The sequence below is a fragment of the Phocoena phocoena genome, chromosome 1 (assembly GCF_963924675.1).
Source record: "Phocoena phocoena chromosome 1, mPhoPho1.1, whole genome shotgun sequence".
Classification (NCBI taxonomy): domain Eukaryota; kingdom Metazoa; phylum Chordata; class Mammalia; order Artiodactyla; family Phocoenidae; genus Phocoena; species Phocoena phocoena.
In genome coordinates, this window is record NC_089219.1 from 58302164 (window position 1) to 58446342 (window position 144179).

Consider the following 144179-nt stretch of genomic DNA (forward strand, 5'->3'; position numbering starts at 1 on the left):
TTGTCAGTACACTCTGAGCTCTAAGAGGGCAGGGACTGGGCCTGCCTTGCTCACCCCTGCATCTCCAGCATCTAGCACAGTATCTGGCACATACAATGTGCTCAGGACATTTGTGGAAATAATTTAGTTAATTTTATAAGGTCACCCTGGTTACTCCAGACTTGCCAATCCCTCATAGCAGCAGGGTCTCTAGTCATATCCATTTCTGAGTTCCTTCTTACAAATATTTGAGAATGTGGTAAGTGACCACTTTTAACCATCCTGAAATAAATTGGATTTCCTCAAATGAAAAATTCCCCACAGCTGAGGCCTGAGACATATCTGAGGAGAGGCAAAGAAAGGGTTTCATGATTTCAATTTGCCTGGGTCATAGAACTATAGCCAGAAGACATGGGCAGCTTCCCCTGTTTGCACCAACTCCACCTCACCCCATACAGGGAATCAGGCCAGGAACTACTTGTGATCGTTTCCAAGGATTGCCTCTCCAGATGCCTGAGACCTTGAACAAGAAAGGCTAAAAAACTGAAGGGGTTGTAATAAACCCTGAGTTGATAACCCCAAAGGGTAGAAGCTGGCTTCTTAAGCATCTAATAAGTGAAAACATGGGTGAACATCCCTCCAACATACCCTGCTCAGAGGGCCTCTGCTCCCCACTTCCGACAGCTTTAGAAGCCCCACCCATGGACACCAGACAGCCAGAGCCTGAAGCCCAAAGGCTGGTGTACAAGGTTCCTAGGGAGTCTGGAAAGCTCTTAGCTCTTCTCCAACCTGCACCGAGCTGGTTCTATCCAGTCAGAACTATGTACTACCACCAAGAAGAGCTGGCTGGGTCCCAACTTCAACTCATAAATGAACCAAACAGAGTAAAACTAACCAAGTGTGAGTAGGGGTGGGGGGAGAAGAAACAGTAGGAGGCAGAGGCAAAGGAGAAACTTTAATTATGGTACTGGTAGTAACAAGACCGGCTAATGTTGATTGAACACTTAGGATGTGCCAGGCATTGTGCTTGGCTCATTTAATCCTCATAACAAACCTCAAACCCCAGTCACCGGTGTGGCCGCCACCCTGTGTTTTTAGCCATGATGCCAAAAGTCTGTGCAGGGAGTCAAGTTGAAAGGAAGCTGATGGGCTTGGGGATTTGGGAAGGGTTGAACAGCTGGAATTCCTGCTTTAGTGGAGGTGGGGTAAAGGACACTTGGAAGATGTAGAATTTTAAAGAGATCAGAAGGGTTCCAAGCTGGTGATGGTTGAGCAGGAGCCCCAGAGTATGAGGATGAAGGCCAAAATAAGGCTCTGGTACCTGGGTGGTGTAGGTGGGAGATGAGAAGGAATCAGGTTGTTGTCATCAAAGATGGCAATGGGGGAAGTGTAGGGAGGTATGAGCTTTTTTCTTCTGGTTTATAATTAGGTATTGAGCTCGGCTGTGCGTCAGGCAAGACTCTAGACTCTGTGGATAGTGATGAATAGGAAAGCTAAAGCCTGTGATCATGGGGTTTATGTCCCTGTAGGAGTGACAACAACAATCAAGGAGCAAGTACACAAGAAAGAGGCCAGAAAGTGATTAAGTGCTGGCAAGTGATGGAGTGTGTACGGATTCAGATTTGGACTGTGTGGTTCAGGAAGTTCTTTTCGAGAAGGTGACATTTGAGTGGGATGTGAAAGGCAAGAAGGAGTCAGCCATGACAAAATCAGGGGGAAGAGCATTTCAGATACAGAGACCAGCTGGTGCAAGGGCCCTAAGTGGGAATAAGCCTGGAAGAAGACCAAGACCAGGGTAACTGGAAATAATGAACACCCAGAGAGTGGTGAGGATGAGGTCTGAGAGGTGGGCAAGGGCTAGATCATGGGAGACATTATTGTCCACAGTTTGCCATTTGGATTTTAATCTAGGATAGTAGGAAGCTGTGAAGTGCTTTAATTAGAAGAGGAATGGCCTGGTGTGTGTGTGTGTGTGTGCGTGTGTGTGTGTGTTTATTAAAGTGATCTTAACTGTGGAGCGGCAGTGAATTAGAGAAGGGAAATAGGGCCCCAACAGAAATAAACCATTTTCCACAAGAGGTTTTTGGGTTTTGTTTTGTTTAGTTTTTTTCAGATCTTGAAGTAGAATGCATTTCTAAGGGTCAATTCCCAAGGTCAAGAGTAATCTGAGGAGTCTGTCTGCTCCCTGTGGTTGTTTGTGAGGAAGTCAGAGAGAAGCACAGACCAAACCTCTTATTATGGAGGAGAGGGTGTGTGTGTTTTTCCTTTCCCCTGAAAAACAGACAACAGAAGAAGTATATTTATCTGAATCTCTCCCTGCAGAGGATGTGCCACCCACCGTCCCCTCTCCCAAGGTACCTGGAAGCCCTTTCCCAGTATCTCTATCCTTCCAATGGTTTAACAAATTAAGCCCTGTCTAATTTCCTAAGTTGATTTCCCCAGTCCTCTTACTTGGGGAGTTCCTTTTCCTGTCATAGGAACTAGCTAACTGACTTCGTTTTCCTTTCCTGCCCCCATCACCAGGGCAATGGATCCGGGAGTCACTTCCCTGACTCCACACGATCCCCTTCTCAGGCTTCAGATTGCTCCTCTGGGCGTCCATTCCTCCTGCTCCTTTGGTGGTCCAGACTCCTCATTTTCACCAGATTTCATGCTGGACAACATGCTGGAGTGAAGGAGGGAGTGACTCTGGCAACCTGAAGAGATACTTTGCATCCCTGGCAGCTGCTGCCCTGGCTCCCCAGGCCCGGAGCAATGGGCAGGTTGTGCCTGGTCCTAGCCAGAGTTCTATGAACCACCTACCACGAGGTTGCGGGCAGAGCCCCTGTGACAATGTGGATGATTCGGAGCACGGAGCCAACTTCTTCTGACTCTTCCTTTAGTTCTGGTTGCCATGGCACTGCACTGAAGGCCAACATACAAGAGCGGCTCATGCTGAGTGAGGACATACCATGGGCTTGACTCTGCGCTAAGGTCTCTATAGGCCCGTCTCATGAGGCCCTCACAATTTCCCTTCAGAGAAGGGATCTTGATCTCCACTTTTTTTTTTTTTTTTTCCGGTACGCGGGCCTCTCACTGTTGTGGCCTCTCCCGTTGCGGAGCACAGGCTCTGGACGTACAGGCTCAGAGGCCATGGCTCACGGGCCTAGCCGCTCCGCGGCATGTGGGATCTTCCTGGACCGGCGAACAAACCCATGTCCCCTGCATCGGCAGGCGGACTCTCAGCCACTGCGCCACCAGGGAAGCCCCTTGATCTCCATTTTTATAGAGGAGACTCTGAGGGGTTGAGTAACCTGCTCGCCTAAAGTAATAGAGATAGGATTCTAACTCAGGAGTCAAGCTCCAAAATCTCAAGGGGCTTAATCATGATGCGCCTACCATAGCCTTAACCTTCACTTCTCATTCACCAGCATTGCAATCTCAAGGTAACCTTCTGATGCAGTTTACTTTCAGGATCTCAGTTACAAAAAATTTCCCATCATGAGCTCAACTACCCACACCAAGATTCTTTCTCAGTATGGGCCCTGGGGAGGTGTGGAGGAGGTTCTGATTGATGATGTCAAATCTGAGGTTCCATATTTCTCACAAACAGCCTTGTTTTCTCAATTAATGGACTTCTAAGTGCCACACATGAAAGTGTTTCCAGTGTTTGGAATTATAAATGTAATATCAATACTTAATTGTTCTTTCCATATTTTTTTTGCATCAAACATGCTTTTAAAAAATTTTTTTTTTGGATGTGTTAGGTCTTTGTTGCTGTGCACGGACTTTCTCTAGTTGTGGCGAGTGGGGGCTACTCTTCATTGCAGTGTGCAGGCTTCTCATTGCGGTGGCTCCTCCTGTTGCAGAGCACAGGCTCTAGGCGTGCAGGCTTCACAGTAGTTGCAGCACGCAGGCTCCGTAGTTGTGGCTCCCGGGCTCTAGAGCACAGGCTCAGTAGTTGTGGCACATGGGCTTAGTTGCTCCACAGCACGTGGAATCATCCCAGACCAGGGATTGAACCTGTGTCCCCTGCATTGGCAGGCGGATTCTTAACCACTGTGCCACCAGGGAAGTCCCCAAACATGCATTTATTTTACTATCAGGAAGGAAGAAAAGGAGCAGTAGGAAATAAAACAATAATAAAATAGGGGAAAAAAAGAAGAAAAGAAAATAAATTGTTCAGACTTGTCTCTGGCCATCGAAGCTAACAAGTTCCCTGTGCAGAGGATCTTACTGCAGTCACGTAGACCCCATCCTTAGACTTTAATTCTGGCCTGGCTGAAGACCAAGCCTTCATATCTGTAGTACATGGTCAGCACTCTTGAACAGAGATGGAGCTCAATGAGGATTGGTGGGTTAAATCAGATGTGGTCCAGGATACACGAAGAGTGCCAATATTTGGCCAATTTGAGATTAACAGTCCCACAGATTTATTCCCTTTTGAGGTGTGAGATCATTTTTAGTGAGACTCAGATTTTAGAGACTTGAGAAGAAAACTGATGTCATGATTCAATGAGTTCCTGAAGAAACACACGGACTTTTCTGGCCATATATTCTCAGCTTTTGGGTTCATTTGGCATAATGCCATGCTAACTTTGAAAGCAAATGTCAAACATAATTATTATATATGTAGAAATTCACCTCCAAGGGACTTATGTTCCTCATCTGGAGAATGAGAGGGTAGACCAGATGCTCCCTAAAGGGGTTTCTAGCACTTGTGCGCTCTGGTTTATGTATTTCGGACATAGTATTTCACTTTTTTGTTTACTAAAAACTGAAAAGAGTGAAGAAGGATAATACCCAGCCTCCAACTTGCCACCCCCATTACAGCTGACCTACAAATTGGATGTCTAAAGGATTATGTTACCTTGGCTAAATAAAAGGAATAGGTCAGCACTCTGAGAAGATGCCTGGACTGTGGCCTTCTAGATAAGCCCAATGCCCAGGCATTTGCAGCGACTGCCCTATGTCACAGACAGAATTATTCCATGCCTTTTGAGTGTACATGTGAGAAGGCGTTAAAATAAAGTACTAAGCCATAGCCAACTAAAATATTCAAGCACTTCTAATTTTGTGTTTTCACCCAGAATGTGTATGTTGCTTTTTGATTCTCTCTGTGTTTTCTTTTTCCTTTTTTTTTTTTTAAAGCAAGTAATCTATAAATAACATTTACTTAGGCCTCTTTTAAAAAAAAATCACCCAATATTGCATATAAACTCTCCAATACTCCTGTATGTGTGAGGTGATAATTAGTGACAGAACCATGTAGTGGTTAAGAGTTGAAGTCTTAGATCTCTGTCTTGCCACTTAATTAGGTGTGTGATCTTGAGCAAGTTACTTAACCTGAGTCCTCGTCTATGAAATGGGTATATTAACAGTTCTTTCCTTCCTGCCTGCCTCCCTCCCTCCCTCCCTCCCTCCCTTCCTTCCTTCCTTCCTTCCACAAATACTTTTTGGAGCACCTGCAATGTGTGACTCAAGGCTCTGGGGAATAAGTACAGGCGTGAACAAAGACAGAGTTCCTTTTCTCATGTACCTAGAATCTAGTTGAGTGAAGCAGATAATAGATAAATATGGATGCCAGGTGGCAAGTGCAATGAACAAAGCAGAGTAAGGGGTATGAGGGGTGGAAAGAAGCTATTTAGAAGGGGTGGTCAAAGAAAGCCCCTCTGAGAAGGTGACGTTTGAGCTGAAACATGAACTAAGTGTAGAGAAGAAGATTCCAGGTGGGAGCAACAGCAGATGCAATGACCCTAATGTGGAAGGTATGCTTTGAATGAATGTTTGAGGAAAAGTAAGAAGGAACATTACTCCATGTAAAGCCTTTAAGTTTTACTCTAAATGAGTTGAGAAGCCACTGGGGGTTTGAGCGGAAGAGTAGTAACATGACCTGATATATATGGAAAAGGATCATCTTTCCAGATGTTTTAATATGTCATTTGACTTCGTGTTTAAGGAGTGACTTCTCAGGCGTGTGGTGAGATTGACATGAGTTTATGAGGTGGTGTGTATGTGAGTTGCTTAGGCCAGTGCCTGGCAATAGACTGCATTAAGAGGGCAGCTTTTATTATTACTCTGAGAGTGAAGTTGAAAGTCTGTCACCAAAGTTCTTCACTGATGATGATAGGGCATCTCTTGGGGGCCAAGGAAGCAGGGAGAGAAAACCAATGTTTCTTGAGCACTTACTCTGTGCCGGGACTATACATATTTAGCTCAGATACAATATAGAACAAAGCAGTGTGCTTTGAGAAAGGGAAACAATGGCATCTGACCCTAAAATAGCTCCCCTACCTTGTACCTGTCTTGTCATGGTGCCCAAAACTAGTCATAACTTTGGGTTGAGGTCATTATGAAAGTGTACATTTTGACCTGGGATGGTAACACCAGGCCCTATTCATCCACTTTCCCTTGATGTAATTTCATGGATCAGATAAACTAGCTGACTTCCCCAGTGGCTCTGGAGTCTGAGGGCTTGGGGTCAAAATCCAGCTCAACCACTTACTAGTTATGTGGCTTTGAAAAAGGTACTAAATCTCTCTGTGCTTCAGGTTTCCAGTCTCAGGAATGATAGTGATAACTATCTCTTAGTGTTTATGTGAGCCAATGTGAAGTAATGCATGCAGAATGCTTTATCCTACATAACTATATTATTTGCACAGTTAAATTAATTAATGAGCCAACCAGAAGAACTTTGAGGGGGTGGAACACAGGACTGGTAAGTTTTCAGGAGAAAGCAAAGGACCATTTTCAAGAGAAAGCAAAGAAACAAAAATGTTACGGTGCAACTATAAGAAGTTTTGCAGGATGAGCACTGCCAGGAGTGGAAACAGCTGGTAAAAGATGCTAAAACATTAAAAAAGACTAACTTACGTCTCTGCAAGTTCTCACTATGGAGGCAGAAGATTCAAGTGATCCAGCAAGAATTTTTGATCAGTATGCTACAGGGTAATGAATGATAGGGAGCCAAACAATTAGATGGGCTATAAAAGGAGTTCAAACAAGGAAGCAAGAAAAGCACTTAAATGTGGGAAAGGACAGAATCAGAAAATTCAGAGTAAGAAATGCAACTAGAAAACAAATCAGTGAAAAAAGTGTGTACCAATCAAGTTAGCAAAAATTATTAAAAAATACAAATTCCCTTGCAATTATGACAAAATGAGGGCTTTCTTATACAGTCCTTATATAGTCCTTCCTCAGTACCCGTTGGGGGATTTGCTCCAGGAGCCCCGCAGATATGAAAATCTCAAGTCCCTTATATAGAGTGGAATAGTATTTGCACATAACCCATGCACATCCTCCCCTATACTTTAAATCATTTCTAGATTACTTATAATACCTAATACAATGTAAATGCTTTGTAAATAGTTATAAATACAATGTACAGACATACCCCTAATTTTACTGAGGTTTGTTTTATCCTGCTCCACAGATACTGTGTTTTTTACAAATTGAAGGTTTGTAGCAACCCTGTGTCGAGCAACCTGTCGGTGCAATTTTTCCAAAAACATTTGCTCACTTCCTGTCTCTGCATCACATTTTGGTAATTCTTGCAAGCTTTCATATATTTTCATTATTATTATATTTGTTATGGTGATCTGTGATCAGTGATCTTTGATGTTACTATTGCAAAAAGATTACAACTTGCTGAAGGCTCAGATGATAGCATTTTTTTTAACAATAAAGTCCTTTTTAATTAAGGTATGTACTTTTTTAGATATACTGCTATTGCACACTTAATAGACTACAGGACAGTGTAAACATCACTTTTATATGTACCGGGAAACCAAAAAAATTCATGTGACTTGCTTTATTACGATATTTGCTTTATTGCCATGGTCTGGAACCAAACTCAAAATATCTTGGAAGTATGCCTGTAAACGCTATGTAAATAGTTGCCAGTGTGCAGCAAATCAAGTTTTGCATTTTGGAACCTTCTGGAATTTTTTTTTTCCCGAATATTTTTGATCCAAGGTTGGTTGAATCTGTGGATGCAGACTATATACTGCTGAAAGGAGTGTAAACCAATAAAAACTTTTGAGAAAACAATGTAGTCAAACATCTTTATTTTGTTTTATTTTTTAAAATTTAGTTTATTGAAGTATAGTTGATTTACAATGTTATGTTAATTTCTTCTGTACAGGAAAGTGATTCAGTTATACATATATATATTCTTTATCATATTCCTTTCAATTATGGTTTATTATAGGATATTGAATATAGTTCCCTGTGCTATACAGTAGGACCTTTTTGTTTATCCATTCTATATATAATAGTTTGCATCTGCTTATCCCAAACTCCCAGTTCTTCCCTCTCCCACCCCTCTCCCCCTTGTCAACCACAAGTCTGTTCTCTATGTCTGTGAGTCTGTTTCTGTTTCACAGATAAGATCTTTTGTGTCATATTTTAGAGTCCACATATAAGTGATATCATATGATATTTGTCTTTTTCTTTCTGACTTACTTCACTTAGTATGATAATCTCTAGGTCTATTCATGTTGCTGCAAATGGCATTATTTCATTCTTTTTTATGGGTGAGTGGTATTCCATTGTATAGATAGATGTACCACATCTTCTTTATCCATTCATCTGTTGATGGACATTTAGGTTGTTTCCATGTCTTGGCTATTGTAAAGAGTGCTGCTATGAACATAGAGGTGCATGTATCTTTTCGAATTATAGTTTTGTCCAGATATATGCCCAGGAGTGGGATTGCTGGATCATATAGCAACTCTATTTTTAGTTTTTTGAGGAAGTTCCATACTGTTTTCCATAGTGGCTGCACCAATTTACATTCCCTCCGACAGTATAGGAGGGTTCCCTTTTCCTCACATCCTCTCCAGCATTTGTTATTTGTAGTCTTTTTAAAGATGGCTGTTCTGACCGGTGTGAGGTGGTACCTCATTGTAGCTTTGATTTGCATTTCTCTTTTTTTTTAATTGAAACATAGTTAATTTACAGTGCTATGCCAATCTCTGCTGTAAAGTGACTCAGTTATACACATAGAGACATGATTTTTTTATATTCTTTTCCATTATGGTTTATCACAGGATATTGAATATAGTTCCCTGTGCTATACAGTAGGACCTTGTTGTTTATCCATCCTATATATAGTAGTTTACATCTGCTTATCCCAAATTCCCAGTTCTTCCCTCTCCCACCCGCCTCCCCCTTGGCAACCACCAATCTTTCTCTACATCTGTGAGTCTGTTTCTGTTTTGTAGATAGGTTCATTTGTGCCATATTTTAGATTCCACATTTAAGTGATATCATATGGTATTTGTCTTTCTCTCTCTGACTTACTTCACTTAGTATGATAATCTCTAGTTGCATCCGTGTTGCTGCAAATGGTATTATTTTGGGTTTTTTTTACGGTTGAGTAGTATTCCATTGTAACATCATTCGCCATTGGGGAAATGCAAATCAAAACCATAATGAGATACCATTTTATACCCACTAGATGGTTACACTAAGAAAGACAGATAGTATCAAGTGCTGGCAAGGATGTGGAGAAATTAGAACCCTCATACACTGCTGCTGGGAATGTAAAATGATGCAGCCAATTTGGCAAACACTATGTCAGTTCCACAAAAGGTTAAACATAGAGTTACCATATGACCCAGCAATTCCACTCTTAGGTATATACCCAAGAGGAATAAAAACATATACTTGTACACAAATGTTCACAGCAGCATTATTCATAATAGTTAAAAAGTGGAGACAACACAAATGTCCATCAAGTGACAAATTGATAAAATGTAGCATATCCATATAATAGAATATTATTTGGCAATAAAAAGGAATGAAGTATTGATACATGCTATAACATGGATGAGCCTTTAAAAAATTATGCTAAGTGAGAGAAGACAGTCACAACAGACCATATATTGTATAATTCCACTTACATGAAACATCTAGAATTGGCAAATCTATAGAGACAGAAAGAGTGGATGCCTAAGGCTGGGGTTGGGGTAGGGCTGGGGATGGGGGTAATAAAAATTTGGGGGTAATAAAAATGTTCTCAAATTGATTATGGTGATGGTTGCACAATTCTGTGTATGCTAAATACCACTGAACTATATACTTTAAATGGGCAAATTTAAATTCATATGGTATGTGAATTACATCTTAATAAAACTGTTAAAAAACACATTTGTGTAAAGTATATAATAATAGACGAAATGTTCATAAAATGTGCAAATGATTTGAGATCGTGTTTTGTAAACTATGATTATAATTATTTGGAAAAGAGGTAATAAGTTCTGACAAATTCTGGCAAGAGATGCACTAAAGTGTTAATGAAGTTGGCCTTTGGATTGTTGAATTATGGTTGATAGCTTTTTTCCCCCTTTGATGAGCAGGCCTTACTTTTATAATAGGCGGAACCTTTTTAAAAAAGAAATGAGGGGCTTCCCTAGTGGCGCAGTGGTTGAGAGTCCGCCTGCCGATGCAGGGGACACGGGTTCGTGCCCCGGTCCGGGAAGATCCCACATGCCGCGGAGCGGCTGGGCCCGTGAAGCCATGGCCGCTGAGCCTGTGCGCTGCAACGGGAGAGGCCACAACAGTGAGAGGCCCGCGTACCGCAAAAAAAAAAAAAAAAAAAAAAAAAAAGAAAAAAAAAAAAAAGAAAATACCAGGTTATAAATGTCAAGAAGTCCCCTTTAAAAAAAAAAAAAAAAAAAAAAGAAATGAGGAGGCCTTATTTCCAAAACTGTCCTTGGGCATAATCCTTATGAAATATTGCCAAACACAAAGCAACTGAAGACAGTTTCAACTGTCATTCTTCAGAAAATAGTCTGATTGAGACCAAAATGACATTTTCCATGTTCCCTCCTACCTCCTGTTCTTCTACCCCTCCGGCCCATAAAAGAAAATCATTTAGAAAGTCCTGAGCCAGAGAAACCCGGAAATGTGCTGGCAGCCTCCTGCCCTGGAGTGGGGGGCAGACAACTGCTCTCCAGGGCTTCGGACAGTGAAAGTGGAGTGAGAGAGGCATATGTCTCAGCTGGGGGCAGGAGTTACGGCCCGTGCCAGGTACAAGAAGTTTTATTTATTCCTGGAGCACACACTCTGTGCTTATCTCTACTGAGGAAACCAGCTTTTCCTTCTCACCTCCTGAAAGGAGGAGCCAGCGCTGGCTCACGTCCCTGGACGGGGTTACACTTCCCAGCTGGGCTCTCTCCAGGCAGCCAGTTGTCCATCTCTATCTTAGAGGAACAGCTTTGACAAAGACCTTGGCCCTGTTTGGAAATTCCCTTTCCTTTGCTCTCCCAAACAAAATTAATTTGAAACGGTTGGGTTCATCTGACATTTTTTCCTATAAGGAACATGTGTTCATGTGAGGGGGGGGGTCTCCTAGAGACAGTCCCCAGGCTGTCTGCTTGGAGTCCACATCCCTCCCCAATGCTGGCGATCTGCAGTGCATTCAGAGGCATGCCTCTGGGATGGAGAGGGACCTGGGGGCCAGGTTTCTGGGAAATGGTTGAAAGATCTGGGGCTGCTCAGCATGTCGAAGAGACAACTCAGGGAGATCCTGAGAGGTGTCTCAGTGAGCTGTTACCATGAGACAGGTTTATTCTGGAATAGCTCAGAGAAAAATTGAAACCAATGTGGAGAAGTTGCAAGGAGGAAAGTTGCCTTAACAGAAAGAATTTTAATAACTAGAATTTTCCAACAAGCAACAGTCTTTATAGTGGAGGAGATAAGTTTCATCCCAGGAAGTCTATATAACAAGTTTGTTCCTGGCATCACCAACTTGTGAGAACAAAAAAATTTTTTCAACCATTATGTGGTGGTTATTATGGTGGCACTGTTCTAAGTACTTTACATATGTAATTCCTGGAATAGTCACAACAACCTTCTGAAGTAGTATATTATTATCTCCAATTTACAGATGAGGAAAAATAGGCTCAGAGAGGTTCAGTAACTTGCCCAGGGCCACACTGTGACTCAAACTCAGCTAGTCTGGTGCCAAAATCCATGCTCTTTACTACTATAGTGAGGGCACATTTATATGGATACCCCAAGATATAGCCCCTACATGTCAAATTATAGGAGTTTCTCCCCCTCACCCAGAGGTGCCTGGGTCATTTCCAGGAGACCCCATGGAGTACCTACCTCCGCCTACAACCTAGTGCATGTGGTATGAGCACCTGTCATACACTGTGGCTTCCCTCTTGGTGACATCTTAGCTCTTGGCACTATTTAGGCTGACTTGCTCCTACCTCTGCCAACTATACTAATTGTTAGAACACCAATGTCTGTGCCAGTGTCTGCTTTCTCACAAAGCACTCTGGTCCTCGGGCTCAGCATCCCTGTGGGTACCAATGTATGTGCCAAGGGGGCTTCCTCACAATGCACCCTGGTCCCTCTGGCTCAGCATCCCCGTGTGTCACTGGGTCCTGAGAGCTGTGGAGAATGGTCCCACTTCTGTGCCACAGTTTGTCATATGAGTCCCCAAGAAACACTACTTTTGGCCAGAGACTTCTATCTCTCAACAACAAGATGTCTCTCTCAGCTTCTGGCCCTCATATTCTTGGTTATAGGGTTTCAGAGAAGTCCAACAGTTAGATTTGGGTCAAATTAATACAATATCCTGTCCCTCCCTGTCACCTTTACTTCTCTCTCAATGGTCTCTGTCACCTGGACAAGCAAAATAAATAAAACTCTCTTTTCCCCCAGTCACAAAGCACAGAGCCTCCGTGCACCACTTGAAGAGATACTCTGCAGAGATGCCACTTAGCTTCTCCCCAGGCCCTGCCTAGCCACAAAGGACCTGTGATACCTGTGAGCAGAAGCAGAAAGGCTGTTGGTCAGGAGTGCAGGGGAAAGGGGTGCTGGACCAAGTTGGAGGCTGGAAAAAAATGGTAAGGTCTCGTCAATTCTATAGTGTTAGAACCCTAAGTCCCAAATAGTTTGATAGAAATGGAGTTGTTCAGCCTGTTTCCTCAAGTAGCCCCACTGGGTTTGTTTGGGGAACAGTAAGCTGTGTTTCTAGGTAAAATTTTTAGCAGTTTCTGGATTCTACTTCAATTATGGAAGGTGAAGAGTAAAGTATCTGGCTATCTGATACAGCTCACCTTTAGGCAAGTGAGGAAACTGGCATGGAGATTTATTGATGAGGAACAACTAATGGTTTATCCAATAAGCCATTTCCTTCAGGGAGAATTACAGAGATGAGCTTCCTGTGTTTGTACCCTAGTCTCTCTCATGCTCTAGGTAAAGATAGCAAGGATTTATTTATTTATTTATATTTTTTTGCTGCGTTAGGTCTTTGTTGCTGCATGTGGGCTTTCTCTAGTTGTGGTGAGCTGGGGCTACTCTTCGTTCCGGTGCATGGGCTTCTCATTGTGGTGGCTTCTCTTGTTGCAGAGCATGGGCTCTAGGCATGCAGGCTTCAGTAGCTGCAGCACGCGGACTCAGTAGTTGTGGCTCGCGGGCTCTAGAGCGCAGGCTCAGTAGTTGCGGCACATTCACGGGCTTAGTTGCTCCGCGGCATGTGGGATCTTCCCGGACCAGGGATCAAACCCGTCTCTCCTGCATTGGCGGCAGATCCTTAACCACTGCTCCACCAGAGAAGTCCAGGATTTGTTTAATTTTTTAACATCTCCACATTTTCCAAGTGGCCTTCTTATTGTCTTTTATGGATAATATGAAGGGTTTAGGACATTCAAATTCTCTGACATTTCTGTTATAACATTTGACTGAAAGAGGGGAGAGAAGAGTGAAACATATGTCACTGTGGGTTATGGAGAAAGGGTGTGGTAGCCAGCCTCAACATTACCTTCAGTATTCCTTGCCCCCTAGTGTTCGTGTCTTGCATAGTGTATGTTCCCATATTGAATCCATGTTTGTCTTTATGACAAATAACATATGGCAAAAGTGACAGTGTGTGACTTCCTAGGCTAGGTCATGACTTCCACCTTGGTCCCTTGGACTGTGTGCTCTGGGGGAAGTCAGCCACCATGTTGTGGAGGATACTCAAGCAGCCATGTGGAAGGGCCCATGTGGGGAAGAACTGAGGCCACCTGCCAAAGCTAGCACACACTTGTCAGCTACTTTTATTGAAAGTAGATTCTCCAGCCCCAGTAGAGCTCTCAGATAACTGCAGTCCTGGTTGATATCTTGACTGCAACCTCAGAAGAGATTCTGAGCCAGAACTACCCAAATTTCTTCCTGACCTACAGAAACTGTCATAGATATTGATAATTTCAGCCACTAAGTTTTGAGATAATTTGTAGCACAGCACTTGATAACCCATGCAAAGAGCAAGTCTGATCATGTGAACGGCTCCCTAGCATAAGCCCTGTGGGTTGGGCACCTTCATGCACTGTATCCTTGGGAAGCCAGAGGGCAGTTTCCTTGTTCTGTAGTCGGAGTTGGCAAACTAGGACCCATGGGCCAAATCCAGCCCTCCTTGGGCTGAATCTGCCCACATCATTTGTTTACATATTATCTACGGCTGATTTCTTGCTACAGTGACAGAGCTGAGTAGTTGCAACAGACTGGATGGTTCACAAAGCTGAAAACAGTTTCTATTTAACCCTTTATAAAGAAAGCTTGCTGACCCCTGTTCTACAGGAATTTACAGTCGATAGCGAAATGTCTCTCTCACACATATACAGATCCATACGCTTTCCCCACACAAGGGCCTGAAGCGCATGCATGCTACTTCATCTGCCCACAGAGTCCTCTTTTCCTTCTTCGTCTGGCCAACTCCTACTCATCCTTCAAACTCAGTTGAGATGTCACCTCCTTCACTCAACCTTTACTTGGCAAAAGTCCTCCCCTCCTTTGAGGTTGGTTTATACATCACCTTCTTCCCTCATTACCCCAACCCAAGCAAATTCTAACAGCAGTGTTTTCTTTAAGAATTCTAATTTCTTTAAGAGATTAGAATTCTATTCTCTTTAAGAATTCTAATCAATCACATGATGGAGTTTTGTTCAGTGTCTTTCTCCCCCAGTGGATATGAGCTCTTCAAGGGCAAGGACTGTGTGATATTCATTTTATAACCTCAGAGTAGTATGCCTTTATTTATTCATCAGAAATACTTACTGAATGCTTATTTGCCAGATCATTGATGGCACCAGGATACATGGAGAAAGAGACTGAGTCCTTGCCCTCAGGTTGCTCTAGGAAGGAAGTGGAAGAACAAACTGGTAGTAGGATTCAATGTGATGGAGATGTGTGAAGCTTCACTGTGAGCATATTTGCAATAACCATATAAACATATGCAAAAATTAATCGGTTTTCAACACTTTCATAGCATTTACTATGTGTCAGACATTGTATTAAGCACTTAGGTATATTATAATTTATTTAGTCTTTATACTACATGAGGCAAATATGTACTACAATTCTTTCCATTTTATAGGATATAGAGACCCAGAGAAGTCAAGTAACACACCCAGGGTCACCGAGCTAAAAATGTCAAATGAACTTCAGAGCAATTATTTAGTTGAATAGTTAAATTCCAAGTCTCAGTAACAATGCAAGTGTAAGGAATTGGGATAATGTTATTCTTTTGTCTCAGTACACTCTGTGGATGGTTTCTGTCAAGCTGGAAATTCCTGCTCCAAAGGCTTTCTGACAATTTGTAATGTGGTTGGCATTTTATTTCTAGGAATTGCTTCTGGGAGATTCTGCTATTTTAATGGTTGTGCAACCCTGGTTTTCTCAGTGAATTGTGCCATTTGCCACTTTGAAGTCATTCGAGTTATCAGTTTTACTTTCTTAGGGCTCTGCAGGGAAAGAACACATTCAACAGAAAAGTTACTGCCCTGCCCCAAATGTATTTCAATGTTTTTTCTTGCCAAAGTCAATAGGACTATCCGTTGTCTACAGCTGGGGTGTGAGATGGGGCCTCGTTGCCTTCTCTCTGCCATCATTTGTCTCCAGCCATGATCTGAAGCTGTGGCTTAATTGGTTCAAACCTTGGATATCACTCAGTGGACTGTATACAATGGCTAATGATGCTGGTTGTAGCTTAAAGAAAACCCTTGCCCCCAGTAGTATAAATCACTGAATCCATTCTATTTTTCTTTCTAAGACTGAAGACTTTGGAGCTCCAAAGCTGGTTACTTTCAAAAATATTTAAGTAGGTTTTTTGAACCACTCTGTTCAGGTCACACTTCCGTGCTTGGTTCAGCCTTCCTCCCAGAAGATGTGGGTGCTTTGTGATAAAGACTGGGGCTGGAGAGTGGGAGAAATCCTCTGCTGAGAACAGTGACAGGTGCAGAAAGCGGGTCTGTCCCCTATCCAAGCTCAGCGATTCCCTTCAAAGGGAAAGATGTAGGGTGAAGTGATGAGGAATGGGTGTCAATGTGGGCAGGAGAGGGAAAGGCCAGTATATCCACTCATGTTTTTCATCATATTCACCAGCATTTGACAAGTCCTGATGGAATCAATTATGTGCCACACCTTGTTTACACTCAGGTCCCGAAGTTTACAGTGGTGAATGAGACAGACATGGTTCCTGCTCTCCTGAAGCCGTGAGGAAGATCAGAAAACAGATGAAAGATTTCTAAAAATCATTAGAATTTATGGTAAGTGCTGGTAGGAACTAAAGAGTGGGCTATTACAGAGAATAATCGAGAATGGGGGATGGGACGGGACATCTATTTCAAATGGAATATCAGATAAAGGCCTCTCGGAGTATGTAAAGGATAGGACTTGAAGGATAAAGAAGCCCAGGGAGAATTCTGGGCAGAGGAAATGGATTGTGTGACGGCTCTAAAGCTGAAATTGGCTCAGGCTAAAAGAAGCTAAGCTACTCTTGGGGGCCCTCCAGGCTTCCTGCCTGGACTGCTTTCTCCAGAAAGTGTCCGTCTGCCCTAGGCCCAGTGCTTCCCTTTGTCTCATCCAAACATGCTCCTGGTAAGAGCATGAGAGCCAGCTTTGCCAGGATCCACAATTCACTTGGGATCTCAGGTTCAGCTATAGCTCTGAGGCAGAGTAGCAGACATTCATCAAGAAAGGAATACGCTTTGGGACTTGGGGTCCCTTCTCTTTTATTTTAAGGAGAGCAAACCTGGGTGAATCTTACTCTTACAACCTATTTAGGTTCAAATCCTGGCTCTGCCACCTGGAAGCTATAACTTTAGCCTGTTACTTAACTGCTTTGTGTCTCAGTTTCCTCATCTGTAAAATGGGTCAAAAGGCAGCATCTGCCTCACAGGATTGTTATGAGAATTTAATAAGTTAATGTTAGCTAAGTGTTTAGATCTGTACCTGGCACTTAAACATTCAACAATAGTGTTGCTGTTATTAATACTATTATCATACTTAAGCTCTTACACCCCACTGACACCTTGTACGGCAGAGGAGGTGGTATTATGCATTCCCCTGGTCCTGAGCTTCCTGGAATCAAGGTATAGACTTAATTATATAACTCAATTCAGAAATCATTTTTATACCAGGCACTGTGTTGGACACTTTACTATACCATTTCCTTTGATCCTGCTAGTAATCTTAAGAAGCATGTATTATTATCCCCGTTTTATAGATGCAGAAACTCAGCTTTAAAGAGGTTAGCTAATTTACCCAACATCGTGAAGCTAATATGATTCCTAGGTCTGAGATTCTGACTCAGCAGGCCTGGCTAAGGCCTCAGAGTCTGCATTACAAGTACCTCTCCCAACCTTCCCAGTTCTTTTTTTTTTTTTTTAATAAATTTATTTATTTTATTTATTTATTTTTGGCTGCATTGGGTCTTCGTTGCTGCGCGCGGTCTTTCTCTAGTTGCGGGGAGCAGGGGCTACTCTTCGTTGCGGTGCGCGGGCTTTTGACTGCGGTGACTTCTCTTGTTGCTGAGCACGGGCTCTAGGTGCACAGGCCCAGTCGTTGTAGCTCACGGGCTCTAGAGCACAGGCTCGGTAGTTGTGGCGCACGGGCTTAGTTGCTCCGCGGCATGTGGGATCTTCCCGGACCAGGGTTTGAAACCGTGTCCCCTGCATTGGCAGGCGGATTCTTAACCACTGCGCCACCAGGGAAGCCCCCAACCTTCCCAGTTCTGATGAGGGTGACCTCTTTATCGTACTTTGGAAAACTATGGCCTAGATGATCTCTAAAAATCCCTGAGGCTGCAAAGTCTGTGAAGATGAGAAAGTCCATACATTCGAGTACACAGTTTAGTGGGGAAGGCAGTTTGTGGCTGATAATGTTTGTTTATAAGAGAATTAACTCAGGACATTTTTCTGACACGGTCATTGTCTAACAGGCACACTGAGACTGAAAAATTTGTCCCCACCCCCCATCCCCCCACCACCACCCCCACCCCCCACCCCCCACCCCCCATCCTCCCCACCCCCCACCCCCACCCCCCCACCGCCCCCCCCCACCTTAAGTGTTTTACATTATGTAATCCCTGTTTACAATTTCTCATCTACCTTTACAAAATAAAATAAAATAAAATAAAAATGCGCTGAAAACCAGAAGTCAAGTTTGGGGCAACTCACTTTGCAGTCAAACTTGACTGAATTGAAGGAAGTTTATTTGCAAATGTTATTTAAACCACTTACTATGAATATTTATACGTCGCCTTGCAAAATTATCAATGTGCTTGATTATGGGGTTGTATTAGTTATTAGCAGTTATGTAACAAATTACCCCCAAACTTAATGGCTTAAAGCAACAAATATTTATTATCCCACAGTTTCTGTGGGTCAGGAATTCCAAAGCGACTCACCTGGGTGGCCGCGCTCAAGGTGTTGCTGGGGCCGCAGTCACCTGCAGACTTGACTGGACTGAAGGGCTCTCCTGCAAGGCAGCTCATTCATACGGCTCTTGGCGGGAGGAAGCACAATGCGTTTTATGAGCTGGGCTTCAGAGTGTCACACTGTCCCTTCTGTTTGGTCTGTTTCTTAGAAGAGAATCACCAAGTTCAGCCCCCGACACACAAGAAGAGATTTAGTCTTCACCTCTTGAAGAAGAGAATATCACAGAACTTGTGGACGTATTTCAAAACCACCATAGGAGCACTACCCATACCTCCCTGGGTGTTTTCTGTTATATACAAGCTTTGGAGCAGTGTAATGTCTGCTTTAGTCTTTTATGTACTGAGGAATTCAATAAAGAATCCTAAATAATTATGAATTGCTTTTGACACCAAGAGTTTTGCATGAAGGGTTATGTTTCTATAGTATCATGATAAGCTTGCAGTATGTTTTTTTTTCAGTTTAAATAAGCTAAAGAAATCCAGAGTGTTTTGAAATATTTTCAAGCTAGAAGGAACCTCATGGATTATCCAGTAACCAGAGTTTAGTCTCATTGCCCTTACTCTACAGATGAGTAACTTGAGACTCAGAGAGGAAAAAAAAAGTGTTTGCTAAGAACATACATACTATGTTTCAGACACTGCTAAGTGCTATAGATATATCATTTTATTAAATTCTCCCATCTTTCTTGATGAGGAAAATAAGGATCAGAGAGGCAAGTAGCATGTCCCTAGATTAGACATCTAGTGTGTTTTGGAGACAGGACTAAAACCCGTATCTCCCAAATGCCAGAGCCCTGCACATGTAACACCCTCTCTCATGACCCCATGGGATGTGACAACAGGCTGGTAAGGCCTAGGTACCATATCCCTGGAGGATCAAGATGAAGGGTTTTCTCTCCAAACATCCAGGGTTCTCTTTAGTCTCTACATCTCACCTGACTTCTGCTTCCCGAGCTAATGTCCAACCTGAGAGTCTCCTCTGGAAACCAGACAAGAACCACAGAAGTTACAGAAGTGACTCCATACCTGTTGCCTCACCCTCAGACTGGGTTTCTGAACTTCAAGCTCGGTAGGTGCTGCTGAGCTGTAAGGGGGTAAGTTCCCACCTTGGGATAGATTCTAAGGGTACCTCAGATACATGTCATGTTCTCGCTCTCATCTAAGAACAGGGCCTCATCCCCAGGGGACCATGGCTGGAGATGGCTTACCCAACTGCTGTCAGCTTTAAATTCTATGAAGGATATGCCAATCATTAGGAATCTAAGTTAAAAAGTCATAATAACAGTAGTTGTAGTGATAAATCAGGATTCTTTTAGTGATACATGTTAGAAAATCCAATCCAAATGACATAATCTAAAGGAATATTAATTGAAAAGTCCAGACATAGAGTTGATTTCAGATGTGGCATGATGAAGACAACCAAATGTTCCAGAAGCACTCGGTTTCTCTTTCATCCCTTAACTCTGCTTACTACGTTGATTCCATTCTCAGACTATCTGATGTGGTCCCTGAACTAATCACTATCACCAGAAGAATGTAATGTTCTCATTGGCCAGGCCTGGGTCACATGATACTCCTGGATCAGGGGATGGGGAAGAGTACAAACTACCAAGAAAAAAAGCAAAAAACAAAAAAACACCAACACTTCATTTTACTGGACGTAGAATGAAGAGATGTTGCTAATAAATTTGACAAACATTTAAGCTCTTATTATGTGCCGGGTTCTATGCTAAGCAATCTACATGCACAATCTTATTTAATCTTTATTAACAACCCTGTGATATATATTTCAACATTACCCTGTATAGTTTTACAATTTTTATTTAGTTTTATTGAAATACAGTAGATTTACAATGTTGTGTTAATTTCTGCCGTACAGCAAAGTGATTCAGTTATATATATATTTTTCCATTATGGTTTATTATAGAATATTGAATATAGTTCCCTGTGCTGTATAGTAGGACCTAGTGGTTTATTGCATCTGCTAATCCCAAACTCCCACTCCATCCCTCTCCCACCCTCTCCCACTTGGCAGCCGCAAGTCTGTTCTCTATGTCTATATGTTTCTCTTTCAATAAAAGTTCATTTGTGTCATATTTTAGATTGCACATATAAGTGATATCATATGGTTTTGTCTTTCTGTGTCTGACTTACTTCACTTAGTATGATAATCTCCAGTTCTATCCACATGGCTGCAAATGGCATTTTGTTCTTTTTTTATGGCTGAGTAGTATTCCATTGTACATATGTACCATATCTTCTTTATCCATTCATCTGTCGATGGACATTTAGGTTGTTTCCATGTCTTGGTTATTGTGAATAGTGCTGCTATGAACACTGGAGTGTATGTATCTTTCTGAATTATATTTTTGTCCAGATGTATGCCCAGGAGTGGGATTGCTGGATCATATGGCAGCTCTAGTTTTAGTTTTCTGAAGAACCTCCATACTGTTTTCCATAGTGGCTGTACCAACTTACATTCCCACCAGTAGTGTAGGAGGGTTCCCTTTTCTCCACCCCTCCCCAGCATTTGTTAGTTGTAGACTTCTTTTTTTTTGAAGATTCTTTTTTGATGTGGACCATTTTTTTTAAGTCTTTATTGAATTTTTTACAATATTGCTTCTGTTTTTTTTTTTTTATGTTTTGTTTTTTTTGGCCAAGAGGCATGTGGGATCCTAGCTCCCCAACCAGGGATTAAACCCACACTCCCTGCATTGGATGCACTGGACCACCAGGGAAGTCCCTGTATACTTCTTAATGATGACCATTCTGACTGGTGTGAGATGATACTTCATTTTAGTTTTGATTTGCATTTCTCTAATAATTAGCAACATTGAGCATCTTTTCATATGCCTGTTGGCTGTTTGTCTTCTTTGGAGAAATGTCTAGTTCTTCTGCCCATTTTTCAATTGGGTTGTTTTCTGTTGTTGTTGTTGAGTTGTGTAAGCTGTTTGTATATTTTGGAAATTAAGCCCTAGTCGGTTGCATCGTTTGCAGATATTTTTTCCCATTCCACAGGTCGTCTTTCGTTTTATTTATGGTTTCCTTTGCTTACAAGCAAAAGCTTGTAAGTTTGATTAGGTCCCATTTGTTTATTTTGTTTTTGTTTCTAAAATAAAAATAATTTTTGCTTTTATTTCTAAAATAATTATATGGGAGACAGCCCCATATAATAGATGAAGAAACTGAAGCTCAGAGAGGTTAAGCTGCATGCTCAAGGTCATACAGTTAGTGATGAAGCTGAGTTTGAACCGGTTCTGTCTGGTTCAAGATCCATTCTTGTGCCATTTCGTGAAGCTGCCTGTGGCACTGGCTTCCTCTAAGTCATTTAGGCTGGACACATCAGAGTCTTTTACAACATCTTTCATCATCTACATCCAATTAGTCATTAAATCTAGTTATCCTACCTCCGCCACGTCTATCTGTCCCCATTGCCACTGCCTTAGGTAAGCACCTGATCACTTCTTCCTGGATAACTGTAAAAGCTTATACTTTCCTCAGAGAACATGTGAGGCCTGAGGACCATCTTAACTTACAAATTTACATTAAAAGTTAGACCCATAAAAATCGATATCATCTGGCGTTCTTTGAAAAACAGAAGAACCTGGTTAACACTGGGTCCACAGCCTACATGGCAACAATGGCTGAGATTAAGCAGCAGCTGTCGCTGATAAGATGTTCGTGGTCCCCATTGCTTCTTTTCTTCAGTGAACTCCTCACTCATTTAAGTTCCTTGCCTGCCCTCTGTAGGCATCTGAGTTTGCAAGCCTAGCACCTAGTCTGGCAACTGATCTAGAAGAAGCCCTTTAGGAAATGTTCATTTCTGAGAACAGCAGGGCTGCCTCAGCATTGTGGAAGGTGCTGCCTCCCCGTTATCCCAACCCCAACTGAACTTCTGCCAGGCATGTAGGAAACAGCCCCGGTTTTTGGTATCTCCCTATAGTTCATCCTCTAGGAGAATAACATTCCCTGGCATATTATGAAATACCCTTTTTTGACCTTTAAAGGCCAATGAGCCCATACTCCTTGAAACACCTATGGAATCTACACCCCAAGGATTTTCTCTTATGAGGTTTAGGACTATCATAAACTCCCCTACACATTAATATCTTCATCCAACAGTCATGGATTGAATGCCTACATGTACCAGTCACTGTGCGAGGTGTTGAAGAGTATAGAAAAGAATAAGACCCACCCCCTGCCTCAAAGGTATCCTAATCTCATGGGGAGTTAGAGAGAGAAACAGATCAGGTCCACCTGTGTTTAAGGGGCTAGAATCTAAGTGGCACAGGTCATAGGGTGGGCCCACAGAGGGAAACTGAGTCATCTTGCCTGGCGGTGCATTCCAGACTGTGTCAGACAATGGACAGGCCTTGCTGTCCTTCACTTGACCTAGTGGTTGGTGATAAGAACTGTCACTTACTGAGCAGCACTATGTCCCTGGTATAAAATGCCAGATACCTGTGTTGCGTAACTTAATCTTTATGACCATCCATGAGGACTGTATTAAATGAATTAGTACATTACAACATTTAGAAGAGTGTCTGACTCATGACAAATGCTCCATGGAAGTTACCTATTGTCATTCTATATTCTACATATACATACATATATACATACATACTTATATAGTTATATGTTCTATTATTCTATAGTGGATGAAAATGAAATCAGGCGGTATAAGCTCAAAAGCCCATCAGGGCCAAGCATATGTCTTATGTAATTTCCCAAGGAGGCCCAAAAGCCAGCTTGGGTTTCCATCACTGGCAGACTGGATAGGTAAGAAGTGGTGGATTCACACAGTGGGATCTATGTAGCAGATAGAAACAATAGACACACAGCATACATAGTGCTTGTAAGTAGGAGGACTTGATCCTTAGCTTCTTCGGAAGGGGGCTTCTCAGCAGTAGCCGTTGGGGGCCCGTGGGAATGCAGACCATGACAGATACAGTAGAATGACTCGCTCAGCATCTATCCCTCCTTCCTCTGCGTGCCTTCCTGAACTGCAGAGGCTGCAAAGGTAAACTCCACCTTATCAGCCTCCTGTACAGGTTCTGGGTATGATTAGAGTGTCATTCAGATGTGCTTGCTTGCGGCTCAAATTGGAATCAAGTTAAATGGGGATGAAGGTGGGGCCGCCTTGTTGCTACGCTATGTTGCTGGTGTAGGCCTGGCTGATGCAGTGCCAACGCTGATAATGGCAGCTTCTCCATCCTGGGTTGTGGCTAAGCCGGTCGGGGCCTCAACAGCAGTTGAGATACCATTTGGATGTTGTTCTGGGTGCCATTCCTGGGGGCCCAGCCTAGATCCCGCTCTTCCTTCAGTTTTGTAAGCACCCAATTCCCTGTAATCCTTTCCTGCTTAATATAGCTGGAGCTATTCTTTTCTCTCGTGTGTGTGTCTGTGTGTGTGTGTGTGTGTGTGTGTGTGTGTGTGTGTGGCGGGGTGGTGGGGGAGTGGTAACGGGTGTTTTTAAGATTTCAATGTGAAAGCTCCTTGTAAATATGGACTTGGACAAGGTACCTAACCTTTCTGAGCCTGGTTTCCTTGCTTATAAAGTGACCGCATGAAACCACTTCCCATAGTGTCGTGGGGAAGATGCATGGAATATCATTGGCCATGTGACTGCCATATAGCAGCTGCTCCATAACAGAAAACTTCGTGTAGTGTAAAAAGCACGTGTTTTGTGGATATTGTCTTCAAATCATGATAACACTGCTTATCAGCTTTGTGAATACTTAAAACTTTCTGAGGCCCTGGGAGATGCAGATGATAAGTATCTAGCACTACATTGTCTTTTTCTTGGTATGCTGGTTTTGGTGAGGATTAAAGAGCTAGCACATATAAAGATGCCCAGCACAGTCCTTGCCTGGCACACAGGAGCCTCTTCTCAAATGTTAGTTCCCTTCCTTATCTCCTATTCCCTCCAATTCACAGTAATTTAAAATATATCTGCTGATAAATAGGCTGGTTGGAAAGAAACTAATTAGGTAAGCGGTTGTAAAGGATGCAGTTACACAACCAGCCATGTGCTCCTTAATAGGAGACTGATAATTTTTTTTTCTCCATAATACAGGAAATAAAGCTGTATCTGCCGCTTCAGTGTGTGTGTCTGGGTGCTCTGGAGACTGTTCTGTGAACACCTCTTTCCTGCCCCCAACTGTCCTTTCTTCTGCTACCAGAGTTCTGCTTCAGAAGATAGGGCTGGTGCTCTGGGCATCTGGGGACTGCCAAGTGAGATAAGAGTGGATTGGGGAAGGGAAGTCCTCTGGCCTCCTTGGGAAAGTGTCAGTAAGGTCAAAAGAGAGGAGGAAGGGATGATGCTAGACACACAGTGGGTCTGTTGGTTTGTCAGAGGAGTTGTCGGAGCCCCGGTGTTATCCATAGAAGGGTGTGGGCAGGTGCAGAGCAGGCATACGGAGAGTAGGAACTAGAGCATCACTGATAGAATGAGAGAAATAGTGGCTATTTTAGGATTATTCATTAGCCTTTCTTGTTGTGAGATATACTTCTTGGTGAGAAGTATAACTAGTAGAATCCATTGAAAAGCATTTGTAGAGGCCATCAATAGATAATTATGTTGGGTCTTGCCCACTGTATTTTCCTGTGAGCTCTGGAGGGAAGAATAGTGTTTTGTTTTTATTTTAAAATTTATTTATTTTTTTGCTATATGCGGGCCTCTCACTGTTGGGACCTCTCCCGTTGCCGAGCACAGGCTCCAGACGCGCAGGCTCAGTGGCCATGGCTCACGGACCCAGCCGCTCCGCGGCATGTGGGATCTTCCCGGACTGGGGCACGAACCCGTGTCCCCTGCATCAGCAGGCGGACTCTCAACCACTGCGCCACCAGGGAAGCCCTTGTTTTTATTTTTAATCCTTGCAAAGCCAAGCAGTGGTGATTAGCACACAGTAATTGACACACAAGCCTGTAACTTAGTGTGGGCAAGGCATCTTGTGGAGAGACTTGGCCACTCAGCAAACATTGGTAGAGTGCCCGCGATGTTCCTACCAGGGGCAGAAGACATAAAGATAAATAAAATCGTCCCTGTACCCAAGGAGCTGACATTCTAGAGACAGAGGCAGGGGTTCAGCTAACATTAATTGAGTACCTATTATGTACTTCCTACCAGTCTCTGGGGATGTAACAGTGAGTAAGATCTGGTCCCTGCTTTTAAAGATCTTACAGGCTGTTGGGGTGAGGGTGGGAAGAAGCTGTCAGATGGACAGGCAGTTGCAATCCAGTGCCCTTCAAGCCAGGGTGGGTAGAAGCTCAAGGGGCTAAGGAGGATCTGGTAGGCCCCCTTGTCCAGAATGTGGGGGGCCGTGAGGGAGCTGTCCAGAGTGGAGCATTGGGCTAAGCAGGGGTGAGCGGGACTTATCCAGGTGACAAGGAGGGGGTGATGTATGGGTGTGTTCACATCGCTGAGGGTGGGGAGAGGCCATTCCAGACAAAGAAAGCTGCTGCACTGGTCCAGGAAAGGGCCTGGAGGCCTGAGAGGATGGGGCAAGTTTGGTGTTGCTGGAGGGTAAGGTACACGATGGCAGGGAGTGGTGGGAAGTGAGATTTGAAGCAAGATGGGACTAGTTCTTACTGAAACTTGTTTGTCTTGCTAAGTAAAGAACCTGAATTTTATCTTGAAAGCAATGGGGAACCAGAAGAACTATTTTATAAATTAGACTGAATTCATTAATTCCATAAACATTTATAGATTGTTAAGTATGTATGTATTCACGAGTGGGCTGGAATCTGGGAATTTGATGGTGTGTAAAACAGCTCTCGCCCGTGTGGAGTTCATGATCCAACGTGAGAGAGACAGATTAAACAAATAGATTTTTTGTCTGTAGGAGAATTAAGGTCGTATTTACATAATTAAAAATCATTGTACACTGCACAGTCACCCCAAAGAAATTAATAATTATAAAATATGACAAGTGCTATGAAGGCAACTCTAAGTCAGCTGGTGGTAAAATGCCAAATAATAGCCAATAATAATAGTCACAGGCATTTGGTGAGTGATCTCAGTGTAGCTGTCATCATGCCTCATGCAGATTATCTCATTGAATCTTCAAAGCAATCAGATGAATGAGATTTATCTCACATAGGGGTGTATGTCTGATTCCAAGATTTGTACAGTTAATGCATTGAGATTGCATCTTGATTTTTTATCTTTTTTTTTGCGGTACGCGGGCCTCTCACTGTTGTGGCCTCTCCCGTTGCAGAGCACAGGCTCCGGACGCGCAGGCTCAGCGGCCATGGCTCACGGGCCCAGCCGCTTCGCGGCATGTGGGATCTTCCCGGACCGGGGCACGAACCCGGACCGGGGCACGAACCCGTATCCCCTGCATCGGCAGGCGGACGCTCAACCACTGCGCCACCAGGGAAGCCCCAGATTTTTTATCTTTTGATATTAGCAACTGTGATATTAGATTGGATAATGTCCCCCAAGATATCCATGTCCTAATCCCTGGAACCTGTGAATGTGTTACTTTACATGCCCAAAGGGACTTTACAGTTGTGATTAAATTAAGAAGCCTGCAATGGGGAGTGTCCTTGATTATCCAGGTGGGTCCAATGTAATCACAAGGGTCCTTGTAAGAGGGAGGCAGGAAAGTCAGAGAGAGGGGGAGACGTGACGTCCTTTGAACAGGAAAGAGGGGACCACTAGCTAAGTGATGCAGGAGGCCTCTAGAAACTGGAAAAGGCATGGAAATGGATCCTCCCCTTAGAGCTTCCAAAAGGAACAAAGCTCTGCCAACACCTTGGTTTTAGCTTCTGAGACTCATTTCTGTCTTCTGACCCCCACCATAATAAGGTAATAATTTGTGTTATTTTAAGCCACTAAGTTTGTAGTAATTACAGTGGCAATAGGAAACTAATAAAGCAAGTGTTTTGTTTTGAAACTTATCTCTCAACAGCTGGGTCAGAAGCCCCACATCAGAACACTCTGCTTTGCATAAAAGAAGACGAACAAGTATTTTAGAAGCTTGTAGAAGGTCTCCAGCTGGAGGAATGAGTCTGAAAGAGAAAGGAGAATGGAAGGAAATGGGAGAGAGAGGAATTTTTTTTTTTGCCTGTGCCACGAAGCATGCAGGATCTTAGTTCCCCAACTAGGGATCGAACCCGTGCCCCATGCAGTGGAAACGCCGAGTCTTAACCACTGGACCACCATGGAAGTCCTGGGAGAGAGAATATTTTAAGTGAAGGGACCCAAAGAAACAGAAACATGGAGGTGGGACACAGAAAGCACATATGAGGGAGGGTTAATAGTCTGGTTTTGCTAAAGCCACCAGGCACATCAGACAAGTGGAGTATGACATAAAGGTGGGAATTTGGACTGCAATCAGACCAGGGAGCCTGACCCTTAGGTGTACGAGCACTGAATAGGTAGTGAAGGATCATGAGAGGATTTGGGAGGGGGGGCATGTGACATGATCGTGCAGTGTTTTTTTTTTTTTTTTGGCAGTACACGGGCCTCTCACTGTTGTGGCCTCTCCCGTTGCGGAGCACAGGCTCCGGACGCGCAGGCTCAGCGGCCATGGCTCACGGGCCCAGCCGCTCCGTGGCATGTGGGATCTTCCTGGATCGGGGCACGAACCTGTGTCCCCTGCATTGGCAGGCGGACTCTCAACCACTGTGGCACCAGGGAAGCCCTTGTGCGGTGTTTTATGAAGAATTCTCTCCACGGTTGAGAGTGGAAGGAGGGTAGGGGCAAGACAACCAGTTCTGAGACTTTTGTTGTCACCTGCCCCATGTAATGCAAGTCTGAACCAGCCTGGTGGCAGTGAGAAGAGAGAGGGGAGTCGCCCTGCTATAAAGAACACTAAGAAAAATGTCTTTACACCAACAGTTCTCCAAGTGTGGCCCCTGGACCTTTGCAGTGTCCTTTTAGGGAGTCCTCAAGGACTCTGTACTCTTATTCTGTACTCTTATTCTCAAGGTGTATAGTAGAGTCTTTCAGATGTTACATGACATGTGAAGTCGCCATGTACTCAGTGCAAAAGGAGAATTCAGCTCTCTTACATTAAGCCAGATATTAAAAAGACTTGAAAAAATGTATGTTTTTGTTTTGGAAAATATTATTTCACAAAAATGCTCTTTATGCTAACATATAATGACTTATTATTTCTAAATGAGTATATATTTAGACATTTCTAAGAATTAATTTCTAATATGATAAATATTGATGGATATAAGCCATATAAGCAATAGCTTTTTGGGGTCTTCAGTAATTTTTTAGGAGTATAAAGGGGTCATGAGACAAAAACAGTGAGATTTGCTGTTGCATACCAATCTTTCTACCTGATTCTGTTTATTTATTTGGGGTAAATTCCTAGACTTTATTTAGTCAGAGGATCAGTCTTTTAAATCCTGGAATAGGCAAGGCAGATGTGACTTCCCACCAGACAGCCGAGGCTCAGTGGGGTTAAGGTGCACACACCTTGAGTGAATGGAATAAGGGCCAAAAGCCTTGTGTTCGCGCCTGTATCCTGGGCTTTTCCCAGAGCTCCGAGTGCCCGGAGAAGGGATCGGCCTGATGTTAGGAGCCCTCGGGGCGGGGCGGGGTGGGGGTGGGGGGTTGGCGCTGGTCCTCAGGCTGCAGCCCGCGCCCCGAGGGCCTGGGTGCGCGCCAGTATGGTGCGTCCCAGCCTGTGCTCAAGGCTCCCTCTAGAGGCTGCGAGTAGACCCTACATCATTCTTGCTTCACTTTTCTACTGTTCCCGCTGAACTTTTTTAGCCCAGGAAGAGTTGAAGTTCGTGGCTGCCAGATGCCTTGAAGCAGGCAACGGGCAGCAAGCACATCTCCATTTTCACAGGAGGAAACTGTGGAGTCGAGAAACAGCGTGTTGCAATGAAGCCACTGACCTGACCTGAATCTTGGGGTCACTTATCTCTCTGGGTTTCAATTACTCAGGAGAAAATGGCCTACCTGATCTAGTCACAAAGATCCTTCCAGCTCTAGCAGCCTATTATTCTAGGTGCCAGTTGTTCCCATGTCCCAGACCAGTGAGAGAAGACAACAGGGAGAGAGGGCTTAGTTCACTGGGCTACTGTCTCCCAGAGCTCTCCTTGCATTTATGGGTTTGGCTTAACCTGAATCTGGCTTCAGGATGGGTCTTGGTAATTATGGCACTCAATGATTCTGTCCTTTAGCAAGTTCACTTTTGAAAGCCTTGTCTACAATTCATTCATTTATTAAACAAACAGTAACAACCTGGCATTGGCTGAGATATGTGTCAGGCGTTGGGCTAAGGGCCATACACGTTTTTTCTAACTTGATCCTGCCCAAACTCTATAAAGTAAGTGCTAGCGTTATCCCCATTTTAAAGAGGAGAAAACTGAGGCACAGAGAGAAAACTGTGACAAGATCACAAAGCAACTGTGTGGCAGAACCAGAATTCAAAACCAAGCAGTGTGGCTCCATAGGCATGATACTATACCTAGCCTTGATGGTAAGAGTTTGCATTTTTTAGGGTTTGCTGTGTCCTTGGAGCTTTACATACACTATCTCATTTAATACTCACAATTCTATAAATCAGTTCTATAAAGTAGGTATTATCATCTCAGTTTTACAAGGAGGATACTTATTTTCTAGTCACCCGAATATTGAGCGGGAGAGCTGAGATTTCATCTCTGGGTCTTCAAAGACTGTGTTCTTCAATTCAGAGCCATCTATGTGCCAGGAAAAGATGAAGAAGACCAACTGAGTCTCAAGGAACTTGTAGCTTCCTTGTGGGATAATAATAGTTGCAGACATTTACTGAGCACTGTTCTAAGCATTTATACATATGAACTCATTTAATCCTCGCAACAATCCAGTGAGGTAGATCTGATTATTATCCCATTTTACAGATGAGGAAATCAAGGCACAGGGGCGGGAGGGGTCAAATAAATTGCCAGAAGTCCCTCCCACATTTGGTAAATGGTAGAGTTGGGATTCAAACCTAGGAAGCCTGGCTCTAGTACCCATGCTTTTAACCACTACATTATCCAAAGACCAAATAGTTCCTACAGAGATGCAGAGGCCACTGACCAGGGTTGAAGACAGCTGAGGGGAGCAAGCCCAGCCTGCAGAGAGATCCCAGGGAGGGAAGGGAGGTGTCACCCCTGGGCTCTCTTCCTCTATGGTCCTGGCCTTCCATCTGCCTATGAGTCTGCTGCACTTGAAATTATGCCTTCTCCTCAAATCTAGGGCTAAAACTAGAATTCAATACATATTCCCAAATCTTTCTAAATGTCTCTTTCTTGCCAATGTCATCATCATTCTCTCATATCATCAGCTCCGGTGGATAATTTGTTGGCACTCCAGGACTGTGTTAAGAAAGATTCTAAGGTGATGTCCTGTCCAGCACCAGCAAGAAAGAGTGATATGATTAATGAAAACATTTCTGTTGTGGGATGGGGGAACAGACAGCCTGTGCCATATATTTGCTGTATCTGAACCAGGCTCTGTCCTGAAAAGGGGTTAAGGAACCGGATCCTCAGAGCAGGTGCTGACAGCAATAGCTAAGAATATGGCTGTTCTTGGGGAGAGCAGGCAGGTGCTAAGTCATACTAGCCAGGCTTAGAGAAAAAGGAGTTCTGGACAAGGGGCATGAGCTGAAGCACTGAAGTAAAGCTGCCAAGCTGGGGACGGATGGCAGGGCCTAGAGGAAAGACAAGGAGCAGATGATTTCCTGTTTGAAAACCATGGCAGAAGAGCCTCAAGCCCAGGATGGGACGAAGCGGGAACCAACCAGGCACACCATCGAGAATTTCTCCTGAGCTATGGAGTTCTCTCCTCAAGAAATACAAAGCAATGATGCCTTTCAGCTGGGTAGGACAGGGCTCTGGGATAAATTCCAGTGGGAATAAAACCATCCAGGATAAGTGGGTAGAGGTAGAAGAGGTTGGTTGGGACTTAAGTTGTGAATACGGTGAACGTGCTAAGTAAGCCTGAACACAGTGAGGGGACTTGAAATAAGGATGAGCTGTGACTGTCTCATGGGACCTAAGGGTGAGAATGGGCCTGGAACCTGGGGACCAAAACATCATGTGAGGAATTCTCACTGTCTCTGTCTCTGCTACTCTGTGCTTGTGTGCTTTGTTCTGTCCTCTCCCTGACAGCTGTCTTCACTTCTTCGCCCACTTGTTAGAACGAGGCTGCCTCTGGCTCTGAAGTTCTCATGTCACAATTCCAGCCAGAGTTCAGGGTTGGGTCTCAGTCCCTAATTTGGGGGAGCAAGAATCTGATTGACCCATCTTTGGTCTGTTGTCCACCCTGGGCCAATCAGCTAAGGGAGGGAAGGCAATACAAACACACCTGTTAAAGGCTCATCCCTGTGAAGGTGGGATGGGGCTGGGGAATTTTCCCAGGGACTAGAGTTGGCTTGTGGGGCTAATGATATTTACTAGAGATGAGAGGTCTAAAGGCATAGCACTGGAAAACACCAACATTGATTGGATGTTAGAAAGTAGAGATGGAGGAGGAAAAAGAGAAAGAGTCTCCAGATAGGAGGAAAACCAATAGAGAGAAGGAGGGAGGCATAAAGCGTCAAATGTTAAAGAACAGCCAAGAAGGACGAGCAACGTCAGAGACCATTTGATCACAAAAAGTCCCAGAAAACCTTTTACAAATCACTTTAAGGAGCAAAGTGGTAAAGAAATCAGATTTCTGTGAGTTAAAAGGATGGAGTTAGTTGTATTTTTTTTTTTTTTTTTTTTGCGGTACGCGGGGCTCTCACTGCTGTGGCCTCTCCCGTTGCTGAACACAGGCTCCGGACGCGCAGGCTCAGCGGCCATGGCTCACGGGCCCAGCCGCTCCGCGGCATGTAGGATCTTCCCGGACCGGGGCATGAACCCGCGTCCCCTGCATCGGCAGGCGGACTCTCAACCACTGCGCCACCAGGGAAGCCCTAGTTGTATTTTTATAGGTAAACATAAAAGCGTTAGCTGTGCTGTCACTGCTGGACAAAGAATCCAACTGTACTATGTTGAGTTGGCATTATTCAGAATGTAACATATATTGGCATAGAAACAGTAAACTCGCCCCACCCCGAGTCATTACAGGGGTAACACACTGTGTCAAATATATAAGGTTTTTTTTGTTGTTGCGGAGCACAGGCTCCGGACGCGCAGGCTCAGTGGCCATGGCTCACGGGCCCAGCCACTCCGCGGCATGTGGGATCCTCCCGGACTGGAGCACGAACCCGTGTCCCCTGCATCGGCAGGCGTACTCCCAACCACTGCGCCACCAGGGAAGCCCAAATATATAAGGTTTTAACTACGTGGTTTAGATTACAGAAACAAAAGCATATTTTCAAAATAATGTTAAAAAAGGGAGGACCAGGAATCCAAAGTCCAATAAACATAAGATGTGCTCAGTCTTACTTGTAATCATGGAAACGCAATGAAACATAATTATACACTCACCAGATTCACAAAAATTTTAAAGTCTGAAAATTCTAAGAGCTGGCAAGACATGGAACAATAGGAATAATTCTCAAAAGCTTCTGGTGGGAGAACAAATTGACAGAGCCCAAAAGTCGCCAACTCATCTTACATTTAAGAGTGTCCATCCGCATAGGACACTTGGGGCGGTGACGCCCTCTCCAATTGTACAGTGAGGTGGCCTGCTTTGGAAGACACCTTGGGGAGTTTTAGTTAAGTTGAAGATTCACATATCTTATCGTATGGCAGTTTCACTTTTAGGCATGTAGCTAGAGAAATTTGTGTAAATCGGCAAGAACACAAGTCCAAGACTGTGTGCAGCATGATTATGCATCATAGACCCAAACTGTAAACAGTCCAGTGTCCGTACAAAATGAAATGCGAAAACAAAGCTACCGTGCGTTCATCATGGAATAACAGCAAAGAAAATGAATACATCAGAGCTCCATGCAACATGGATACACCTCACAAACGTAATGTTGAAGGAAAGTGGCAAGACACAGAAGAATACGATGGTACGTTTCCCATCAAAAGAAGCTCCTAAACAGGCAAAGCTAAATTATATGGTATAGAGATGGCTACTGTAGAGAAAAGTGAAAAATAAATGAAGAGCAAGTGAAGGAGTTTTTAAAAAGTCAGGATGGAGGTTGCCCCTGGTGGCGACGGGGCTGGGATCTGATGAGGCTCACCGAGGTTCCTTGGTGCTGGCAGTGTTCTGTTTTTGGCCTGCGTAGTGGTCACATGGACCTGTTTTATAATTATTCATTAAACTATACATATTTGTATGTACTTTTCTGTATTTATATTATTGTTTTTGAATTAAAGAATAAAGAAATGGGTAAAGGGTAAGTTGGTATACACATTTCATTTTTTGTTCTCTCCCAGAACCCAGCTAAAAATGTCGTGTGTGTGTGTGTGTGTGTGTGTGTGTGTGTGTGTGTGTGTGTGTGTGTGTGTATGTGTTTTCTGTAGACTCGCACGGCCAGGAGAGTAAAAGAAGAGAACACAGATGAATGAGAGGTAAATGGCTCAACAGATTCACTGACGTAGAATTCTAAACTGGCAATGGGGAAAGCTGTGATGAAATAAAATTCATCGGGCCAAAATTTTATGGCAAGACAAAAAAAAATTTAAGCCTAAAAATTTTCTCTGCCCACGTGGGCCTCCTGTCTCCCCTTCAATGTGTATTGCATATCTGCATTAACTAGACCTTATTAGGAGATAACCTTCCCTCAATCCTATAAGGGGTCACGGTGATCCACTACTGGTTCATGTAGATCTGGATTGTGTAAACTGTCAGTACATTATGTGATGTATAATCCTTTGTCTCAAAAACGTGTGTAACTGGGCTTTGATCTCTAGCAGGCAGAGCAGTCTTCAGAGCTTTCTGAAAGACTGTCTCCCAGGTTCTAATCCTCAGGTTGGCTCAAATAAATTTTCCACTTCTTTGTTAGATGGACTATTGATTAAGTTTTTGTTGACAGCTGAGAACCAACTTTATTTTCACTGCAGAATCTTGAAAAGGTTCGGGAATTTTTGGTTCCTGGAATATCAAGAAATAGTATAAAATAGGTGTTACAATAAGGAGTGTTTTTTGGCAGCTGTTTAAGAAGTAGTTAGACCTGTAGGTCCCGTCCTCTACCCAGGACTGCTGGATGACTCCTGCTTCCCTCTCCAAGCAGAAGGTTAGAGGTTTATTTTCTGGAGAAGGAAAAACATAGGGTCTCTGGATGGAGAGACCCCAGGCACAGGTGAGGATGGCGGTACCCTAACAATGAAATGCTGAGGCCCTCACCCCACAATTCCTCATGCTGCTCCCAGGAAGCTGGTCGCCAGGCCTTTACCATCTATGTCTAGTAATAGGAAGAATCTATTCTGGGGAATATAACCTGACCAACTTAAAAGACTGAAAGGTACTGATATTAGGAGTTTGCCATCAAATGGCTGAAGCAAATAACTTTATAGTGAGGCCCCAGGTCAGTAGAAACCACACCCAGAACTTCCAATTCACTTTTTAAAAATTAATTAATTAGTTAATTAATTCTTGGCTGTGTTGGGTCTTCATTGCTGCGTGCGGGCTTTCTCTAGATGCGGCGAGTAGGGACTACTCTTTGTTGCCGTGCGCGGGCTTCTCATTGCGGTGGCTTCTCTTGTTGTGGAGCACAGGCACTAGGCATGTGCGCTTCAGTAGTTGTGGCTCATGGGCTCAGTAGTTGTGGCTCGCGGGCTCTAGAGCACAGGCTCAGTAGTTGTGGTGCACGGGCTTAGTTGCTCCGCGGCATGTGGGATCTTCCCCGACCAGGGCTCGAACCCGTGTCCCCTGCATTGGAAGGTAGATTCTTAACCACTGTGCCACCAGGGAAACCCCCCAGTTCACTTTTTATTCCCATAATCTCCTAATCTCTCTCTCTCAATCATGTGTGCACTGTCTTTCTCTCTTTAAAAATATGGAAGAATCTGGAGGGAGAGGGAGGGATAAATTAGGAGTTTGGGATTAACAGATACACACTACTATATATAAAATAGATACACAACAAGGACCTACTATATAGCACAGGGAACTATATTCAATATCTCGTAATAACCTATAAAGGAAAAGAATCTGAAAAAGAATATATATATATAGGTGCTTCCCTGGTGGCTTCGCTGGTGACACATTTATCTTTGTCTCTCTTTTTGTGGTGTTAGCAGCCACTGATGATCATTGAACAAACAAATCTACTAATTCATCTGGGCTGCCAAATGATGTATTTTAATTCTATCATTAATCTTCCTTTGTTATCTGGCCTACTTGAGCAGTTCCTATGCCGTTGTCTCTTCAGCCGTTTTGGTTGCATTCTTTGATTGTTCGGAAAAGACTCCTAGAAGTACTACTGCCTCCCAGGTTCTTGTGTGTTCATAACAGGATGTTTGCTGACTTTATATTTGAAGATCAATTGGGTTGGATTTTAAATTCTTGACTCACATGTTCTTTGAATATCCTAAATAAGTTACTCCATTGATTTCTGGAATGAAGCATTGATGTTGGAAGTCTAACGACGATCTGATTTTCTTTCTCTTATAAAATACTTGTTCTGTTTGTCTGGCTGCAAAAAGGATTTTAAAGATTTTTCTCTAAAATTCAGTAGTTTCAGTGTGGAGCTATTGAGGGATGATTTTTCCAATTTATGCAACGTGTGTGTTCAATATGTGTGCTTTCTTTAATTTAAAAATTAAAAAGTCTTTTTAAATTGAAGTATAGTTGATTTACAATGTTCTGTTAGTTTCAGGTATACAGCAAAGTGATTCAGTTATCTATCTATATATTATATAATAAAAAATTTATACTGTACATTAATATATAGTATATATATTATATATATAATTTTTCAGATTCTTTTCCATTACAGGTTATTACAAGATATTAACTATAGTTCCCTGTACTATATAGTAGGTTCTTTTGGTTTTCAATATGTGGCTTAAGGTGTTTTTTTTTTAATTTCAAGTTCTTTTTGTATTTTAGTTTTTAATAATTTTTTGTCTCATTCTTTTGTTTTCTTCTCTGGGGACTCTAATAGGTACGTTGGATATTCTTTGCTTGTTTTCTCTGCTTGTTACTTTCCCTCAAGCCCTTTTTATCTCTTTTTTTTCCTTTTTGGTTTTAAAAACTTTTTCCATTTTCCATTTCTATTTCTCTCAAGGCACTTTTCATTTGGTTTGTTTATTCTTGTCCTTCTAGTTTAGTCTTTATTTCTGAAATGATTTTGCTTTTATCTCTAATTCTTTTTTGAATTCTTTCTCTTTTCAAATCTTCCTTTTCCTGAATCATCCTACTTTTTTTCTCATTCTGATTTATGTTGTCTTTCATAGTTTCTATTATTTTCTTATTTTTTAAGTTCATCTTGAAATATTAGATCACAATTTTCATCTTTTTTGTGGCATGTTTTTTGGTATTTTTTCATTCTCATGGTTGTATTATTCTGCTTCTTATTCTCTTTTTTCCTTATAATAATGTTGGTATTTGACTACAGTCCTTTCCTGTGGCTCGTTTTTTTAGGGAAAGGAGTTTCCCCTCTACTTTCAGGAGTTAAAAACAAGAGAACTTTTTCTAGTTTCACAGTCTACAGCGTCCCTTTCTGTTGATTTCATGAAGTAGCTATAAATATGACCTTGTACGTTCTGAGTTACTCTTCCCTGCTCACCTCCCCACCCTTTATTTATTTATTTTTTTTGGGGGGGTACGTGGGCCTCGCACTGTTGTGGCCTCTCCCGTTGCGGAGCACAGGCTCTGGACGCGCAGGCTCAGCGGCCATGGCTCACGGGCCCAGCCGCTCCGCGGCACGTGGGATCCTCCCGGATCGGGGCACGAACCCACGTCCCCTGCATCGACAGGCGGACTCCCAACCACTGCGCCACCAGGGAAGCCCCCACCCTTTATTTTATCATCACTTTTCTTTGCCTGTTTGCCCTGACTTATTCAGTTTGGATGACACTCTCAGCATTTTCTCCTCAGGGTGGGGCTTTGTCCTGGAAGAGTGCTTTGGCTTGTTGGCTTTAAGAGTTCATAGGGTCTGGACCTCTGGACTCTGGGACCCCTGGACCCCACCAGCATGATCAGATCTTCCCATAGTCATCCTGTACTCATGTGTGCATTAGAACCTCCCCTGAACCAGACCCCAGCTTTGCCTCCATTCTCTAAATGGCCCACTGTATGGTCAGGCCACTCCAGATGGCTGTTCTCTTGCTCTCTGTACATCCCCTGCCCGACCAGTGCCTGCTTCACCTACACCTACGCACATGACTGACCTTCCTGCATACTTACCCCAGGCCCCAGCTAGGGACTGTTCTTGTCAAAGGTGTGGTGAGGGGTGTGCCCCTCTGCTGGTTTCCCTGGTAACTAATGAGCCCACCTGACATCAATTCCCCTATAACTGGTAATCGCTCCTCCCCCCTGGGAGCAGACTGCCATCATGTCCTGCCCGCCGTGTGCCGTACAAGGTGGGGTGTCTCTCCAGGACCTTGCTACAGATGTGTAAGCTCCTCCATCCATTAAACCATCAATGTCTCTGCCCCTGACTCCGGGCTCTTTCTTTGGTCTTGAAACTGGCCAGCACAGGCCTTGTAGGCCTGCTGGGTGCAGCCCAACACCTGCGGAACTTTCCAGTGAGTTTCTTTGGTGTTTGGGGGGGGGGGTCCTCCAATTCTTAGGGGCATCAGAAGCCCCTTTACCTTTCCTCTTCTTTCTTCTGCAGTTTCTGATATCAGGTGGGTCATGCAATTATTGGCAGCTTGTTCCTACTGACTCAAATTTTGGAGTTCAAGGAAACACTGCTTGCCAGGTTTGGGTCCGTGGGTTTTTGGTTTTGCTAACCTAGTGGCTGTGAATGTTTTACTGGTGGGATTCAAGGAGATTAAAAAACTGCTATACTCGGCTTCCCTGGTGGCGCAGTGGTTGGGAGTCCGCCTGCCGATGCAGGGAACACGGGTTCGTGTCCCGGTCCGGGAGGATCCCACATGCCGCGGAGCGGCTGGACCCGTGAGCCATGGCCGCTGAGCCTGCGCGTCCAGAGCCTGTGCTCTGTAACGGGAGAGGCCACAGCAGTGAGAGGCCCTCGTACCGCAAAAAAAAAAAGCAAACAAAAAACCCTGCTATACTACCTGGTTGCACAAAGTGGTAAATTTACTAAAAATCATTGAATTGTACACTGAAAGTGGGTGAATTTTATGATATATAAATCACACCTTGACAAAATTAAAAAAAAAAAAAAACAAAAACACCTCACAAACAACCCTGCACCATTACCATGACATCTTACCAGAATTCTCCTTGTCCCTAATCATGTCAACAGCTATCAGTAGACATCAAAGGAAAGTCTCAATGATAGAGATCACCAGTGCTCCCCAGGTCCCTTTCTCCTCTCTTGCCTGGGCACAGGGAGAGATCGCTTTCCCCAGCCCTGGAACTAGCCCTCAGCAGTGAAATTTGATCAGAAGTGACATGTGCTGCTTCTGGGCTGAAGCATTTAAAGCCGGAGTGCTACCTCGACACTCGCTCTTCCTCTACCTCTGCAACCCTATAAGCACTGCCACTTAGCCTGTCCCATTCTGACAACTCAGCGCCTACCGGGAAAGATGGTGATGGAGGCAAACAAAGAGAAAGCGAGAGGGCAACTCAGAGGAAACAAACGATTCAGAGAGAAGACAGAACTATCAAAGTCTCTTCTAAACATGTCCATCCTTTCTCATTTGTTTTACCTCAGAACTCTAAACATTCATAGCCCAGATTTGCTTTATAAAAAGTATACTGATGTGGACCCAAATAGATAGCTTTTCTATCTTAAGACATTATGCCCCGAGCTAGGTATGATGGTCACCTGCACACAGAGCTCACCAAGCGGCCACTCTCACAGAGCCAGCATGACACCACTGTCTACCCCACTCATCACTTCTAGGAGAGCAAGTAGAGCCAGAGATACCTTTTCTGAGTTTCCTCATGGCCAAGACCTTTCCTTTTCTAACACTTGGTGGATGGTAGGAAGCCACACACATCCCTTTCAGTAAACCAGTCCAGATGTGAAGAACAACACATGGAAAATAGGGCAAACTGAGCTAGAGGACCTGGAAGTAAATGACAGCAATGCTAACTGTGGTCCTATCACCGGGAGAATGAAGCCCTGGACTGATGGTGGAGGGTAGTTCAGCCCAGTGGTTAGGCATTGAGAACTGGTGTGAGACAGGTTTGAGTGGAATCCCACCTCTACCATTTATTAGCTGTACAGCTTTAGGAAAGTTCCTCACCCTCTCTGAGCCTCATCTTACCTGCCTTGTTCTTTAGGTCAAAGGATTAAATAAGATAATACATACACAATATTTTATTTAGTGACAGACACTAACAAGCATTCATTAAATACTGGGCTGGGTCTTCAAGGTGGTGATTTGACCTCTTAAAACTCCCTGCTGAGAAAAAAGATCATCCATCCTTGCTGTTTGACCTCCCTGGTCTGAGGTCAGGGGATTGGGTAGCACACTTGCTTCAGGCCCTTTGTAGTTTTACAAGACTTGTAAGAGCCTGCATGGAGTTGGTGCAAAATAGAATTGCAGGGAAATGTCTGCAGGGAGCAGAACTGCAATGGAGAGAGCTCCAGGTTAGCTGTGCAATTCGACATGATCACGTTGGCTATTTTCACGGAAACGACTCTGCAGTAAAACAAAAACTTACACACTGTGACCAAACGTTCCGCAGAAACCATCGCTGACGGGGTAGATCTGGTCTTTCTGTGCTGTGGATACACATGTTTTGTATCCCACCCAGGGAGCCTGGTGTGGGGCAAGACCAGGATGAGCTGCAGGCTTGGAAAGCAGACCTGGAGGGGCAGGGGGAGCCACCTGAGGGCTGACTGTAGGCTGTGTGTGTGTGTGTGTGTGTGTGTGTGTGTGTGTGTGTGTGTGTGTGTAAGTTGCTCCCTCTGCAGGTTATTTTGATCTTCCAGGCACAGAACATTTGCGTGATCTTTGAAAAACCTTTTTTTTTTTTAACATCTTTATTGCTTTACAATGGTGTGTTAGTTTCTGCTTTATAACAAAGTGAATCAGCTATATGTATACATATATCCGCATATCCCCTCCCTCTTGTGTCTCCCTCCCACCCTCCCTATCCCACCCCTCTAGGTGGTCACAAAGCACCGAGCTGATCTCCCTGTGCTGTGTGGCTGCTTCCCACTAGCCATCTATTTTACATTTGGTAGTGTATATATGTCCATGCCACTCTCTTTTTAAGGATTCATATTGATGATGAAAGGCCGTTCCACAGAGGCGGCGAACAGAGGAACTTGGCTGGACCTCTGGATGGGACATCCCCTCTGCTCCTCTGCCCAGTGTGTCCTTAACTGCACTCATCACCTGCTTCCCAAACCTATTCCTCCGCCTCCATTCTCTAGCTCAGTGACTTATTAATTACTAAGTCCCCACACTTAGTCATCGTGCTGAGAACGCTTGTGCCCTCTGGTCTCTTCCCCTCCCTGCCACCTGCCTTCTTCTCTCCCTGTGTCATTCATAAAATCTGGCTGACTCTGCCCCAGAAACACCCTAGTGCTCACCACTCCTTTCCACCACTGACAGGGTGCTCAGTATTCCTCTCACCTTGACCTTGGCCATGGCCAAGTGGACACCTGCCCCTAGCCACACTCACCCCACCATTTCTTCACGGTTCTCCAGAGCCTTCTTTCTGAAACAAGGCACACACCCCACTAAAACTTTGGTGACACTATTACTAAAGAAAGAAGGAGGGGCTTCCCTGGTGACACAGTGATTGGGAGTCCGCCTGCAGATGCGGGGGACACGGGTTCGTGCCCCGGTCCGGGAAGATCCCACATGCCGCGGAGCGGCTGGGCCCGTGAGCCATGGCCGCTGAGCCTGCGCATCCGGAGCCTGTGCTCCGCAACGGGAGAGGCCACAACAGTGAGAGGCCTGTGTACTGCAAAAAAAAAAAAAAAAAAAAAAAAAAAGAGAGAAGGGGAGTGTAGGTACTAGGAAACAGTCTTTGTCAAACGCGGTATGAGCCAAGCGCTGTGCTAAGAAATTTACGTAAATCTCTCACTTAATCATCAAGGTTTCATGAAGTCACGCATGCAGAACCCCACTTTAATGTCATTCTTTTTCCTTTCCCCCCAGTAAGACTTTTCCCAGGCAGCCAGAGATCTTTGCTCAGAAGCTGGTGAAGTTCCCTTACGGAAAACAGTATTTCCTATTTAACAAATAAGGAAAGAGAGGCTCAGAGAGGTTAGGTAACTCGCCAAATGTCACACAGTAAATGAGGAAGCCTTAATGTTATCTCAGGTAATCTGACTCCCCAAGTCACATGTTTAACCGCTTACACCATACTAAGGATGAGTAACAAGGTCCTTGCACCTCAGGAACACTTGGGCTAGCAGGAGAGATAGATATAAACAAATAACTCCTCTAAAACATGCTACCTACATTAATAAGGTATGACTGATATTCTGGAACCCTCCTCAGGAAATAGAGGGCCAGTTCTCTGCACAGTTTGGCTTTTGCTCTGCATCAGCATGGTCTTCACAATCTTCAGATCTAAATATTTCCTTACAAATATTAGAAAATACTGTTATTTAGAGAATGGACCCAGCAGAATGATTGTTCCCTACCTAGCTATGCTTCTGGGCTCCCCCTATTGTGCCCCCGTCCGTGGAGAGCCCTTTAATCCTGCTGTTGGGATCATGAGCGTATTCTGATAGGCTCTGTCCTTTGGCCGTTGGTAAAGTTGCAAAGGGGACTCCCTTTATGGGGTTGCAGCAGACAGCTCATAAAAGCAAACCCTCGAAGATCTATCCATCAGCTCTTCTCTCTCATTGATTACTAATGGGCCCCGGACCTTCATTTCCATGGGGAGCACTGTGCAGGTATATCTCTGAAACAGGTGTCCTCCTTCCCTCCCATACCCCCATGTTTTACTTCCTCTTTGAACATGTGTTAAGCATGTATTTCTGCCAGGTACAATGCTGAGAGCTGGGATGCAGGGACAATAAGACATAGACCTCATCCCTAGAGAAACAACGTTTTCACAGTAACAGGAAAAACATGAACTTTAGGACATGAGTGTCTCAATCATAATTCCAGCTACACTACTTTTTAGTTGTGTGACCTTGACAAGTTACTTAGCCTCTCTGGGTCTTAGTTTCCCCATCTGTAAAATGGCATAACATAGGTATCTACCATATAGGGTTGTTGTATGGGTTACAGTGAGAGGATTACATATAATGCACTTAGAACAGTGCCTGGCACACGACAATGCTATGTAAGTATTTATTGGTATTTGCATACAATACAGTCCTGAAAGCTGTAATTTGATCGCTTTCATTTCTCCCAAGATAAATCACACAGCATGCTGTGTCACCTGGGTCATTGTAGCTTCTCAATAAAGTTAGGAATCATCATACTGTCACTGTTGCAACTTGAATGGAAAACTCTGGATTGTTTCAAGTAAATTGTTATTTCTTTCCTTGTTGCAGAAGCGTGAGGAACACAAAACTGACCTGTTAAGGGAATTTTCTGGGCATGTCAACTTTTGTGTCAAGAGGCAAAACAATGGTGAAAACCTAGTCGTGAGGAGAGGCCGAAAGGCTTAACTATGGAAAGAATATTACCATCTTTGTTGGCCTGGAGTGAATTCTCACCCCAGGAAGCCAAAAAGTGGTGATAAGTCATGGGGTCATGAAGCCTGACAGTACTGAATCCTTGGTCACCTGACTTTAGCTGGGGTTAGTAACATCCAGTGGAGTTTAGCACTCCACCGCCCAACAGAGGGGACGAGAAGAACACATTCAACCAAGCTTCACCGTCCATAGGATGTTTATCGTGTGTGTGTGTGTGTGTGTGTGTGTGTGTGTGTGTGTGTGTGTGTTGGGACTGCCAGGTCAGGGAATCTGATCTCGCACTATGGTTGAGGAAGCAAGCATTTTAAATTATTCATGGGTTGGGTGTTTTCTACTAATCAGACCATTTCTTTTAAAGGTACTGTTAGGAATGATTACTACTCTCCCTGGGACTTTATTTTCTTTTTATAAAGTTAAGTAATCATATGTGTTTGAAGTAGGTGAACAAAACGGAGCTGTTTGGTTTTGTTGTCTAAGCAACTCTGCCTGTATTGTCACCTGCATCACTTTTTAATTAAAGCCCCTTCCAAGTTCATGAGTAGGAACTGCACCCCCGTGCCTGAAACCACAGAATCATTCACACTACAGATGGCTCAAGAATGGCACGCTGCAAACATGGGCAGACGAAAAGATCATGCATGTTTATATGACTTAAAGCTTTGGTTCAAGTGTTTCTACAAAGACAAGCAGGACGGAGCAGCCAATATTATCTCAGAAATCATGACATTGCTCGTGATCAGGCTTCACTCCCTTACCTGAATCAAAAAAAATCAAAACAGAGTGATACGGCAGGTGAGCCAGGAGACAGATGAACGTTCGATTCCCGCTGCACCACTTACTGTGTGTCTTGGGCAAGTTTCATAACTTTTCTGAGCCTCAGTTTCTTTGTCTTCACATTGGAGCAAATACTACGGCCCTACAATCTCATATCTCCAATCCCCAAATCCCCAAACTATAAAAACGGACATTTTTTTCCTTAACTCATTTAGCAGTGAAATCTAATTGATCTGAATTAATTTGCCATAAAATCCTACCTTGAACTGACATGAAACTTTTTACAGTCTGTTTGTTTTATTTAATGTGAATATACATGTTTTGCTATATATTGTGAATATATTCACTCTGGGGGGGAGTATCGCCCCAGACCATCAGGTACAGAATAGAAAATGGTTACAACACACTTTTGCTTTGAAATCGAGAAATATCTGAATTCCAGAATACATTGGCCCCAAGGATTTTTGATAATAGACCATGGATCCATACCTTCCTCATGGGAATGTGAGGGCTGTGTGAGATGGTGGGCTAGAGCACCTGGATCAGCCCTGCCGGGGCATTTTCCTTCCCCTTTGCCCCAGTGAGCCTTTCCCACGTGCAACGTCCCCCTTAGGCGGCAGCCGGTGAAGTTAGCGCGCTTCCGCTGCCAGCCGCTCCCTTGCTAATTTATAAACTCCTTGAGGGCAGGGATTTCGTGCCAACGGTTAGCAGCACAAAGTCCATGTTCAACAAATATTTTAAAAAAGAATTCAGCACTCGTTTAGTAGGTGTCTGCTGGGCCTCAGAGTCTCCTGATCACCTGTCAGGTGGAGGTGCTTGGCAGAGGATGTTGACTTCGGGTGCAAGAGAAAAGGGGGGCACGGAGTCTTGGGAAAGCCAGCAGGAGAGGCCCACCCTGGGGAGGCCCTGGCAGGGACCCTCTGCATCTAGCTTTGCCCTCACAGTCCTGATGTGCCTGTCATCGCAGGATCATTGTTAATACTCACTTTTACTCTTTGATCCTCAAATGTGTCCTCGTTTGGATAGTAAATCATGTGGTCACCCTATGCAATGATCAAGAGCAGGGAGGCTCAGGGTGCAAGCCTTTTTTTTTTGGCCTGTCCTTTAATTGAAAAGAGAGAAGGGGTGGACCTACAATGGGAAGGATTGAGGGGTAGAGGAGACACAGAGAGGAGGGTTGCTAGCAGCTGTCTCGATCCCACATAACTGATTAAGAGCATAGACTCTGCAACATGTCAACTAAAGAACATAGGGTACTGGGTTAACTGGTTGCTCTCCCAACCCCCAAAAGATATGCTCACCTTCTTACCCTAGGAACTTGTGAGTGTGACCTTATTTGGGAAAAGGGTTTTTGTAGATGTAATTCAGTTAAGGATCTTGAGAAGAGATCACCCTGAATTATCTTGGTGGGCTCTAAATTAGATGACAGATGTCCTTGTAGGAGAAACACAGAGGAAAGACACACAGGGAGAAGGAAGAGAAGGCTGTGTGAAGATGGATGCAGGGATTGGAGCGATGCAGCCACAAGCCAAGGAACGCCTGGAGCCCCAGAAGCTGGGAGAGCCAGGAAAAATTCTTCCCTGGAGCTTTTGGAAGAAGCCCCTGTTGACACCTTGATTTCAGACTTCTGGCCTTCATAATTGAGAGAATAAATTCCTATGTCTTTTGTTTTGTTTTTTTGTTTTTTGCGGTACGCGGGCCTCTCACTGTTGTGGCCTCTCCCGTTGCGGAGCACAGGCTCCGGACACGCAGGCTCAGCAGCCACGGCTCACGGGCTCAGCCGCTCCGCGGCATGTGGGATCTTCCCGGACCGGGGCATGAACCCACGTTCCCTGCATCAGCAGGTGGACTCTCAATCACTGCGCCACCAGGGAAGCCCAATTCCTATTGTTTTAAGCCACCAGGTTTACAGTAATTTGTTACGGCAACCCTAGGAAACTAGTACACATAGGGTGGGTTACCTAACCACGTGAACCTCAGTTGCCTCATCTGAAAATGGGGATAAGATTGGACCTACCTTATAGGGTTGCTTGGAGGAGTAAAAGAAATTATACATGTTAATTGCATGGCACTAAGTAGTACCTTAACAGATGGTAACTGTTACCATGGCTGGTGAGCGGCAGTACTGAAATGCTGCTTTCATCCAGCAGATGGCGGAAGATGGATTTGCAAACCAGAGGCCTTCATAAAGTTTAGTGCACCCAACATAAATTAGCCTTCCTAGCTCACAGACTGAAGAGGATTAACCCTCACCACCTCAAAGCAAGCTTTCAGCTATGTAGACATTCAACTGATTCTGTTATCTTCTGACCATTGTACACAGTAGAGGCAGGCATTGGTGAATACAAAGAGTGGGTGCAAAAGAACACACCAGGGTTCTAGGCCCAGCTCTGTGACTTCACTGGGACTGTTTCCCCCGCTATAAAATAACCATAAAATGAAATATGAAGTGCAACACACATTAGAGGGCTGTTGTGAGGCCAAAATGACCCAAAGTGTGGAAGCGCTGGGAAAGCAAGATGCTGTGAAGCACAGAGGGGCCCAGCGGAGATTAATTCTGCGGAATCAAGGTCATTCATTTATTCACTCGGCAAACACTGATTTGTGCCGGGCCTGGTGCTGGGTTCTGGGAAGCTCACATTCTAGTTTGGGAGGACGAACACGCGACAAAGGTGTGCACAGGACATCCTTCCCCTCAGATGCGGGGGTAACGTTCCAAGTCTGGGTTTTGGCTTAAGAAACAGATTTGAATAAGCAGTCACCTTGGTAAAACGTTTATACTGCCTTCTAAATTTCTTTTAAAACTTCCATCCTTGTAAAAAAAAAAACACAACCTACTGTTTATGGTTAAGTGAAGAAAGAGAATTGCAGGACCATATGCACAGAAGGCTCTTACATCTGTCTTAACAGTGGCCAGTTCTGGGAAGGGGTGGAGGTGGTATTCAGAAGAGTTGGGCTTTTCCGCTTTACTTTCTATACTTCTATATCATTTACACTTAAAAAATAAGCACACATTGCTCTCTCCATTAAAAAATAACAATAATGATATTTTTAATAAGCCTGTCACCCCCCAAACTCTTCTGCCCTCGCTTGGCTAATTCAAACACAGTGATGTGCACTAATGATGGAGTGAGTTGTCTCCCGTTTTGAAAGAAAATGAAAAGGAAGAGAAAAGTCCACATTGGCTTTGCTTTGTACTCTTGTAAAGAGGTCATCTAGCTGGAAGTGATCCAAGGAGTTTTAAAGCCCTTCTCTTCTTTAAAGTGGTTTGCAAACATTAGCTCAGCTACCCTCAGGGCCTCCTAGTGAGAGGGGTTCATATAAGAGGCTGGTGAGTCACTTGGAAGTACCGGGCTGTGGATGCCCTGTGTCAGCCGGTCACAACGCCCCTAACGTGAGTCTGCAGCTTTACAGCATTCAAAGGGCTTTCTCCTGCATTATCTAATGTGACCCTTCTATGACCCCTCAGAGGTCTGGTTGGTACTGTTCTTCCTACATGAGAGATGGGGGAATAAAGGTTTTGGAAGGAGAAATGACAAGCCCAAATGGGGGAGCTAGACAGCATCAGGGTATAACATCACTTATATGTCAATTACTGCTCAGCACAGAAAAGATGATCTCTAATGTCAAATTTCATGATATGCCTCTTCATTGGGGGATGGAGAAGGGAGAAGAGGAAGAGAAGACCGTTTTTCTGTCTAATCTTACCCTCCCTTCCTTCTTTTCTTTTTTTTAAATAATTTTTTATAGATTTATTTATTATTTCTATTTATTTATTTTTGGCTGCATTGGGTCTTCGTTGCTGTGCGCGGGCTTTCTCTAGTTGCCGCGAGCGGGGGCTGCTCTTCGTTGCGATGTGTGGGCTTCTCATTGGCGTGGCTTCTCTTGTTGCAGAACATGGGCTGTAGGCATGGGGGCTTCAGTAGTTGTGGGTCGCGGGCTTCATTGCTCTGCGGTATGTGGGATCTTCCTGATCCAGGGATCTCCTGCACTGGCAGGTGGATTCTTAACCACTGCGCCACCAGGGAAGTCCCCCTTCCTTCTCTTGCTCCCTTCCTTCCTTCCTTCCTTCCTTCCTTCCTTCCTTCCTTCCTTCCTCTCTCCCTCCTACTCAGCTGGGAAAAAAGAGGTAAGGAAGAGAACCCTGTATTGTAGATAATTACAATTCAGGAATTAGGCAATTTTAAATTATGCCACAGATTTGAAGGAGTGTGGTAGAACTATGTTAAGTCTCATTTATGTGCAAATATTGAAGAAATGAGAAGCTTCTGAACTTGTAAATCGGTTGAGTTGCTTAAGTTGAACGCTGGTGAACCTGGTCATTTGCAGATAACGTTCACACTTTTGCCACACGGGGGCGCCACCATTGCTTTGTAGGTGGACATACGTGCCATTCTGTCAGGATTGGTCCTGAATTATGGGAGCTTAGCATTTTACAAGGTTTTCAGGGATGACTCCTCACTTCTCCACCCCACCCAAATATAATCACTCTTTTCAGCATTATAAAGGCTCAGGAAGACGTAGCTCAGAGGAAGGCACCTAACACAGCTTGGAAGAGAGAAGGATGAAGTGGCTCCCGGACGTATGAACTGGGTCATGATGGATATGATGTCCATTCAGGCATATCTTTCTCTGCACGCCTGCTGCCTCTCACATGCATTTGTGCGAGCCAGCAAGGTGGTCTAGGGGGAGAGCAGAAGCTGTGAAGCCGCCCTCCTTCTCCCCGAGGTGCCCCTCCGAGCCCCCACTTGTGCTGTTACCTCTTATTGCTCTGCTTGAAATTATCACTATCACTCCTGTCTTCGTCCACCAGTCTGTGAATTTCTCAGGGGCAGGGTCTGAATTTATTCTTCTTTCAAACCCTCTCTCCTCAACCTGTGTCTGGCAAATAGAAACTCATCAATATGACTTTTTTCTTTCAAAAATATGTTTTAATATGGAAAATTTCAAATATCAATATACACAAAAGTACAGAGAATGGTATATGAGTTCCCTTGTACACACTGCAGCTTTAACAACTATCAACTCATGGCCCATCATCTTTCCTCTATACTCTCCATTTCCCCACTTCCTCATCCTATTATTTTCAAGTAAACTTTAGAAGTAAACACATAGATGTGAATATTAGGGTGGGTATAAGACATTGTTTAAAAAAAGACAAGAGAAGAAGAAAATTTAACTTCTAGGTTTCTTTCACTGCTTTGAATTGCCCAGTGGGTGAGGTTGTGCAGGGAGGGTGAAGAGGAGATTTTTGTGGACGTCTAAGGTTTTTATGGGACACTTTCCAATAATGAGAAAAACTGAGAAAGCAAAGAGGAAGGAACAATGCTCACTGTGCCAAGCACTGTGCATTATTGTTTTACTTCATCCTTCCAGGAGATACAGGTATTATTATCCCATTTTAAAGACGAGGCTCAGAGAGGTTGAGTGCTGTCTCTAAGGTAAAGCTAGGATTGGAACCCAGCTCTGTGTGGTTTCAGGGTCTGTGCTGCTAACGCTCTGATAAGATGACCCCTGTGATGCAGGCCTAGCAAAATCCATCCCTGCCCTGAAGCTACTTATGAGACTTCCCTGGGCTACGAGCTCTTGTCTTCCTCTCAACTGTATGTGAAATCCAGCTCTGTGGGCTACTCCAACCCAGGAGGAGGGAGGGTTTCCATGCCCAGGATGAAAAAGGGAAGTTAAGTTCCTTATTAAAAAGAAGGTGACAGCCAGTAAGTGACAGCCAGGAGTCTGAAGAGCCTGCAAATACATTTTTGAAGGGTTAAATATTGAACTACACACCCGGAAGTTGAGATAAGCCATTTGTGGGAAAAATCCAAGAGATTGTGCTTAAATGTGTTCTTGGATAGATGAGGCTGGGCTTGACTGTGACCATGAGGGAGTAAACAAAGCCCCAAGTCCTCTGGGGGTGGGAGGGCCACGTTGTCAGAGGCAGGCACGGGCCAGCCTTGGAAGCTGAACATGAAAAGTCTCAGGGGCACATGCTGGCGAGGTCCGTCCATTCAGCGTCCAGGCAAGAAGCAAGCTTGGCAGGCAGACCTGAGCAGTGAGTTTCACTGGGCACAGCAACCCCTCTAGCGGAGGAGAGCAACGCAAGCAATGCAGCTGCGAGACGTGGCTAGTGCTTAACCATCACCCCTGCCCCGATTCCTTGCTCACGAAGTCTCTGCTGGATGATTTGGCTGCTTCTGGATTCATTTTTCAACAGGCGAAGAACAAGGTGCTCCAGCCAGTGTGAACTTTCAGTACTCTTGAAAGTTGATTTTCTCTTTCTGAGTGAATCAACTGGCTTTCTCGTGACAATTTGGCTTTCCCGCTAATTTGCCTTCAGGGAGGGAATGGTCTGATCTCCCTACCACAGTGTGCTGTCTGCCTGTCATCTTTATTTCCCTTTGGACCTTGACAAATGGGATCCTGTGGCTTATACCTCGGTCTCTTGTGTGTGCCTGGTGAATGCTAGGATACCTGGGGAAGAAGACCCCGGGTGGAGAGGACCAACAGAGTCAAGTCCTGGTCTGGCGAGAGAGCCAGCAGGTGGAGAATTCATCCACCAGGCAGTGAAGGCTACCACCTAGGGTCTCTTAGGAGAGAGCAGATGAGCCTTCCCTAAGGATAGCCCCTGGACCACAGTGACACGAGGGCCTTAGCACAGGGAATCAAAATCCTTCCTGCTCGCAAGGAACAAAGTTTGGATCCCTTCACCCCTAGGCAGGCCTGATTTTCCAGTTCCATTGAGGAGCCTTCCTGCCTTACTCCCACGGGCATGTGACAAAGTGGTTCTGGAAAGCCAGGCATTGCCATGTTACTCCCTCACTCAAAACCCTTTGATGGCTCCCTACTACCTATGACATAAAGTCCAAACTCCTTGGCAAAACCAGCCCTTGTGGCAAGAGGAATAAAAAGGTTCTTGCTACACTATCTCATCAAATCAAATCCCCTTACAACTGTAAGGTGTATTGTTATTTGAAACACTGAAAATAAAAATTGTCAAATAAACTATGATGCCCCATTGATGATAAGATACATATGCTTTCGGATAGGTTAAAATGTGGAAAATATTTGAGTCTTAAAATCACTGAAATATGGTATTTAATACAAAAGCTTGGAGGTATAATGGTTTTCCCTGTAAGGGGAGAGACATGATTCATTTTAGAGGAAAAGGTTGCTGTCGTGTAGGAGCACATCATGACTGACCTCATTTATTTATTATTTTGAGAAGAGCTGGCCTAATGTGCCTAGGCCTGGGTAAGTGAGAGCAAATCAGACAGACAGAGGAATTGCTCTGCATAATAAGAATAAGGTAACAGGAACCAGAGCTTTTCTTAGCTGCCAGGACAATGAAGAAGAGGAGATATGAGCCAGGTCTGTGCATAGAGTAGTCTTCCCAGTGCTGTCGTCACTCTAGAAGGACCTGGGAGCTTGGAAATATATCCCTGCCTGACTCCACTCCCATGGAGGCAGATTTAAGTGGTTTGAGATGGTCTTGGGCATTGGCCCTTTCAAAAGCTTCTGAAAGATTCTAACTGGTGAGACAGAGAAGGTGGGGTGACAGGAGCCTAAGAAGATACAGCTGGCTCGTAAGAACTTTCCTTTAGTGGAGGTGGCCAAGAAGCTGGGGCCACCATGGCCAGTGTTTCACATAAGCCGTTTCCTATTCTGTGCTGTGTCCTTTTGCTCTCCCCAGCCGGCAGCGTAAGCTTGCCATGCCCACAGTCGTGAGAGAAGAGTCTGGAAAGGACTGAGGGATGCAGAAGCAGATGGCAGCAGCAGAGGCTGAGAGCAGCGCCGAGCCCCAGTCACAGGTGAGTTTCAGTGCCACGTGGCCCAGGAGAGTCTTGCCTCCACCAGAATCACACTGAATCCTCAGCGATATCAGGCTTCCTGCTGTTCACGGCATAGCTATTACAGCTTTTTCCATTTGCATATTGAACAAAAGGATCATTCTAGAAAGCTGGAGGACTTGGGGGACATTCAGGACCAACCCTTTGGTTACACTGAGCCTTTTATTATCTGGTTCCTGCCCACCTTGTCCAACCCTCTCTGCACCCCACCTCCACCCCACATGACTTGGAAAATACTCGTTCCTTCTTCAAGATTGAGTCTGAGGTTCATGTGCTCTGAGAAGCCTTTTCTGCACCCTTTCCTCAGCCCCCATCCCCATCCCCATGGGAGTGGATTATTTCCTCCTGCTGCCACTCTGGGTCCTGTGCAGACCTCTCTCAGAGCGGCTCTGTCCTGGGCTGAATTGTGTTCCCCCAAAGTTGTGCTGGAGTTCTTAATCCTCAGTACCTCAGACTGTGACTGTATTTGGAGACAGGCTCTTTATAGAGGTAATTGAGTTAAAATGAGGTCATCAGGCTGGGCTCTCATCCAATATGACTGGTGTCCTTATAAAAAGGGAAAAATTTGGACACAGACATACACAGTAAGAACGCCATGCAAAGACTGGAGTCACGCGGCCACAAGCCAAGGAACTCCCAAAGCTAGTAGACAGGCCTGGGACAGAGCTTTCCCCAGTGCTTCTAGAAGGATCATGACCCTGCTGACACCTTGATCTTGGAGTTCTAGCCTCCAGGACTGTGAGACAAGAAATTCCTAAGCCACTCAGTTTACGGAACTTTGTTATGATAACCCTAGAAAACTAATACAGCTTCCGAAATATCAGTGCCTTTATCTTGTTAGTTCCATTACCCCCACTAAATTACAATTCCCTCAAAAGCAGAGACTGTTTCAGTCATCTTTGTACCTCATCTAATGACACCTAGATATTTGTTGAATGAATCAGCGACTGCAGTGCCTCCTCCAGTTTCCTGAATTTACTCTCAGAAACAGGACCAGGTGGCAAAAAAATGCCCTGGGGCTTAGCCTGGTTGCTGTGATCCACCCTGCCAACAGCTGTCCAGGAGCATCCTTAGTAACCACAGGAATGATGATTACTCTGTTTCCAGCTCGGATTCAGTGGTCATCAAATTGTATGCATTCTTTCAGTCAGTCAGTCACTTGATAACTTTGAATGACTCCCATGGGCCCGGTTCTGTGCTATGAACTGGGGATATAGAGGTAAATAAGAGCAGCCAGGCCCAGGATTCATGGAGTCGCTATACTCACAGGAGAGACAGATTAAGTAATCATGTAATTACAGTGATGCTAAATGCTAAGAGAAGCAGCACAGGATACCAAGAGAATCATTAACAGAAGAATCTGGTAAATTCCAGAAAGCTTCTCAGAGAGGGTGATGTTTGAGGGGTTCAGAGAAATAAGCTTGACAAAAATGGTAGTGGAAGCGTGACCTCTGTCAAAGACACAGCCCATGTGAAGGCCATTGGTTCAACAATTATTTGTGGAGCCATTACTATGGGCCAAGCAGGTGTTCTGGGTCCTGGGCCCACAGCTGAGATAACCGCCAATACAAATCCCAGCTATCGCGAAGCTTACATTCAAGAAGCCAGAAGGAAGGGAGCAGGAAGAATGGAAGAGGAAAAGACATGGCGGGGATCTTCAAGGACGTGAAATGCCACCGGTCTGACCCACAGAATCTGCTTTGATTGCCGCTGGGCTTCCCACCCGTAGAATAGTGCCTGGTACACGGTAAGAGCTTGATACGTGATTTGCTGTGGATGGATTAGATTCAGCGAGGAGGGTGGAGTTGAGGTGTGTGTGGTGACTCTGATACAGCCTGAGTTAACAAGCATGAACGCCGTCAAGCCCTTTCGCTTTCACTGTCCTGTTTTTCAGTGCTACTCAGTGGTAGGGTTGGTCTAATAATCCCCAAACCCTTCTGGCAATAAGGCTTTCTCAGCCTGTGAGTGGTATTGTGGCCTGTCCAGTTTGCAGCCCAGACTCACAGCTGTTGGCATTCTTCACCTAAACTAGGTTGTCTAGCTCTCAAGTGCCGGGATTGACTAGCCTAGGAACCTCGGAAGGAAAATACTGTGTCCTTTCCATTCCAGTGGCTTCCTCCCTGGTTTAGGTCACCATGACCTCGACTTTGGGCCATTAAGTGAGGGGAGAGGCCCAATCCAGCTCCAAGGTAGACGATTCTATTGTTTAGGAAAATACTTTGACAGACGTTCTGGTTGATAGAGGCAGATTCCATCTCCCTCCTCTCTCCTCCTGTTTCTTTTTTTAACACAAGAAAATGTTTATTGTAGGAAATAATATAAAATCAAATACAAAATAAAAGTGATCCAATATCCCACCAGCAAGAAATAACCAGTGTTTGTGTATTTGGACCTTTCCTCTGCAGTTATAGCTTGTAGGTGTATTTATATTTGCAAAAATGAGATTATGTATATAATACATATCAACTTGCAACTGACTTAACCTTAGAACTTTATTACAAGCATCTTTCCATGTTAAGAGATATTCGTAATCTCGCTATTTTAAATTCTGGCCTGGAGTGCTGTTACAACCTGCCGAATTTGTCATTTCCAATTCTCACCAACCTGTGAGCAGACTAGTCTTCCTGAAGCATAATCCTGATCATGTCACTTTCCTGTTGAAGCCCTTTGAAATGCTTCCCACGCCCCATGTCCTACAGATGAAGTCCAAATTATTTCACCCAAAATTTGAGACCCTCCAGAATAGGACCCTCGGCCCAACCTGCTTGTTCATTTTTACCTTCATTGTTTTTCCAGATGTACCCAATAATGCTCTAGTGAAAGCCTAGGGTTTCTCAAGGTCCTGACTTTCCCATGTCTGTTCAGACTGTTCCCTCGCTCCTAGAACGCCATCCCCACCAACTCTCCGGCTACTAGAACCCTTGGCCACCTTCTGGGCCTGGCTCAGATGCCACCTTCTTCAGAAAGCCTTGTTCCACTCCAATAAATATACTAGGAACGGAGCCAAGTGCTTTTTTCCTTGCGGGGGCGGGGGGCAGGGTAGGGGGATGGGAAAGATCGGTTACCACCACTTTGTCATTGCTTAAAACATACTGTGCTTCTTTGGATGTGCATGTGTGTGCACACACCAACACACACGTTATGGTAAATTGTGCAAAGGAGGGTTAGTTACCGGGCAGACTTAGGATCTAGGACTTCACTCTCACTAATGCTTTTCTCATTTCCAGAAAGTATTTGTATACATCTACACATCCACACGGGTGTATACACAGATACAGCTGTGTATGTGTCCATGTGTGCATGCATATGTATGCAGGTGTAGATATGTACATGAGTGGGTGGGTGTGTATCAAGAATCTCACAATTGATTTTCTGGAAGCCGCCGCTTCTAAGGTACAAGCTAATCCTCGTACAGCATTTCATTAGGGAGCTTCCAGGGGGGAAGCACCCGAGTCACAGTCTTCATAAATTTGTCTGCCTCAGTCGAGAATCTGGCTTCTCCTTGGTTTTGTGCCATTAAATTGACAAATAGCTCTTAGTAAACCCACCGAGCTTCCGTAATTCAGTTTGGGGACTGTGAGGCTTGACGGTGGGGTGATGTTCTGATTGTGGGAGAGTTCATGTTTAACCAACTCGATTGTGTAGGTTAGCTCCTGGGCGAGCACTGATACTTGGGAGCCAGAGTCCCTTTCATGTCTGAGAAACTGGATTTCCTCAGCTGTGGGGATCAACCCTACAGGACTCCAGCATTTCAATGCTGCAAAAATGTCAAGGAAGAGAACGGGAGGGAGGTGGACACAGAGACTTTTCCCCAAGAGACGGTTAGATTTCCAGTAGTGCCTCTGTGTGGAACTGCCTTATTTCAGGGTTATCAGTGTGTAAACATGCACTTCCCTCCCTCCCCTGAGGCTGCCTTGCCAAGGGCTTGCCTGACCTTCATCCATTGTTGATCCTGTAAGCTCCAAGACCTACATGGAAGGATCCGTGCGAGGCACATGTGAGGATCTCCTGGTCCTCCCTGAGCCTTTGTTGTTGGTGGTGAGGTGTCGTGAAGATTTTATTCTAGACTCTGGCTCCTGTCGGCTTTTTCTCTTTCCGCTCTAGTCTCTCCCTCCGTGATCTCACCCACTCCCATGGCTTTTAATGCCACCTATAAATGTGAGAGTAGTTACCATATATCTCCATTTCAGTTCTGTCTTCTGAGCTCAGACCCCTGTCTCCAACCAATGACTTGTTGGTCACCACCATCTGGATATCGGCCTGGCATCACAAACTCGACTCCTTTAAAGAGACTTTATTACCTGTCTCCTAGAGTTGCCCCTCCTCTCTGGTTTCCTATCCAGAGGATGACCAGCGCCAAACACCTAGATAATCAAGGAGGAAATCCGGGAGGTGTCACCACTGACACTGCCTCTCCCTTTCACCTCCCCTGCACCCCAATCCACTGCATGATCGGACAGTCATCAAGTCCTGCATCCCAATAACCTCCCGAAGAGTTCTCACTTCTGTCCATTGCTCTGCATTTCACTGCCAGCACCCTGTTCCCCAACACCAGACGCCAGAGCCTCTTGCCTGGACTAAGCCTCAGGTCCATTCTTGCAACCTCTAATCTATTTTCCATGTCGCAGCCAGAAAGATTTTTTTAAAAACACAAATCTAATTATGTTACTCCCCTGCTTAAACATGATCAGTGATGTCCCATTTCTTTTATTGAAAAACGCCAATCTGTTACTACGGCTCAGAGCGCCCTGCCTGACCTGGCTACGCCCTCCTCATCCATGTCCTCTGGTTTCCTTATGCCTTCCTTCTCTGACCTCTCAGGGCTCTCGCCTCACAGGCACACTCCTATCCCTTAGACCCTCCCTGCCGTCACGGCACCTCTATCCTCTTTGTCTGGCTAATGCTCATTCATCTTTTCACTTCCAGCTTGAATATTCCTTCCGTAGGAAAATCTGCAGCCCCTGGGACCAGACTAGCACCCAGTGATGCTAATTTGCCCAGCGTCATGCTACTTCTCTGTGCTGTTGATCACAATGACTGCCATTTGGTCAACCATTTGCTTTTTATATATATATAATTTTTCACTAGTCTGTAAGCTCCATGAAGTTAGGAACTGTATCTTCTTCTTCAGTGATGTCTTTCCAGCACGTAGCACAACGCCTGACATTTAGCAAGTGTTGTAGAAGTATTTGTTAAATGAACCAAAGATGTTCTGAAGCTGGATCTTTCTGATGTAGTGGAACACATTAGTAATTTCTGTTAGTGTCATTCTAGTTTTGAAGGGCTCTAGCCCTCCTCATTTTGTGTGTATACGTGTTGACTGGTTTTATATTTTTTGATGAATGCGTCACGAGCATTTGCTGTAGCTGGGTAATGCACTGGGTACCAGGAATCGAAGTTGAATTAAACTGTGATCCTGCCTTGAAGGAGTTTACCAATTAGCAGCTCAAGTTCACGTTTTCATGGAAGGACACAGACAATGGGAGTCTTGGGAATTTCCATAGAAGCAAGGTCACCTGTACCTGTTACACTCCATGAGCTCATTCACTTAAGAGTAGGCATCAGAGGAAAGGTCATGGGCCCTCGTGGCTGAGCCACTGGGGCTGTGTTCAGGTTAACTGGAGTCAGAGTACAGCCCAAGGTCAGGAGGGCTGAGCTGACTCATCCTGCAACGAGCGCAGTCAGGGGTCAGGCCAGGTAAGGTGAGCACGTTGGGGATCACCCACAGGGGAAGCGGACAGAGAGGACCACGGTGGCTCAGACTCAGTTGGTCAAATCCTTGGCTGGTGGCATCTCCCCAACAACCTCAAGGCCCACTTGCAGCTGCAGCTTCTGTGTCCATCTGTCTGATGGCTTCACAGCAAGGGCTGAGCCAAGGTCGTCGGCAAAGGTTGAGCAAAAGCCCTCCATTCGGGCAGAGCTGGGTCTGCGTCTGGCACCATTTGGGGCTACGTGATTCTAGGCAAGTTCCGTGAACTTTCTGAGACTCAGTTTTCCTTTTAATGAAACGTGACAGTACTGTCTGTCGCTCACTGGGGAGATGAAAGTATGTAGGGTGAGTGCTGCTCTGAGGTTGGTGCCTATCATTTACGTGCTCCTTTCCTCAGATTGTGCCACAGGTGTAGCTTTGGTGACCCTTCTATTGCTTTTCATTACTCTTCGGGCCCCTTATTCCCCCCACGTACTTTCTCCAGTCTTAGAGAAACCTCCACTGGAGGTGTGATGAGTAGGCTCTTTCTGTGCTATGGAGGGGCATGTGGAACCTCGTAGGTACTCAGCAAATATTTGTGAGGTCAGTGGTCGGATGGATGGAGGGGTGGATGGAGAAATGAATAAAACGTGCATTTAAAGGCTTCCACGGCCACCACAGTAACCATGAGCAACAATGAAATCGTTACGGAACGCCTTTTCATTTTTAACTCAGCGCCATCATAGACGGCAGACATCCTTTAACAGTCAGCCCCTTCAGGGATGGCTTTGCACCAAGTCACCCTGTCCCAGCACTCCCCTTCCTGAAGTGACCACACCCCCAGCCCCGTTCAGTGACTGATGATGCCTGAGTATAAGTGCCCATCATCTCTGCCCCACTCCTTAACTCTGGAGGCCATTCTAGTTCCAGGGCAACTCCTGGCTGCAGCTGAGGCTGTCCCTGGGCCTTCTTCTGCATCTTCTGCTCCCTCCCCCTCCCTTGTTCCAGGGTTCACCCCCTAGGGCACTCCCTCACAGACAGCCTGCACCCTGAACTCCGTCTCAGAGTCCACTTTGCAGGAGTGAAGCTGCAACATATGTGGAAATTCTAGGGGCGATCAGGCAGAGCTGGGCAGAAAGTCAAGCTAAACGTGATCCCTGTCCTGCAGGCCTTACAATCTCGTGGAGAAGAGAGACCTTAAATAGGGCAGATTCAATAGAGGAATCATGGTGAAATGGGAGACATTAAGGAAAAGGGTGGGATGAGGGTTTACAATAGGGACTTTGTCTCAGGGTCCAGGGGGGCCTCCCCGAACAGAGGACCTCCCCAAGCAGGGGACCTGGAAGGTGACTTTACAGAATGAATGGGGGGAGCCAGGTGGGGGACAGCCCACCCAGCAGAGGGGTCCACACGTTGTAGGAAGGAACTTGTGTTGGAGCAACTGAAAGGCCAGGGTGGCAGCAAAATTTTGATGTAAAGAAAGAGCTTTGTTTTGTGGGCTCCTTCCTTTCTTTGCCTCAACCCATCACTTCAAAGCCTCCAACTGCATGTGGACTGTTGGATGTCCGGGGCTTCTCTCTTTTTCTCTCTCTCTCCTTCTCTCTCCTCCTATCTTCTCAGACCTGCTTCTTTCCTCACATCCACCTTTTCTCCTTCAGAATTAATCTATTCTGATCCCCTTGCACTTTTCTAATGAATCCAAAAAATGAATGACAATGCGTGTTCCTTCTCAGACCATCTGGCTTCTAAGGGCCTTTCATGCAGTAACTCGCTTGCAGGTGTGTGGAAGGATTATGCAGATAGGAAACGGCAGAGGCAGAGCCTGGAGCCAAGCGGCGAAACAAAAACCTTTGCTTAAATGCCATGCCAAAAGGGGTGAAGTATGGGAGCCAGGTCCTGGCAGGAGGGAGATGGACCCAGACCAGGAAACAGGTCAATCAGAGGCCCAGTTATCGGAGCGCCCGAAAGTGGAGAGTGAGGCCGAGTCAGCTGGAAGATGGTTGATTTGCGGTTGAGGTGCTTTTTATAGTCCTGCCCTGTCTCCACTTGGGAGCTGCAGTCCCAGGCCCTGCCTGTCTGCGGGTGTGAGTAATGCTGAGTGTGGCAGGCCCCCGGGGAGGAAGGGAGCTTTCTGGAGCCAGGAACCATACCTGTCTACATTTTTCAAAGCTTTATCAACTTTGCAATTTAAGCAGTTTCATTTCCACCGAGATTAAAAGTAAGTGTGAGCAATTAGGTAAATGATGCCTGACTTACTACTCCCTAAGGAAGTGTGAGAGACTAATCTTAAACTTCATCCCACCCATCAAATATTTTGATCATAATTGACTTCTTGGGATCTTTCTTAAGAATTTTGAATTTTTGTTTATTTGGGTATACATATTTTTTTTTCTACTTAATATTTTTGCCAAGATTTTGTTTTGTTGTTATCTTGCAAACTTTCAGTTCAATGACCTGTTCTCACCATGATGTTTTAGGGAGGAAACGTCATCTTCCCTTTTCTTGTGCTATAGTGGTGAGAGGCCAGGGGTCTGTCTTCTCTCTGCAGAGCCTTCTGCCTGCAGTTCTTCATGCTCATCCAGGCTTCTCTCACCTTCCAGCCTCTGCAACTCATATTCAGCCTTCAGCTTTCAGCTTAAACGCCACTTACTCTGTTTCTTAAATGCCTCCAATGTCCTGGGTCTCTGCTGGGTGGCCCCCTTGGGGCTTCCATACCGTAAGTGGTACCCATAGGTGTAGCTTCCTCAGCCCCGCCTGTACCGCACTCTGCTGGAATCGCCATCCACTTGTCTGCGTTGTGATTATTGATGGTCTATGAAATCAACGTAGTGGGGTCGTGACCAGCATTTTTGGGTTTTGTATTATTTATTTGGGGATAATCTTTCTATGTTGTATTTGAATAGTAATACAATTATATTTGCTATTAACTTTGTTATTTGTATCTTATGCATATGGAATAAGAGGGAGTTTTTTTTTTTAATTTTTTTCTCTTTATTAATTTTATTTATTCATTTATTTTGGCTGTGTTGGGTTTTCGTTGCTGCATGAGGGCTTTCTCTAGTTGTGGCGAGCGGGGACTATCCTTCATTGCGGTGCATGGGCTTCTCATTGCGGTGGCTTCTCTTGTTGTGGAGCACGGGCTCTAGGTGCGAGGGCTTCAGTAGTTGTGGCACATGGCTCAGTAGTTGTGGCTCGTGGGCTCTAGAGCGCAGGCTCAGTAGTTGTGGTGTATGGGCTTAGTTGCTCCGAGGCATGTGGGATCTTCCTGGACCAGGGCTGGAACTCGTGTCCCCTGCATTGGCAGGCAGATTCTTAACCACTGCACTACCAGGGAAGCCCAAGAAGAGGGAGTTTTGTTTCATGAAACTTTGTTTCAGTTTGTGTGTGTGTGCGCACACGGGTATGTGCGTGTGTGTCTGTGTGTGTGTATAATGGTGAATAAGACAGGTATAGGCCTGGAACGAGTGTTTTTCTTCAAAGTTTTAAACTGTGACCTACAGTAAGAAAACATTTTATACTGTAACGTTTCTTATACAGTAAGAAAAACATTTAATAATATAAAACATTTTATACTATATACACACATACGTATAGTTTTCAAAGCATATATGATATTTGGTTTGATATGTACGACTTATATGAGGTAAATTTTTAAACTCATTTTTAACTCATATCTGTATGATGAAGTGGAGACCGGGTAATTAAGTGATCAGCAAAGGTCACACGGCTTCTAAGTGTTGGTGCTTAGAACTTGAATCCAGGATTCTGGTCCAATAATCTTTTTCACGTATATAATTTTATATGCCTACACCCAGAGAGTCAAAGTAGGATGAGCTCTGATATCCAATCAATATATATATATAGAATTGTCATTCATTATATGCAATATTGTTCAAAAACCTAACTGCACAACTGTGGAATGAGAAGGTACGTGACAGTACTGGAACTTGGGAAGGCAACTCAGGGATTTAGGCAAATAGCACCTAATTTATTGTTAGAAGTCAATTTTTATGTCCACCAAGAAAAGCTCATTCTTTTGACCCTGGACTTCATTAATAGAAGCAGAATGTCTCAAAGGAGAGAAGTGATTATCTGGTACACTTCTAAGAGCATTGTATTTCATTCTAGGCAGCATACTATGAAACTAAAGACAAAAGAGATTGTTTTTAGAAGAAAATGCTCTGAGAGGTAAGAGGGCTCAGAGCCAAGCCACGCAGGGGAAGATGGGAGATGGACACTGGAGGGACAGCCTGGAGGTGGGGGGGGAGAATGGGGCTCTTCAAATATGCGTCCCATGGAAGAGGGCTAGGACTTTCGTGCCATGTGACCCTGCGAGTGGGAACAGCAAGGAGATGGACTTCCGCACAGCAGAACTGTGATAGACTTTTTGGGTGTTTGCCTGTATGGCATCTGCCTTCCTTTCTTCTGGTCACAGAACCCACGTGTTGTTCACGGGACAGTCCCTCCCCTACTCTTGGCCCTTGTGTTTTGGCCGATGACTCCGTCCCTTCATCCAGATGATCTTATGACTCTGGCCTAAGAGAATCAGCCTATCCCATCCTCTCTGGCCACAATGATTGATCCAAGAATCGGCCTGTGACTCAACTCAGTTCAATGAGAAGTACATTTTGAACTTCTATGGAGTTGTTGGTGAAAAGCCGGCCCCCCCGTCTTGGATTTGAGGCTGCATGGATGTGAGTATCTGAAAGTGAAGTTGGCACAAAGCTGAGCACGGCCAAGAGAAGGGGTGACACTCCGCCCTACCTCATTCCTCCTGAGCCCCTAGAACCAGCTGTGCCTGATATCCCCTAGACCAGCGGTCCTCAACCATTTTGGCACTAGGGACTGGTTTCACGAAAGACAATTTTTCCACGGACAGGGGCAGAAGGGGAATGATTCTGACGGTAATGAGAGCCATGGAGAGTGGCAGATGGCCCAGGGGTTGGGGACCCCTGCCCTAGACCTTCCACTTAGGGGAGCCAGTATGCCACAGTTTTGTTTCCTGGAAAGTGGACTCTGAGGCAGAGTTTAGGGTGCAGGGTGTTTATTCAGGAGTGCCAGGAGTGCCCTAGGGATGAATGCCGGAGGAAGGGAAGGGAGCAGAAGCTGCAGAGGGAGGACTCAAGCCAAATGCAGTTCTGACGACAGCTTCAGCCAAGCCCAGGAGGAGCCCTAGGTGGAGACGATTAGTCATCAGCTGTGGGTTGCCCCAGGAAAGACGGCTGCAGGGAAGCAGCCCCTGAAGGGGTTGGCAGTTAAAGGTTGTCTGCTGGCAGCTCTCCAGCAGCTGGTGCTGAAAGTCCTTCATGGTGGGGGGGGGGATCTGGGTGGCACCTCAAGGGTCTACTGCAAAATGTATTCCTTACTTATTATTTATTTGTGAATTTATTTGTTGCTAATGGCAGTTTCAGTTAGTCTTTTCTGTCACTGGCAACTGAAGAATATAATAAGGAAGCATTGTCTAAAATTCAGAGCTGCCTTGGGGGTTAGTGAGCTCCCCATTACCAGAGGTGTTCGAGCAGAGCCTGGCAGACCACTTTGAAAGGGAAGCTTCATGCACTGGAGAAATATATGAGCTGGATGACCTTTCATTCTAATATTCCACGACTCCAGGTTCTCTGGAAAACAAGCTGAAAGAGATTCTGGTTACTTCTACCGGGCCGACACGTGGACATCACATGGACACATCACACAGATATCCAGAGCATCTGACATCAAATCATGGCAAATCAAATTTCTCCTAGCCAATTTCCCTTCACTGGAAGCTTGGAGGAACTTGGCTTATGAAAGTTTGCTTGGTTTGCTAAGGAAAGACACTTTCTTTTTTGTCATTAGAAGGAATCTTAAAGGAGTATCTTAACTGACTCCACCACAGACAGACTTTTCACCTGCCACACCCCAGAAGCCAGGTGCCATGCTCAATTAATACTATCTTGGAGCCTCTCATCAAGTTTCCCTCCCTCTATTTCTGTCCATTTCTGGGTTCTTCGTATTTGTCCTTGTCTCCAGCCTCTGGTCTCTCGAGTCCATGGCTCCCTGAGTCAGCCTTCACTGGCTGCTTGTTAGGCCGTCTGTCCTTTAATGCCAAGACCTCAGCCTCGCACACCCCTCTAGCCCTCCCTGCTGTGGACACAGGTCTGAATCTCCCCACTCCTGTGTCTGGGTCCTTAAGCCCCTGAGCTCCCGGCAGCCAGCTCACGCCTGTCTGGTGGATCCTCCATTCCTTGCTTTGGCTTCCTCTGATGTGGCTGTTTCTCCAGCCCTGTGGTCTGAGCCTCAGCTGAGTGTCTGCCAATCTGGCAGGGAGGAGAGCAGGCACCCTATATGTGGAATGAGGAAAGGGCTCTAGACTCAGTGCCTGGAGAACCAGAGTTTGAGCCCCCATGGGCTGTGCCACTCACGTGGATCAGTCACTCTGTGTCTCTGAGCTCTAATTCCTTCATCTGTAAAGTGGGCCTGTCCCACCTCATAAAGTTATGTGGGAGTAATCACAGTCCTAACCACCCATGATTGAGCTTTTACCACATGCCAGACATTCAGCTTAGCAGTTACTATGCTTCTTAATCCTCCCAAAACAACACTTTGAGGATGGCATTTGTATCTCAGTTTCACAGATGAGAAAATGGAGGCTCAGGGAGGTTAAGCAACCTACCCAAGGTCACACAGCAGGGCTAAAACTCTTGCCATTGACACACTTCACTATAAGATGAGGAACACAGAAATGCTTTATAGTAGTAAGAGGTCTTTTCTGCATATCAGCGTTTATTATATCTAAATCATCTATGAACATCTCTGGGTCTCAAAGGTACAAGGACTGTCTGTTAGAGATGGTGCTGACACATTTGTGGGCAAATTGCAGAGAGAACCATCTCATGGTAACAATCTTTCACAACTCTAATTTCTTCAGCCTCGGGAAATTCACACCTAGCAAATGAGGGGGAAAAAAAGACTTTGTTACTGAAGATGGACTGGAACATTTGAACCCAGAGCTTGATCCCAAGATCAACTCTGAGGTAACAAAGCTTGGCTGGGATCAAAATGATTAGCATCTTTGCACAAATATGCCTCCAGAGGCCACAGCCCTCATCCTACCATAGCACCTCTGAGGGCAACACGGCCTGCTGGTCCGTGTGTGGGGCTGGACCCTCCCACCACCTCCATGCTGGCTGCAGCACTTGCCCGGGAACAGAAGCAGATGCTGGGAGAACGTTTGATCCCACTCATCCAAACACTGCATTCAAAGCTGGCTGGAAAGACGAAGGGAATGTTGCTGGGAACAGGCGACTCCCAGCTGCTGTGCGTGCTATCGGCTCCCAGGCAGATGAAGCTGTGGTGGTTCTTGCACTGTCGCCGAGGCCAGAAGGTGGGTGCTGTTGCCGCTGTTACCTCTTAGACAAAGAAAAACTGATTCAAAAGCCAAATAACTCCTCTTGGGATTAATTCAGCTCAAGGTTTGAAGACTTCCCAGCTTGTCCTGTGAACCTCAAAGCCAAGAACTAAAAATTGCAAATTTAATAGGTCATTTTGTATCAAAAGGTCAATTATGAAGTGCCTAGAATTTTTCAAATACACAAATATATTCTCTGGGTTCTGCAGTGGCCCAGACAGTGTTAACGTTTTATTTCATTGGGAGTTTTTAATTATTCCCCTAGAAGTTGTTTTTATTTGATCTACCCAAGTCTTAAGTTTCTTAGTTAAAAAAAAAAAAAAAACTTGCCAGAGTTTTGGCAGGTTCGGCCGGTCGTGAACCACCCAGCCGAGACCACAGGGTGGCGCCAGAGAGGCAGTAACCAGCACGAGGGATCATCCTTGCAGGAGGCTCGGGACACGAAATCTTGAATCTTGTTTCCAAGGGCCACTACTTAATTTTCCCGGCGCACTGCATTCCGCATGTGTCAGCAGCCTGGCTGCTCTTGTTCCTCGCAGTGTAACGAGGTGCCCTGGGTTTATGTCCATAGCTGGTCACCCAGCTTCAGGAAGTGAGAGCGGTTCCTTCCTGCTCCAGAGACAATGCCCATTCCCCTTGGAAAGGCAAAAGGTCGGTACAAATGGGCCCCGGAAGTACTGCTCTTGCCTTGCCCCTATCACTTCCCCAGTCTGCACTGCCCCTTGCGCTTTACAGGTCTGCCTCTTCCACGTTTATGGAGGGCTTGCACAAGCCGAGGTAGAGCCTAAGTGTTTCTACACATGTCAACCCAGAACTTCCTAACCCGGCACGGAAGAGCTACAGGCGGCTCAAACTTTGATCCCCTCATCCCTGGCTGTGAGAAGATTCATCCATTTATGCCACTAGAACTTGGGTTGTGTGCTATGTCAATACATCATACAAATACTATGTATTTTCTCTGGCTGCTCTGACATGACAAAGTTGAGAAACACTGGCCTCGTTCGCCCTTTACAACTTACGGGGTAGCTACTGTTAACATTTCCATTTTACATGTGAGAAAATAGGGGCCCTACAGGATTGCTTACTGCCCAAGGCCTCATAACTATCAAGCAGCCCGGCCAGAATTTGCACCCAGACAGCCGCCTCTAGAAGTTCCATGCTTTTGACCCCAGACCAGAAGTTCGCAGCCCTGGCTGCGTAATATAATCTGAGGAATTAAAAAAATACCAAAGCCAAGAGACTGTCACAGAAGAAAAGCCTAAGGAAATATGATGACTAAATGTAATGAGGTGTCCCAGGTGGGATCCTGGGACAGAAAAAGGACATTAGGGAAAAGCTGAGGAAATTTAAATGAAGGATAGACTTTAGTTAATCATAATGCATTAATATTGGTCCGTTAATTGTGACAAATGTACCATATTTATGTAAGATGTTAATAATAGGGGAAACTAGGCATGGTGTTTATAGGAGTGTTCTCTGTTACCTTCATAATAATTCTGTCAATCTAAAACTGTTCTAAAATAAAAAAAGTTTACTATTAAAAAAAAAACCAAACCAACAAACAAAGCCTGGGTTCCCACCTCAGAGTAATTAAATCAGAACCACTGGAGGTGAGACCCAGGCATCCGGATAGTTTTAAAAGCTCCCCAGGAGATTAAATGTTCGTCCAGGGTTGGGAATCCCTGCACTGCCTCCCTGACATAGACATGAAGCAGCTGGAGTGCAGGGGACTTGTCTTGCTGATTTTCATTTCTCTAGCACACAGCTTAGAGTCTTGTCCTGGTTAGGCATTCAGTACATGTTTGATGAATGAATGAATAACTATTTCAGCCTTTCCTCAATTCAACCCTGAGATAATCAACTCTGAAGAGATTAAATGAAGGTCTTTAATGTTTTCAGGAAACAAGTCTATCAGTGGGTACTGATTATTTATTATAAGCAAGCTGCGGGGTACCAGCCATGGTTGGAAGTGTAATAGGTGATGCCTGTCCTCAAGTTATATTCTATAGGGAAAGGTTGGCCCTGTGGAGTAGTGGTTAAGCAGGCAGGGTCTGGAATCCGATGATCTATGTTCAAATCCCAGTTTCTCCACCTGGTAGCTGTGTGATCCTGGGCATTTTCCTATGTTGGAAATGATGGGAGATATGAAAATGAAGCAGAAACCAATGCTGGTGCTCTATGAATTGGAAACTCAAGAGAAGAAATCGGTAAAATGGAGCATATTGAAGAGTTTTGCCTTCATTGGTTTGTTCTCCACAAGACGTATTTCCTGTCGTCAAAATTCCACCTGTGCCCTAGTTGCAAATCACCTACACAAAGGATGGGAACCCATGTTGTAAATGATGTGAGCAGCAGGGTCCTGGTGGGGTCCTGACCTTGGGCAAGGAGGACAAGGGAGAAGTTGGATCTGGAGTAATGAGGAAGTGGGCTCCACCTGAGTCTGCTGGATTCTGCCGGAGCCATTGCTCCAGTCATGGGGGAGCTGGGAGAATGACCATCGCTAGTGCTGACGGAGGATGAACTCTGCACCTGGAACTTTTCTAAGTGCTTTACTTGCTAGAGATCATTAATGTCTGCAACATCCACATGAAGCGATCCTTCTCTTTTTGTCACTCCCATTTTATTGATGATGAAACTGAGGTCTAGAGTGAGGTAACTCACCCAAGCTAGTAAGCGGCAGGTCAGGATTCAACACGGGTAGTCTGGCTCACAGTGTGTGCACCTAACCACCATCCCACACCTGGCAGAGGGGACACAGCCTGGTTTTGCAACAAAAGCACCAACTTCAGAATCAGGCAGAGCGAGGATCTGATCTGGCTCTGCCACCTTGTGTGTGGCACTCATCTTTCCAGGCCTCACTTTCCTCATCTGCAAAGCGAAAGTCACACCAGGGTTGTTCTGAGGACTAAATGAGATCATACGTTTAGCCATTGTCTTCCCCTTTCTCCCTTCTCAAGCTTTCCCTTCCTCCTTTCCCCAGTTTCCTCTACCTCTGTTTAACATCCACATTTCTTTACCTTTGCTTTTCAAAACTAGTGAAGAAAAGCAAAGATCTTCCAGGTCTTGACCTACTTTTCTAATGGAACAAGAGTTAGGGATGAATTGTTAAATATATACGCATATATATTTTATATATACATGCAAATATACGTGTCTACTTATATACCTATATACACATTATATATATGTGTGTGTGTGTGTGTGTGTGTATGGATAGATAAATAGATATAGGTATAGATACATAAACTCTTTGAAAGCCAAAGTTAAAGATCCAGCTTTATCTGTTATGAAAGATCCTTGATTCTGGTATGGTACAGTGGATGCCGGAAAGAAAAGGCAGTCACTTACTTAGGGACATGAGCCTAAAATACAGGAAAGTGTGGCAGGAACCATACTTTCAATAACAATGTAAAAGTGGGAGTGCTCAGCGTGGCTGAAGGAGTCAAGGCAGGCTTCTCAGAGGAGGGGACACTGCATTGGAGGGGCAGGTTTTGGTGAGGCGGAGGACACCAGCCTGTGACATGGAGAAGCCCTCATAGAAGGGAACAGAAGGGGCATGCTGTGAAGTTGTTGGTCAAATGCCTCTGTGAGAGGGCCTGATGAGCTGCAGCCTGGAAATGAACATGGGCCGGGCACACTACCTGCATTATTTCCTTTGATCATTCGGACAGCTTACATTAATATACCCATTTTACAGAGGAGGGAAGTGAGGTTCAGGGAAGTTAAGTCACTTGTCCTAAACCACACAGTTGAGAAACAGAAGCACCAAGATATGGCTGGTGCCACACAGTTTTCCACCTGAATGTGTAAAGGTGAGGGAGAGTGCTGACATGCAAAGAGGGGCCAGGAAAACAGGGGGCTGAGTTTTAGTGCTCAACGTCTTTTGTAGCCCACAGGGTTGTTAGGGGTTCAAGTGAGATTGTGCATTTGTATATGCTTTACCTGGAAAGTGCATGGCAAATGCAGTTGGTGTCAGAACATGGGGAATGATGTTCTATCTACCTAAGTTCCAGAAGAACATCCAGTGCAGTAGTGCAAACCAGAGGCTTCCAGTCTCCTCAAAACTGGCGAGCAGTGCATGAGCTTTGTCATCAGACAGACCTGGGTTCTAGTGGTCGCTCTACTTTACCACTCACCAGCTGTGTGGCCCTGGGCACATCCCTTCTCTGGGCCTCAGTTCCCCTACCTGTGAAATGGAGAGATTGTGACCAGTGTGCTCCAAGGTCTCTTCCAGCCCCTGCATGGTGTGGTTCTGGGTCTGCCCTCACCGTTTGACACAGCTGGGCTCAGATTCACCTTCAAGTTGGCCTCCAGTGGCCCCAAAGATAGCCAGACAATCTCAGGAAAGGACACATAAGTTTACCATAACTTAAAAAAAAAAAAAAAACCCAAACCTTGATTGTTCTATTTGATTATAAGACTAGTCTAATGCAAAAATTCAGAAGATATTGAAAAACAAAGAAAAGTATAGAGCCTAGGAATGAAATTTAGAGGATGCAGAAAAATCAACTCTAAGGATGAACATAGAGTTCATCTAGTCTGAGACACCATTAACTTTTTGGTGTGTGTCACCAAATTTTTTTAATTAAGATAAATCAATATATGTCAGTCAGTATTTAAAATCCTGAAACTCTTCTTGTGTATAATTTTCTCTCATTAGTTTAATATAAGGGATACTCTCTATATATAGAAACCATTTTTTAAAAAAAATTCTAGTTGGATTCATTTAACCAATCAAAATTTTTTTTTGAAAAAGTAGTTGAACATTTTTGGTGTCAGTATCAATTGTTTCAATGTTAATGTGTTTGTCAAATAGAAAATGATAAGCCTATTAGGTTATGTAACTATTCTTTTTTTTTTAACATCTTTATTGGACTATAATTGCTTTACAATGGTGTATTAGTTTCTGCTTTATAACAAAGTGAATCAGCTATACATATACATATATCCCCACATCTCCTCCCTCTTGCGTCTCCCTCCCACCCTCCCTATCCCACCCCTCTAGATGGTCACAGAGCACCGAGCTGATCTCCCTGTGCTATGCGGCTGCTTCCCACTAGCTATTTTATATTTGGTAGTGTATATATGTCCATGCCACTCTCTTTACAACCTTTTAAAAAATCAGTCAAATACAAATTGTTCAGTTAAACTTGACTTTACATCTTCAGCTTTGGGAGATAGTGATGCTAATCTCAATACCTATGGATTGCTTTATGAAAAGCTCCCTCTCTCTACAGCATTCTATTCACTAAGAAAAATGGGCACAAGATAGCACTTTGGGGAGGGGGTTTCTGGTGCATCAAACCAGCAGAGCCAAGCTGTCAGTGTCTGTCTGGAGCCTTCTGTCAGGAGCTGGAATTCTGCAGCTGTCTTCTCTTCATGCCGTAAATCAGCGGTCCCCAACTTTTTTGGCACCAGGGACTGTTTTCATGGAATACACTTTTCCCAAGGACCAGGGGCGGGGGCGGGGGACGGTTTCGGGATGATTCAAGCGCAATTACATTTATTGTGCACTTTATTTCTATTATTACTACATCAGCTCCACCTCAGATCATCAGGCATTAGATCCCGGGGATTGGGGACCCTTGCCGTAAATGATCCAGCTCACTCGGTCTGAGCTTAGTCCCTCAGGGGAAGAAGCCACTGGTGGGTAAACCCCCAAGTGTGCCCTGGAGACTGGGGTTAGGTAATGCAACAGGAGGTGTATGAGCATTTGCTTACCCAAGCTCTCGTTCTTAGTTCTACCTGCATGAGTCAGGAGAAGCCAGGTTCTGCTGTGATAACAAGCCCCCCAAATCTCAGTGGCTTAATACAAGAACAATTTATTTCTCACTTAATGCTATCATTGATAGGCAGGTGAACTCTGCTTATTTTAGTCTCTCTGTGATGCAGGCAGACAGAGGCTTCACTTCAACACGTGCTTCTAAGACATGTGGCAAATTCTTAAAGCTTCCATCTTGGAAGTGCTGTAGGCAACTCTCACTCGCGTTTTACTGAATAAAGCAAGTCACATGGCTACACTTCAGATGGGGGCAGGGAAGTGGACTCCTGCCATCTGATGGCCATTTTAGCACTAAACCAACTGTGTAACCTTGGGCAATTCAGTTATGTTCTGGCAGCCTCAGCTTCAGTGTCTGTAAGATAGGGGATATATTCACTCATTCATCATTCATTCATAGGAACACAAACACTGGAGCCAGCTTACCTGGCTTCATTCTCAGCTAAATTATATACTACCCGTATAATCTTAGGTATTTTATTTAGTATCTCTGGACCTCAGTTTCCTTATCTGTAAAATGGGGATAATAGTACCCAGCTCATAGAGTGGTTGTATGGGTATAATGCATGTATTACATAAGTTACATAGAACAGGTTGTGCTAGGAATAGTTTCTGACATATGAGCTGTGCTTGTTAGTTTTATTATTCATGCACTGTTTATTCAATGAATGTCTATTCAGAATCTTCTCCAGTTATCTTTGAACACTCTTGTGAGGACTGAAGGAAAAAACAGATGTAAATTCACAATGCAAATGATGGCATATCCACAGGAAAGCCTAATAGGAAGAGGTGGCATTTTTGTAGGATTTTGATTTACTTTTGCTTCCATTTATTGAGCACCTAGTATGTGCTAGGCTGTACACTAAATGCTTTCATAGCAACCCTAAGAGGCAGGCTTATAGGTGAGGAAGTTGGGGCTTCCAGAGGCTAGGCAACCTGTCCCAGGTCCCACAGATGGTGAGTGGTGGGGCCTTTCCAGGAGATGGAGCCAGGGTACATCAGCCTTGTACGATATCTTTGCTCTTTCTCCTGAGCCTACTATTAAGCATCATCTGCTCATCGTTTAACCTGCTGGTTTCTCTACTAGACTGAAAGGTTCTCAAAAGCAGAGGTGTTCCCCTTAATTCTTGGTGTTCTTATGTTGCCCAGCACCATACGAACCACACCATGAGGTGGCCATAAGAAGCAGGAGGAGAAAGAGGAGAGAGAATTAAGCCAAAGATCAGGGGGTTGGATTTAAATCCCCCCAACTGGCTGATAATCTTCAGGATGTCACTTCTCTTGAGGCTCTCATTTCTTAACTGTTTACATTAGTTCCACAGGCCTTTCCATCCATAAACGCTTCATGAGCCCCAGTCTTCAAACACGTAACAACTTAATAGATACTTGTTGACTTGACAAGAAGACATGACCACACTTTAAAGGCTATTATCAATTTTAGGTCATGTGTATTTCTTTAACACACTTCAAAGTCAGAGAAGAAGAGATATTATCTAAGACATCACACATCTTTCTTCACCTGAGCACAAATTTTCCACTGGCCTCAGGTTCTGCCATAAAAGCGGGTGAGTGGTAGGGAGAGGAAAGGAACACGGCCAGGACCGTGGAGCCCATGAGCCTTCCTGCAATGTGTCCAGAAGGAATTTCTCAAAGGCAGGGCTTCGCTGAGTAAGAGTGCAGGCCCAGCCTGACCTCTGGAGGAAAGGTCCCCTTGAGACAGTGTCGCAGGGTCACGCACTCCCAGCTTGCCAGGGCTGCAAAACACATGCGCTGTGAACACGGTGGGCTGTGGCTACACCAGTCCTTCCTGCAGATACCAGCCTGCAGAAAACACACTTTGGGAGCCACTGGTCAGGGGAACGTGGTACGTGCCGCTCAGCCTGGGAGCAGTCATGGTGGCACAGCAAGCAGACTCTTTCAGAGGGGGAGCAGTGAGGAATCGGCTAGACTCACGGCCACCCCAGATGCCAGGGCCCCACTCATATTTTTGCCCTTCCTTCACTCACATATAAGAGCTACTGCTGACAAGCAGCTACTCGCTGTGGGGACTGCTCAGCACTGTGTAGACATTAATTTTTTTAATCTCACATCAGCCCTTTAAAAGTAGGTACCATTCCCCCCATTCTGCAGAGAAGACCCCAAAGCTCAGAAAGGCTGCATCATTGGCCATTGTCACACTGGAAGGACTCTAACCGGAACCCATCCTCCAAGTCCATCCCTGAGGTTTCTTTCTTTCTTTTTTTTTTTTAATTATTTTTTTTTCTTATTAGTCATCCATTTCATACACATCAGTGTATACATGTCAATCCCAATCTCCCAATTCATCCCACCATCACCGCCCTCACCACCCCCCCACCACTGTCCCCGCTTGGTGTCCATTCGTTTGTTCTCTATATCTGTGTCTCTATTTCTGCCCTGCAAACCGGTTCATGTGTGCCATTTTTCTAGGTTCCACATGTATGCGTTAACGTACAATATTTGTTTTTCTCTTTCTGACTTACTTCACTCTGTATGACAGTCTCTAAGCCCTTCCACGTCTCTACAAATGACCCAGTTTCGTTCCTTTTTATGGCTGAGTAATATTCAATTGTATATATGTACCACATCTTCTTTATCCATTCATCTGTCGATGGGCATTTAGGTTGCTTCCATGACCTGGCTATTGTAAATAGTGCTGCAATGAACATTGGGGTGCATGTGTCTTTTGGAATTATGGTTTTCTCAGGGCATATGCCCAGTAGTGGGATTGCTGGGTCATATGGTAATTCTATTTTTAGTTCTTTAAGGACCCTCCATACTGTTCTCCATAGTGGCTGTATCAATTTACATTCCCACCAACAGTGCAAGAGGGCTCCCTTTTCTCCACCCTCTCCAGCATTTGTTGTTTGTAGATTTTCTGGTGATGCCCATTCTAACTGGTGTGAGGTGATACCTCATTGTAGTTTTGATTTGCATTTCTCTAATAATTAGTGATGTTGAGCAGCTTTTCATGTGCTTCTTGGCCATCTGTATGTCTTCTTTGGAGAAATGTCTATTCAGGTCTTCTGCCCATTTTTGGATTGGGTTGTTTGACTTTTAATATTGAGCTGCATGAGCTGTTTATATATTTTGGAGATTAATCCTTTGTCCAATGATTCATTTGCAAATATTTTCTCCCATTCTGAGGGTCGTCTTTTTGTCTTGTTTATGGTTTCCTTTACTGTGCAAAAGCTTTTAAGTTTCATTAGGTCCCATTTGTTTATTTTGTTTTTATTTCCATTACTCTAGGAGGTGAATCAAAAAGTATCTCGCTGTGATTTATGTCAAAGAGTGTTCTGCCTATGTTTTCCTTGAAGAGTTTTATAGTGTCTGGTCTTACCTTTAGGTCTCTAATCAATTTTGAGCTTACTTTTGTGTATGGTGTTATGGAGTGTTCTAATTTCATTCTTTTACATGTAGCTGTCCAGTTTTCCCAGCACCACTTACTGAAGAGACTGCCTTTTCTCCATTGTATATCCTTGCCTCCTTTGTCATAGGTTACTTGACCATAGGTGCTTGGGTTTATCTCTGGGCGTTCTATCCTGTTCCATTGATCTATATTTCTGTTTTTGTGCCAGTACCATATTGTCTTGATTACTGTACCTTCGTAGTATAGTCTGAAGTCAGGGAGTCTGATTCCTCCAGCTCCATTTTTTTTCCCACAAGATTACTTTGACTATTTGGGGTCTTTTGTGTCTCCATACAAATTTTAAGGTTTTTTGTGAACTTCTGTAAAAACTGCCACTGGTAATTTGATAGGGATTGCATTGAATCTGTAGATGGCTTTGGGTAGTATAGTCACTTTCACAATATTGATTCTTCCAATCCAAGAACATGGTATATCTCTCCGTCTGTTGGTATCATCTTTAATTTCTTTCATCAGTGTCTTATAGTTTTCTACATACAGGTCTTTTGTCTCCCTAGGTAGGTTTATTCCTAGGTACTTTATTCTTTTTGTTTCAATGGTCAATGCAAGTGTTTCCTTAATTTCCCTTTCAAACTTTTCATCATTAATGTATAGGAATGCAAGAGATTTCTGTGCATTAATTTTGTATCCTTCAACTTTACCAAATTCATTGATTAGCTCTAGTAGTTTTCTGGTGACATCTTTTGGATTCTCTATGTATAGTATCATGTCATCTGCAAACAGTGACAGTTTTATTCTTCTTTTCCAATTTGTATTCCTTTTATTTCTTTTTATTCTCTGATTGCCCTGGCTAGGACTTCCAAAACTATGTTGAATAATAGTGGCGAGAGTGGACATCCTTGTCTTGTTCCTGATCTTAGAAGAAATGCTTTCAGTTTTTCACCATTGAGAATGATGTTTGCTGTTGGTTTGTCGTATATGGCCTTTATTATGTTGAAGTAGGTTCCCTCTGTGCCCACTTTCTGTAGAGTTTTTATCATAAATGGGTGTTGAATTTTGTCAAAAGCTTTTTCTGCATCTATTGAGATGATCATGTTTTTTATCCTTCAGTTTGTTAATATGGTGTATCACATTGATTGATTTGTGTATATTGAAGAATCATTGCATCTCTGGGATAAATCCCACTTGATCATGGTGTATGATCCTTTTAATGTGTTGTTGGATTCTGTTTGCTAGTGTTTTGTTGAGGATTTTTGCATCTATATTCATCAGTGATATTGGTCTGTAATTTTCTCTTTTTGTAGTATCTTTTTCTGGTTTTGGTATCAGGGTAATGGTGGCCTCATAGAATGAGTTTTGGGGTTTTCCTTCCTCTGCAATTTTTTGGAAGAATTTGAGAAGGATGGGTGTTAGCTCTTCTCTAAATGTTTGATAGAATTCACCTGTGAAGCCATCTGGTCCTGGGCTTTTGTTTGTTGGAAGATTTTTAATCACATTTTTAATTCCATTACTTGTGATTGGTCTGTTCATATTTTCTATTTCTTCCTGGTTCAGTCTGGGAAGATTATACCTTTCTAAGAATTTGTCCATTTCTTCCAGGTTGTCCATTTTATTGGCAAAGAGTTGTTTGTAGTAGTCCCTTAGGATGCTTTGTATTTCTGCCGTGTCTGTTGTAACTTCTCCTTTTTCATTTCTAATTTTATTGATTTGAGTCCTCTCCCTCCTTTTCTTGATGAGTCTGGCTAATGGTTTATCAATTTTGTTTATCTTCTCAAAGAACCAGCTTTTAGTTTTATATATATCTTTGCTATTGTTTTCTTTGTTTCTATTTCATTTATTTCTGCTCTGGTCTTTATGATTTCTTTCCTTCTTTTAACTTTGGGTTTTGTTTCTTCTTCTTTCTCTAGTTCCTTTAGGTGTAAGGTTAGATTGTTTATTTGAGATTTTTCTTGTTTCTTGAGGTAGGCTTGTATAGCTATAAACTTCCCTCTTAGAACTGTTTTTGCTGCATCCCATAGGCTTTGGATCATCGTGTTTTCATTGTCATTTGTCTCTAGGTATTTTCTGATTTCCTCTTTGATTTCTTCAGTGATCTCTTGGTTATTTAATAATGTATTGTTTAGCCTCCATGTGTTTGTGTTTTTTATATTTTTTTCCCTGTAATTGATTTCTTATCTCATAGAATTGTGGTCAGAAAACATGCTTGATATGATTTCAGTTTTCTTAAATTTACTGAGGCTTGATTTGTGACCCAAGATGTGATCTATCCTGGAGAATGTTCCATGCGCACTTGAGAAGAAAGTGTAATCTGCTGTTTTTGGATGGAATGTCGGATAATATCAATTAAATCTGTCTGGTCTATTGTGTCATTTAAAGCTTGTGTTTCCTTATTAATTTTCTGTTTAGATGATCTGTCCGTTGGTGTAAGTGAGGTGTTAAAGTCCCCCACTCTTATTATGTTACTGTCGATTTCCTCTTTTATGGCTCTTAGCATTTGCCTTATGTATTGAGGTGCTCCTATGTTGGGTGCATATATATTTATAATTGTTATATCTTCTTCTTGGATTGATCCCTTGATCATTATGTAGTGTCCTTCCTTGTCTCTTGTAACATTCTTTATCTTAAAGTCTATTTTATCTGAGTATTCCTACTCCAGCTTTCTTTGGATTTCCATTGGCATGGAATATCTTTTTCCATCCCCTCACTTTCAGTCTGTATGTGTCCCTAGGTGTGAAGTGGGTCTCTTGTAGACAGCATATATATGAGTCTTGTTTTTGTATCCATTCAGCAAGCCTGTGTGTTTTGGTTGGAGCATTTAATCCATTCACACTTAAGGTAATTATCTATATATATGTTCCTATGACCACTTTCTTAATTGTTTGGGGTTTGTTTTTGTAGGTCCTTTTCTTCTCTTGTGTTTCCCACTTAGAGAAGTTCCTTTAGCATTTGTTGTAGAGCTGGTTTGGTGGTGCTGAATTCTCTTAGCTTTTGCTTGTCTCTAAAGCTTTTGATTTCTCCATCGAATCTGAATGAGATCCTTGCCGGGTAGAGTAATCTTGGTTGTAGGTTCTTCCCTCTCATCTCTTCAAATATATCATGCCACTCCCTTCTGGGTTGTAGAGTTTCTGCTGAGAAATCAGCTGTTAACCTTATGGGAGTTCACTTGTATGTTATTTTTCCCTTGCTGCTTTCAGTAATTTTTCTTTGTCTTTAATTTTTGCCAGTTTGTTTACTATGTGTCTCAGCATGTTTCTCCCTGAGTTTATCCTGTATGGGACTCTCTGCGCTTCCTGGACTTGGGTGGCTATTTCCTTTCCCATGTTAGGGAAGTTTTTGACTATAATCTCTTCAAATATTTTCTTGGATCCTTCCTCTCTCTCTTCTCCTTCTGGGACCCCTATTATGCGAATGTTGTTGCATTTAATGTTGTCCCAGAGGTCTCTTAGGCTGTCCTCATTTCTTTTCATTCTTTTTTCTTTATTCTGTTCTGCAGCAGTGAATTACACCATTCTGTCTTCCAAGTCACTTATCGGTTCTTCTGCCTTAGTTATTCTGCTGTTAGTTCCTTCTAGTGTATTTTGCATTTCAGTTATTGTATTGTTCATCTCTGTTTGTTTGTTCTTTAATTCTTCTAGATCTTTGTTAAACATTTTTTGCATCTTCTCGATCTTTGCCTCCATTCTTTTTCTGAGGTCCTGGATCATCTTCACTATCATTATTCTGAAGTCTTTTTTCTGGAAGATTGCCTATCTTCATTTCATTTAGTTGTATTTCTGGGGTTTTATCTTGTTCCTTCATCTAGTACATAGCCCTCTGCCTTTTCATCTTGTGTATCTTTCTGTGAATGTGGGTTTTGTTCCACAGGCTGCAGAATCATAGTTCTTCTTGCTTCTCCCTGAGGCTTCTTATAGATCAGAAGTTGCCTCTAGACCTAGCCTTTCTCACCTGGGCAGCAGTGCTCCTTCTTCTGTCCTTCTGCCCATCCCCCCACAGGGACGCTGGAGGACCCTGGGCTGCCTGTGACTTCCTGCCTGGCTGGGTGAAGACACGTGTACAGCAACTTGACTTCCTGGGAAACTTTGATGGCCCTCGTTTTCCATGGGCTGATTCATTGCAGCTTATCCTGGTGTTCTTAGTTGAAACGTCAGAGGAAAGTGCCTGGAAAGTCCCCCAAGTTTTACCGGCAAAAACTTTGTTGAAGACAATTCAACTGCATTCCTTAGGTTTGTCAGACATCACCTTGCCCTGGGATGATGAGAAAGTCTGGGAAGGTATGCGGGTGAAAATGAGCCCTGGAATTAGGAAGGGCTTTCGGTGCCAGCCCAGGGAGCCGGCAGCTCCTGAAAACACACCCCAGCTGACTCTGCGGGCCCAAAGACAGTGAGCCTGGGTCCGGTACTGCCCATCCCATGGAGAGCTTGCCAGTCCCTGCACCACGCCATCCATCCACCTTGTCTGCTAGTAACCAGCGCCTCATCTATGCAAGGAACTGAGTTAGGCACCAGCGACAGTAAAGAGCGCAGAGGTTAAGAGGGTGTTAGTCAGATCTGGACTCAAAGTTTGGATATGATGCTTATTGGCTGTGTGACCTAGGGCAGGTTATTTGACCTCTCTGAGCCTTGTTTTCCTATTTGTCATTTATCAGACCTCATGAGTTTGTTGTGAGGATTAAATGAGACAATATATAGGCTCAGCATAGTGCCTGACATATCATAAGACTCAAGTAATTGTAGCTATTTTATTATTACTAAGTATAAAACAATCATGTCAGACCTTAGTGAATTCAGTTCAGTTCCACAACATTCACAGAGCACCTGGTTTGTGTCAGGAACCGTGTTTGGCTCTGGGGAGGTGGAAAGAGAGAAACTATCCCTGCATTCCAGGGGCTCACAGGAGACAGTCTATCAGTAAGTCATTGCAATACCATGAGGGAACTATCGCAGCAGAGATACACAAGGGATGTTCAGAGGGTAGAGACAGAAGAAGGGTCAGTACAGGTTTCTGGAGAAGGTGAGGCCTGAGCTGGGTGCCGAGAGTAGGAGTTTGCCAGGAGAAGAGATGGAGGGCTCACAGCCCAGGGCAGCAAGCTGGGGCGTTCCAGAAGAGGGGACAGCTTGAGCCAAGGCTTAGGCAGTACTCAAGCTGTAGTGTGAATGGCCTCAAGGGAGGTGGAATGATCTAGGGCAAAAGAACTCAGGGCTTGATGTAGAAGGTCTGGGTTCAAGATCCATGTCCTTCCTTTCCTATTAACATTTGGCAAGTCCTATCCCTCAGAGTCTTAATTTCCTCATCAGTAAAGTAAAGTAGAGGTTACACTAGCTACTTAACAGGGCTGGCTCCAGTCACAAATGCTGCCATGTTTACACAGTGACAGCTTTGTTTGCAGCTGTGTCTCTTGTACTCTAGCAGTACAAGAGACACCGTTGAGTACCCCAAGACCTTTGACCACTCAAAAGGACATCATACTAGCTTACTTAGCAGCGTGCTCGGTGTACACCAGGCACTGTGGCAAACACTGTGTGAGTCTTATTCAGTTAGACTTCACGCGGGAGAAACTAAGCACAATCATCCTATGTTAAGTGTGCCCAGGGCTGACTGAGGGGGTTCCCAGCACTTGGAAAACCCAGGGCAAACCTGGATGAGTTGGTCACTCAACAAATGGGAGCAAAGGGATTTACCCAAATATAATTCTGCGGCAGGCTCGTGGCCAAGCTGGAATTTGAATCCAGGCCTCTTTGCCCTTAGTACCCAAGTTTTGAACCACTGCATTATTACTTAAACTGATAAATGATGTCCTTTCAAAACAGAGTGATCGCCGAACTCTGACACATTCCCAAACAGACGGATTAATCTTCCCTGTCTCTAAACTTAACTAATTCTCCTTCCGCGCAATGGGCCTGGCATTCAATCTTGGGATATGACGCCCATATTTTGAATACTTCAAATATTGTCCTGCGAATAGACTGTAAACAGAGAGGCGAGTGGGGGAGGGGAAGGAGAGAAAAGGGGGGGAAGGGATGAGACTATAGCCACCAGCACCTGTCCTCCTGGGACCACAGCCGAGTGCATCTCAGGCTCTCTACCCCTGTCACCTCGTTCCTCTCCAAAGCTGGAGGCACCAGATTCAAATACTTGGCAAGGCTCGCCCTGTGAGCCCTACAGCTGGATGGCAGCTGTGAAATGAGAGTCCGGGAGGGACACCGAGCTGAGCAGGGAGCAGAAGCCATCAGGACCTTTGCTTTCTTTTCCAAAGCACATTTGAAACCAGCAGCGCACTGGTGCAAGGCTGGGGCCCAGAGTGCAGGATGAACTGGATGCCTGCTGGGTGACACGCAGGAGTTATGACACGAGGGCAAAGTATTATTTACTCCCTGGGAACAGGTGCTGCCCGGGACTCTCAGTCCTCTTTTACCTGACTTCTCTGCCCACGTGTCCCGGACCTCCTCAGAGGCAGCTCTTTCCAACGCCCCACGCAGCCGCAGCCCTCAGCGCTGCCTGGTTCTCGGGCCCTGGCAGTGTACAGCTCACAGGCGCCTGGAGGATGTTGGCTGTGGGCCGGCTCCTGCCTGGGACATGTGCTTGCTGGAACCAGCTCGTTTTACATAAGCTGTTGGTGCAGATGTCAGGGGATAACAACTTTTAGGTTCCGGGTAACCTGCAGCCGCCCTGTCTGTGCCCACACAGAAGCATCAGAAGGCAGCAAAGGGAAAGTCGTGGAAGAACAAAGGAGAAAATAATAGTTGCACCCAAGTGTCTTTGTGGACTGGCAAATTCACCTCTGGAATATGTCCTAGACTGAACCAACTTCAACTTTTTTATGAGAGGGGAAACAAATAATCATGCAGGCAAACTCCAACTACCACCAGCTGGCTTTTCCTCCCCTGATTATGTGTTATTTCCTTAAAGCTCTGGATGGTAAACATGCAAGACTCTTCTGTTGATTCACAAAACAATAGAGAAGGCGGTTAATATTTCTTTGCACAGTTTATACAGAAGGGAAGTGAGTGAACAGAAGGCCTGGAGCTCTTGTTTGGCTCATGAACTGGACCACATGCTGTGTTCACCCCATGCTCTTCTTCCCAAACCCCATGACCTTCAAAACACATCAGTGCCAACTGTGAACCAGCTCCTTGGCCCAGGGATGCAGAGAAAGAAAAGTGCTCCCAAACTGGAAGTGGAGGGAAGACAAATATACGGATAATCACAACACATGGTCCAGAGTCAGGGGGCCATGAGTGAGGGAAAACATACGCTGCGGATAGAAGAGGATAAGATTGCACGTGGTTGAGGAGCTCTAGAGAAGACGGCCACATGATGTCCTAGTTCAGACACTCATCCTCTCTCCTGGGCCACAGAAATGTGTCTTCAACAGCATTCTGCTTCCAGGCTTTCCCCCACTCCAACGCACCTTGCATTTTGCTGCCAGGGTGTCTTTCTAACTTAAAAATTGGACACAGTCCTTCTTTCATTTAAAACCCTTTATTAGCCTCCATCACTCTAGGATAAAGGCTGATTATCATCATTTAGCCTCCATCTACCTCCCCAGCCTCATCTCTCAAACTCATCTTTTCAAACCATTTTTACTCCAGCAGTACTGAACCTTATGTCATTTGCCCTTCCTTAGATTGCCGACCTGAATTGAACTCCTATTCATCCTTCAAAACCCACCTTCCATATGACCTCCTCATAGTATTAATCATGCTGTCTTCTGTGCTGTCTTGTTTTTATTATAATTATGTGACTTGTAATGCTTTATTTTCCTGCTAATATCTATCAAAAGACTGGAGCCTCTAAGGCTCAGACTCATATATAGTTCAAGGCTGTATCCCTGTCATCTAACATGATGCCTGGCTCAACACATGCTGGTACCTTTCCTTTCCACCAAAAGAAAGTTGATACCCTACTTGGAGCTGGCCATAACTAACGTCCTCAGTGCCTATGTTCTCCCTTACTGGGACTTTCCTCTGCAGTCCTCACCACTCTCTTTCCAAAGCCTTATGCTCTCTCATCCTCACCACCCTCCTTCTCCTGCCAGGTCTCAGGGGAAGATAACTAAAATTCTTCTAATGATTTAATTTGATTTGTTCTGTCTCCATCTTACATCTTGTCCCTCATTAGAGAGGTATTAAAGGACTCCTCAATCTGGTGGGCCAAAGAAGGCCAAAAAAAAAAAAAGGGGGATTAATCTTGATTGATCTTCTGTGTCTCTCAGGTACTAGCTCCTTTGGTCCCACAACAACCCAGTGGTCAGGGTACTTTTACCTCCGTTTTACAGGTTAAGGTACTAAAGCTCAGAAACAGCAAGTGACTGTCCCCAGGTCACTTACCTGATAAGTGACAGAGCCAGGATTTCAACTCAGATTGCCTGGTCCCAAAGGGCTTGCCCCTTTCAGTTTTATGTGGAGGGGGAGTTTGTGGAGCTGGGGTATCTGATGTTTCCCAGTCACTCTCAGACACAAAAATGGAAAGCCACTGTCCTGATTATTTCTCCACCCTGCAGATCCAAGAGGCCCCTGTCTGGTTCAGCCAGCCCATGTTGATCTTCTCATTTTCTGACCTCCCGTCTCTCACTGTGCTGTCCAGTTAGGAATGCATTCTGTATTGCACTGGTCTCCAGCTGTTTCTTGTGTAAACATCTTTTCATCCTATCCAAAGACTGGAAACATGGCTTATGTTCCCCAGCCAAAATCTAGGACAATGCCAGACACAGGGCAAGAAGCCAACCAGTATATGTTTCATTCCACAGATGTATTGATTGATAGATGCAGAGCCCTCAGTTCCACCTTCAACTCCTTTTGTGATCTTGGACAAGTCACTTGCCTTTCTTTGGACTTCAGTTTCCTCATTTCTAAAGCAAGGAGGTTGGACTAGAAAAATCTCTTATAATAATATCTAACACTTTATAGAGTTCGCTATGTGCCAGGCATTGTTCTAAGTGCTTTCTATCTACTAACTCATTTAATCCTCAAAACAGCCTAGGAGACAGACACTCTCATGATCTCATTTTATAGATACAGGAAACCAAAGCACAGAGAGGTTAAGCAATTTTCCCAAGGCCACACAACCAGTAAGTGGCAAAGCCTGGACTCAAAGCCAAGCAATCTGGTTCCAGAGTCCATGCTCTAACAATCACACCATACTTCCTCTCTTAGATTTCCTTTTAAAATGTAAATGTCTCTCTTATTTGTTTCACAGCCATTTACTGAGCCTCTACTCTGTAACAGTCACAGGTACACATTGTGATGGGCACCAGAATACAAAATTCAATAAGGCCTTGATACTGCCTTTCGGGTCCTCATGGTATGGTAAGGAGAGGTAGCCGAGTAACCCTGAGCCACCTAGCTGTTCTTCTGGAGATCTGAGCTGGCTATGGTACAGGCACCTGAGGCATAGTAGAAGGTACAATTAAATTGGCTGCAAAGTCCTAATTTCTAGCCTCTTCTAATACTTGTGTGACATACGGCAAGTCATTAACTTTTTTTTTCACGTTTATTTCTTCTGATCACTTAAGAATACAGAAAAGTATAAAGAAGGTCTAAATTACCCATAGTTCCCACCATCCAACGATAACCACTATTGTTATTTTGGTATATTTCTTTCTTATCTCTTCTCTATGCATGTAACACACATGGAAATAAATATATTGTAAATATCATTTTGTAACCTTTTCACTTAATATTTTAGGAACATTGTTCTTGATAAAAATCTTTTCTACAGAAGAATTTTTTAAAAATGTATTGAGGTATAATTTACATATAATAAATGCACCCATTTTAAGTGTATGATTTGATGCATTTGGGCAACTGCGTGCACTCACGTAACTATAACCACAGTCAAGATTTAGAACATCTTCATCATTCCTGAAAGTTCCGGAATACCGCCTTGTAAGTCAGTCTCCACATTCCCCCCAAGCCCAGGCAACCACTGATCTGCTTCTACAGACTAATTTTAATGACCACATAATAGTCCATCATATGGTATTCCCTAATTTGGCCATTTCCTGATTGTTGGACATAAGGATGGTGTCTAGTTTTCCTCTGCAATAGATTGCAACTCAGTGAATAATCTTTGGTCACACCTCTGATTATTTCCTTGGGATAAATGCTCAGACCTGAAATCGTTGAATCAAAGAGTATGTGCAGTTTTAAGACTTATGATAAGTATTTGATCAGGTTGCTTTTAATCTTGCTGAGGCTCAGTTTCCTCCTTTGTAAAAAAGGGATTAAAAATTCCAACCTCAAGGAGCTGTCAGCATTACATGAGGTAAGGTATAAGACACTCTGAGTAACTGGTAAACTAATCTACAAATATGTGGGGAGCTGAGTAGGAGAGAGCTAAATGGATTTCAGTCAGATGGATCTGGATTTGAATCCTGACTCTGCCTTTTTTCTAGCTGTTGACCTTGTGTTAGCTATTTAACCTCAACAACCCCCAGTGTTCTCACTTTTCAAATGGGAGTAAACGGTTACATTCTCCCAGGGTTGTTATGAAGGTTAAGTGAAGTTACTCCATGTAAGAGCTTAGAATAATTCCTCGCTTGTAGCTGCTCAATAATTTTCAGTGATTAGTTCCAGTCAGGGTTCTTTGTTACAAATAAATAGGTACCAACTCTGGTTAACTTAAAGAGAATAGGAAGCTATTGAAAGGATTTGGGGTAGTTCACAGGATCAACAGGAAGGCTGGAGAACCAGGCGTGGAAAATGGGCAGGAACTAAGGTAGATTGGGCAGCTGAGAACACAGCCCAGGCCTGGACCCAGGAACTGTCTGGTTGTGAGACTCACTGTGAGGCTGTGATCACCTCGAGACTTCCCCCTGTCTTTATATTCCTTGCTCCAGATTTAAAGTTCCAGATGGAGATATCCAAATGGCTGAGTCCAGTGTACAGGCCAGAGCTCTGGCTGCCAGGGAATGGGATGAAAAGATGCCTGTTTTCTTTCAGCTTCTGTTGAAGGAGGAAGGTCTCTGCTTCTTCCCTAAACCCACAGAGTGAGAGAATTCCCTAACATAAGAAGGAGGCTCAGGTGCTACATAGCTGAAAATGACAAGAATTCACTACACTATTATTTTATTTTACTTGTTTTTGCTTTTATTTGAGGTAGACCCTGAAGTTACAGCTTTTCATACTGTTTGAAAGACACGTGAAAGACATGTAGATGCTGAGACTGTAGTATCAGTGTCACTTTTTATAGTACAGCGATTTTGCCTTTAAATAGCACCAATTTGTGTATTATTATTTTAGGTGGGTTTACTTTCTAAAGGCATTATTTGAAATACTCTGCTAGCATTTCTAGATTGTTATTTGCACAGTTATTTATTTATTTATTCTTTAAGGATTAGATTTATTTATTTAGTTAGTTAGTTTTGGCTGCGTTGGGTCTTCGTTGCCGCGCGCAGGTTTTCTCTAGTTGCAGCGAGCGGGGAGCGCGCGGGCTTCTCATTGTGGTGGCTTCTCTTGTCGCAGAGCATGGGCTCTAGGCGAACAGGCTTCAGTAGTTGTGGCTCGTGACCTCTAGAGTGCAGGCTCAGTAGTTGTGGCCCACAGGCTTAATTTCTCCATGGCACGTGGGATCATCCTGGACCAGAGCTCGAACCCGTGTCCTCTGCATTGGCAGGCGGATTCTTAACCACTGTGCCACCAGGGAAGTCCCACTATTATTTTTAATATTATGATGACTGAATAAATATCTAGTGAATTGCATTTATTCTATAAACATATGCTAAATGCTGCAGGGCAAGCATTATTTTAAAGAAACTTCTTGATGGATACAGCAAATCTGCACATTTGGATTGTGTCATACTGGGTTTTCTTCCCATGGGAACAGTTCTGCCCAAACTTCTAGTGGTTTTGAGGTGTGCGTGGGGAGGTGTGGGTGTGTGTGTCAGAGGGAGTGGGAATAGAGAGGACAGAGGGAGAAGGTAGAATCTGTTTTTACTAAAGATGAACACTCTTGATCAAATCTTCAAATCCCATTATTTACTTCCTTTTGGTTTGATATGATACAATTTTTCACTAAAACTGGAGAAGTTCAGTCACCTAAGATGAGGTAGACAGTCCAGTTGGCCACAGGTAAATACAACCTGGGGGGGTGGTCTGAATTCAGTGGGGATCAATTGAACATTGGCTGATTCCTATTATTTATCTTTTTTTAAGTTACGATTCATTGAGCCCTCAATGGGGATTGCCTTTTAAATTCATACAATCACCCTGTGATGAGAGAACTGAGGCTCAGAGGATGAAGATAATTTTTTCAAGGTCACACAGCTAGTGAGGGAAAATTTGGGGATTTGAAGCCAGTTCTGCCTGCTGTTAAATTCACAGCTCTTAGCTATAAGTCTAGCAAAGCAAACAGTGTGCACATGACTGCGGATCTGGGGACAGGGCCACTGTGTAAACGGACATGCTGGCTGGGTGGACGCAGCATGAGGAGAGAGAGCAGAGCTGAGTTGTCTGGGAGGTGAATTCTCCAGCAGTCGGCTCAGGCATCAGGGCAAGTTCCCAGGAAATATTTTTAAATTTTGTTTTTGCCTTAAAACCTTTTTAAAAGATTAAATGAATATATACATATATATAAAATATCCCTGCCTGTCCTCTCCCATCCTTTCAGGTAACTAATATTACCAGTTTTTATGTATTCTTCCAGATTCTTTCCATGCATTCATAAATCTGAGTAACTATTCATATATCCTTTTACTTATAACATGAATGGTATCATACTAGGTACATTATTCTACCATTTAATTTGTTCACTTAATGTCTTGGAGATCTTTCCAAGTATATATAACTTGGAAAGTATATGTAAAGTATATAAAAGTATATATACTTTTCCAGTATATGTAACTTTACCTCATTTTTAACAGTTGCATAATTGCTATAGAGTGGCCATTTTATGAATATAGCATAATTTACTTAGCACTGTCTATTAATAAAGATTTGGGAGGCTTCCAGTTCTTTTGGCTATTATAAACAATGCTGCAATGATTCACAAATGGTTTTTCTGCTTTTGAAAACATATTCAGACTGGTAGCGTGTATTGGTGCAATCTGTTTCCCTGATTTGTAACCTCATAGAGAAGATGGCAAGTTTAACTCAGATCAGACCCTCCTCTGAGAAGCTTCTCTGACCAGCCCCCGTTCCTTGAGATACGCACTTCTTCCTTGTGTCATTTTATGCATTTCAATCATTGTGCTTATCATTCTGAGGTATAGTTGTTTATACACTTGCGATTTTTCTACCAGATTGTGAGTTCCTTAAAAGCAGGGACTATATTTTCTGCATCTCCAGCCCGGCACCTGGCACATGGAAGAATCAATAAATATTTGTTAAACTGAGTTGAATCTCTGTGCCTAACACTCAACTAGCCCATCCAGGAATGTAAAGGCTTGGTTACTCTCTGTCTTGTACCAAACCATAGGTATGATATACATATAACATATATACTCTCATTGAGAAACTAAACTATCCTGTGAAATACTTGAATTTACCAGTGATTAGGAAAGACATGGATGGGGTCCTTTTTTGTCTCAGTCTGAAGAAGAATTGCTATTTACTCTCTGTATTAGTTTCCTAGGGCTGCTGTAACAGAGTACCATAGCCTGGGTGGCTGAAACACCAGAAATTTATCTCACAGTTCTAGAGGCTAGAAGTTCAAAATCAAGGTATTGCAGGCTTGACTCCTTCTGAGGACAGAAGAATCTGTTCCAGGTCTCTCTCCTTGGCTTGTAGATGACTGTCTTCTATGTCTTTTCACATTTTCTTCCCTCAAGGCCTTTCTGTGTCCAAAATTTCCTTTCTTAGAAGGACACTAGACATACTGGATTAGTACCCACCTTAATGACCTCATTTTAACTTGATTACCTCTGTAAAGATCCCATCTCCAAATAAGGTCACATTCTGAGGACTAAGGGTTAGGACTTCAGCATATAAATTTGGCGGGGGGGTGGGGGGCGGAGAGATAAAATTCAACCCATAACACTCTAATTTTGAAAATTATTTAAAAAATCATATCAAGGAACTATGATCAGCAGGAATCTTCTGGGACTATAAAAATTAATTTAAAAAATACCAAAACGGTCTTTGAGTCTGTGATTTACAGATGATGGAGGCTGGCGAAATGTTCCCTTCCCAGCAGGGATTTGCGAGTCGAGTTGGGTCACTCCTCCCCCCATTCTGGGCCCACAGCATCGGGAGCCCAAGTTCTCTCCACCCTCAAAAGCGGGAAGTATTCTACTCACAGCTAATTACACTGTCTGCCCTTCCCCACGTCTTGAAAATATTTCTTTGATGATATCAAATCTGCGCTCCTGTGACTGATAAAAGCTTTCGGTTTCACTTTGGTCTCCAGGTATTTTTTCAGCTCAGGAGAAATCCAACAGACTAGCTGTGTGTCATCTATTCACGCGCTTTATTTAGGATGAGGCTCTATGGTCGAGCCTAGCTTTGGGTCTAAGGGGAACTCCTGCCTGGGTGTAGGTTGTGGGCCCCTCCTCAGTGGCCCTGTACTCCCTGGGTTTCTCTCTGACACAGCTTCAACGCAGATGTAATCACCTCTCCATTCATTTGCCTCTCCCATTGGACTGTCTTGTTCACTGTGTCCCCTTAACAGCTGACGCTGGGCAGCCGATCTCTCTGGACTAGTCAGCAAATTCCAGACTGCTTGTGTGGGAACCCCACCACCTGAGACAGTGCATGGCTTGGGCAAATGGCCATTTGAGGGGAAAGGGACCCAGAGAGCAAGTTTGGTAGAATGGGAGTCGGAGAAAGGGCTGCACATGACGGTGTGTGATTGGGAGATTGAGGAGGGGAAGGACGGGAGAAATGGTCCCAGAAGTCTCCCAAAGGAGGTCAGTGGATCCATCCATCCACCCACCCATCCATCCATCCATCCATCCATCCATCCAACAACTGTTGCTAAGCACCTCCTATGTGGCAGACAGTATACTGGGCACAAGGAATGATACAGTGAATAAAACAAAGCCCCTGCCTTCATGGAGCTTACTTTTTTATGTGGACACAAACAAAACTCAAATAAAGTAATGCCCAGATGCGGTGTCTGGCACTATACTGTAAGTGCTTCATGATGAAACCCAAAGAGGGCAAGGGGTGGGCTCTTTCAGATAGAGTCCAAAAGAAAAGCTTCTGAGGCAAGAATGGGTCAGCATGTTAAAGCAACAGGAGGAGGCCAGCGAGGTGGGAATAAAGCAAGTCAGCAACGAATGATGACAGCTTAAAGAGCTGACTCTTCTAGGGTTTTTTAAAATTTTCTTAAGCTGACATTTATTAAGAGCTTACAATGTGTTAAACTATAAGGACTTTAAATATGTTAACTCATTTATTTCTCACACAAAAAATTAGATAGGTATTATTATCATCCCTAGTTTATGAATGAAAAAGCTGAGGCAAAGAGAGATGAAACAGCTTGCCCAAGCACACAGCTAGTAAGTGATGGAGCGCATGTTCACACTCGACGCACGCCGCTTAACCACCACGTTCTTCGTGAATCACAGCCTCAACTTCGGTTAGAGCACCAATCTCCCCACTACTCCCTCAGCTGCTCCTCTCCTAGCTCTGCAAGGAGCAGCTAGTATTCCTTCATTCACTCAAAATAGTGGAGGTGTCTGCTAACCTCACTACGTAGATGCAGGGGTGCTGGGAACACGGCAGGAAACAGTGAAGAGGAATGGCAGGAAAGTGGAGAGGTGATGAATGAGTGGCTAGTGCCACAAAGGAGAGAAGCACAGGATGTTATGAGGACACAGAGGAGGACTACATATCCATGTTTGGGCGAGTCAGGAGTTGCAGAAGCCTTCCTAGAGAAAGGAGACCTGGAGCCAGGTCATGCCCAGGGGACAGGGCATGAAAAGCCTTTCTCTCACCTTCTGTCTCCTGGAGAGAACCTTATATGCAGCAAACCCCACCGTTGACATGCCCTGTCAGTACGTACCACTTGCCAAAAAATCCACCTTTAACTGTCCACTAATCACTAGTGTTCTCCTTCCCAAAACATGTCTTTTTTCCTCCTACCCCCATACCCTTCCCCACCTCCCACCTCCTGCTGGGATCTCAAGTGTTGAAGCGGCTAAAAAGTGGCCCCTCTCCCCAAAGCAGAGGAACCCTGGGGAGCTACGGAAGTTTGACGGATGCATCGTGCTTCGGTCACCCACGGAGAGAGGATTTTGGTTGTGGCAGCATCTTTTACAACCCCCAGAAGTCACAACGTGAAGGCAGCTGTGGCAGGGTGAAGAGGGAGTTGGGAAAGCCATGCCTACTCATCAGGCTGGTCCTGGACAGGAGACAAGCAGGCAGGAACCACGAGGCCTTGGAAGCACAAGAAAGGGAAAACTGACAGCAGGGTCCAGGAAAACCCCCTCAGCCTGGCCAGCCCTGAGGCTTTCTCTGCCGACCGTAAATCCTGGGGTGCTGCACCCCACAAAGCCTGGCCCTTTCTTTCTTTCTCAGAGAGGGGAAAGAAAGTAAGGAAGTGGGTAGCTCTTAGAAGACTGTTATGATTTCAAAGTAAAAAGGAGTTGTTTTTGATGTCTGCCCAGAGATAGAGCCAGGTCCCAGGGGGCTGCATTTGCGGTTCCAGTAAAATGAGCAATGTTGACACGGAATTTTTGGATTGGCTTCGTTAAAAACAAGCTGCCAGACCAAATGGGAAATGGAGTTCAGCAGAGAAGTATGTGCTGACTCCCTTCCCCCACCAAACTTGGCTTCCAGCACCAATCAGCATACAACTTAGGTCCTCTGACCAAAGTTCTAGCATCAGGGAATTTCGCTGGCCAGTCCCCGGGTTCACAGGACATGCAGTTTGCTCCTGAGGGGCTATTTTGCAGCAGGGTCAGCCTGTGCCCATGGCCTGTCACTTCTCAAACTTCCTGTTCTTTAGTGGAAGAAAAAAATGCTAGGCAGAGAGATGATTGGAACCAGACCAGCTGCCCTGAGTAGGTGTCCAGAATCCACAGATCTCTAAAGAAGCTTCAGACTTCTAGTTCCTATTTACGATGTCCCAGGATGGGGTACCTGCCACTTTTTGCATCTGCTTCCATGGTTAAAAGTCAAGCCAGGTACCTATGCATCAATCATTGAAGATGGAAGATCGATTCCATTCCTACTTTACCACCAGTTAGCTCTGTGACCTTGGATAACTTGTTTAACCTCTCTGTCCTTGGTTCCTTCAGCTGTTGAATAGAGATAAAAATCTATCTTATAAGGTTCCTGTGAAGATTAAATAAAAACATGCATGTAAAATGCTAAGGCATGGTGTTCATATATGGAAGCACTCAATAAATTGTATTGGTTGTTATTTCTATTAGTAATATCAGTCAAAAATATGTTCTTAATTAAGATTCTTTTGAATATAGTAAGAACTAAAGTCTAGCTCAAGTAAAAGGTAGTGATGGGAGAGGTAGGGTGGTAGATGCAAATTATAAGGATACAAAGGATCTCATGGAATACAGGGCAGGAGGTATATATAGTTGAGCTTCATGTCAGTTGGAATCAGGAATTGAAAACCTGGCACTAAGATCTTTTATTCTTTATCCTAGTGGATCTTACAGACCAGTGCTGTCCAATAGAGCTGTCTGCGACAATAGAAATGTTCTATATCTGTGTAATTCAACTGAGAAACTGAATCTTTAATTTCTAATGTTATTTAAAGAAATTAATTTAAATTTAAACAAATTAACTTAAATCAATTAAAATTATTATTTAACTAGAATTGAGGGACTTCCCTGGTGGCACAGTGGTTAAGAATCCACCCACCAATGCAGGGGACACGGGTTCAAGTCCTGGTCTGGGAAGATCCCACATGCCACGGAGCAACTAAGCCCGTGAGCCACAACTACTGAGCCCGCGTGCTACAACTACTGAAACCTGCACACCTAGAGCCCGTGCTTCACAACAAGAGAAGCCCCCGCAGTGAGAAGCCCGCACACTACAACGAAGAGTAGCCCCCGATCGCCGCAGCTAGAGAAAAGCCCACACGCAGCAGCGAAGACCCAACGCAGCCAAATAAATAAATAAATAAATAAACAAACAAATAAATAAAATTGAATAGCCATATGCAGCTACAGTACTGTACAGCATGGTTCTTGATTTTGCTTCCCTCCCTTTTTCTCCCTCCCTCTCTCCCTCTCTGTCTCTCTCTCTCTCAAATGTGCATGGGCACAAATACTCTACCCTGGCCTTTACACGTGGCCAACCACATCCTTTACACGTGGCCAACCACAGTTACTAGCTCTACTTTTACTGCCTCACCTCTCAGCCCAGGGCCCACTTTTGACTACCAAGCCTCTGTTTTTTGGTTTTACATCCTAGGAGAGTAATTTGATTGCCTTCATTCATCTTGTCATGCCAGGTTGCAAGATAAAGGCTACTCTATGTTGGAAATTCTTTTGGGTCAAAGGTTCACTCCTGACCATCAGGTCATGGAATCTTCTCAGCAGGGGCAGGGTGGGGCTCCCCAGAAGGGGCTGTGTCGGGTAGGTGGCTCTAGTGCCCTGCGCATTTTATGTGAGAATGGCAGTGATCCAGTTGTTGGTGTTGATGCCTTGGCCTGTCCCAGGAACTGCATAGCTAGGGCAGGAAGTATGACCATGCCTTTCCCGGGCTTCTGTGGTGATTCAGGCCCTTGTTTGCGAGGAAAGCCCAAAGATTCTGTGTTAACTAGTGAATCTGGGAGGAAGCGGATGAAGTGTGAGCCACGCTCTGCCCGGTGTGTGCTGCTTCACACCCAAACCTGGGGTGCTCCTAGGATGGCTAGAGAATGACAACCACTGAAGACTGAAAACACCAGGTTTAGAAAGAATGTTTTTGTTTTCCTGCAGATTCCTGGAGGCACAGAGACACAGCTTAACACTGGGGAGAGAGAACAATGGCAGACTTGGGAACTCTGTGTCACTGTGAACTCTTGGCTTCACCCTGTTGATTGAGCTTGACAAGGCTTCTCGGTCAAGCAACTGACCAGGGCCAGCAAACAGCTGCTATGTCTGGGCTTTGTTTTTAGGCCTTTTAATTGCTTTGTCTGATTCTTTGAATAAATGGAATCAATGGGTTGTTTAACTTATTAATCAAACATCAAATATTATTAAAGAGACAGCTACATGCCCCAAACTGAACTTGGCTTTGTGGAAGGATATAAAGCTAAAATCCTCATTGAAAACTGGGGTATAACTCCCACCTCTCCCAGTCATCGTGAGGAAATGAAGATTTTGATGACAGACAGCATAGAAGTGGAGCTAGAACAGGAGCTGGCTATGGCTTTTCATCCCTGCTTCCACTCCTGCCAAAGTCTGCCCTCCACACAGCAGCCAGGACCATTGGTCATGTAGGTTCATTGAGGTTACTCTGATGCTAAAACCCTCTGATGACTCCCCATTGTACTTAGAATAAAATCCCAACTCTAACTTGCAAGCCCCCTGCTCTGGCCCCCACCCACCTCCCTGACCCCATCTCCTGTGACTCTTCCCTGGACTCACCACACCCTGGCCACACGGGCCTCTAACTGTACCTTCACACTAAGCCCCTTCTCACCTTAGGGCCTTTGCACGGGCAGGTCCCTTTTTTCCTAGAATTTTTTTGCATGGCTGGCTCATCTTATTATTCACAACACATCCTCAGAGAGGTCTTTATGATCTCCCAGTTTAAAGTATCTCCCATCACTCTTGATCATACTTGTCTTGCTTTTTTTTTTTTTTTTTGCGGTACGCGGTCCTCTCACTGTTGTGGCCTCTCCCGTTGCGGAGCACAGGCTCCGGACATGCAGGCTCAGCGGCCATGGCTCATGCGCCCAGCCGCTCCGTGGCACGTGGGATCTTCCCAGACCGGGGCATGAACCCGTGTCCCTTGCATCAGCAGGCGGACTCTCAACCACTGCGCCACCAGGGAAGCCCGTCTTGCTTTCTTTTCATCGTAGTATTTACCATTCGCTACCTGACATTCTCCGGTTGTTGTTGGCTGAATTTCTGTCTTCCCCAGTCAGAATAGCCTCTTCAGTAAAAGAAGTCATTCAAGTGGGACTTTGTCTTGTTTGCCTTATATATTTGCAACTCCTAGTTCTGCGCAAAGCACAGCTGGGTCCTCAGTTATTGTTTGGTGAATAAATAATTGACTTAGTGAGAGAAGTGATTGGTAGTACTGAGTAGAAGTTTTGCAAAGATCCAGGGTTGTATGTTGTATTTAATTGTACGGTCTAGGTTTCTTTCCTCCCTCCCTCCCTCCCTCCCTCCCTCCCTCCCTTCCTCCCTTCCTTCTTTCCTTCCTTCCTCCCTCCCTCCCTCCCTTCCTTCCTTCCTTCCTTCTTTCCTTCCTTCCTTTCTTCCTCCCTCCCTCCCTTCCTTCCTTTCAGCAAAACTAGGGAATTAACTTTCTTGGCTGCAGGTTTTGGATGTTTCTGGGCTTCAGTTTCCTCTGCTGGTGGTGGCGATTACCCTATCACCTTCCTAATTCACTTTTGAAAAATGCTTGAAAAGACTAATTCTGGATTACGTCCAAATCCATGGGTAGCCCCAGACTCTCTCTTGAATATCTAGTAGCCCTTGGAACTTCAGCATTTGGATGTTTGCAGGTTCCTGCAACCAAGATCAGCATCTTCTGTGTTCCTCCTCAAAACCACTCCTCCTCCTTTGTTCCCTGTCTCCATGAACGGCCCAGTCATCCTTCCAGGGAAATAGCCAGAAATCTGGTCCTAATTCTCAATACCCATTTCCCCCTCTACCTTCGTGTTGAGTCAGATTCTACCTCCTGTCATTTGAATCTGTCCAAATCTGCCTTCGTGTCTCCACCCCCGGTACCCCACCACAGTTCAGGCCCCTTTTATTTCTTGCTTTAATTACTGAAACAGTCTCCTTGCCTCCATCCTGTGTGACTCCAATCCATTCTCCATACTGCAAACACATCAATTAAAATTTGAATCACAGGGACTTCTCTGGTGGTGCAGTGGTTAAGAATCTGCCTGCTAATGCAGGGGACATGAGTTTGACCCCTGGTCCGGGAAGATCCCACATGCTGCAGAGCAACTAAGCCTGTGGACCACAATTACTGAGCCTGAGCTCTAGAGCCCGTGAGCCACAACTACTGAGCCCACGAGCCGCAACTACTGAGCCCGCACACCTAGAGCCCATGCTCCGCAACAAGAGAAGCCACTGCAATGAGAAGCCCGTGCACCGCAACGAAGAGTAGCCCCCGCTCGCCGCAGCTAGAGAAAGCCCGCACGCAGCAATGAAGACCCAGCGCAACCAAAAATAAATACATAAAATAAATAAAATTTTCAAAAAAAATAATAAATAAGATCAGTGAGTGCTAGTCCACAGGGAAAAAAAAAAATCGAATCACATCAACTTTCCTTCCGTGGCTCCCTGTTGTCCCTGATTGATAACTGAAACTCCTCAGTAAGACCTATGAGGGCATAACGTTGTTACTTCATTGGCCTTGCTTCTTGCATCCTCCCTCTCCCACTCCAACCTCAACCACTTTCTGTTCCCCAAACACTATGTGTCTCTCATCTTCAGTGCTGTGTCTATGTTGTTTTTTCTGCCCAGAATATTCTTGCCTTTCTTTTTGCCTGATTGCCTAATAGTTCGTTCAGTTTTGTATACATATCAGCACTTCAGGTCTCCAGGTCTGAGCTAGGTGTCCCTCCTTAGAACACCGTAAGTAACTGTTACTACTAGAACTCCTACTGTTAATATGAATGAAATTAAGATGAGTATTAGTTAGAATATGACAGCTGCCTGGAGCTTAAACAAGATAGAAGTGTATCTCTTTCTCATTATTAGACTGGAGCTTGGGGACTGGGCAACAGGTCATGTCTCCTTCTATTTTGTTGTTTCACCATCCTCAGGGTGGTGACCCTTGTTGGCATGGTCCCAGTTGGCTCACCACCACACCTGACATTCCAGCTATCCAGCCAGTATGGTGGTTGCTATAGACTGAATCTTTGTGTCCTCCCAAATTTGTATGTTGAAACCCTAATCCACAATGTGATGGCATTTGGAGATGGGGCTTTTGGGAGGTGATTAGGTCATGAAAGTAGAGCCCTCATGATGGGATTAGTGCCTTTATAAGAATAAAAATGAGAGCGCTTTCTCTCTACCACCACCCCTCCCACTCTCTCCTATCCCCACTTACCTTGCTATGTAAGGATACAATGAGAAGATGGTTGACCACCTGTAAACCAGGAAGAGGGTCTTCACCAAGAACCTGACCATGCTGGCCTCCTGATTTCATGCTTCCAGGCTCCAGAGCTGTGAGAAATAAACACATTGTTAACCCACCCAGCCCTTGGCATTCTCTTATGGCAGTCAGAGCTGAGTACAAGGGGGAGAGAGCAAGCCCCTTCTCCCCCTGGCTCTAAGGGCATCACCTGGGGATAATTATATAATTAGAACAGAGAGGAGGAGGACAGATAGGATAACTTGCCAATATTTATAGAGTGCTGGGCTAAGTCTCTGCCTTTTCTCATTTGACCCTGTCAGCTACCTTATGAGGGTGAATAATGTTATTATCCTCCCTCCTGTTTTTAAGCAAATGATGTTTTATCAACACGCCGACTTTGCAAATCTGAGGAATAATATGAAGGCCCAGTCAGCCTGGTACACCATGTGATGACAGTTCTTTCTCAGAAAAGTTTTCATGGGATGTGCACATGACTTTTATGAGTCAACAAACACAGCAAGGAATTCCAGCACTTTCTGTTCTTGTGTAGCTATAATTTAAAATTCAGTTTATAATTTAAATTTTAGTTTTTGGATAATTTAGTTATATGTGCAGGTAGTTAATGAGTCAAAAATTTCTCCATGCTTTGATACAAGAGATGGTAATTACCTCCTGTTCCCCTCTCTTTCCCCAAACCCACACAGTGCAGTTTCCCATGGTTCAGAGGCAACCACTTTGAACACCTCAGCAGACTTTTTTGTTATTTACCTCCATATCTCTCTATAACATGCTTATGTTGCTAATTGGTGATTTCTCTGTTTTAGGCATTATTTATTGGCTTTCCACCATGGGAAGATGAGGATTTATCTGACATCAACCCACCACCCCACGTGCAACACACGTACACACACTTTTCCCCATTTTCCTATCTTCCCAGTATAGGTATAACTTAATCTGAGCCAGATCAGCATTTTCACAACTGTGTCATCTAGCACACTAGATGTTTTACTTTTCCTGCACAATTTTTAATTTCCCATGGAGTCATTTTCCTGTTTATTTAAGCTTGCTTAATTTTCTGTGTACTTAGCTCTAATTCAACCTCAAACTTGTCTGCAGTTGGATAAATCTTTTCTGAAAAATTTCAAATACATTTGGGATTCTATCAGTGTTATCTTTTTGAAGCAATCCCTCTGGGCGCCTTCTGACCAGCTCTGACCTGGACAGGTAGCCCCTGGGCCTAGTATACAGCTGTCATCCCAGGATCCTTCACTGTCATCCTGGGCCTTCCTTGTGCCTCTCTCTTAGGTTAAAACTCCTTATTTCTGTGTCCTGTGCTTACCTCTTTCTTAATGTTTCATTTTGTGGTGTGGGAAAGTGGACATGGGCGTTTTTTTGTTTGCTTTAACCACATACGCACAAACTTTCCGTCTTTCACAGGAATTCTTAGCCTCATGTCAGAGATGAAGCAATTGAAATTCAGGAATATTAAGCAACTTGGAAATGGTCCAGTCAGTCTAGGAGGGTATCTCCCCTGTGAGAGCACCTGTCACGCCGTTTTCTTATCTATAATATTTTCCCTTCTGAACTGCGGGCTCCCTTAAGGCAAGAACCAAATCTGTCTTGTTCTTTTTTTTTTTTTTTTTTGGTGGTATGCGGGCCTCTCACTGTTGTGGCCTCTCCCGTTGCGGAGCACAGGCTCCGGATGCGCAGGCTCAGCAGCCATGGCTCACGGGCCCAGCCGCTCCGCGGCATGTGGGATCTTCCCGGACCGGGGCACGAACCCGTGTCCCCTGCATTGGCAGGCGGACTCCCAACCACTGCGCCACCAGGGAAGCCCTGTCTTGTTCTTTTCTGCATTTCACGCGGCATGCGCATCCCAGGCACTCAGCTAATGTTTCTTAAGTGAATTCGTGATGTCTGATTTTGGAGGACATCATTTATTATACCCCAGCAATATGCATTTTGTTTCTAATATCTCAAACCCAAATTATCTGCACTTGATGTAATTATTTCCCACCTCCCCCACTTTGTGCTGGTTCTCATCTCAGGAGAAGGATAGATGTGTTGTCTGTACCTGAAAGAGCTCAAGAAAATTCCAAGGGAAGGTCTTGCTCGTGCTTCGTTCCTGAATCACAGAACCCTCTTCCAAAGTTTATTTGTGTGAGATATACAATAGTATAATTACAAAATATTTTTTTACTGAGAGAACAACTTACTCAAATGAAGGCAATGCTGTGTTTATGACATATTTCTTTTTCCTGTTTTTAGGATACCTCATGGAAACTTGATAGAACAAAGGATTTATTTTTGTTAGGTTAAATCTGTGTATCAGGCACTGTTTGCTTGCTGCCCATTAAGTCTGAACATCTCAACTCCGGGTGGGGGGAACCACTCTTTGATTAATAAAAACAACTCGTAACAGATCCCTTCAGCCTGGTGACTCTGTATTATGTTAAAACGTAATGTAACAAACACGGCCCCAGTGCCCTCCCCAGAACCCACACCTACCACAGCTAAAAATAGCCCTTGGTCTTTCCCTGCAGCTCAAAAACAGGAACAGCAAAACTTGTTTGCCTTATTATGTGTTCTGTACAGGGATCCAAGCCCTTTCACGTCCTGGCTTTTACACATGTGAGCAAATGCTAAATCAGCCGGTTACAAGTCGGACAGGTCCAACAATAGGAAGTGAATTTTGCAAAACATGGCTTCCCGGGTCCTTAAACAATGCCCTGCTCACCCTCGGTTCCCGGATGAGAATAATAAACAGAGCCACCAGCTAGAGGAGGCCGCTCTGAACTTTGGCCAGGTTCTGTGGGCATGGAGACAGGTGCTCTACGTGTATTAACTCTTTTAATCCTTACCATCCATGAGGCTAACTCCTATTATTATCCCCATTTTATAGATAAAAGAACCAAGGCCTTAGGTGACAAGGGAACTTGCCTGCTCACCCAATTTGATATAGGAGTGGTATCCACACCCAGCTGGGTTTGACTAATGAGATGAAGCCAAGGGACCTCACCTGTGCTCCCATAATGCCATGGCCACTTGGAAGTAGGGAAGGATGAAGGACTGTCTTTCCTACCCAGCCTAACTCTAACTGCTATTGGCCCATGAAAATAAAGGCAGAAACTATACACTCTTGGAATCAGGTGGGACTATGTAGATCATCTATCCTTGAATACCTTTCATTCTATAGCAGATCTGACTAGTTCCCACCCAACTCCATGGGAAAATCACAGGCTTTGGAATTAGCTAGGACTGGTTTCACCTCTTAGCTCTCCCATCCACTAATTCTGTAATATTAGAGAACACTGATACTGATAATAATGAATAGGTAATGAGTGTACTTCATGTGCCAGACACTGACTAAACTTTTCTCAATGCATTATCTTCTGTAATACTCATGACAACCTGTGAAGCATGTCATTGTCATCATTTTGCACTTGAGGACCCTGAGACTTGAGGAGATAAAGTAAGGGGGCCAGGTTAGTGTGGTAGTCAAAAGCATAGGCTATGGAACTAAACATCCTTGGTTCAGCTCCTGCTTCCTTCTGTGTGACTTTGGGCCAGTTACTTAACCTCTCTGAACCTGTTTTTCCATAAGTAAATGGGGTACATAATGATATGTACCTCAAGGCATTCTTGTGAGAATGAGAGAAACTTTTGTGATAGGTACTAAATAATTGTTCCTTGAAACTTTTCCACTTTCTAGAAGAGCCCAATCCTTTTAGCTCTAATTATTTGAAAAGCCTTTTTTTTAACATTCAAAAAATACCGTTTTTCCCCTATTACACTGAGAATCTAAGTTTGATGCAGGAACACAGGAAAACAATAAACTAAATTTTTTTTTTTTTCCGGAACGCGGGCCTCTCACTGTTGTGGCCTCTCCTGTTGCGGAGCACAGGCTCTGGACGCACAGGCTCAGCAGCCATGGCTCACGGGCCTAGCCGCTCCACGGCATGTGGGATCTTCCCGGACCGGGGCACGAACCCGTGTCCCCTGCATTGGCAGGCGGACTCTCAACCACTGTGCCACCAGGGAAGCCCTAAAAATATTTTAAAATCTGAAACATAGTTACAATTGACAATATTTTCTTACATATTGTTTTTCTTACAAAATGATAGTTACCATACCATTGTGCCATTATTTGCACTGCCATTATATGCACTGATTTTTAATTATATTATAAGTAGTATATTTTCTTATTGCAATATTCTTCTATGTATTTTTATTGAGGTATAATTGACATACAACATTATATTAGTTTCAGGTGTACAACATAATGATTCTATATTTGTATATATTGTGGAATGATCACCACAATAAATGTCTAGTTGACGTCTGTCACCATACATAGTTACAGAATTTTTTTTCCTTGTAGTGAGAACTTTTAGGATTTACTTTCTTAGCCACTTTCAAATATGCAATACAGTATTATTAACTGTAGTCACTGGGCTATACATTATATCCCCATGTCATTTATATCATAATTAGAAGTGGTACCATTTGACTCCCATTTTACCAACCCCTGACCTCCACCTCTGGCAACCACCAATCTGTTCTCTGTATCTATGAGCTTGCATTTTGGGCTTTTGTTCTTAGATTCCACATATAAGGAAGATAATATAATATTTGTCTTTCTGTCTGACTTATTTCACTTAACATAATGCCCTCCAAGTCCATCCATGTTGTCACAAATGGCAAGATTTTATTCTTTTTAATGGCTGAATTATATATATATATATATATATATATATATATATATATATATATATATATATACACATATGCCACATTTTCCTTATCCATGCATCCATCAATGTACACTTAGGATATCTTGACTATTGTAAATAATGCTGCAATGAACATGGGGGTGCATATATCTTTCCAAGTTACTGTTTTCATTTTCTTTAGATAAATACCCAGAAGTGGAATTACTGTATCGTATAGTAGTTCTATTTTTAATAATCTGAGGAAACTCCATACCATTTTCCATAGAGGCTGCACCAATTTACATTCCCACTAACAGTGTACAAGCCTTCTCTTTTCTCCACAACCTCATAGGCACTTGTTATTCCGTATCTTTTTGATGATAGCCATTCTAACAGGTGTGAGGTGATATATCACTGTGTTTTTTATTTGCATTTCCCTGATGATTACTAGTGTTGAACACTTTTTCCACATACCTGTTGACCATCTGTACCTCTTTGGAAAAATGTCTATTTAGATCCTCTGCCCATTTTTAATTGGACTGTTTGGTTTTCTTGCTATTGAATTGTATGAGTTCTTTATATATTTTGGATATTAACACCTTATCAGACATATGCTCTGCAATTTTTTTCTCCCATTCAGTAGGTGTACTTTTCATTTTGTTCATGGTTTCCTTTGATATGCAGAAGATTTTCAGCTTTATGTGGCCCACTTGTTTATTTTTGATTTTAATGCCTTTGCTTTGGGTGTCAAACCCCAAATATCATTGCCAAGACCAATGTCAGAGGGCTTACGTATTTTGTTTTCTTTCAGGAGTTTTATGGTTTCAGGTCTTACATTCCAGCCTTTAATCCATCTTGAGTTAATTTTTGTGTATGGTGTAAGATAGTGGTCTGGTTTCATCCATTTGCATATAGCTGCCCAGTTTTCCCAACACCATTTATTGAGGAAACTGCCCTTTCCCCATTGTATGTTCTTAGCTCCTTTGTTGTAAATTAATTGACCATATATGCATGGATTTACTTCTGGGCTTGTTTCTGTTTCATTGACCTCAATGTCTGTTTTTATGCCAACACCATTCTTTTTTGATTACTATAGCTTTGTAATATAGTTTGAAGTCAGGGCACATGATACCTCCAGCTTTGTTCTTCTTTCTCAAGATTGCTTTGGCAATTCAGGGTCTTTTGTGGTACCATGCAAATTTTAGAATTGTTTATTCTGTCTCTGGAAAATGCCATTGGAATTTTGATAGGGATTGCAATGAATTGTAGATTGCTTTGGGTAGTATGGACATTTTAACATATTAATTCTTTCAATCCATGAGCATGGAATATCTTTTCATTTATTTGTGTCTTTTTCAATTTATTTCAAAATGTCATAGTTTTTAGTGTACAGGTCTTTCACTTCCTTGTTTAAATTTATACTTAGGTGTTTTATTCTTTTTGATGCAATTGTAAATTGGATTGTTTTCTTAATTTCTCCTTCTGATAGTTCTCCTTCTGAAGTGGTGTAGAGAAACACAACAAATTTCCATATATTGATTTTATTAGTTTTAACAAGTTTTTGGTGGAGTCTTTGTGGTTTTCTACATAGTATCATGTCATCTGCAAATAGTGACAGTTTTACTTCTTCCTTTCCAATTTGAATGCCTTTTATTTCTTTTTCTTGCCAAATTGCTCTGGCTAGGACTTCCAGTACTATGTTGAATAAAAATGGCGAGAGTGAGCATCCTTGTCTTGTTCCTGATCTTAGAGGAAAAGCTTTCAGCTTTTCACTGTTGAGTATGATGTTAGCTGTGGGCTTATCATATATAGTCTTTATTATATTGAGGTACATTCCCTCAGTACCCACTTTGTTGAGAGTTTTTAATCATGAACGAATGGTGAGTTTTGTCAAATGCTTTTTTTGCATCTATTGAGATGGTCATATGATTTTTATCCTTCATTTTGTTAATGTGGTATATCAAGTTGATTAATTTATCTATTTTGAACCATATTTTCATCCCTGGAATAAATCCCACTTAGTCATGGTTATGATCTTTTTAATGTACTGTTGAATTTGTTTTGCTAATATTTTGTCGAGGATTTTTGTGCCTATGATCATCTGGAATACTGGCCCGTAATTTTCTTTTCTTATGATAAAAATGTAACAAGATAGCGTGAGAGAAATGACATGTATATGGTGGTGGGGTGATTCTTTAGGTTGGATGATGCGGAAATCCTCTCTGAGGATGCTACAGTTCAGCTGAGACTTGAGAAGGATCGGTGCATACAGAGATCCAGAGGAAGAACATTCTAGGCAGAGTAGAGCTAGAGCTAAGGTTCTAAGACTGGAACAACCTTCCAAGTCCAGAGCACAAAGGTCACCAAGTAGTGCAGAGTGAGCAAAGGAGAGAGTGGGTGGGGAACAGGTCATGGAGGACTCTGTGAGCTGGAACAGGAAGTATTGCTTTTATTCTAAGTCAGATGGGAAGACATTGGAAGATTTAAGGAGCAAAGAGACATATTATGCTTTACTTTTCAGAAAGATAATTTGGCAGAAGTGTGGAGAATAGGTTATAGGGGAGGGGCAAGAGAAGAGACAGAGAGCATAATTAGGAATGTTTTTGTTGTAGTCAAGTTCAAAGGTAACTGCAGACTTGGTTGGGGATGGTAATAGTAGAGGGAACAAGAAGTGAATGGATACTGGAAATATTTTGGAGAAGAAAGTGAAGAGCACTGGCTCATGAGAATGAAGGAGGGGGAGGAAATCAAGATAACTCCTAGGTTTCTGGTTTGAGTAACTAAGTGGGTGGTGGTGTCATTTACCATGGTTGAGAAGGCTGGTGAAGCTCAGGGTGGCAGGCGATAAAGAGTTGTGCTCTGACCACATCAAATTTGAAAGGTCTATTTGTTATCCACATGGAGGTGTCAAAAAAGCAGCTGGATATGAGTCTCAGAATCAGCTGAGAGGTTGGTTCTAGAGACAGAGATTCAGGAAACATAGTCTTAAATTGGTATTTGAACTATGGGGTTGAATTAGGTCACCAAAGGGGAGAATGAATATAGAGAAGAGCTCCAGTATTTAAAATCAAAGAGGAGAAAGTCAGCAAAGGAAATGAAGAAGGAGCTGCCAGTGAAGTGGGGGTAAAACCAGGAAAATCTGGTGTCACAGAAACCAAAAGAAAAAGCATTTCCAGGAAGGAGGGCCTGGTAAACTGTGAAATGTTGCTGCAGAGTTCTAGTAAGAATGGCAGGGACTTCCCTGGTGGTGCAGTGGATAAGACTCCACACTCCCAATGCAGGGGGCCCAGGTTCGATCCCTGTTCAGGGAACTAGTTCCCACATGCATGCCGCAACTATGGAGCCTGCCTGCCGCAACTAAGACCCGGCGCAACCAAATAAATAGTAAAAATTAAAAATATAAATAAAATTTAAAAAAAAATGGCAAAGTGACCATTGGGTTGGTCATCCAGAGGTCACCAGCCACTTTGCCAAGAGCCATCTCAACCAAGGTGGAGAGATAGAACCTCAGAAGGAATGGGTGGCGTAGAACATTTGAAGTAGGAGAGAGGAGACAGCAGCTGTAGAGAACCACGTCTAAGATGTTTTGCAGTAAAGGAGAATAGAGCTTTAGACCATAGTTGGAGGGGAACGGGGAGCTCAGAAAAGTTTGCTGTTGTTGTTGTGCTTTTCCTTTTATTTTTTGAGAACCTTGATTTTTGACCCTCTGTGGAGGGGAGGAAGGGCAGGTGGAATGAGCCAGTAGAAAGGGAGAAAGTGATGCAGGAAAGAGAGGAGATACTTACAGGAGTGCCGTCCAAGAGAAGGCGAGAGGGGATTCCACGTGGGCATGAGGGGAGGGATTGCCTGACCTGAGATGGGAGTTCCAAGTTGGAACTTGGCAGGTGAGGCTGTGGGAGGGAGTTTGCAGGGAAGTGAAAGAACCATGAATCTAAGCTGAGCGAGGTGAGAGTGAGGTGACTGATGAGAAAGTTCTGAAGTGAATAATCATTGAAGGTCTTTATGACCTTCAGGACTTACAGGACTGGAGGATCAGAGAAAGTGAGCTAGAAGCACAGAGACCAGGATATTGGAGGTTGAAATTTCAGAGGTGGTACAGTGAGTGGGGTTTGCAACATGAAAGGATAGGACCAAGGAAGAGGATAGCTAGGTAGGATGGAGGAAAGGGTCATTAGCAAGCAGCCAAGGTATTAGATGGATAAGCCATTGGAATTCTGAAGTAACCAAGGATGGCTGCAATTGAAGGAAATGAGAAGACGCTAAAAGTCATTAGTAGAAAGGGTGAAACAGGATGGACCGGAGAGGGCGGCAGTCCAGAAGAGGTGGGGCAAAGTCTAATGAAATAAGCTTCCAGGGAAGAAGGGTTGAAGGTCATTTCACTTCTCTGATTAAAACCCTTTAAGGGCTCTCATCGCCCTTAGGATCAAGTTCTGGCTCCTCCTCACTAAAAGCAAAGTCCTGCCTCCCCAGCCTTACCTCTGAGTCTGCTGCAGCGCTGGACTGAGCCTGACCGAACCCGACTGACTTGTTTTTTCTGCTCTTCTGAACTCCTAGGCAGCACAGTACTGCGGCTCTGCACAGACTCTAGTTCTAGACAATCTGGGCTCGAATCCTGGCTCCACCTCTTCCTAGCCCTGTGACCTTGGACAAGTTATTTAACTGCTCCGTGCCTTCATTTTCTCATCCGCAAGATGGAGCAAATAATAGTACCTACCTTAGTGGGTTGTATACATGCAAAGACACTTAGATCTCTGTCACATGGATTAGTTGTAATAACTATTTCCTCTGCATGTGATTCCCTTGGCCTGGAGAGCTCACACCATCCTTGCTGCCCCCATCCCCACTCTTTCCTCTCCCTTCATCCACCTTCCAGGGTCACCTAAGAAATCCTTTCTTTTCCTTGCCTCCCTTGAGGGGTCACAGGCTCTGTCGCTGTACTCCTATGGCTGCCTGTTCCACCATGACACCACCGTGCCCTTGTCTGATGAACCTAGCTGACTTGCACGCCAGTCTCTTCTTAGGGCCCACCATTCTGCCTGGCACACACAGGGTGCTCACGAATGTTGGTGGAGGGATGGAACGAACGATGGCTCCTCCAGAGCGATAGGTAGCGGGCCTCATGTTGAAGGGGTGCAGGGTTCGCAGACATTTGTGGTGCATGAGTGACAGGACATCTCAGCTCAGATCTGCAAGGGTACATCTGGGGTAAGCCCGTCCCCTATATACCTGCTTGTGTAGGGAGACTTCTGGGACTTTCATTGCTCTCTCTCTCTCTCTTTTTAAAATTGTATTTTAGTTTTTTTAAAAAAAGATGCTGCCTCCCTCCCACCCCCATGCCCTCCGCCCCCCAGTTTTGAAAATCACTGATTTTTTTGCTCTTTAAACTCTCCTCCAGCTCAAAAGTTTATCATTAGTTCAGTAGCACCCAGCCTTTGAGTACTGGGACCCCTGACGGATAGATAGCATGTGTTACTTTAGGATCTATGGATTTTGATATTGACGAGAAGTTTTTATGAAGTCAGTAACACAATCAAAAGGAAATATTTATCTATATGCATACAAAATATGGTAAATGCTTGGGAGAAACATATTGGTTTTTTTAGCCCCGGGACAATGCTGTGTGTGTGTGTGTGTGTGTGTGTGTGTGTGTGTGTGTGTGTGTGTGTATTCACAGCCCACCTGCAACACCTTGAGATGGGCTGGGAACCTGGAGCCAGGCCTACCCCGAGTTAATACAGACTGAAGCTCTGTGTTCACCAAAGGGGGAATAAAGACCCACAGCTAATTCCAGAGGTCTGGCCGTGCGAATGTCGGCTGCCTTTAAACATTTAGCTCAGATTGAGCAACTCACCCTGACCTCTGATGCTGTGGACGTGCTGCCTGCCACCCTGTCAGCAGCTTGTTGCAACAGGCATGGAAGAGACCAGAAGCACTGCAGCCAAAGTGCAGATAGGCATTGTCTGAGCTAGGGTCAGGGCTCTGTTACTCAGAGGGAGAGCTTGAAGATGAAGCATCTGGGATGAGGCCTAACAGTCTCTTACTACCAGGCCCAAGCCAGTCTGTTGGTTTAACAACCGTCAGTTTCTTTTCATAAATATCAGCTGCCCCCAGTGATCAGAGGTAGACGGGGTGGGATTGGGGGCATACACTTGATCCCCCTTACCTTGCTACCAAGGGGTATGCTATTATGAAAGCAGGTCTGAGACCGAATTCTGCCAGACTTGTATTTATTAGCAAGTTAGGCACAATCAATTCTTCTAAGAGGTAGGAGGGGTGAATCCCACAAGCACGCTGCATGGTACAATGCTGCCAAACTTGCTGATTCTTCTACTTTGTTCTGCAAGCAAGTTGGACTGTATAGTCTTTCTAGATAAGCTACTTGAAGCACTGCTCTTTCTCCAACAATGAATAATTATCTTTGACATTCTTGATGCTAATTAAGAAACCCCTGATATAGATTTCTGAATTTGAAAAGCTTAAGCAGTCTCCACTAGAGTGTGGATTTCTAAGTAGGACACTGAATATTATCTAAACACTTGGAGGGTATAGATTAAAGTTAGAATACACACATGGATTCCACTTTTTACAAGAACATATTTTTAAGCAATTGTCAGACATACAAATGATACAATCACAAAGATGAAAGGGCCCGAGAGACTCTCTAGTCTAGTTGGTTTTGTTCATTTCTCATCCATTCATATAACAGATCTGGAGTAACTGTTCTGCACCAGGCACTGTTCTGGGCACTGGGGTTAGAGTGGTGAACAGGAAATAAAGTCACTGACATCACGGAGCTTACATCCCAGTGGGAGAGACTAATAATAAACGAAGTAGAAATACGTCATCTAACGTCTGGTGGTAATAACGCCTATGAAGGGAAATAAAGCAGCATGGGGCTAGAACAGCTCCTTCCAATAGAAATATAATGAAAGTCACATGTTTACAATTTGCAATTTCAAATTTCCTAGTAGTCACATTTAAAAGAGTAAAGAGAAACAGGTGATATTCTTTTTTTTTTTTTTTTTTTTTTGCGGTACGCGGGCCTCTCACTGTTGTGGCCCCTCCCGCTGCGGAGCACAGGCTCCGGATGCGCAGGCTCAGCGGCCATGGCTCACGGGCCCAGCCGCTCCGCAGCACGCAGGATCCTCCCGGACCGGGGCACGAACCTGTGTCCCCTGCATCAGCAGGCGAACTCTCAACCACTGTGCCACCAGGGAAGCCTTGATATTCATTTTTAATGATATATTTTATTTAACCTAGTACAGTATGTTCAAAATATTATAATTTCAGCATGTAGTAAATATGAAAGTTATTAATGAGATTCTTAAATTCTATTTTTTGAACAGCCTTTGAATCCAGTGTGTATTTTACACTTCCGGCTCATCTCAGTTTGGACCAACCACATTTCAAGTGCTCACTAGGCACAGGTGGTTATGGTATTGGACAGCACAGAGCTAGGGAGTGAATGGACAGTGGCCTTATTTTAGACAGGGCGGCCAGAGACAGCCTCTTCCCTTAGGAGATGACATTCAGATGCAGATGGGAAATGAAGTGAAGGAGCAAGCCATGTGGATATCTGGAGAGGAGAAATACGAAGAACAAAGGCCATGAGTTAGGGAATAAATTTGGCCTGACAGACAAACGATAAGGAGCCATGTAACTTAGCTGGCATGTGCCTTTTCCCTTTCCCTTTCCTTTCTCCTCCTTGGAATGCAGATACAGAGCCTGGAGGCGCGGCAGCCATCTTTCAACCCTGAGGACAAGCATAGGCTCTGAAGTTAGACTGCACAAGTCAAATCCCACCTCTGCTACTGCTTACCTGTTTCATTGCTTCCCCAGCTACCTCTGGCAAAGGAGCAGTTGTTTTTCCTCAGTCCATAGTAGATCAATGCTTTTGTAAAATAGAATGAAATGAAGTACAGTTGTCCCTCTGTATTTGTGGGTTCTGCATCTGTAGATTCAACCAACTGTGAATCAAATATATTTGAAAAAAAATTCCGGAAATTTCCGAAAAGCAAAACTTGAATTTACAACATGCCAGCAAGTATTTACATAGCATTTACATTGTATTTACAACTACTTACATAGCATTTACATGTATTAGGTGTCTAGAAATGATTTATGGGAGGATGTGTGTAGTTATATGCAGATACTACACCATTTTATATAAGGCACTTGAGCAACTGTGGATTTTGGTATCTTTGGGGGTCCTAGAGGCAATTCTCCTCAAATACTGAGGGGAATTCATTACAAATGAGATGAAATAAAAAGAAATGAATATATGAAATATAAGACCAACTTTTAAAAAGTATTTTATTCAGCAGACATAAAATTGCTCTTTATAGATTGATACAATACACTAATACTCTATTTCTGTACTAATTTTGTAGCTGATCACTGATAAGCAGTTAGGGCCAAGGACAATCCTTTGAGTAGCCTTGAGTTATAGGACCAGAAATAAGTTTATTAGCCCATCAAAGCCTCTGTCTCCTCATCTGAAAAATGGAGTTATAACAGCTCCTCCTTCATAGGCTATTTTTGGTATGGATTGAATAAAATAACCCCTGTGAAAGCTAGCCCAGCAATGTCAATAAATATTAGCTATTACTAGTTATCACACGTTTGTCTCTCTAGCTGGCTGCAAGCTCCCTGAGGACAAGGACAACCATGGCCTGACTTTATAAATCCAGCGCTCTGAGGTGCCTGCGGAGTAGATATTCAACAAATCACTGTTGAATTCTTGAGAAGTGCTTTGAAATCCTCAGCTGAAAGACATGTGGAAACAACCCCTACAGTTTTCTTTCATTCACTTATTCATTCACTCATCCATCCATTCATTCACACTGTTCCAATGTAGCATAATGAAATGGATGGCAGCTTTGGACAGACCTAAGTTTATTTTTTAAAATTAATTATTTAATTTATTTATCTTTTTTGGATATATATTTTAAAAAATGAGTAATTACTAATTTATGGTAACAAAACAAGGTGAAATAAAATATTGGTAACAATATCAAGATGGAAGGGGAGTGATTAAATATAAGCATTTTAAGTTTTTTAATATTGAGAAGTTAGAAATATTAATAAACTTTAGACACTGTTAAGTAAGCATGTTAAAATTTTAAAGATAACCATTAAAACAAAAAGTGCATATTTTCCTATCTAGTAAAGAGATAAAAATAATTTTTAAAACGATTTAGTCAATCTAAAAGAATAGATTTGTAGGTGTTGATGTGGAGAGGACTTAGACTGAAAGCAGGGAAACTGGTTAGGATTCTTTTTTTTTTTGGCCATTTCTTTAGCTTTTTAAAAATTTATTTATTTATTTATTTTTGGCTGCGTTGGGTCATTATTTCTGCACGTGGGCTTCCTCTAGTTGTGGCAAGCGGGGGCTACTCTTCGTTGTGCACGGGCTTCTCATTGCAGTGGCTTCTCTTGTTGTGGAGCACGGGCTCTAGGCGCACAGGCTTTAGTAGTTGCGGCACGTGAGCTCAGTAGTGGTGCTCATGGGCTCTACAGTGCAGGCTCAGTAGTTGTGGCGCATGGGCTTAGTTGCTCCACTGCATGTGGGATCTTCCCGGACCAGGCTTCGAACCCGTGTTCCCTGCATTGGCAGGCAGATTCTTAACCACTGAGCTACCAGGGAAGTCCCCAGACCTAAGTTTAAGTCTAGTTTCTTCCACCTACTAGTTTGGGCAAGTCACTTTACCTCTCTGAACTTCAGTTTGCACACCTAAAAAGCGAATATAATAACACCCTATTGAGTTGCTGTAAAGATTAAATGAGATCATATATGCAAAACACCAGGGCTCTGTAAACAGAATCTATTGTTCCTGCTCTGCAGAGAGAGACAGTGCAGCCTCAGTACAGACGGCTGTGCTGGGTGCTGACCGGGGCACTAGGCCTGGCAGTTCTGGCTCGGTGAGTGTTGCTGAAACTTTTATTGGCAGCACTGAAAGATGCCAGCAGCTGGTAGCAACCTGGCACCAGTGTCTGGCAGAGACATAAAAATGGAACCTTACCCCGTCAGGCCCTGTTCTTGCCCTACCCTGTCTGGAGGCTAGTTCCAAACCCTCCCTAGGCCTGTGGGTTGCGGATGGTGAGAGGTGTCTGCTTTGTAATTGGCAATTGCCCCCAAAGTCCTCTCTGCTTTAAAAAAAACAACCAAACAACCACCAACAATAAACCTCTCTGTGTGGCCTGCCACACCGGATGAAAGTCTTGCAGTGCTCGTCACTTCTTTAGGGCTAAAAGTATAGAAACTCTGTCTTAAAATGCAGTCTGAGGGAGATCCTAAGGTATCTGGGCCCTTAACCTCTTCATTCCAGATAGTTGATGTGCTAGACTGTATCTCATCTACTCCTCCCAGGTAGATTCCCAGGCTTGTTTCTTTTTTCTTTCTTTCTTTTTAAAATTGTGGTAAGATACACATAAAATAAAATTTACCATCTTGATCATTTTTACGTGAACAGACCAGTAGTGTTAAGGACACTCACACTGTAGATGTCCAGGACTCTTCATCTTGCAAAACGGAACCTCTGTACCCACTAAACAATGCCCCATCCTCTGTCCCCTGCCCCTGGCAACCACTCTTCTACTTTCTGTCTCTATGAATTTGACTACTTTATGTACCTTATATAAATGGGATTATATGGTATTAGTTTTTTGTGACAGGCTTATTTCAATTAGCATAGTGTACTGAGTTTTCATCCATGTTGTAGTGTGTCTCAGAATTTCTTTCCTTTTTAAGGCTGAATACTATTCCATTGTATGTGTAGACCACATTTTGTTTATCTACTCATCTTTGATGGATGCTTGGGTTGCTTTTACCTCTTGGCTCTTGTGAATAATGCTGCTATGAACATAGGTGTACAGATATCTTTTTGAGAGCCTGCTTTCAATTCTTTTGGGTATATACTCAGAAGTGGAAATGCTGGATCATATGGTCATTCTATTTTTAATTTTTTGAGGAAACGCCAAACGGTTTTCCATAGTGGCTGCACCATTCCCACTGGCAGTGCACAAAATTTCCAAGTTCTCCACATCCTTGCCAATACTTGTTCTTTTTCTTTTTCCTTTTTTAATAGTAGCCATCCCAAAGAATGTGAGGTAGTATCTCATTTGTTTGTGATTTGCTGGGGGTTTTTTCGTTTTTTAAAAAAATTATTTATTTATTTATTTATGGCTGTGTTGGGTCTTCGGTTCTGTGCAAGGGCTTTCTCTAGTTGTGGCAAGCGGGGGCCACTCTTCATCGCGGTGCGCGGGCCTCTCACTGTCGTGGCCTCTCTTGTTGTGGAGCACAGGCTCTAGACGCGCAGGCTCAGTAATTGTGGCTCACGGGCCTAGTTGCTCCGCGGCATGTGGGATCTTCCCAGGCCAGGGCTCGAACCCGTGTCCCCTGCATTAGCAGGCAGATTCTCAACAACGGCACCACCAGGGAAGCCCCTGGTTTGTTTTTTTAAATTGCTATTATGCAAACAGGAAACTGAGGCTTCGAAATACGGGGTAACTTTCCTAAGGTTGTTCAGCTAATGGGTAGAGACTAGCCTGCACCACATAATGTTCTTGGGCCCTGATGCACCTGAGCACCCAGCTCTCCAGACAGCCCTCGCACCCCTCCCCCCATCCTACACATGTCCACCTAATATCTGTCAGCATGGTGGAGTGGGTGAGCGTGCCTGTATGCTCTGATTCGTGGCTCTGCCCCTCCCTAGCTGTAGAATTGCTAGCAAGTCAGCAATCCTTCTATGCCACATTACTCTATATGTGCAAAAAGTACCTGATAAGAGTACCAGTTCATAAGGATCCTGCAGGAGAACTTCAGGGAATACTGCCTGCCCCGAGCCCAGGTGTAGAAGGTACACCAGACCCAGGAGGTTCAACCAGGAACCCCAGTCAGGGTCACTGCCCTCCTGCAGGTCACTGGCCAGTGGGGGAGATAGCCATTAACTAAATATTTACACAGACCTGTGCTCTGCAGCAATGGTGATAAGTGAGTGCCCAGAAGGAGAGGGACCAGTGGGAACCAGTCCTTTTCACAGTCAAAGGACAAACTCTTCCCCCATTTCCAAGCCTGCCAGGCTCCCATTTACATAACAGGTGAAACTCTGGGTAACACATCATGCGGCTGAAGGGGAAAGGTTACAAGGTTTGCTCCAGCATTTACACTTAAAAATTCTTGGGTAATTTGGGGTATTCTAAAGTAATCATCCCCTTTAATTCTTAGGGTAGAATCAATTGTCTTTTTCTTTCAGGCAGATATACCTGTGAGCCGGTTTTGGGATTTTTTTTAATTTAAAAAAGTTCTCAAGTGATGCCTTTTAAGAGTAGAAGCAAGGCACTGGGGGAAGATTTGAGAGTTTATGGAGGTTATTGTCTGATACACACATCTGCTCTGTGAGGGCAGAGTCATCTCTGTGGCTCATCATTGTACACCCAGGCTATACAATGCCCATTCTCCCTGGCCCGTAATAGATAATTCAACAAGTTTTTGTTGAATGAAAGAGTTAACTCCAACCAATATTTCAAGCAGCTATTATGTTCCAGGCACCACTATTATTAACTTTAATTTTTAAAAATGCACTTATTTGGGTCCAGCATGAACAAATCTAAGCCTGGCAACTCTGGGGTAGGAAGTATTATCCTCATTTGGGCAAGGGAAGAACCAGAGCCTCGAGGGTATTGAGTGTTTTGCCAAAATGCTCGTATCTAGTAAAGGGCAATCGGGATTGAACCCACACCCCCGATGCCCCTCACAGAACTCACTTGACCTCTGTGCATCATTAACGCCTGTTCAGGCAGATCAGCCCATGTTGAGGAAAAAAAGGGATGAGAGTTGTACCTTTTCCTGGTCTCAGTCAGTTTAGAGAGGTGTACACATTTTTGCCTCTACGCATGAAGAGTCACAGAATTCTAGGGCTGAAGGAAAATGTGAATGGTACAGATGAACCGGTTTGCAAGGCAGAAATAGAGACACAGATGTAGAGGACAAACGTATGGACACCAAGGGGGGAAAGTGGTGGGGAGGTGGGGGTGGGATGATTTAGGAGATTGGGATTGACACGTATACACTAATATGTATAAAATAGGTAACTAATAAGAAACTGCTGTATAAAAAAAGTAAATAAAATTAAAAAAAAAAAAGAAAAGAAAGGAAAGTGCAGAAAGTTCTTCTCTCAGTGCTGAAGGCTTGGGTGGAATTTGCAGAAGCCCCTCCCAGGAGCTATAACCAGCTCTCTGGTGAGTACAGGGGTGGAGCCCACCCTGGCCAGCCTGCCTGCGGTCATTGCTGGCCTTGCTAATTAGATCTCCTTTCATCTACTGAGCTCCAAGAGCTTTTACCCACATTAACTTGTTAATCTTAGCCCCATCCTTCTGATGCGGATGACAAGCGTAATTAGGTCTAGTCAGGAGACAAAACAGAGCCAGGAGACAGCGGCAGAGCCAGAAGAAAAACACTGGGTCGCTTACTCCTCCCCTCTGGCTCACTGTCTCTCCTGCTGACAGAAGTGTTTTCAGTTTGCCTTGAATTGGCTTCTGCCCTGCTTTTCTGTATCCCAATTCTGAAAATAAAGCTTAGTCGGTTTGGATCTTAACGCACAAGTTTGGATGTGCAAAAATATCACATTTAAGTTCATCTCAGTCTAACTCGGGCCCTCCATCCCTCTGGGCTGATGGAAGACTCGATCTCAGCTTGTGTTGGTGCTGACTGCACCCCACATCCTTCAGAAGCAGTATAAGTTCTAGGGCTCACAACCGGAAAGAAAACTTCCTAGTGGTCCCTGTCTACAGTCTTGGATCTACCCTGGCTGCGGCTGAGACGTCCGTGATCTATGCCTTGAGGTGCCAGTGCTCTGTTGCATGAGAATTTAGGCCTGGTCTGCCATGTCAGCTGCCCAATGGCCACTCCCTGTGGTACTGCAAGGAAATGGGCTTGGGTCCCCCTTGGTGGCACCCTCAGATCTCTATCACCTCTTCACCTCAGAGAATCTGCCTCTGCCACTTAAGACCCTCCCAGCTCTCCTCCCCTGCTAGGACGCTCTGCACAATCTAACAAAAGCCAGGGAGAGAAAGTGTCTCCTAGCCGCTTTGGTTGAACAGATATCCCTGTGGCAGGGGATGCATGGGTCAGGTTGGGAAGACAAGGGGACACAGACCTAGATTTCTCATTCTCTTTTATCTTACAACAGAAAACACAAGAAGATTTAACATGCCTTAAGTTTTGCCACCCTCAAAGCAATGTCCCCAGAGAGGAAACAAGGTGTATTAGTTTGCTCGGGCTGCTGGCACAGAAGACTCGGGGGCCTAAACAAAAGAGTTCATTTTCTCACAGTTCTGGAAGTCCAAGATCAAGGTGTCAGCATGTTTGGTTTCTTCTGAGGTCTCTCTCCTTGGCTTGTGCATGACTGCCTTGCTGTGTCCTCACAGGGTCTTTCCTGTGCACGCATGTCCCTGATGTCCCTTTCTGTGTCCAGGTTTCTACTTCTTATAAGGACATCCGTCATATTGGATTAGGGCCCACCCTAATGGTCACATTTTAGCTAAATCACCTCTTTAAAGACCTTATCTCCAAATACAGTCACATTCTCTAGGTACTAGAGGTCGTTGGGACCTCAGCATATGAATTTGGGGCAGTGGGAGGGACACAGTTCATCCCTTAACACGAGAGTTAGTGGTGTTTTTAAAAAAAATTTCCAGTCTACCTTCTTTGCCCTCTGTCAGGCAATCACCTCCTATCAGGCTTTAAAATCTACAGACCTGGATTCAAATCCCTGCTTCAATGTTTCCCAGCTCTGTGGCTTTAGGCAAGTTATTTAGTGTAGCTGGACCTCAGTGTCCCCAACTATAAAATGGAGATAATAATAGTATCAACCTTGGAAAGTGTTTCAGGGATGAAATGAGATAATAAAACACACAGCATAGTGACTGAAACATAGTAAGTTCTCCGTAAGGAAAGCTATCCCCCATCCATCCCTCCCTGATGAATCCTAACTCTAAGTCTCAGCACAGAAGCCACTTTCTCCAGGAAGTCCTCCCTGATGCTCCAAGCTCGGGTTGGGAGCATCTCCTTGATAGTTCTCTGATCATAACACTTACATGCTGGGTTGTAAAGGTCAGCTGTAGTGCTTGTATTCCTCGGTGCAGGGACTCTGCATGAAGCAGGTCCCCAGTCTCAACTGTCTTCCTCACAGATGCCTGTCAGAGGCTGGCATCTTGGTTTTTATCAGCTGCTGGGTGCTAAGAACATGTGATAGGAAAGAAGCAAAGGAGGGCTGGATGGATATGGGGGAGTGAGGCTACCTTAGAGCAGTGTTCTCCACCCCCACATAATTGACCTTTTGGGCAGATAATTCTTGTTGTGGAGGACTGCCCTGTGCATTGTAGGAGGGTGGGCAGCATCCCTGGCCTCTACCCACTGGATGCCAGTAGAACCCCGACTCTCAGAGTTTGATGACCAAACATGTCTCCAGACACGCCTAATGTCCCCTCGGTGGGGAGGAGGGCAGATGAAAACATAGCTCCATTTGAAAACCACTGCTTTAGAGAACTCAGGCTTAGATCAGTGGTCCTCAAGCCACTGCATTGGAATCTTGGAAACACAAATCGCTGGGCCTCTGCTAGGGTTGGAATGTGTCTCCCCAAATTTCATATGTTGAAACCTAACCCTCTTGGTATCAGGAGGTGGGGCCTTTGGGAGGCAATTAGGTCATGAGGGCAGAGCCATCATGAATGGGATTCGTGCTTTCATAAAAGAGACCCCAGAGAGCTCCCTTGCCACTTCCATCACATGAGGATGCAGTGAAATGTCTGTGACCCTCACCCCACCACGCTGGCACCCTGATCTCAGACTTCCAGCCTCCAGAACTAAGAAATAAATTCCTGTTGTTTATAAGCCACCCAGGCCATGGTATTTTGCTCTAGCAGCCTGAACGAACTAAGACAGCCACATCCCCAGAACTTCTGACTCAAAATGTCTGGGGTGGGGCCCCAGAATTTGCATTTCCAATGAGGTGTTACTGATGCTGCTGGCCTGGGGCCACTTGGGAACCACTGCCCTAGAGATGGCAAAGCGTTGGTCTCCAGAGCACTAAGGAACGTGTGCTGAGCACCTTCTGGCCTGTGACTAGAGCTGGCGGGGGCGGGGGGGAAGAGAAATCCTCAGACTTGGGCCCTTGGGGGACACATTTACATAAGACACACCTCAGGCTGCAGGCAGCACAGGGACTGCAGGGATGGAGGGAGGGAAAGAGAGCTTCCGAAACTCAGGTCAGCCTGAGTTTCAGGAAAACAGCGGCTGTGCGCTGCTGGGCGAAGGCAGAGGGGTAGAAGGGGCTTCTGCCCCATCCACAGCCCCATGCCCACCCATCTTACCCCACGGTGAGTCCAGCATTCACCAGCATTATTTAATACAGATTTAGTGAGCACCAGCCAGGTGGCAGGCACTCTTTGGGTGTGGAAATACGTGAAGGACACGATAGAAGAAAAATCCTTGCCCTCATGGAACTTACTTCTGATGTGGTGAGATAGAAAATAATGATACCGAGCAAATTGTGCAACATGTTAAAAAGTAGTACGGTCTATGGAAACAACAAATCAGAGCAAATGCGGCTGGGAGTGGGAAGCGGGAAGGTGGCCAGCAGCGGGGTGCTGGGAAATGTCTAATACCTGGCTTTCCGGGTGGGAGAAGTCCTGATTTGTAGCGATGGCCAATTTCAATGGTGTAAATATTCTTGTCATGGCAGATTGCATGCTATGAATGTGACATCATTAAACACGAAATTGGGAAGAAGTGCACAGTAGTACAATATTATACACAATTTCTACCAAACCAATATAGTAGATATAAATAACTTTGAGTAGAGATAATAGTAAAATAGTTAATAAGTGATGACTCCTCTATACAAAATAGATGAACAACAAGGGCCTCTGTATAGCACAGGCAACTATATTCAATATAATGGAAAAGAATCTGAAAAAGAATATATATATGTATATATATGTAGAGAATACTGTTTGTTGGCATAAACGAGCCAAAAAATATTAAGAAGTGATGAGTTTGGATATTTTAAATCTTGATTTCTAATACAATTCATTTAATTATACATTTACATAATTTAATTCTCATTAATCACCGTGTATACTAACCAGCTTGCAAGTTTCCTGAACATTTAAGTCAGCTCTTCTGAGCTGGTACTTGCCGGCTCCAGCATGCCGCTGGTGATTTGGGAAGGCCTGGTAGAGAACGTGACATTTGAGCAGAAACCTGAAGGAGGTGAGGGAGAAGGTGTGTGGATATCTGAGGATGAGCACTCTGTCTCCTTCCTGGGAAAAGTAGCATCTTGGGCCTGGCGTGTCCACACAGCCACGTCCCTGCACTTGCTGCTTCCAGAGTATCTCTGTTCTCACTGCTAACCAGTGACAATCTTCCAGGCCAAGCTCACAGACGACTTCCTGGGTAAAGTTCCTTATTTCTCCCAGGCCTCCTTACATCCTTTTTGGAAACACAAGAGGCTCTGAAGGTGGTATGAATAAATCAATGACCACAAGCAAACAAATGATTTCCCTCCATTTAAACCCAGTTGTTTTAGCTCATTTCATTATTATTCTGCCCATGTGTATCTATCTCCCTGTGGAGCCCTTTTTCAGATGTATGCAAGTGCCAGGCTCAGAGTTGATGTTTCATAAGGGCTTAGCTATTGAGTGGATCAACGCTGATCTTAATCTGGGGTGGTTTAAGGCATGAGTGGGTTTTAGTGATGGCCCTTCTGTTGGGTGAAGTCCACAGGCAGGGCCCCTTGTGCTGTGGTAACACCGGTAGCCTGACCGTCCCTCGCTCTCCGCACAGGTGAGGTACAGGAGAGCCCGGTCAAGCCAGCCATAGCCACAACCACAGTGATTCGCAGCAGCAGACATCGCCTAGAGGGCCATGGGCTTGGGGCTTTATTTAGGTAACGTTACTTAATCCTCACAGCAATCCGGCAGGTGGGAGTTCTTATCCCTATTTTACCTATGAGGAAAATGAGGTTGGGAGAGGGTCACCTGGGTAGTAAGTGGCAAAACTTTCACTTTGCTGCATAGGTTGAGTAAGAACCGGTTCCAGGTAGCAAGGAGGTCAGCCATGTCAAATATTAACTGTAATAATACCAGGCAGCAGGGCTAAGTGCTCATTAGAACTGCCAGCCACACTTGGGCACAGGGGGGAAGAAACCTGTGATTCTACCTGAGGCACGTGGCCAGACAGCACCTCAGCCGTAGAAGCTTCAGCCCTGAGCTGAGACCTCTGGGTGGGAGAGTTGTGAGGGGGTTTGGGCCCTCTCGTTGGGAACAGAAGCCTCAGTGGAGCCTCAGGAGAGAGGATTTTCATGAAGCTGGCCTAGGATCTCCCCCAAGCTCTGTGGGCCCGTGCCATGTATTCATTTATTGATTCACCAAAACAAGCTTGGATAATATTTTTTCAATCTTATTTTTTTTCCCCCTTTCCTGGTATTTCCCCCTTGAGTCAATAGACTGGTCTGGGTCCATGCCTGGGAGGGTGAGTGAGGAGGAAGCCTGCAGGTCTCTTTCTGGCTTTGCTTTCCAAACCCGAGTTCTTCAGTGGATGGAGAAGATGGGGGGGATATCCCCAAAATGCCTGTGGACAATACAGTAAAGAGAGAGAAAAGATTCCTCCAGTCCAGCTGGCTTTGGGATGGTAGAGGGAGGGTTAATGAGGGCCTTGGTGGTGGTGGGGGTCCCAGGACGCAGGGTTGGGGGGCTGCGTGTCCTCAGGAAACTTTGGGGAGCCCGGGGGCAGGAGTGCTCTGCCTGGGGGAAACGGAGACCCCACGAGTGGGTGGCTGCAGAGATGAAGCCTCAGACAGACTCAGAAAGACTTCTGTGTTCTGGGCTGGTATGGAGGAAACATGGTGGCCGGGCATGGGAGAGGCCGGGGCGTTCAGATGGGACCAAGGCCTGTGCAGACTGCTGCTGTAGGACCAACCAGGACAAACTGGGCCTCTTCAGAGGCCTGGTGGACCATTGAGACAACAACGAGCTCCCACGCCTCTGTCCTGAGTCCCGGCACCACGGGATTCACTGAAATTGAGCCACAATGCCAAGAAAAAGGAGAGGGAAACCCCAGATTGATCGGTTCTGTTACTGTCACCCTGGGGGTACAGTGGCTCAAAATTTAAACTGAGTTAGAGAGTCATAAACTGCAGAAAGTATTTACTGAGCCCCTAAGATTCCAGGCACTAGGCTAGGCAGTGGAGGTGGGGGGAAAGTACTGAGTAAAATAGGGGCCTGTTTGTGGCCCCTCAGTCTCCATTCCTGAAGTAGAAGGATGCCAGGGCTTGACTTGCGTATGTGGTCCTTCAGGGCGTGCAGTAGTAACCACTGATGCTGATCAGGTGCTTACTTCGTGCTCATCCTTGCACCGAGGATGCTCTCCGTCCCATAAAATGGGGCTAATAGGAGTTTTTGTAAGACCACCCAGCTAGTGAGGTGTCAGAATTGGGATTCAAACCTAGATGGCTGTGATAGGCTAAATTGAGTGCCCCATCCCTGCAAAGATGTTGAAGTCCTAACTCCCAGTACCCGTGACTGTTACCTGATTTGGAGAGAGTGTCTCTACAGAGGTAATCAAGTTAAAATGAGGTCATTAAGGTGGGCCTGATCCAAATGCCTGTGTCCTTATAAAGGGGGAAATTTGGACACAAACACAGGCATGGACACCTGGAGAATGCTGTGTGACAGTGAAGACAGAGAACAGGGTGCTGCATCTACAAGCCAAGAGACACCAAAGATTGACAGCCAACCACCACTAGGAGAGGGACATGGAACAGATTCTCCCTCACAGGCCTGAAAAGGAACCAACCTTGCCAACACCTTGATCTTGGACTTCTAGCCTCTGGAACGGCGAGACAATAAGCTTCTGATGGTTAAGCCACCTGTCTGTGGTACGTAGTTACAGCAGCCCAAGGACACTAATGCAGTGGCTGACTCAAGAGCCTGTGACTTTTAAACCACCAAGTTTTACAACCATTTTGCTGAACCCTACTCCTGTTATAGCTGGATCCTAGGGAACGGATTCCGTCTCTCTTTTCTCTCTGCTCTATTAACCCTTCCTCATTGCCTCCCATCTCCTTTGCACTATTTTCTCCATATTTTTTAACATTAAAAAAATGGTACTGGAATATAGTTGATTTACAATGTTGTGTTAGTTTCTGCTGTACAGCAAAGTGAATCAGTTATACCTATACATATACATATATCCACTCTTTTTTAGATTCTTTTCCCACGTAGGTCATTACAGAGTACTGAGTAGAATTCCCTGTGCTATACAGTAGGTCCTTATTCATTATCTATTTTATAAATAGTCTCCATATTTTTAATTGAAGTCATCTCTATTCTTTCTTATCAAAGACTTAATTCAGGTGTCCTATGATTCTACCTTCTTAGGTTATGGGGAATTCCAGAAACACACCTTGCCCTTTGAGACCTCTGGAGTGTGGTTCAAGCCTCTCCCCGCCTGACATGCCCTCCACTGCATGCCAGTGACCACCTGGAAAACCTTAATCATCCTTCAAGGGTGAGTCCCTTCAGTCCCCTTGCATAAAACCACCCTTCGGTCAGATTGACTGTCTCCGTCCTGTGAGAACAACAGCATGAAAACATTTGCCCACTCGGAATCACCTTCGGTAATGGACCTGGTCGTCATCTTTAGCACCCTGAATGCTTCTTTAAGGCTTCCCCACGTTCCAAGACCATTGAATCTGTAGACTTCAACCTGAAGTTCCTCAGCCCTTCTTCCTCTTCTGGTTTCTCCAATTTGCCTTCCCATAAAAGAGAAATAGCTTCAAATTACTCTGCGCCTGGCACATAGCTATCTTATTAACAGATTTTCCATCCAGGCAAGTGTATCCCACTTCCTTCCTCTCCCCTTCCTGTATTTTAACAAGGGTTTGTCATCTCCCTGAGCCAGCCTCAGCAGAGATGATTTGGCTAGGTGTGCTTTTTATTTTGGCATCTGCGGGTGGTGTTGGTTGGAGCCTTCTGTCCATATACTGTAAGAGAACACAAACCGAACAAAAACATTCAGTTCGAGGCCATGGATCCTTTCCAGCTCCAGATTAAGGCAGAGGCCCTGTTCCTCCAGGATGGGAGAGCTGGCTGGCTCTCCAAGAGCAGAGGGGGGAGCAAGGCTGACAGTGCCTCTGCTGCCCAGTGGGACACCTGCCCTTGATGGCTGCGGGGTTTGGAGGAGCTGCTGGCCTGGCCCTCTGCGGGAGCTGGGCTGAGAACTCTTCTCCTTTTGGGGAAAGCAAATCAACATCCTGTGAGGAAACCTCAATCTGGACAGATTTTCCTTGAGAAGAATCCATTTTGACATAAGCCTCTCCCTGCTGGCTTTCTGCCTCCGACCCTTGAAAGTTCAGGCCACTCCATGCTGCTGTAGCCGCTTCACTGAGAAGCCTCATAGCCCTGAATTTTACAAGAGTTGACCCAAGAAGCCTGTACTCGCCCGACTATAGGGAAAGGTGGTGACCTTAATACTCCTCTCTTATTCACCAGCACAGCCCAGTGGGCCTTCAGGCACAATTTGATCTAAGAAATATTTGTGGAGTTCCTAGAGCATGCTTAAAGCATGGGGCAAGCTCTGGGGCAGGGGACGGGGTCGTGGGAGACTTCTTTTTGGATTTTTTAAAAACTCTGTACCAGACAGGTAATAACCTATACTGATATAACAGCAATACCCTAAAGCACATTGTTTTTGTTTTATTTTATTTATAATTTTTATTTTATATTGGAGTATAGTTGATTTACAATGTTGTGTTACTTTCAGGTGTACAGCAAAGTGATTTAGTTATACATATACATATATCTATTCTTTTTCAGATTCTTCTCCCATATAGGTTTTTACAGAGTATTGCATTCCTGTATTATACAGTAGGTCCTTGTTGATTATCTATTTTTTATATAGTAATGTGTGTGTGTTAATCCCAACCTCCTACTTTATCTCTCACCTGCTGCCACCTTTCCCCTTTGGTACCCATAAGTTTGTTTTCTAAGTCTGTGAGTCTGTTTCTGTTTTGTAAATAAGTTCATTTTTATCACTTTTTTTAGATTCCATGTATAAGTGATATCATACGATATTTGTCTTTGTCTGACTTACTTCGCTTAGTATGATAATCTCTAGGTCCATCCATGTTGCTGCAGATGGCATTATTTCATTCTTTTTTATGGCTGAGTAATATATATATGTATAAAGCACATAGCTTTTATAAGGTAAAAGTTTAGTTGTGCTTCAGGTATTAGTCCATAGGGAAATTGTCTGATAGGGTGGTCCTGCCACCCTCATTGTTTATCTTCTTTCTTAGGAACTCACCCAAACCTCTGTCTTCCCCAGTCAGCAGGGGAAGAAAGGAAGAAAAGTGCTCACCCAGTCTTCCACTCATATCCCACTAGCCAAAAACTGGTAACATGGCCAATCTCTAGTTGTGAGGCACACTGGGAAATATAGTGTCCGGTGGAACACCTATGTGCCCAGCTAAAAGGAAGACAATTCCTTTACTGAAGAGCAAATGTTGGTGGACACATACTAGTCTCTGTCAACCGTTCTTGCCCTTACTCAGCCGATCAGTAATTGTTTATTTCATTTCAGCCATATATTTGGCACTGTTTTTACGCAGTTGCTTATAATCCACTGGTGCATATGAGCATGGGCTCAGCTAAAAAGTCACACACACTGTGCTGTGTTCCTTAATACACGGATTAAATGCTGCACATCTCCAGGGAGGGAAAAACTCATTCCGACTAGAGAGATGCATCGGTTTGTTCAACATATTTACTAAGCACTATGGTCGGCCCTGATACCCCCTGGTATTCACGTCTTTGTTCAATCCCCTCCCCTTGAGCGTGGGCTAGACCTAGTGACTGGGCTCTAACAAATAGAACACAGCAGAAGTGATGGAATGTCTCTTCTGAGATTAGGTTACAAAGAGACAGAGACTCCCATCTTGCTCATGTGCTCTAACGCACGTGAACTCTCTGTCTCTCTGTCTTTCTGTCTGTCTCTGCCTCTCTCTGAGCCATTACTCTGGGGGCGTCCAGCTGCCATGTTTTGAGTAACTCTGCGGAGAGCCTCACGCGATAAGGAAATAATGTCTTCAGTTGACGGCCCAGAGGGACCTAAAGCCTGCAGGACAGCCATGTGATCGGCTTGGAAGTCGGTCTTCTGAGGACTGCCAACAGCCTGAGGAGCGACTTAGGCAGCAGAGCCCTCCTGCGGTAACCCCTGGGATGATGGCAGCCTGGCTGACACCTTGATCGCGGTCTCGCGAGTGACCCTGGGCCACAATCACCCAACTAAGCTGCAACTGCACCTGAATTCCTAACCCACAGGAAGCGAGATTATCAGTATTGTTGCTTTAAGCTGCTAAGTTTGGAGGCAATTTGTTAGGCAGCAATAAAGAACTGATACCAGTACCTACTATTTTCAGATAGTATGCTATAAGTGATGCATAGTCACCGTGTTTGGGGAGAGGGGTGTGTGCACAAATGTGGTCCTTACAATGCCAGGTGGTAAGTGGGATGGTGAAGATGCACTAAGCGTGAGAGAGGAGCGCAAAGGAAGGGCGAGGAGGAAGGTCATCCTGGAGAAGCCCATGCGTGCAGGGAGAACTGCGGGAGAGGCCATTCCGTGGAGAGGGGATGTGGGTAATGCCTGGAGGGAAATGGTGTGGTGTCTGCATGGGAATCGAGAGCTCTAGTTTGTGGGCACAGCAAGAAGTGGAGAAAGATGAAGCTGGAAAATTGATGAGAGACTAGTCTGGTCTTGTGCCAGCAATTTATTTTTAAATAATCCAATTATGAAATCTTGCTTTGGGTGAAAGGAGGTAAAAACAAAAGCATTAACAAAGGAACTAGCATGTTCTGCTCAACGGTCCAACACCTGAATTTTTTTTTTTTTTTTTTTTTTTTGCGGTACATGGGGCCTCTCACTGTTGTGGCCTCTCCCGTTGCGGAGCACAGGCTCCGGACGCGCAGGCTCAGCAGCCATGGCTCACGGGCCCAGCCGCTCCACGGCATGTGGGATCTTCCCGGACCGCGGCACGAACCCGTGTCCCCTGCATCGGCAGGCGGACTCTCAACCACTCCACCACCAGGGAAGCCCCCAACACCTGAATTTTAAGAAGCCAGATTCTATAGAACACAGACAAGTGTAATTTTCTTCATTGCTTTTTGCTCATAAAATTGAGCAGAGAACTGTTGACCTGTTTCTGTAGAATAATTGTGGTTCTTACTGAAAAACCGGCTCAGGTGATGTTTGATGCTTTTACAAGTGGGAAATTGGCCCTTTCAGCTTTAGGATTTTATGAATTTATATTTTGAAAATCTGAGGAGAGGTTTGGGTAGATGGTTTTCCTTCTTTTCTCTCCCTTTCTCTTTTCTTCCCTCCCTCTCCCTTTTGTTCCTTTTTTCTTTCCTTCCTTTCTCCTTCTCACTCTCTCTCCATCTCTTTTCATTTTTCAGAATGTTGAAGGTTCCACATTTCTAGGCTCTAAACATCAGCTTTGCAAGGGATGAAAAGGAAACAAAAACATTCCTTTCTCCTCTGCCTGGAGGATTAGCTCTAAAGATTCTTAAACTGGTCCTTGGAAGGTTCTCTGGATCACTATGGCTCATGAGTGAGTCTAAGGATTCAGCAGGTAACAAGATTATTTGAACCAAGATGGCTACAAAACCAGGCTTTTAAGGATGATGTTTGGTGTAGAATGGGAAGAAATGACTATTTAAATTAACTTTTTAAATTAAAATGTTTTATAATACCATTTCAAAATGATTTTCTGTATCTGGAATCCATCATTTCCAACATGAAATAATGGTCAGGTGCCCTTCTATCTGGATTGTACAACCCATGCTTGGGGGAGTAGGGGTTTTTTTGGTTTGAGTAGACTCCTTGAAACAAAACATCACCTGCTGTGTTGGGTTTTGCTGGAGGTTGCATAATCCCCTTCTAGATCTAATCAGGCTCTCCTCTCATGTCATGTCAAGTTGTTCCCTCCTCTGAGCCCCAAGTAGGAGAGGCTTGTGCCTCTATTACTGCCTGTAGGAATGATAGTAAAATACCAACTGAAAAGGCAAAAGCATCAGAATGGACACTGTGCTGGGCAGCATCCCGGCCAGCCTCTTTGTAGGGAGGCCTGGGGGTTCCAGAGGAGGGACAAGGTGGCAAAATGTTCTTTATGGGCCTTGGGGTTCCTTGGAGGCTCAGATTCAAATAGGCTGAATAATTGTTTTAATGTCTGTCTTCCCCACCAGACCGTGAGCAGTTTGGGGGTAAAGGCATCTTTGTCTCTCCACTACCTAACAGGATATTGGCCCACAGTAGGTTCTTAGTAAATATTTTTTGGGCAAAATTGAAATATACCTGTTTATTTAAGACCTTCGTTTCTACTGAGGCTCTGCCTTGAGTTAACTGCACTAGGCAGTTTGGGAGATATATGAGAAATAAGAGTTGACTTTTACCTTTGATGAGTTTTCAGTCTAGTTACTGGACTCTGGTAGAAACTGTTTCATTGTCTTGGGATCCCAGTGCTTGGCACAAAGCAGGCACTCAGTGAACATTTGTCAATTAACTGTAACTCCATGTATCTGGGCTAGCAGACTGGTCCCTCAGGGTGGGAGTCCCCCACCTCCAAATCTGCAAGGCCAGCTATTCAGTCCCGAAGAATTATTCCCAATGACCCACTGAACTATGATGGTTAGCCAGGAACAAAATCCACTAGGAAAATAAAGCATCAAGTTCCATCTGGGCATTTCAAAAGGAACTGAGGTATTAAAATAAGGTCACACTTGTCCCAATCAGATCATCTTTTCAAAGAATTGCAGGCTTGTGAGCCAACAGCGACCACATACACCTTTGTAGTCATCAGAACCAGTGTTCTCAACACTGAAAGCAAAATCAAGTAAACAAGGTTGTGTCGTGGACTTCCTTGACCCAGACTTTCAGGAAGGAGCTGACACACTGCCCAGACTCACGCTCACCCACATAGCTCTGAAGCCAAACAAACTCGAGAAGCTCGTGTTTTCCCAGCTGTATGATGCACTCACTTCACCAAGCAACTGGTCAGAAAACAAGGAAAAGAAAAAAAAGTGCCTAGTTCAGACCAGGCAAGGAATTGCTTCAGCTGGCCTTTGTTTTTTTACTTTCACGAAGTAGCAAGAAATACAAAGATGGAGGAAGGTAGATCTATGGCTTTTAGTTACCAAAAAGGAAACAAAGTATTTTTTTCTCTTTTAGAGATCTGATCATGTTATTACTCTGCCTAAAAACTTCAGTGACTTTCTACTTTATAATTTTCAATCCCCTTGATATCTCTTCCAGATCTTTTACAACTTGTTTAAAACAACTTTTCTAGCCACATCTGCCCCATTTCCTCCCACTCAAAGCTGTTCTTGAGCTTTGCCAGGCTCCCATTTTCTTAAATATTTCATGTGCTTCTTGCCCACATGCTTTTGTTCATGCTATTCTTTCTGCTTATAACACCTTTCCTTGCCTTATTCACTAGGGAAACTCCAACTCATATTTTGACTCACCCTAATAGCAGAATTAGCTGCTCTTTCATATGTCTCCCCATAGGACTGATTTGTGGCTACCTCTTATTGCACTTATTCCTTGTATCATTCATTCATTCATTCATTCATTCATTGTCTTTGTATTTTGTACCAGATACTCTTCTAGGCACTGGGGATCCAGGTATAAAAGTCCCTAACTAGTGGGGGACTCAGGCAAGTAAATTAATGGTTGCAAGACAGAATTATAAGTTCTTTGGCAAATGTAAGCACAGGGTGCTTTGGGAGATCAGAGGAGGGTCACATACCCGAGTCTGATTGGTGGAAGGGGATCTGGAAGGCTTCCTGGAGGAGGTGGCACCTGAAGAGCTAAAGGGCAAGGGGTTTTTGTATCCATCTCCTCATTTTTCACAGAGCACTCCTTGAAGAAAGAGATCAATCATAGATCATATTAAATCAGGTCATTTATTCCATACATGTTTGAGTTCTTTGCTAGGAGACAGACAGATGGAGAGAAGTGGATGAGGGAAATATTAAAGGAAACCAAGGATGATTCCCAGGTTTCTAGTGTGGGAGAACGGTAGATGGTGAATCAAGGCTGCCATGTGCAGGTGTACAGGTTGTGGACTCACAATGAGCAAGGCAATGCAGAGGAAGGAGCAAATTCACTGGGGAAAAGTCTTATTCTTCATACCAAAATAACTAACACTTGATATGTGATGTTGGAGTGGACTGGAAATGAGAGAATTGTTTTGTTGTTGTTTTGATTTCTTAAAAGCAGGTCTTCTGTTCTCTCCTGGGTGGGCTGGCGAGAACAGCCCTGTTCTCTTGGCTCCTTATTTTCAGATGTCAAGAGTCCCTACTGTGAATCAGTCAGGTCTTTTCTACATCTCTCCTGTCTTTAGATCATTTTGACACCTCTACCAGAGGAGATTTTAGGACTTTTGGCTTAAATGAATCTTGACAGTTAGTTATGAAACAATAATTTATTCAGTTATAAGTACTAGTTAATAACCAATAAATTGAGTTAATATTATTAATAGCATCTCTTATGATTATTAACCAACAGTTGGCTTTAGTTATTAGAATTGATTCAAGCTACAATTCTATCATCTTAAAATAGTTGTGATAATCTGAAGTTTTATTTTCTTCACTTTTATCCCATTTTTCCTTTTATACAGTGGAAGAAATCTAAGCAGGAATTTTGATCACCAAAGATTCTTTACCAAAACAAATGTCTCTTCAAAAAAATATTAATGTATCCTTAATACACCCTAAGTAATTCCCTTCTTCTGAGAGGTTTGACTCTAAAACATCCCCTGGGTTACCATTTGACATCCTGTTATATTTAGACAGAAACGTAAATCTTTTAATAAATTAACTACTTTAAAGTGAATCTAGGCCTTTCAATAAAATCAGATCTTCATTGTTCTTGATTGCTATTCTTTGCCTTTTCCATCTCTTTCTATATCTACTGGGTCCCAACATATGCATCCCATAAAAGTAGACAATACATTCTTCAAAAGACAGCTGGGACAGAGCAATTAACTCTCATCCCTTGGCACTGCCTATTTTTCCTACCCAGCTCTCACTGACAACATATTTAATTTGCTTTTTGTTATGAATCCTATTCTTTTTTTTTGTATTTTGTCCTCCAAATGTATTTCTCTTTTAAGCTACTTGATTGTAGACTATATTCTTGTCCTCACAATTTAGATGAAATCTTATTAGTAGATTAAAAACTTTGGATTCCAAAAAGCTGTATTTTGTGATTAAGTGGGAGAGAGAGAGAGGAGTAAAGTTTAGTTTTGCATTATCTATGTGTATAATATGCAAGGCAGTGATTATAATTAGCCTTTTTCAGAAGAATAAATGATTGTAGAAGCACTAGTTCCACAATATCATTCTTAACACTTGGCATTTTTATCTATCCATGAAAGCAGATCCTCTAAGGCAGTGATCTTCAAATTTTTGCCTGTATACTCCTCCAAAATTTTGAAAACTGTATACCCCCATCCATTTTAAAAATAAACATCTAAAAAGTTTCACAATAAGTTTAAATAGTTGCAAAGGATATGATTTCTGACATTATAAATATTGCCATTTAAAAATAAAGCTCTTAACATTGCTCTCTTAAATATTTTCCAAGGAATTCTAAATACCACAGCAATTTGACACCGGCTACGAGAATTTGATATCCACCACCATCTAGTTTAAAAGTACACGAACAAGCTTTTCTTTAATACACATGGTCACCATTTTTCTCCTTTCCACTTTTCCCACAGAATTTTTTTTAAAATTTTTATTCATTCATTTATTTATTTTTTGGCTGCATTGGGTCTTGGTTGCTGCACGTGGGCTTTCTCTAGTTGCAGCGAGCGGGGCTACTCTTCGTTGAGGTTCACGGGCTTCTCACTGCGGTGGCTTCTCTTGTAGCAGAGCATGGGCTCTAGGTGTGTGGGCTTCAGTAGTTGTGGCACGCGGGCTCAGTAGTTGTGGTGCACGGGCTTAGTTGCTCCGCAGCATGTCGGATCTTTCCGGGCCAGGGCTCAAACCCGTGTCCCCTGCATTGGCAGGCAGATTCTTAACCACTGCACCACCAGGGAAATCCCTCCCACAGAATTTTATTCTAAAATAATGTTTAAATGCTTAAAGGCCTTTACTGGTCACTCTACCATACTTCTGTACCTACACACACACACACACACACACACACAAATGTAAGTCGAGGGCTACAAAATGTTGTAAAAGTTTTTCTTCTGGACTTAGTTATCATTAGCACAGAATTAATCAAAACAACAGACAAATATTACAATTCATTATGATACAAAATTATTAAACGTAAAAATAAATTTTTATTGGAATTGCATTCATTAATAAGCTGAGTATCCCTTTTTCTCAATTGTTTTTTGTATCCATGGATGAGTTATTTATTGCTAGAATGAGACAGGGTGCAGCATCCGTTCTATTCCTATTTATTATTTTTACAGATATAGGCATTGAGAAACTGTGTTCACATAAATTAGTAGGTGAAAATAGATTTAATAGCATTGCCACTCACGTCTGCACTATTTCAAAGATATAAAATGAAGATCACATGGTGATTCATCATTAAGAAAAGATTTTAATGATTTATCAGCTGACAATTCAATTAGGGTATCCTTCAATTCTGTTGAAAGCAAAGAATTGGGAACCACAAGGCTTGCAAAAGGATGACTTGGCCATTAGAATCTAGTTAAGCAGCAATTTTCAGAATCAACTCTTTGTGGCACAGAGCTTTCTACAACTTTAATGCAATGCATCTGGGTAATTTCTGGCCGGGTGGGAGATGCACCTTTCTCTTGTAAGGTGGGAAGATGGACGTGATGAAAAGACAGGAGGGAGAGAGGAACCCTAATGAGGAGTCTTTAGACATATTAATTTTTTTTCTTTTTTTCAGTACGTGGGCCTCTCACTGCTGTGGCCTCTCCCGTTATGGAGCACAGGCTCCGGACGCGCAGGCCCAGCGGCCATGGCTCACGGGCCCAGCCGCTCCGCGGCATGTGGGATCTTCCTGGACCAGGGTACGAACCCGCGTCCCCTGCGTCGGCAGGCGGACTCTCAACCACTGCACCACCAGGGAAGCCCTAGACATATTAATTTTTGCAAAGAGTACTTATGGTAGTTGAGGATCTGAACCTGATTCTCTAAAATAATTGTTTTTTCACATATCCTTTGGAAAGCCCTCAGATAGTACACCGACTTGAAATCACTGTTAAAGTATCTCTGCCAGGTACCACCATTTGTTCACTTGACAGTAGAGAGTTTTCTTTTCTCAGAACACCTATTAATATCTGGAAGAACCAATGTTTCTTGGAATACTCCCTGGGAAATGATACCATAGAGGTTCATTTAATAAATCCTAATTGGCTCCCCAATTAGATAATAAAATCTAAATCTGTGACTGGCAGTTGTGATAGATGCAGGAGAACAGAGATGATGATGATGATAGCTATTGATATTGTGTTTGTTTCACATAGCAGAAACCCCACCAAACACTGGTGAATACCAGCGAGGAGGTATTTGTCTCGCACAACAATAAATTTCTGGGCAGGTAGCCACGGACTAAAATAGAAACTCCACGATGTCATCAAGTACCCAGTGCTTTCTGTCTTGCCACCCCATCATCCTTTGCTTATGATTCTTGTCTTGTTACCTCATGACTACAAGAAGGCTGCTGTGCCTCCACTCTCACAGTTGAGTTCCAGGCAAGAAGGTTGGGGAGGGAGGTGGAGAGAAGAATAAGGACTTGCTGCTTGGAAGCCCTGCCTTTTTATTTGGAAAAGTCAAGGACTTCTACCTACATCCCATTGGCCATAACTGGGTTTTATGGCCACCCCTAGCTACAGAAGAGCTGGGAGTTTGAGTATTGTCCCTCTTCTACCCTCTCTAGTAGAGGAAGGCAGAAGATGTTTGAGAAAAGATTTTGAGTGAACCAACGTACTGGATCTGTCATATCCTCCTATTCTGAGCCAGACACTTTACATACAATAATGTCTGTTATAACAATTCTATGACATAGCTTTTATCCCCATTTCTCAGATAGGGAAACTGAACCTTATTGAAGCTAAAGTAACTGTCCCAGGTACCATAACTAACTGGTAACAAAACTAGGACTGGAACCAGTTCTAATACCAGAGTCTTTGCTTTTCACCTCCAACCACTACATAGACTGCGGCTGTTTTGCTGTGCTTCTTGATACACTCCATCCACCTCACAGGTCTAGACTTGAACATTCTGCTGGTGCGGGGACTCCCAAAGCCTGTGCCAAGTGCAGAGGAGTGACGTGGGTTGAGAGGATAGGTCGGAAAGACTCGCTCTGATCGTCTCTCCCCGCTGCCCCAATTCTTCTGACCTTGGTAAAAATGGGTCAAAGAGAAAAGAGCAGGAGAAGGAAACAGCTGCACTAAGCCCGGAGGCAGGGCACCAGCGTTCCTTTCCTGACTCTGACCCTGGCTTTTAAGGTCATCTTGACTGTGCAGACCTCAGGCTCTTCGCCTTGCTCTTTAATGTGTATCTGTGATAACTGACAAGCGGCCAGACTGCAGGGCTGGGATCTCGTGGGAAATGGGCATGACCATCCAGTCAGCAGGTTCCGTGTGCTCGGATGGCAAATCCCTCCGGAGGCTCGCTGCGCAGGGAAGGGCGTGGCTTAGAGTCCAGTTAGTTCTCAGCCTTGTCACTGGACTCCCTACCTGACCCCTCCCTTCACCTTCACCTTCGCTCTCCCCGCCCTCCCCCCCCCCCCCCCCCCCCCCCGCCCCCAGACTCACTTTCACCTCGGGGACTCCGGACTGTTGTGAAGTACACAGTCAGAGCTGATGAAGCAGAAAAGCTCCGAAAACTCTGCCCCATGGCTCGGACTTCCAAAAATGTCCAGAATTGAACTGCTTCTCATCGGTGCTACCCTCCTGGCCCCAGCCACCATCATCTCCCGCTTGGGTGACTAGCACGGACTTCTATCTGGTTTCCCGGAAGCCTCCCTGCCCTACAGCCTATTCTCCAAAGAGCAACCGGAGGAGTCACGTTAAAGCTTCACGCTCTTTTGCTCCAATCCTGTAAGTGGCTTCCTTTCCCCTCAAAAGTTTTGACAAATGGCCTCTAAGGCCCTACCCAATCTGTACACTGTTCCTCTCCTCCGTCCGCCCCCACCCTTACCCATCTGACTTCACTTCCTACTACTGCTGTCTCCTCCCCAAGACATCTTCCCACCTTAGGGCCATTGTACAGACTGTTCCCTCTGCTGAGGCCACTCTTCTCCCAGGTATTCAAATGGCTCCCTCACCTCCTTTAAGGCTTTGCTCAAATGCCACCTTCTCAATGAAACCTATCATGAATACCCTCTTAAAAATGCTCCCCCCCAACCCAGACATTGCCCATCACCTTACCCTGCTCTCCTTCTCCCATGGTACTTAACCACCTTCTTATATAGTATATAACTTATTTATTTATTATGTCTATAGGCTGTCTCCTCGCAAGGAGCAGAAATGATAGGGCTCACCAATTATTCCATTTGCTCCTCCAGATTTCTTGCCTGTGTGTCATTAGGTGAGGCCATGTGACGAGTCCTGAAGGAAAGTGTGGTGGGTATTTCCTGCTGTACTGACCAGCCCATGGCAGGTTCCCATCTCTCCTCTGTTCCTCTGCCATAGCAACCAAGGAACCTCAGACTGATTTGGTGAAGCCTTCTGGGCCCCTGAGTCACTGCCTGAAGGACAGTTGCCCTGGAGTATCACAGTGGACTTTGTGTGAAGGAGAAATAAATGAAGCATTGCTTGGTTAAGCCACTGATGCTTTGCAGACTCTTCTAATACATCTTGTTAAGATATAAGGTCCACGAGAGCAAGATTTTGGTCTGTTTTGTTGTCTGATGTATTCTCAGCACCTGGATCAGGCCTGGCCAATCGTAGACCCTCAGCAAATTTGTTGAAAGAATGAATAGACTCCTGGACCCCAGATCAGCATCCCTGACCCAGCCCAGTTTCTAACTTCCTCTGGAGTGTAGCTAATTCCCAGGCTCTGAGCTTGAGTGCTCCTGATAAGTAGGGACGGGATCACAGTCACTCTTGTATTGTCCTCAGTTACTTGCACCAGGCTTCGTAAATACTAACTGACTAATAGCAATAACTAAGTGCTAGAGCAGACTCTTCCTGTGATCCTCAGGTGTGAAGATCACATTCGGAAAAGAAAAATGGCCAGTTCTAGCTCTGTGCTCCCCCAGTCTAAAAGTGCATCGCTTTTTTTTTTTTTTTTTGCGGTATGTGGGCCTCTCACTGCTGTGGCCTCTCTTGTTGCGGAGCACAGGCTCCGGACGCGCAGGCTCAGCGGCCATGGCTCACGGGCCCAGCCGCTCCGCAGCATGTGGGATCCTCCCAGACCAGGGCTTGAACCTGTGTCCCCTGCATTGGCAGGCGGACTCTCAACCACTGCGCCACCAGGGAAGTGGTTAGATGATTTATGCATCTGCCCACTGGACAGTCCCACCTAGATGTCTCATGAATTGGATGCCTCTTGTGCACCATCTCACAGACCCTTGGTCTCACCTCCAAGTCTAGAAGCAGCTCTGGCACGCAGTCTGCCCTGGCTTTGATTTAGTTCACATAGTGACTTACCTCAGCAAGTAGCTTACACCTTGCTTCCTGCCTTGGAGCCTCTCTGGTGCCCCTGGACACCTATTCATTCATCCCGGCCACCTGTGGAAGTGCTTGACCTTTACACATGTGCAACTCAGATATGGGGGCAGAGGGCGGGCATAACATTCCATGGAGAAGCCCTGGACCAATGAGGTACAAGAACCAGTGGATAATGCTTCTCCCTTTTGTCTCTTTGGTGGCCAATCCTGAGATGTAGTGTAAGTTCCCCCAGGAGGCCCTGGGAGGATCCAGTGCTAGTGTCCCATGGAGGGGCCAACACGATACACATCCTTGATTGACTTTCCATCCTGTCTTATATTAGCCTCCCCGGTCTCTCACTCCTGTTCCCTGGGATCACTTCTGAAATAAACATCCAGTGCATAAATCTGTGTGCCAGGCCTTGCTTTGGAGGAATCCAGGCTCAGATATCCTTTGGGCATCTTTATCTCAAACTGTCTAAATCCGAACTTTTAGTCTTCCCCCCAGTGCCATGTGTCTTCCTCCCTCATCCCACTCAGCCATCAAAGCTGCAAACTGGAGGCTCACCCTGACTCCACCCTTTTGGGCCTCAGTCTGCCCCTCCACTGCTCCCCTACAACCATCATCTCCCCTAAGCTGCCACCCCCGTCAGTCCTCCCCACAGCTCCCCCAACCCTCTCAAAATCATCCTTCGCCCAAACGCCAGCACGAAATACCTCAAGCACAGATCTTGCCACAGCATCTGATCGCTAAAGCGCACCAGCGTTTCCATAGGTAAACTAAAATCCAAGCACCCTAAGCTGGACAGGGCCCTTCTGGGATCTACTGCTTGTCTGCCTCTCCAGCATCCTGTCTGAACTGCTTCTGCTTTCTGGCATGGTCCCCAGTTGTACACTCACCAGAAAGAAAAGTCATCCTGAAGAGGTTGTTCGTTTGTCCCCATTGGGGAGCATCCCAACAGCCCAGCCGCTGTGCAGACAAAGTTAGCAGAGCGATTTTCTAGAACCAACAATCACAGGGTCTTTCTAGGATCAGAGCTTCACAGTATACGGCTCACGGGACACAGCGTGCACGGAGACAGTGTGAGGACCAGGGGGAGCATAGCAGTGGAATCCGAACACCAGGGTTCCAGGGCTGCTCCTCGTTAGCTGTGTGCCTCTCAGTTTCTGCCTTCACAAGGCAGGAAGATACAATCTAATTGCCACAGGGTGTGCAAAGTGCATATAATAGTAACAGAGGTGATGATGGCTAACATTTACTGACCTCTACCGCATGAGGAAATTGAAGTAGAAGAAGGCACCTTGTGAGCAGGTCTTGGCTCTGCTACCAATTTAGCAATGCTCTCTGAGTAAGTCATTTCCTGTGTCTTGACCTCAGTCTCACCCTGGAAACAATGGGGTTGAACTTCTTCAGGACTTTTGGACTGGGCAGTTTCTAACATCCTTTGCAGCTATTAAATTCTGAGTTTATGAAGCAGGCATGCTGAGCTTATTGCTTGTCCCAAAGTGGGCTGAGCATCCGTCTCTCTTCCGCACTGACGTGCCTGTCGGCACACACACGGTGCGTTGAAGGTGACCTTACCAGCCCTTATATCAGCCTACTTCCCCTGGGTACCAGCGAGAAAGGGACCAATTGTGTCCCAGGCCAGACAGTTAGAGATGCTGCATCTCTTGCACATTTTTTTTTGTCCAGCTCAGTAACAATGAGGATAATTCTGTCCAAAATGCAATCAAGTTTTTTGCTGTGAATTGTGCTTTCAAATCCATGGAATTTACTGTCACATCACTGCCAAGTTGGACAGATTCCTATCAGAGCCAGGTCAAGTTCGGGTCAAGCCCAAGGCTGGTTAGTTCTTGCCCCATGGCCCATCTCCTCCCTTCTCACACATCGTGACCTCCACACATCTCCCTGAGGGCCTGAGGCTGACAGTGGTACTCTGCCGTCCTCTCAGTGGTGCCTGTGCTGTAATTGGAGGGTTTGTTTACTTTGTCAGTTTGTTTCCTCCCATCTTTTAACACCTTATTATTATTTTCCACTTTGAAGTGAAACTGTGATGGAGTAGATGTGTTCTGGATATTTTCTCCTTTCACTTATTACTAGAAGTTGTACCCTGCCCCTCATTTTGGATTAATATCTTTTCATAGCTGTCCATATTAGCATGATTTTCAGTAACCCACTGCTTCCTACATAATTGAGGCAGTCGGAATAACAAGTCCCGAAGCGGATGTGAATTGCAAGACACTTTTTTGGCCATGGTGAGGGTAGTCAAAATGACTCCACACCAAAGAAGTTGTGAAGCCAGGCAGAGGCATTGCCATTTTTGTGTCCCCAAAGCTGGGGGTTCCTGGAAGGGAGGTTCTGGGTAACTTTTCCTCAGTGGGAGAGCTGAGGGCAGAGAATCTAGGAGAATACTTGGCCTTCCTCTATTCCTTGACACCTCATTTCTTTAGCATCAAATTGGCTATTAATTACTTGGCTGTTGATAGGGTGAGGGAAGGAGATGGGATTGAGAAAGGGGAATTTCCCTCATGATTTCCATGTCTAAATGAGCACTAACAGGTTATACTTAAAAGCACTTTATTCATTGATTCCACAAGTAATTGTTGAGTGTCTACTATGTTCGTGCCAGGCTCTGTACCAGACCCTGGAGATATAATGTGAAGCAGACATAATCTTTGCCCTACAGGGCAGTGCCCGTCTAGCACATTAGATATGCCAGCTGGTTGTGGACAATGTCAAGTCAGGTCTGTAGGATCTGGTCCACTTGGATCCCTTATTTTCAGCATTATTATGGGTGTAATTAAATAATTATTCAAGAAATTATTTGTTAGTGTTAGTCTTTCCTTTTAGAGAAAGCATCCCATAAAGACAAGGATCCTGTTACCACAGTAATCGCTAACACGATACCTAGCCCATTAGTAAATGCTCTCAAAACATTTGGGAAAGAAGAAAGGGAGGGGAGAAGGTAGGGTGAAAAAGAAAGAATAAGAGAATGAGAGGGGAGAGAGGAGAGGAGGGGAGGAAGGTAATTAGTGTCCTGGAAGGTGGGTGAAGTGACATGATGAAGAAACTCAGGGCATGTGGAGGGAAGCTCGTGTTGAGAAAGAAAGGAAGTGGTTGAAAGTGAGAGGAGTTCAAGGTGGCCAGAGCCAAGCTGTACAGGAAGGGGGGAAGTTTCATTTGGGAAAATTCTGTGGCAGAATGTCTGGAAGCTGCTGTGCTGGAGGCTGGGAACTAGCCACAGCTGTGCCCCTTTGTTCCGAGCTGAGAGGCACCTTGAGTGCAGGGAGCCACGCCTCTGGCCTGGAGCGGGCACGACTATGACCCCAGACCTGTGGTTGAAGCTGTGCCAAGTGGGGCTCAGGACTCTGGACTCAGGCTGACCTGATTCGCTCCCAGTGCTGCCAAGAAACCAGGGTTAGGTTCCGCCACAGGGCTGTTTGGGTGAGGGGGTGGAGCCAGGGGGCGGGGCCAGCTCCTTCTGTTGGAGGCAGTCCTGACCGCCTTCGTAAAGATGCGTTTAATCTTGGCCAATTGCTCCTCGTGAGCCATTGTTCTAGTTTACTGTTTCTCATCCTGAGCAATAATAGCACTATAATTATACTTTTCTCGCTGTTTCATAACTTAGATGCCTTCTATTTCAAGTTGAACTTTGGTCTTACTGATTAAAAACCATGCTTCCCAAACAAACATTGGGATGTATGGTCTGAAAATCACAAGTGCACTTATAGGGAGAGCTCTGGAAAAGATAGACAGCATTTGTGGAGTGTATAATGTGTGTCAGGCCTTGTGCTAAGAGCTTTCGTTGCATTATTTCATTTAATCTTTGCAATAGCCCTACGAAGCAGGTACTATTGTGGTCCCCCATTGATGGGGAAGGAAACAGGTCCAGCTAGCTGAAGTCACTTCAGTCTGTCAACCACAGGTGGTGGAAACAGGCCCCGTGTGCAAGGCTGACTCTGGGTCAGGCCTGGACACTCTAGCCCAAGGCAGGCCAAGGTGAGGCAGGCACTCCGCCATGGCCATGACCTACAATTTTAGGTAAAACGTGGACAGATGATTTCTACCTTGATAGTTAAATCTGTTTTTAAGGCTTCCTTTTTTATATTTGACAAGTGACCTTCATTCTTCATTTACCCTACTGATATACAGTTTTACTTATTTAAGTGTAAAAATGACTTTTAGGGGCTTCTCTCGTGGTGCAGTGGTTAAGAACCTGCCTGCCAATGCAGGGGGCATGGGTTCAAGCTCTGGTCCGGGAAGATCCCACATGCCGCAGAGCAACTAAGCCTGTGTGCCACAACTACTGAGCTCGAGTGCCACAACTACTGAAGCCTGCGCAACTAGACCCAGTGCTCCGCAGCAAGAGAAGCCACCGTAATGAGAAGCCCGTGCACCGCAACAAAGAGTAACCCCCGGTCTCCACAACTAGAGAAAGCCTGCATGCAGCAACGAAGACCCAACACAGCCAAAAATAAAATAAATAAATTTATTTAAAAAATAAATAAAAGTGATTGCCTATTTAAAAAAATAAAAGATGAAAATGAATTTTAAAAAGAAAAACATTTGGTGAGTAATAGTTGGTATATGGAGAAGGAAAGATGAGTGAAGGTGGACCCGAGGGACAATCTGTGGAATCCGGTGGCTGCCCTCAAGGCTTGGTTTTGATCTTTGCCACTGGACTCTGTGACTCAGTTTGTTGGCTGACACTCATGGGGCCTGTAGCTGGGGCTTGTGGCATCCCACTGGGGCTTTCCTAATCTCTCTTGCCTCTGTGGGTCTGTCTGGTCTCTGGGTTCTGGCCACACCCCCTCTCAACTGGGTAAACACCAGGAATTAGGTAAAAGGTGGTTTGGCAAAGGTCAGAAAAGGAAATGTTTTCAACTGCAATTAGTTCAGGACATATAAGGCCTTGCTGAGAAGGGACACCAAAGAGAAGATCTCCACGGCCCTCAGCACGGGACCTGGGACCATCTGGAGAGGCAGTTGGGTCAGTGCACACATGCGAGAAGAGTCTTGGGAGAGAAAGTGTTGGTGGTTTACCAGAAGGCTGCAATCTCAGAGCGTTCCTGCTGTGTCACAGCAAAGGTGACCTACTTAAGGCTTTGCAGACCTATGACTCTGAACTTTTCCTTGAAGACAAGGCCTCATCCTTACTAGGCATTCAGTAAATTCATTGTGGACTCACTCCCCTTGCCACTTCACCTGGAAACCCTTTTACAAGGAAGAGGACATTCCACTTAGAGGACCACAAATAGGGTTGATTGGGTGCCCAGCTCTGTTCCTCCACAACCAAAAACTGGATTAGCAGCTGTCTGCTTCTCAGTGATTGCTAGAAGTTTCTTTCACATGATCCAGTTCTACATGGCCACTCCCCAGTTAAATGGATCGTCAGGTCTCAGACCTGCAAGACTCTAAACAGTTCTTGGAAGAGAAATTATAAACCCATCTTTTGATGTGTCCCCTCCCCCACCCCCAGCCCCACTCTCCAAATAGCTGACTAGGTCAAAACACTGCTTTTGTGTAGTCCACTCAAAAGCAATGATCATCTCATGTTAAATATTATTAAGCTGTGGTACTTAACAATAGGCCAATAATGCCAGGTCACTTAGTTTACCAATTTGAGAGTAGTGTACCCCCGGTGTTTATTGTCAAGGTAAAAAGGTAAAGGTCTGAGCAAATATTTTTAAGCAGATAATTCCTGCTGCTATAATATTAACAGTACTATGCTTAAGGATGAGGGCTTTACAGCCACGCTCATTTCAGTTCGAATTTCTGCTCTGCCAATGTGCTGTGGCAATTTGGGATAGTTACTTAACCTCTCTGAGCCTCTATTTCTTCATCTGCACCCGAGAATGCTGAGTTTCTCGTGTTTCGTGGAGCGGAGATTCCTCCAGGTGCACTCTGGTAATGAGCTTCTGGGGATGCCTGACAGGGGAGGCAGGTATCTCATGAACAGCTGGGAGGAGGAACCACACTGCAGCTGGGCTTCAGAGACTGGAATTGGATGCCAAGGCAGGAATGTGTGGATCTTTTCTCTAGTGCCCATCATTCACGTGCTCAGCTGTTGTCCAAGAGTTGGCTTCTTCTTGAATCTACTTCTCTTCCCTCTATGAACCAGTTTTTCCAGCTTCTGCTTCTTTGTACCTTTGAATTACTTATGCCCTCAACTTACTCAGGCCCGTCATGGCCTCACTGGCCTTTCATCTTTCAACTTCAGTTTCTGCAATTAACTGATTTGCTTTATACATCCCAACTTGAAATGTCTAAAAGCAAGAATCTATTTGGATAAGGCCTAAAAACTGCTGGCTGGCCATTGGATTTGTTGCTGTTGGGTCCCAGGCTCACCCCTGATCCAATCAGAAATGAGTGTGTGTGTGTGTGTGTGTGTGTGTGTGTGTGTGTGTTTGAGGATATTCACATCAGATAAATCAAAACCACTGAGGGCATCCCCCATTCAAGGAAGGTTGTAGGCAGGGAGTTTCCCTTAAAAAGGGTGACAGACATGGTGATTAACATATGTGGTAAAAAAAAAAAAAAAAAAAGCTCATAAGGTTGTTGTGAGGATCAAATGAGATAAAACTTGTAGAGGACCTAGCACAGAACTAGGGCACAGACCAAATGCTCAAAAAACGGTAGCTATTATTATATGACTCTTATTGTTATGATTATTATAATCTATTATACTAGCAGTACAGACTTGTTTCCCAAGGTACAGGGTAACTTGCAGGCCTCTAATAGAAAATGCACCTGGGGATTAGTTTTCTTAACTATATTTATTCTTTTTTTTTTTTTTTTTTTTGCGGTACGTGGGCCTCTCACTGTTGTGGCCTCTCCCGTTGCGGAGCACAGGCTCTGGACGCGCAAGCTCAGCGGCCACGGCTTACGGGCCCAGCTGCTCCGCGGCATGTGGGATTTTCCCGGACCGCGGCACGAACCCGTGTCCCCTGCATCGGCAGGCGGACTCTCAACCACTGCGCCACCAGGGAAGCCCTCTTAACTATATTTAGATCAATGTTGCTAAAGGGCAAGAAGGGAAGTGGGACCCCTATATGCACAACATCAAGGAATAAAAAAACTCCTGGAGCAAACATTACAAAATATCTCTTAAAACCACAAATAAGGTCCCATAAGCCTATCTAAATTCTTTTACTGACTTCCCATTTTTCTTAAGGATAAATATTCTTTTTTTAAAAAAATTTTTGGCTGTGTTGGGTCTTTGTTGCTGCGTACGGGCTTTCTCTAGTTGCGGCGAGCAGGGGCTACTCTTTGTAGCGGTGAGTGGGCTTCTCATTGCCATGGCTTCTCTTGTTGCGGGCTCTAGGCACATGGGCTCAGTAGTTGTGGCACACAGGCTCAGTAGTTGTGTCACACGGGCTCTAGAGTGCAGGCTCAGTAGTTGTGGTACATGGGCTTAGATGCTCCGTGGCATGTGGGATCCTCCCGGACCAGGGATCGAACCCATGTCCTCTGCATTGGCAGACGGGTTCTTAACCACTGTGCCACCAGGGAAGTCCCTTAGGATAAATATTCTTTATTAGGCCTTATATGGTCTGCACCCCCTCCTGCCAGTGCGTGCACACACACACACACACACACATACACACACAAACACACACACACAGACACACACACACACCACTTCTCAGCTTCGGCCACTGCGTTGCACCATGGGTGCTGCAGCCACCCTGGCCTTCTCCCAGGTCCCCACCACATATACCTGATCACATTCCACAGAGAGCATTGTGACACACTCTTCTTCCTCTCTCTTCCCCAGTCCTTATCCTAGTTAGTTTCCACTCCCCTTTTGGCTCTCTGTTCAAATATCAGGAGAGCTTTCCCTAGGATAGGATCTTTTGTGATATGCATTCACAGAACCAAATGTTTTTTTCTTCGGCTCACTGTTTCACTAAAGGGACTCTGTGGTTCATACCTGCTTCTCCCACTAGACCATGAACTCACAAGGGTGGACTGCGTCTGTTTTTGCTCATCTTTCTGTCTCTCAAAGCCTATGGTGCCTAGAATATGCAGGCACTCAGTGAAGATCTGTTGAACAAATGAGTCCAATGCTATCAATGCAACTAAATTGTTGCCTTTCTCAGAAGTTATGACAGTACTGGAAGGTAAAAATAATGCAATATTAAGCCCTTTTTTTTAGTTAAAAGCACACATGCAGAGCTCACCAAAATTGACTCTGTTGTTTGCCCAAAGGAAATAACAACACACTTTTAAAAACTGTTATTATCCAGGCCACATTCATTGACCAGAATTCAATAAATTTAGAGATTAACAAGCAGGGGACAACAACAACAACAAAAAAATCTATACTCCTGAAATATAAAAACACACTTCTAAAGATCTCTTGGTTTAAAGAGGAAGTAAACTGCTTGGAACTGGACCACAATGAAAACACACATCAAAACCAATGGGATATGGCCAAAGCAATTTTCAGAAGAAAACGCTAGCCCTACATTTATTTATTAGAACATAAAAAAAAGATTGAAAAGAAAAACAAAATGAAGCCAAAGTAAGTGGTAAGAAATGAATTAATGAATATAGAAGAAGAAATAATGAAATGGAGAAAACGCAGCAAACTTGATCAATAAAGACACAGGTTTGCTTTTTTAAGGTTAAAAATTATTTGGCTAGAACGATTGATAAAAAGAGAAAATACTTGATAGGTAACATCAGCCATGAAAAGATATGAAGTGTACACATATAGAGGATACTTTTTAAAGGGAACATTTATGAACAACTTATACCAATGAATATGAGACCCATATGAAATGGATGATTTTCTAGGAAAATATAGGTAACCAAAATTTGTCCAAGAAGAAGTCGAAACATTAAACCAATAACCATGGAAGAAATTGAACTATTAAAAATGTACCTTCTGGGACTACCCTGGTGGTCCAGTGGTTAAGAATCCATCTTCCAATGCAGGGGACGCGGGTTCGATCGCTGGTCAGGGAACTAAGATCCCACATGCCATGGGGCAACTAAGCCTGCGTGCTGCAACTACTGAGCCCACACTCTGGAGCCCATGCACTACAACTAGAGAGAAGCCCACACACTGCAACTAGAGAAGCCTGCGCCATGACGAAGGATCCCTCGTGCCACAACGAAGATCCCTCGTGCCGCATCTAAGACCCGACGCAGCCAAATAAGTAAATAAATAAATATTTGTTTAAAAATGTACCTTCTTCCAGCCGCTGCAAAGGGCATCAGGCTCATAAAGCTTATGGGCAAGTTCTTTTCCTTGGCTCTTCCATTTGTCCAGGAAGGCTCAATATCCATATGGGATCAGTTTAGGGAGGAAACCAGGAGGAGGGAAAGAGTGTCTAAGAGACATGGTACCCCATCTAAAAAGAACTGTTTAAATGATCATACTAGACTACTCTTCAATTCAGATCCACTCTTGAGTGAATCTTTCCTCCCACTCACCAATGGATACGATTTGGTGAGGAACACCAAATCAGCATGGAAATGACATGTTT